Source organism: Chiroxiphia lanceolata, chromosome 2 (genome assembly GCF_009829145.1).
Source record: "Chiroxiphia lanceolata isolate bChiLan1 chromosome 2, bChiLan1.pri, whole genome shotgun sequence".
Taxonomy (NCBI): Eukaryota; Metazoa; Chordata; class Aves; order Passeriformes; family Pipridae; genus Chiroxiphia; species Chiroxiphia lanceolata.
The window spans coordinates 5,206,282-5,310,517 of NC_045638.1; the positions used below are offsets into that span (position 1 = coordinate 5,206,282).

At 44.7% G+C, this 104,236-nt stretch overlaps 3 protein-coding genes across 5 annotated transcripts; 1 reads left to right on the forward strand and 2 right to left on the reverse strand.

Annotated features, from left to right (window-relative positions):
- Positions 1–13,145: 13,145 nt before the first annotated feature.
- Positions 13,146–54,850, forward strand: PKNOX1 (PBX/knotted 1 homeobox 1). 3 transcript variants are annotated; one of them, XM_032678617.1, is made up of 12 exons: positions 13,146–13,260; positions 24,207–24,287; positions 28,064–28,165; positions 30,795–30,922; positions 32,074–32,245; positions 40,339–40,509; positions 41,965–42,064; positions 42,897–42,994; positions 45,053–45,181; positions 46,218–46,294; positions 47,883–48,055; positions 49,002–49,250. In XM_032678617.1, exons 3-12 carry the CDS (start codon positions 28,115–28,117, stop codon positions 49,211–49,213), a joined length of 1,311 nt encoding a protein of 436 aa, XP_032534508.1. In that variant the 5' UTR covers positions 13,146–13,260; positions 24,207–24,287; positions 28,064–28,114; the 3' UTR covers positions 49,214–49,250. The 3 variants fall into 3 exon arrangements, with proteins under 3 accessions (XP_032534508.1, XP_032534506.1, XP_032534505.1); XM_032678615.1 differs by lacking the exon at positions 13,146–13,260 and adding an exon at positions 22,097–22,121; XM_032678614.1 differs by lacking the exon at positions 13,146–13,260 and having other exon boundaries at positions 22,130–24,287; positions 49,002–54,850.
- A 7,615-nt stretch (positions 54,851–62,465) lies between these two features.
- LOC116782466 (fibulin-2-like) lies at positions 62,466–65,141 on the reverse strand. Its single transcript, XM_032679204.1, has 2 exons — positions 65,007–65,141; positions 62,466–63,767 (listed from the first exon to the last, which is right to left on the reverse strand). The coding sequence occupies exon 2, from the start codon at positions 63,761–63,763 to the stop codon at positions 63,257–63,259; it is 507 nt and encodes a 168-aa protein (XP_032535095.1). The 5' UTR covers positions 63,764–63,767; positions 65,007–65,141; the 3' UTR covers positions 62,466–63,256.
- A 1,709-nt stretch (positions 65,142–66,850) lies between these two features.
- Positions 66,851–91,159, reverse strand: LOC116782465 (cystathionine beta-synthase-like). The gene is made up of 16 exons (XM_032679203.1): positions 91,148–91,159; positions 89,040–89,194; positions 84,719–84,825; positions 82,532–82,666; positions 81,128–81,207; positions 79,736–79,867; positions 78,740–78,809; positions 77,100–77,191; positions 75,603–75,728; positions 74,686–74,770; positions 72,967–73,072; positions 72,344–72,415; positions 70,961–71,095; positions 70,287–70,395; positions 69,926–70,010; positions 66,851–67,756 (listed from the first exon to the last, which is right to left on the reverse strand). Exons 1-16 carry the CDS (start codon positions 91,157–91,159, stop codon positions 67,659–67,661), a joined length of 1,599 nt encoding a protein of 532 aa, XP_032535094.1. The 3' UTR covers positions 66,851–67,658.
- Positions 91,160–104,236: the final 13,077 nt, after the last annotated feature.

Genomic DNA, 104,236 nt, shown 5'->3' on the forward strand with positions numbered 1-104,236 from the left:
GGCTCAGTGTGTGGAGTCAGTGGGTCAACTCTCAAAATTTGTTTTGGTCTCTCCTGCGCTCTCAACAAACTTTTAACTGAGAAATAGATGAGCAGGAGCATGGTTCAGTAAATCTGCAGCATCACAGAGTACAGCCTTTGTGCAAGTTAACTTCTAATACTCACAGAACCTATGCCATGTATTTTAGTTAAAATTAACGCCTAAAATTCTTAGTTGTCTTTGTTATTCCAGTCTGAAATGTGGTTAAATGGCAGTGCCCCTTTCCAAATCTGAGATATCAAGCCTGGCTAGTCAGTTCCTAATGCAGTTAACACACAGTAATGTAAAAAATGACCTAATTAAGATTATTTATGCTTTCTTTTTTTTGTTGGTTGAGTTTGTGATTGGTTTTCTGTTTCTGTCTCATCTCTCTCCATGGTTATGAGATGCTCTTGGCATTCCATTTGGCTGTTTGTGCAGTGGAGGGTACGCTTGGTTTCTAAAATCTGTGACAGCATCTGTCTAGCACAGGAGAGGGAACGTGCAAACCACAACACACCTTGTGCTTGGAAAATGCTCATGTCTTGTCTCAAAGAAGGGGGCAAGAGTTATTTTTCCCTGGAGGCTTGGAAAGGGACTTGAGAGAGCCACCCCTTCATGCATTCATTGCTCATTTCCACGCTCTCCTTTTCCGAAAAGCATATCCTATGCTTCTTTTTTTAGTTTAAAATCATGCCAGGCAAGGCCATCATGAACTGTATGGATGTTTCCCAAATTCTCCTGGGGTATTCCTGAAAGTGAGATGTATCCAATTGTTTGAGGGCTGGGAAAAACTTGAGAGGAGCTGGGAACAAATTCAGAATACAGTATACAGAAGGATAATGTGGAAACTGAGAGCAAGGATGGTCCTTATGACTCAGGTATTGGGCTGGTTCTGGATCATTTGTGAGACCTCTGGTTGCCTGTGTTGGCAAGACACATAATTCCTTGAGTTCTCATCCTTGCTTTATAGATGAGGAGAGTGGTCCCAGCTTTTTCTTTGCACATCACATGTATTTAGCAAGCAGCTCAGAATAAAAACTAGTTTAAAATGGGGAAGCCTTTTTCCTCACATCTCCTGTCTCAAGCGCGCACGTCGTTCAGGAACTCGGAGCGAGCTGAGGTTCTCCCAGGAGACACAACCCTTATTAACAGCGTGACAAAAATACACTTCAGATAGTCTGCACAGCAACGCCAGTGATTCTGAAACTGCGCTCAGGCAATGGCGAGGCCGCTGAGATACAAAAAAAGCTTTACAACTGTTCCAAATACTTACTAGTGGAAGACTGTTAACAGACAGGAAAAAATGGGGAGGTGTCCAAAACCAGCAATCCACCCTGGTGAGAAATCCAGCTGCTGGGAAGTGGAATGGTGCTGGAATTCATACCAGGTTGTTGTCTCTGGACACCAGTCAATGGACTCCATCTTTTATATTGCCCTCCCGTTAGCCATAAGAGATCGGTGTTTTTCAACTCCTTTTCTCTTGGGCTGGATATGGAGAAGGAGCTTTTTCTCTCAAGTTCTTGCTGAAGAACTGTTTCAAAGCTGTTGAGCTTCGGAGTCCAGGGAAGGAACATCACTACTCTGCCCCACTCCTGCTTCTTGAAGGTCGCCATTGGACAGAGAAAAATGGACCAGTCTACCCTTCCTCCAGCTGCTCCTGCTGTTTGGTTGTTTACTGCTGGGCCCTGAGCTCCTTATCTTCATAGCCTTCCTCCCCTTGAATAACCTCAGGATTTATCTCCAGAATCAATGACTGCTTTCTTCTGCCCAGTCTGGGAAAACCAGCATCTTTAAGAATCTCCAGAAAGACGCCCCCATTCCCGCTCCCTCACCCCTGAAAACTTGAGATGACCATAAAAAAAGAGAACTGAAGGAAGAAGTAACTGGGGGCTCTTTTCCTTGATGTTAGTCGCGCTTTTACGGTTGTGTTTTCTGAGATTTTCCACACAGCCTCGAGGAATGGGGAGGCTATTTTTTTGGACGTTGAGATCCCAGGTAACCACTCCAGGATTCCAGCTGCTCGGGCCTCGGGCTTCGTGATACTCGCCCGAGGTTTACGTGTGCTGATGTTAAGAGATTTGGCAGCACTTCAAGCGAGCGAGTGAAAACAACGTGTTTATTCTAAGCTTTGCTCTTGCCCTTTGACTCGACAGCGGCTGTGCAACTGGCCTGGCTGCTCAGCTCCGCTCCGCCGGAGCATGGGAAAAGCAGGAGCAGCAGCAAGGAGACAGCTGGCTGGCTGCTGACTTAGAAAGACATCATTGCGTCACGTCAGGCTTGGTAAGTTATCTCTGTGATCAGAAGAGCCAGGACTTCCCCCCACACCTTTTCTATATATATATATATATATATTTTTTTTTTTTTTCTGGTGGGAGGTAGGTGCTCCACAAATTGCCCACAGGGATTTGGCCGTGTTAAGTAAAGTGTCCCATCCATCGGGGGCAAAGTGGTTTTTCAGCCCTGAAATATAGTGCTTTTCTGACCCTCAAAAAGAAAGATCTCTGCTGGACTCCTTTCAAATCCCCTTTAAATGAACTGTTTGTAACCTTATTAGGATTTTAGGATGTTAGGATCCTTCTCATATTTAATGTGTGGATTGTCTGAATGGCAGTGTTAAAGCCAGCAGAAGCAATAAAGATGGGTTCCCAGTAAAATAAACAGTTTGGCCTCTGACTGCACTGAGGAAGCAGATCAAGTCAAGAAAACATTTCCTAAAAGTCACTTCTCTGACTGTAAGGCAAGTCTAATGGCTGATTCTTACTTAAAACCTACACTATTCTGCAGTTTACTAATCTACACATTTAACTCGGTGTGAAAGTGCAAGTTAATGGACACTGTGCTTCCAAAGCAATGCTGGTGTTATGATGGGCACTAAACTGCTCCATGAAACACAGAGTAAAAGTGAATGGGAAACAATAGGGATGTATTTCTGAAAACCCCAAAGAGTTTGCAAATGATACATAATAAACAAACATGAAATCACGTTGACATGCATATGGATTGGGAGTAAAATTCTGGCTCTGGGTGAATATCACGGAAAATTTATGATAATTTCTGCCACGCCAGACTTTCGCCTTGTCTCTTTAAAACTCTTATGGTGAAACTCATAGGGAGGTATGTCTTGCCCAGTTTGCATTTACTGTTGTAAAAGTGTACATATGTAGAGGACTCACTGGTAGGGAATCACATATGGGACTCCATCCTTGAAGTCACTAAGCCGGTGAGTGTATTTTACACCTATTTATGTAGAGCGGGCTCAGCAGCTTCCACGAGGAATGTAATGTCCTGGAGGGCTGACTTCATAATTTGCGGCTCTGTATACATTTCCTTCATGAAACCACATTTATGCTTCTCTGTTCTCGTTATTATTTTAAAGGATTTTTAACTCCTCACAATTCCAGTTTCTTTTTCCATGAGCCCTGCTGCCCCGCCGTCGGAATTCTGACTTTGTAGATTTCAGATCTTGGCTGTGCTGTTGAGGATCGTGTTGCTGGCTGGAGACATCTGGATGGGTCTGAGATCTGTGCATAGCATAATCAGATCTCTTAACTAGACACTTTGAGTCCATGTTCTCTGCATTTCTCATTGTTTTGTGTCCTCTCTATTTTTGCGAGTGTATGCAGTCTCATACAATTATATAAAAATGCTTTCCTTATGCATGGTATGAATTTTTATAGCTTTGCATTCACTTTCTTTCTTTCCTTCCATCATTTTGTGTTTAAATGGGTAGAAAAGTTAGGTAATATGTACACAGGGACTGCTCCACCATGGACTGGAGCTCTGAGTCCCTCTGTTAACATGTGCTGCAGCCAAAGAAGTTTACAGCATGCAGAGGGAAAAGGTTATTGTTAGTGTAACTGAATAAGTATTAGGGTTAATATATAATGTATAGTTCTATGTAATGGATAGTTTTTATTCATCATAAAATGTTCAAATGACTTGCAGATGTATGACTGCTGCAGCTGTTGCAGACCTTGTAATGGCATTAGGCTCTGACTCAGAGAGCAGCTCGTTTGCCAAGAGATTCTGGCAGTGGCTGTGGCTCTGATATTCCCATTGAAAAAAGTATTGTCAGCAGTGGAGGTGGTGATACAAAACTGAACTGGAGTATGAGAAAGGGGCAAGGCTGGGTCTAGGCACGACAGGAAAATGGGGGTTCTGAAAGCTTCCTTTTTTTTGCATGTTTAACTGTCTCAGTAGTGTCCTACCATTCCGTGGTCTGCTAGGGGAGCAGCTGGAATTTATAGTCACCACAGATTCTGGCTACATGCAACTTGTGTTATACTAATTGGGTGAGGGGGGAACACAAAACACCAAACCTTTGATAATGCAAAACTTTGCTCACAAGTTTTAAAGAGAAAAAGGCAGCCCCAGTCCCTCCAAGGAGACAGGATTGAATCTCAATGTGCAAACGTGGTCTGTCACACAAACTGTGCAGCAAGGGAGCTGTACTGCTGCCTATAGAGGCTGTGAAGTCAGGGAATACACTTACTTAGCAGCCAAAGGAATGCCAGCATCCTTTGGATGCACAGAGAGGAAAGGGAAAAAAAAAATCCCCTGAGTGTTTTGTGATTGTTTTCCTGGGTCTGACTGAAGTAGAGAAAATAATGAAGATTGACAGCCAAAATAGGCACACGTTTTGTACGTGGGATGTTGTACTGAGATAAACAAGCTGGGTTTGACACAGCTTTTCAATTCCTGTGTGACTGGAAAAGCAGAAACATGACCATTTTTAGAAGAGAACTGGAGAAGGCAGTGCAAAACAAAAGCACAATTTTGACTGGGTTCGAGGATAATAGTCAGAAAGGAGAATTGAGGGAAACAAACCCTGGAGGCAGCTGAACTGTAAATCTCTGAAATGGTGAGGGAGCAGAGAAGGAGTCACCTCTCGATGAAGAGCATATTTCATCACTGCCTTTTCTGTTGCTTTAAACTACTTGTAGAGTGTAGGGGTTAGTTATGAAATGGACTTCAGTGCTGATCCTGCTCTCTATGAACAGCTACAAAGCCATAAGCAGTATTGTTTCTGGCACTGTTTGAAAGGTCTCTGCTGATTTCACACTGTTCTGTTTGACCCTGATCAATGCCATATTTATGAAAGTAAATCTATCAAAATATACAGATTATTAGAAAAGATATACAATCTACGCAAACTTAACTTACTAGATTTAAGAAAAAAGAAAAGGAAATTCCAGCCCTTACTGATGTGACTTATGCCTTACATGAGTAAAAGGGAGTGAGTTGTTAATAAGTCCCTTCTCCAGAGCTCAGAATCGTGGAATGGTTTGGGTTGGAAGGGACCTTAGAGATCATCCAGTTCCAATCCTCTGCCATGGGCAGGGACACCTTCCACTAGAACAGGTTGCTCAAAGTCCCAGGGACGGAGCATCCACAATTTCTCTGGGCAAAACTCCTTGGATAAGAGAGGAAAAAATCCCCCCAGCATGACTGCACTGGTTGTTGACTGGGGAAGTGAGCTGGGGCCGAGCTGTCCCCTCTCCCTAGTAAATGTGGTGCTCACCAGACCAGAGTTACTCGTTCAATCTGGATAAGTCTTGACCAGGAGAGCAAGGTCTGCTGGAGAACCTCAGGAAGGTCCCATGGGTGGGAAGCAGTGTGTCCCAGTGGTGTTGGGCACACCAAGCAGTTCACCCTGCCTGTTAGATGCTCCGTGGGGGAGGCGGGTCTGTATCTCCAGGCGTTGCAGAGCTTTGGGAGAAAGCCCCCAGGGATGTGCCATTGGGACACAAAGCATCTCTGTGCTGCTGATCCCCAATCCAGGGCTGAATGGGCTGGTTTTCTCAGAGGGAGAAGCAGACCTTGGCAGGGATACAAGCCTGGATCCCAGAAGCAGCACTGCCTTGCTGGCAGAGCGTTCAGGCTCAAGCCAGTTTGCCTCCCAGCCCACCAACTAACCAGGGCACAGCGTGAGGTTGGTATTTCTCCTACTGCTTCCAGGTCCAAAGCTATTTCATGCAGAGCCAGTATGGGGATCTCTGTACCTTACTGCTCTGCAAGGTGCTGACAAAAGCCTTGCTTTCCTAAAATATTTTCTCAACAATGAATCTTAGAAAAATTGTCCAGAAAGACTCTTGTATCTCCTCTGTCTTGTGAAAAAAGGCTAACTTAGGTAATATAAGCCACTGGCAGGCAGAAGGGCATTACAGAATTGCAATCTGTAAATGGATTCAAAAAAAGGAATAAAGGAATTAATGGAGGAGGAGTCTGCCAGTGGCTATGGAATATGATGGTCTGATTGCAACTTCCGATTTAGAAAGGTGCAAGCTCTACCAGGGGAAGTTCAGGTTGGACATCAGCAAGAATTTCTTCATGGAAAGGGTTGTTAAGCATTGGAAGGGGCTGCCCAGGGAGGTGGTGGAGTCACCATCCCTGGAGGTGTTCAATAAATGCCTGGATGTGGCACTAAGTGCTGAGGTCAAGTTCACAAGGTGGGGATGAGTCAAAGGTTGCACTCGATGTTCTTGGAGGTCTTTTCCAACCTAAATGATTCTGTGACTTTGTAAACTATCAACCCCAGGAGCTCTAAGATACACCAGAGGAGGGCTGAGGCAGTTGTGGTCACTCTTTCACAAAGCACTTAACTACTGGGTGCTGTTGGACTCAGGGCCATGTGACCCACATGTACATGTGGAGGAAAGGGTTGCCCTGCACTTAAGAGCTGGGTGCCAGCTTTGTCCATCTGATCTGTCATGCCTGGATGTGGTATCCTTGTACTCAGATGACAGCAGCCATTCTGTTGTGGAAGAGCCTGAAAGCATTAATGGGAATGCTGCCCCAAGCATAAACCATCAGCTGATCCGTAGCCTGGTCCAGATTCCTGGCTGCTCCAAAGAGGAAGGGCTTCGGCTAGATGTGGTGGTAGAAACGTGTGTCACCTCTGGAATGACAGTGTGGATGTGGGCCTGGAGGATATGGTGCAGTGAGGACCATCAGAGACAGCCTTGGCTACTTTCAGCCCAGGGGTGGGAGTGCATGGCAGTTACCACAAATCCCAGCTTGGCAGAGACGAGGAGGGGAATGTTTGTGGAATGCTCCTGCCCTTGGCATTTCCTATTTGCTTTTAGCTCTGCACAGACATCTGTGTGGAGCTCAGCTTTTCTCTTGCTTTGTGCTGGAAGCTCAGGTGCCTGGCTAGACAGTTGCATTAGGCAGCAAAGCACCTAATCCTCACTGAAAGCCACCTAATCCTCTCAGCTTAATGGCCTTCTGCTCCTTCAGATAGTCCCTTCTTTATTTCTTCCCTATTTGCTCAGCAGTTTGAATCCTTTCCTCTTCCAACTGCAAAAGATCTGGCTCGGCTGGCCGGCCATTCTCATTCCCTGTTCCCAACACCTCTCGGTCCTTCTAGGCTCCAAAACCTAGAAACCCATAAAAGCAGCTGGAAGTAAGTGAGTAATGGAGAGGAAAGTCAGGTCTCTATAGGCTGAAGAAAGTGCTCTGTAGAGCAGTGTTTGAGAACCTCTCATTAATGCTTCCTGGTTATTTTTTCTGCATTTCACTTTGCTGAATCCAAATCCTGCTCAAGCCGGTGGGAACTGTTCCGCTGACTTCTGCAAGAGCTGAATCTAACCCCTGGTCTGAAAAGTAAAACTAGTCTCGCTGGTTTTCTTTTATTTCAGTTGGTTTCACTTTCTGCTTCTCAACTCCCAGAATAACATGAATGCATTCATAGTCCTCCATGGTGACATTCATTCAAAATATTCTCTTTTTATGTTTTTCATAAAATAAGATGTGTATTAGCAATTCCACCGCTGTCCTTCTGGCTCTGTCTTTTTGCCTCCCCTCTCCCCCAGTGAGGTGAATAAAAATTTCTTTTAATGCGTTTTTTTAAGAAACTTTGCAGTCAAACAATAGGATACTCTCAACTTTTGGCATCACTAAAAGCAGACAGTTTGCCCTCAGAAGGTGATCTGTTTATAGTGTCTCAAGTGGCAAAAAGATACCTCGGGTGGCGAAAGGTGTTTGTTCCAACACCGTGGAACTCCTCACACAGTTCCCAGGGCGAGGCCATGGCACGTGGGGAGGTGACAGTGGAATTCTACATCACAGCTCGGTCTCCAGCCTTTAAGTGGAAGCTGTACTCTTACGATAAGCTCTTCTTCCCAAAATAGCACTTTGTTCCAATTAACATCTCCAACAGCAGAAAGGGAGCAATGTAGAGCATGGTGCTACAGAACACCGAGAAGGGAACATTATCTTATAGAGCTCTGGGGGTTTATCCTCCAGATCACCGAAAATTCTTTCCAAGTAACGTGTTAAAATATTGGTAAGGCAGTGACTCAACCATATAAACAGATGGAGCGAGTAGTGTGCAGCCAGTGATTCAGCTAATGCACAGCTCTGGAAAATTCAAATTTGATTTAACATGAGGAGAAATATTGAGTAAGACATTTATAATTTTTCCTTTTTTTTTTTTTTTGAAGGAGACTTTAAGTTTTTCTGCTGAATAGAGAGGGTGGAAAAACATAAGAGAATAACAGCTCATCCAAAGGATGGCATCCTGATCCCTACACAGAAACTCCATGCAGTAGTGCTGCACTGCAGTGCCAGCTCTTGGTCTGAGCCCAAGTCCTGCTGTGGGACACGAGCTCTTAATTTCTCCAGAGGGAGTGTTCCCGGCTGAGTTACGCAGATCTCCATGATCTAGTTCAAGCAAAGCTTGACATTTATTTAGACTGAGTTAACTCATTAATTTCGGCTTTAAAATCTTAAAAGCTATATCCATTATAAAGTAAGTCACACATTTTTTTCCCCAGGCTCCTCCTAGACCACGTAAAGTTGTGGCTGCAGATGTGAATGTGCTGTGCCTGCAAACAGGGCGCACCAAGGCTGCTCTTTGGAATGCTCTCCAAACAGCCAGAGGACATCAGAGCTGTTGACATGTCTTACTACATCCTTTTTTCCCTTGGAGTGATGAAAGGAGAAACTGGTTTTCTGCAGAGGCCTCCCACTGTCAGGAGATCAACACTCAAAAACTCACCTGATTTTTATGGAAATTTGGGGAAAACCCTGCTCTGTTTAGATTATTCCAGTCTTATCACTGCAATTACAATCTCTATTCCAGGAGTTATGAGTACAGATTACTGCCACCTGTATGGAAGCCCATCCCTTCACCTCTATGCAAATATTTCCTTTGAAAACTTAATTATGGAAGAGTCGCAATTCACACAGTCAAGAGCCATAAGAAGTGATCTTTTTCTGAACAGGTTAAGTGCATGTTAATGTTATATTATGCACGCAGTTGTAATATTCAGATCTTGAAAATGACTGAAGGAGGTCAGACTAAGCCTAATTCCTCTAGCAGCTCTATGTAGGATACAGTTTTGCCCTCCAATACACCTACACAATCCCCCTGTCCCTAAATTGCTACTTAAAGTGTGTTTCAGTGAACAGATTTGGGAGAGTGCCTGTCTCGTTTGGTGAGCTTAGTGTGTGCAAATATTTGGGCCAACTGTGAGGAATGCTCTTGTATATTAGGGGCTGTTCTCAGTAACCAAGTGAGGTCCTGACCCCGCAAACATATCTGGGCATGCTTTAGGTAATGAGCTATATTTTATAAGCTTATTTAATATGTACAATGTAAAGAAGGTAACAGAAGTTGGAGAATCTGAGTGTTCTGTTATTTGCCTGAATATTACCCAACCTCATTTTTACGTACTTGTAACTTGCTATTACAAAATATTAAAATGGCATTTTGTTCACCCTGGAATGTGGCTTTTGCTTTTTTAGAAAGAAAAGCAGCCCTCTCACCGCTGCACTGAAGTGAGTGCACCCATACCAATGGGAGTTCAGAGCATAAAACTCATCAGTTGTGTAATAATCCTTACAAGATGTGTAGTATGGAGAATTTCCTCACGAGTGCTGTCTTCCATCCTATGGGTTGGACTCTTGTTCTTTTGCAGAAGTGATGAGGGACAACACAGTTTGAACAATCAAAAACAGAGAAAGAAAAGGGCACCTGTCCTATCCCTTTCTGTTGGGAGTTTTTATTGTTTGCCTTTGAACCACACATCAGTTACTTTATCATCCTTTTCCACTGCTGCTCCTGTTTTCCAAGTTGCCGGCTTCTCTCAAAAGCCCTGCAATTTCTAGTGCCTTTCTTAAATCTTCATCTCCTGGAGCCATTTCAGCTGTGACATTTTAAAAATTTAAGCTTAGCCTTCCTGCCTGCAGAGGCTGTGTCAGAGACAACTGAAGACAAATTGAAAAGCAAGGACCTCTTGACAGCGGGTGGGGTCAGTTCTTTCAGCGAGCTGGAAGGCACGAGTTGGATCAAGAATGATTTTTAGATTACTTTCTTGTGGGAGTGAGGTTTATACAGTCATGTCATGTAGGTACAGGTATATTTGGGGTGTGTCCATCGGTTAATAACGTTTTAACCTAGTGGCTTACTCCAGACAGGATTAAAGCTGTCAGAATAGTTTAGTTTCATGAAAATAAGTTGTGGAGCAGGGAGGATGTGTCATGTACTCCCTGAATGATGGAAAGGCTGCAGCAGGAGCTTTTTAGGCAACAGCATCCTCTGTCTAAAGAGAGACCTTAAGTACATCTCAACCTTGGAAGAGATTTCAGTTCAAGCTTTTACCTTAGACCCTAAAGTAAAAAACCATGAGGCAAAGATGTGTGGGGAACCAGGCGTTCTTCATTCTGATCACATGCTTTAAGATCGAGGGAGTTAAAACATCTGCTGAGATCACAAAATGTGTAAGAGGCTGAGGAGAGTAAAGGATGGAGTAACTTTAACTACAAAGGAGACCAGAAGATGGGATTACTGGGGTGAGGGGGAAACAGAGCAGAGCAGATGAGGAATTTCTACACCTGTTGTGTGTGAGGGGGGAGCTGGGGAAGAGAAAGTGGCAGGCAGGAAGGGAAGGAAAAGCAATGGGAAGCAGGAGAAGAAAATTCAAGTTAGGAAAGGCATCGAGAAAGGCTTTAAAGATCACTGGGAGAAGAGATGAAACAGAAACTAAATTAGTTTGAATTTAATTTGTACATTCTCAAAAGAAATCGGTGAACTCCTATCTAAAGAAGTGCAGGCGAGGCAGAAGAGAACAAAGGGGTTGCAGGGAGAATCAAATTTGAAGAAGAGGCAGGTCTGGGCATGGGAGCCAGTTAATTTTAAGCACTGTTTAGTGAATGTGTCACTCATGAATGTGTCAGGGATAATGGGAGCTGAAACTTGTGGCAGAAGATGCCAACCTGGCCACAGGAACTCAATTAGAGGTGTTGTTACACGGCACAAGAGCGGAAACAGAGAAAGAGACTCTTGTGAATGAGACAAACTAAGAGTTTGGTTGTTTGTTTGTTTGTTTTTTTTTAATCTTGTTTATATAAATCATTCCCATTAAATCTGAGCCCTAATTCAGCCATCTGAGCACTCTGGGTGAGCACGGTTCATTTCCATTCCCACTCTCTCTGTTCCCTCTCTGTTGACAAGCCTGATGCCTGCACGGTTCTGACTGTACGGGGGAAAAATGGCAGGAAAAGGAACTCCTGTAAAGGCTCCAGGCGGTCTGAGGATGGAGCAACTGTTTTGTCAGTGGACAAATGGTGGCAGTGTGAACAGAGTGACCAGATTCCTGAAGCAACTGTGTTGGCTTGAGCAGGGTCTTGACACAGCAGTGATGTGCACAGCACTGAGGGCAGACCTGGCTTACAGGAACATTTATGTAACTGTTTCTATTGCCAAACTATTACCCAGATTTTTAAAAAGTGGCCTGGCCCAGGAAAGTGTTATATATTGAAAAAAAACCAAAACAGGTCACTTGCTACTGTAAAACCATCAGGAAGAGTGGCATTAACCATGAAAAACAGGTAGGGTATTCCCAGTTTACAGGATCAAGTAGATTCACAGTTGCTGTTGTGCAGAAGGGCTACAAAACCTGAAACTAAGCCTGCTTTGGTTTTAAACTGAGCTTCCTAAGATGAGATTTGGTCTGTATGTGTCGGCTTCTTTGTCCCCTCGACAACCTCTGCCCTCAAGGACAGCAAGGGGTGGCGGAGATGATCTTTCAGAAGTCTTGGGAGTGAGGAACAAGGTGGAGACAACAGATCACCTGTGACGCCACTGAAAGGCATTCAAGCCCTTTTGCACAGCAGAGAAACCTTTTAAATATCCCAACGGCAGAACGGCCAAGCCACAGGGCACCTGTCTGAAACCACATTCCTGCTGCTCTCCTGCCCCTTCCTGAGGAACAGCTTGGGGGAAAGGGGGAATGTTGAACTCAGGAGGGATAGAGCTGTGACAGTGGTGGTTTCTTCCAAGTGGATTTTCAGTACAAGAAAAGTCATGTGTGCCCAGCAAGCAGCTTTATTGGGGAGCGTAGCAGGACCTGACCAGGACCTGGTCCAAGGAGAGGACCTGATCCATGGGCAGGATCCTTAGGGATAGTACAGGATCTGCCCTCACTCAGACCGCGCAGTTTGGGGGGTGTTTGGAGGAGCAAGGGGGGGCGCGGGTTCGGGGCTGGAAGGGTCCCAAAGCTCTGCCGGGCACTTTAACCCCACACCTGGCAAACGAGAACCTCCCCCCGACTTTCTAGGACAGCCTTTGCGGAGCCCCCAGCACGGCAGGTCCCGCACACTCGGCACTTCCTCGGGGCCGATACTCCCGGGGGACACCCCACAAAGGCGGGGTGAACTCCACAAGGAGCGGCGACCCGCAGCCCCAACCAGGGAGGCAAGGTTCCCCACAAGGCGGGGTGACCCGCAGCCCCAACCAGGGAGGCAAGGGTCCCCCACAAGGCGGGGTGACCCGCAGGGAGGCAGGGAACTCTGCCGAGCCCGGGGAGTGACCCCTGAGGCGACCCCAGGGCGAGTAAAGGGGAAAGGCGCTAAGACCCCGCCATGGCGGCCGCCGCCTCTCCCTCATGGCGGAGTCACTTGGTACCTCCCTCCTTCCCCCCCCCCCCCCCGCCAGCAATGGTTTCACCCCCTCCCCGCCTCACACAGTGCTGAGGAGGGGGCGTGGCTCCGATTTAACCCCGCCCACTAATTAATATTCACGACCGCTAACCAACGCGGAGTGGGCGGTGCGCCCGAGCCCCCTCCCTTTCCCCCCCCCGAGCTCATGAATATGCATGAGGGCGCGGCGCGTCGTCGCGGGGCGGCGCGGGCGGCGATTGGGCGGGAGCGGCGGCGCGCGGTGACGCGCGCGGCGGCGGTGCGGGTCCCGATTGCTGCAGCCGCTTGTCAGTGTGACGAAGATTGGCACCCGAGGTAGGCGCTGTCACTCAAACCCCGCTCCAGCCCCGCCGTCCATCACGGCGCGCCCGCCGCCGCGCCCGCCGCACGGGCAGCCGCCAGAGCGGCTTCCCCGGAGGGGTGGAAAAAAAGCGGGGAGAGAGAGCGGCGGCGGCGGCGGCGGCGGAGGAGGGGGGAGGAGAGTGGGGGGGGGGGGGGGGAGGAGAAGGGAGAGAGAGGGAGAGACGGGGCTGCGCCGCCCGTAGCGGAACGGGGGGTTTTAAAGGGGCGGTGGCGGCGGGCGCGGGGAGGGGAAGGGAGGGAAGGAAGGAGACGGGGGGGAGGAAGGCGGGGGTGCGTGTGTGTGTGGGGGGGGGGAAGCGGGGCGAGGAAGGTTCTGGAAAGGGCCGCGGTGCGCCCGTTGTGTCCCGGCGGGGGCGCGCGCGCGGGGAGGAGGGGAGGACGCGGGAGCGCGCGCGGGTCCGCGCGGAGGAGGAGGAAGAGCAGGAGGAGGAGGAGGAGGAGGAGGAGGAGGAGGAGAGGGGGCGATGGGATGGGGGGGGTGAGGGAGGAGGAGGAGGCGACGTGATGCTTAAAGGGGCAGCGCCGTGTTGGCCGCTCCTTGGAGGGGCTGGAGGGGGGGTGGCGGTGGGAACGGGGGGCGCTCCGCGGTCCCCATCGCCGCCGCCGCCCATCGCCGCCGCCACGGGCCCCACCGGGCCGGACCGGGGGCTCCGACCGCGGCAGCTGCTTCCTTCCTTCCCTCCTCCTTCCCTCCTCCCTCTCTTTCTCCCTCCCTCCTTCTCTTCCTCCTTCCCTCTCTCCTCCTCTCCCTCTCTCTCCATCCCTCCCTCCCTCCGCACCTGCGCTGCCGCGGGAGGAGGATGAAGGGGATGCAGGAGGTGCCCCCAGCCCCCGGTTTTGGGGATGCTCCCCCCTGTCCCCGATTCATAGAAAGCGGAGCCTGCTCGTGGCGGCGTTGGCTTCTCCCCGTTTTTATCCCGTTTTCGGTGTGACCCCGCTGTCTCCCGGCTCGGTTATGGGCAGACAGCCCCTTGACACCCGGGCGGGGGTTCCCGGGTGTTTACGCGGCCGCGATTAGGAGCTGAGATTTGACACTGCCCAGAGGCCCCGGGTCGCGAAGTGTGTAAACAACAATAAATCAAGCGCTGGTTTTGTCCTGAAGTATCGCCTCAATTAGCCACATGTCCCGGGTCTCCATGGAGTAGTCCATGGCTTTCCCTCATTCCCGCCACGGCAGCCTGTCAATTAACAATATAACAATATAAGTACTTAATACATCTGTGTGATAATTCTCTGTGTAACTTGTTGTTGTGGGTTTTTTAAAAAATCATTAAATATTTTCTTTTTTTCTTAAATGGTGACGTATAGTGTAATTTTAGAGACACAGTCACAGTATTTTTAATTTTTTTTAAAGTGGTTTTGGGTCCCTTTTTGCAGTTATGTCTAATTAAATGATGAGTGTGATTTTGGGAGGGAGAATCACAGAATGGCTTGAGTTAGAAGGGACCTTAAAGATCATCCAGTTCCAACCCCTCGCCATGGACACCTTCCTCTAGACCAGATTCCTCTAAGCCCCTGTCCATCCTAACACTTCCAGGAATGGAGCATCAACAACTTCTCTTGGCAACCTGTGCCAGTGCCTCACATCCTCACAGTAAACAATTTCATCCTAATATGAGATTCTAAATCTGGTATGACACCCTTTAAAAAAATTTTGTGCCTTGCAATGAATTACATTTTTAATTTTTTTTTTTTTTTCCACATGAACTTACAAGCAGCCCAGGCAAGACTAATTTTTTTCCTTACCCCTCTTTGGAATATGATTTGTGCATTCCATTAAACACATCTCAGGAATAGGGAGCATGGGCAATATGTCCTGGATGTTGGAAAACACTTGGGCCAGGATCCTGTGGAGAATAGCAGGAAGGTGTGCATGATTTTCAGCGTATGCTAAATGTCTCATTTAATTGCTTTTTGTTTTTTAAAGCTAACAGTTTCTTTCTTAGTTTTTACAAAAAAACATGCACAAAGTTTCTAATTTTATTCTTGAGCGTGCTGTGCACGAAGTTTCACCAGTGTAGATTGTTTGATGAGGGAAATTGTAACAACTGAAGCTTAAGAGATCCACACATCTTGCTGTTCTCTGTCCTGTGGATACACTCACAGGTTGTTCCCTTTCCTCTGTGGGATATAATCTGTTTATGATCTGCCTGTGCTTATGGGGTTATATCCCTTTAGTTGTATGTGTGGTTAAAGTGAGATGGCTTCTGCAGCTGGATAGAGTCCTGGTTACTCCCTGTCAGTGCAGGTGTGAATTTTATGGATTACACTGAACAAGGAAACAAATTGTCGTGATTGTATCAGAAATCCTTCCCTGTATTTCCAGACCGTGTCATTGCTACAGTATCAAGCAACAGCAAATCCATTTGAAGTGCTTTTTTCCGTCAGATAAAATTGCAGAGTTACCCTTTTCTGAGGATAACTCATAGAATCATTGCATTCAAGTTTTCTTAAGTTTCTGAGGAAAAAGCCCCCGAAATATTTCACATATTCAAAATAAGCAATTCTGATGGAGTTCTTCATGTATGTTCTATCTTCAGTTCGCTTTACAAACTCTATGGTTTATTTTTAGTGTTGACTGTTGCCCCTTGACATATTTTCTTGTCATATTTTCTTGCCATCCTGTGGTTAAAGTATCCCCAGGAAAACTTCAGTGTAGGTTTCACTGTGTCTTCTTAAGGTAATCTCCTGTTAAGTGGTGAAAGGCAGAGCTCAGTGTGCTTCAGTCACAGGGAAGTGTAGGGGCTGTTGGCACTGCACTGAGATTTTGGAGACCTCATATCATTTCTCATTGATCTCCTTGAGTGGGTTTGGACCATGCTTTTTTTTTTTTTAATCTGTGCTTGAGTATCCTCTACATAAATTCAGTATTAATACCTGTCTCATGTAAGAAGTGGGTCCTATTATCATGTAGTTAATGTCCTTTGTGGACTGAAATTTTTCTCATTACTATATTTAATGTGTGCTGATAGGAAAACTGAGGATTCTTCAAATTTTGTGTATGTGGTTGTTGGAGTTGGTTGGGATTTTATTTTGTGTTTGGAAATTCCACTTTGGCATGTAAAAAGTCAATCTGATATTAAGTAATTTACAGCCTTGATTTGTACTCTTAATCTCAATACAATTCTAAATATTTGGGTTATGTAAAAATGACGTTTTAAAACTGAGTCCTTGCAGCCTTCCATTAGTAGGACTGAAAGGAGTTTAGAATGAATGAAATATACGTTTAAATTTATTTTACATACTTTGGTCTCATAAAATAGATATGTCTTCTAGAAGCTGTACTTTCTTCTTCAGAATTTTGCTTTCCTATTATATTTCTCTGATACCTTTCTCTGTGCTGTAAATACTCTAATAAAGCCCTGATAATTCTAATTGCTACCACAGCAAGTTTGGAAGTGTTTAGGAGCAGTTCAATTTCCTGGAAAGGAGTAACTCTTTGGTGTTATTAAGCCCTGTGTTAGTGGCCAAGGATGAATGATCCACAGAACCACTGCTGTGGTAGTGGAACTGCCTGTTCTAATGGCCCTGTTAATGTCCTGAATGAAGCAACTCAAATTGTATTTCAGAATATTATGTTGTGGTCTGGGAGCCAAATGTTGCCTCTGCAAAACTGGCACATATGTGAAAGCTTACAGTAAAGCAGATTAATATTTTTATTTTGGTGTAAGTAAGACTGAATTCATTTTTTTTTTGTGTGTTAAATTTAAAATTCTACAAATGTTACCTCTCTCTCAGCAGCAGCTGGTTACTTTAGTCTCACTTGTTAAAAGAGTCTGTAGGTTTAAAAATGAGAATTCTCTGGGGGGGGGTTATTTTACCACAGCTCAGTGCTATACAAAATGTAAAGCAACTTACTGCTCTTCCAAGCAAGAGGATTCCAAGAGCAAGGAGAAAAAGCTGCTGATAGAGTTCTTTCATTTGCTTACTTGGTGCCAGATGTTACCGAAATATTTTACCCAGACCATTATACGTCTCCCCAAGGTAACTGAGCACTGAAATATTCACTCTTGTAGCAAGTTCTTCACTTTGTTCACTGAGGTTGTTTCATACCAGAACTGTGGGACACGGGACTCATCAAGTGGAACTGGGGGTGGGATAGGAAATAAAATAGTGGCACCGCAGATCTGGAGACGCAAATTTTGTTGTTATGGAGCAGTGCCACGTTTTTATGAAGTTGGTGAGGGGCAGCAACTTGGTTGCCCTGCCAGCAGCATGGGGATACCACATCATGTGTGTCACTGAAAGGGAAAAGTCAGTGTTGGAAGTGGAAATAAAGCTTAGCTCTTCTTGTCATCACGTGGTTGGTTATCGTCCTTCGTAGGAACACACTGTTCGGGTTTTAGTATGGCAGCTGCTCCAGGCCATGGTGTTCCCATTGTTTTCTACACAGGTGTATAAAAGGTATTTGCTGGTAAACCTGAAGGCCATTCAAGTAAATAGAGAGTCAGAAGGTGATTTTCAAAAATGGGAGCTGACTGTGATAATCACAGACTGTCCCTTGGCCCAGCTGTGCCCAGGGGGCTGCAACTGTGTCTTCTGCAGCTCGCAGGAAATTCAGGCAAAAAGTAGGACAATATGGCAGATTACTGCTGGTGTAATAAAAGAGGGATCCATTTTTTAAAACTAACACATTCCAATTTATATTTTATTGGTGAGCTTTTGGAATTGCCTGTGGTTTTCTTCTTGAGGGCTGAAGAAGCTAGGAAATGTGGCTCTACTTCACATCCTGCTTGGCTTTTTTCAAATCACATAGCAAACAAAACAAAGGGGAAAGGATATTAGCATGCTTACTGAAAAATAAAGTCCAAGCCTTTTATATTCAAAGGGAACAGAGGCAATCACAGAACAAAAATTGGAGCTTTTTACACGTTTAACATGCCTGGAGAACAGGAGAATGAAAATGTGAGTGCTCTGTTGCATGTTCTTTGTAACTAAAGAACCTGAACTTCCAGGTCAGTCTATAATCACCTAATTTACGTGTTCTAACCCATTTTTGTGTGTTCTAGGCCGTGATAGTAGCAATACCAAAAGTAAGATTGCCTGGTTATTTTTTTATTGTTATTGTTATTTTGAGGTGTTGTTTTCAATGGCTTATTTCCTTGTCATACTGAAATTTGCCATGGTGAATATGTTTGAGCAGGGTTATTCCAGCAACTTTAAATGACTCAGCATGTTGAAAATGACTTTAAGAGAAAGTAGATATGTTAATTTAAAGGAAAGGAGGATGCTTCTTACTTTAGAGCATATCAACAGTTGAGTTCTGGAGAGAGAGAGAAGGTCAGCATTCACATGGAGCATGTGGCTGTTCCTCGAGAAACTTCAACAAATCATAAGCTCTTGGAAAACCTGGTTGATGTATGTTACTGGACAAATATTTATTAACTAAATTATCTGAATATTCCATGTAGTTTGAGTGTTTTCCTGTCTGTTGGTCCTTGCATGTCCCCTGACTGTGCAGTCATCCTCTGGACCAAGTGGGTAACATGATGTGTCCCACAGCAGTAAGGGATGGATAAATTTAATCCTAAATAGTCTTTCTTTACCTGTGCTTCTCCCCCAACCCCAGAACACTTAGGCAGCAGTCCTGCTCCTGATGGGATGAGGACTGATGTTTGGGGAGAGGTGGGAAACAGAGTGGGGCAGGAAAGGAAGGATTTTTATTTAATCACCATTTTGAAAAGAAAATAACAGATTATTTTAGGGCCTAAACTTAGTAGCAAAACAAAGTTGTTCAGGTTTTACCAAATGTTAGAGTCAAAACAGGGAAGGTTCTGGAAAAGTTAGTGGTGGATTGGAACTGGATTTGACAGAGGGTTGCTGGACTAGGATTTGATGTGACTCAATTTATTCACTGGTCCAAGTCAATGCTTGATTCATTAATGGGGTTGTTATTCCTGAAATCGTAAAGGACATAAAAATGAAATAGTTGATAATGCAACCTCTTGATCTTGATGAAGTGTTTAAATGCCAAAAATGCACAGAGGGGATTTTCTTACCCATTCAATATCCAAAGTCCATTTTAAATGCAGTTATTATTTAAATAAAACTCCTCTTCATCCTTCAACTGTACTTCAATACTGTTAGGAATTCAGTCTTTTACAGAACGAGTATTTGGAAACTTTTATGATATGATAATAAAAATGTTGGAAAGCACAACATATGTTTACATAAACTGCTAACATTGTAAAGTATTCAATAGCAATAAAGGCAGTGAGACTGGTGGTTATTCTGTGTCTTCTTCATGAAACCACAAAATATAAACACAAAACAAGATTAACTTCAGTCATAGTTTATTGGGTGCTGATGCAAATCATGATTAAAATAGGATTTCCTGTTGCTTTGACTTAATTTGTCTGGCAGGATATGGTTCTATGAGTGTCTCCAAAAGCAGGAGATTCACTGCAAGCTTGTGTGGATGTTCCAAAGGCTTCAACAGCAAAGGGATGAAATTATGTCTAGTATATAAGCAACCCTGTTGTTTATCCATGTGTGGAATGCCAGGGAGATGTGGAGGGTGGAGTTCTCTCTTTTTTCTTTTTTTTTTTCTTTTTTCTTAATGGAATTGTTTTTGAAAAAGTAATTAAATATCATTAAGTAAGACAGTTGTACCAGGATCAGTTCCAGCTGTGGAACTGCTGGTACACGTCCTCTGGTATGTGAGAGGTGTTCATAGTCTTTGTAGTGCCACCCTCTCTAGGCACTGTGTTCTCGATTTTTGTGTCCAAAATGTTATGACAGCACATTGGGTAAAAGCCAAGGGGGGAAAAATTCCTTCTCTGTCATGTTACAAGAAATATGTGTGAGGATTCATGATGTGAGTGTGAGGATTCACACGCTGGAACCATGAGAAGTCCTTTAGTTTGCAATGTTAAGAAGACAGAAAGAAAGGAATCTTTGCTTTCTATGTGAATATTGGTGATGGATGAGGGAGTGATGGGAAATATTTTTGCTCCCTCATACCCTAATCCCTCAGGAGTCTTGGAGCAATTAAAGGAGGTTTTGTTTCCCCCGACTTTTGTTTTTCTCTTGCCAAAATTGCTGCTTAGTCCCCATAATTCCTTACTTTATGGAGCTAATAAAGCAGGGTCAAATTACAGTGTGAATTGGGCAGGGGAAACTAAAATGGCGCAGGAAGTTTCTTGAATTTGAGAATCTTTTAATAGTCAGAAGAATGAGGGTTTTCATTTTGGAGGAGGTAGGAGAGCAACCTGAGGATTTCCTCCTGTAATACCAAGAGCTACCTGGGGGCAGGATACCTGGGATACTGAGGTGACATTATTTTGTGACTGGAATGAGTAGGATTTCTCATCTTTCTTGTCCCTGTTGTTAAGAAGTGCTGTGGTAAATTGGTGATGACATGAATCAGGAACATAAACCATGATTATGCACCACTTCCCAAGAAATGTGTCGGTGTGCCCACAAAGGGTGTGTGCAGAATTAGGAGCTGGAGTTCCTCACAAGACCCAGATGTCCTTAATTTTACTTCTGTTGTTGTGCCTTGAGAAATTTATATGATCTATGCATCCTTAATATCCATTTTATCGGTTAACTGTATGTGCAATTTTAGCTTATAAAGTGGCATGTTTCATAATACTTTTTTTTTTGTATTTGGTTCCTGCAAGTAGGATAATTTCCTGATTTAAATATACCAAAAGCAGAGTTTACAAAAAGAGTGAATTGCTAAAGGAACACAAGTCTTTTAATGAGGTAGTTTGTTGTTTGTCATGCTGTGTGACATTGTGTGGTGATGCTTGGAAGGTGGTCTGTGATATAAATATTTTGTGTGGCATGTTAAGTTATGAAATGGGGGATATGAAAAGAGGATGCTATGAAAGATTAATGAGACAACAGAGCAGTATGTAGTGTTGGAGAAATCTTACTGAATTAAGTCAGTGTGTATATTCAAAATCCTACATGCAAAGAAAGGTTGGTGGTAGCTTTTAGTGTAACCTGTATCTCTGCAGAAATTCAAGTTTAGTTGTGGATTTTAATTTACTTTTAGTTTTCGGTTTCCTAAAGTGTAATATGCATTCAGTTTTTTAATGTAATCTCACATTCATTAAGATTAACATATAAATAACTATTGCACCACCAAACAATAAAGGGAAAAAAGTGACACAAAGTAAATCTCATTTTACTGCAGCCAAAAATTGGTTTTGTGGCTTTTTAGGGCTTGACTCCCAAGGCAATTGACAGCATAGCTGTTGTACAATAACTATGGAGCTGTATCTGTGTGATGGAACTCCCTCAGGCTGGTATTATGTTCCTGAACAGGAACATCATCTTTCTTAAAAGTGTAATATTCTAAATAATGACTGTACTTTGTAAGTACATAAGACAGAGGAAATGGAAGCCACCTTGCTGCTGAATGAGGAGAACATTCTCATTGAGCACAGCTTTAATAAACTTGTCTGCATCAACTTCATATTGATTTGTTTGTCTTAATTTCACTGAATGACTCTTCGTGGGCAGGTTGATGGAGATCGATAGCTGCTGCAGCAAAGGTGGAATGAATCCTGGGTGGCATGTTGTCATCTGTACTCTGCCTACTGCTTCATTATTATTATTATTATTATTATTTGAATCTATAAAAATACAAATGTATCTGGATCTTGATGTCTGCTAATATGTGTACGTGTGAATGTACACACAGGTCTTTGCTTCTTCCTTTGCAAAGTGAGAGAATGATGGAAGAGAGGGTTCTTGGATGATTGACTGGGCAAGTTCATGTTTTGCTTTGTGGTAAAAACCTCAATGGTGATTCCCTTTCTTAAGAGACAAAGCAAGTTGCCCTTTGTTTTGGTTTCATAGTTAAGTATCTTTATTATGATAACATAACTTTAAAGCTCTTCAGCAAGAGGAATAGAAGGAAAACACAAATTGGCAAGAGCAATTCCAGTTTTAGGCTCCACAGCACCTTGGTGTTGTCTCCATCCTTTCACAGGTGTATCTGCTCCCTGTTCTTGCCCCCACTGAGATTAGCAAGAAGACATAACGTGCAAACTCAGATCTCTCTTGTCTGGTATGTTTTAGGGTAGACAGTAGTTTTAAATGCTGTCAAGTATCTCTTGGAAGAGGACAAAATGACTGCGGTGTCCCCTGGCTCCTTCTCAGCCCCACCTTTCCCTCTGCAGCATCTTTCACTGGGCCTGTGTTTCTTTAGCACCTCTTTCTTCCTGCCCTCCATATCTCATAAGCTGTCCAGAAACTTGCCTATTTCCAGAGTTTCAGCTGAGGGCTTTGCAGGCAAGAGCTACTTCTTCATGCATTAAGTATTTTTGACTGACCAGAAGTGGCAGCAGTGGCACCACTGGTTCATTGCTGCAGTTGTTTCTGAATGAAGACAACAGGTTTTTCAGATTTACAGTAATTCTCCTTTATGTCTGAGACAAGGAATAGATATTTTATCTAATTATCCCAGTTTATCTGGCAGTGACCTACATTTTGAAGACAATATGAATAGTGAGAAGTCCTCTATTTGAAAGTAGACCAGTAAATTGAGGTGAGTGAAAATGAGTACCAAAATTATACAAAATACATGGTGTGTGAAGAAGGGCATAAGAGGGTTACACTGTCTTCTCAGAACAGAACTGAGAAGCTGCAAAAATGGGAGAAGCCCATTCTTTGACAGTTTAAAGAAAAGTGGTAAGAACTTTTAATGTCTTATCTGCTCCTTGAGTCTTCAAGACCAGGTGTATGTATCACTTTGGACTGAAACTCCTTCTAGCTCAGTGTTTAATCTCTTACCAATGGCTGAAATTTATACTGCCTTAGAACCTCTCAGAGTGTCTTTCCTGCTCTGTTCAGAACAAAGTTTCATGAACCAGAGTTGGCATCTAGATTGTGTCTAGGCCCTTAGAATTTTGCTTTTCTATGAACTTGTCTAAAAACCAATTTTGGTTCTCAAATCCAAATGCCAACTTCCTCTTGCTTTCAAAAATGTTGGAGTTACTTTCACTCCAGTTCTCATGCAGTTGTGGACTTTGTGAGAAACAGATAATCTGGTTCAAGATCTGAGCTGTGTGTTTTAGCCATCATATCATTTCAGGTGGCCTCTGTGCAACCTCAGTGCCTGGAACTTCCCCTGAGATGGTTTTTTAATGCTTTTCAGCAGTTGTGTTTTCTAAATATGTTTTCACGATCTTTGCTACATTGCTATCACAATCATTACTGCTTTTTTAAAGTAGCTTCAATGGATCAAACAGGTGCTATTAAATGCAATACAAGTAATTTTAAATGGTAATTTTTTTAAAGCTTTTTAAAACTGCATAATCCTGTAGCAGAACCTGTGTTCCCAGAACACAGGAGCCTAACAATGGCCCACTCCTATCATCTGTTAGTTTTTATCATGTAGTAGATTACTTGATCATGCTTTGATTTTACCATGGAATGTATTCAAATGATTATGAAGGAACTTTAAATGGGGGGGGGGAAAGGTCTTTCACCTCTCTTGGTTTCGTGCTTAATTTTTGCAACACTGGTGAGTTATTCCTGTCTGCATTTTGTAGTTTTATTTTTGGGATGTGCCTTGTCTAGTCTTAGCAGGCAGACACTGAGCAATAGTGTAAAATATGAAGGTTGAACAGTGAGAGAGTTATTAGTCCACATGAAGCCTTCTGTTAAAGGTGTCAGCAAACACAAAGGTAAATATGGAGAATGAATGTAATAAGATGAGGGCAAGTGCAGATAATAGCATGGGATACGGTGATTAGAGGTTATTAACAATGTCAAAAAAAAATTTGCAAAACACGCAAAAAAAAAAAATCCTGTCAGTTCATTTAAATTGGTGAGGGAACCACATAATAAACCAGAATTTTTTTAAAATCACATTCAGTCTTAGCAAAGTGTGTTCTGTGTTGTTTTCTTCTTCTGATTATTTCTCTGTTGGTTTTTAGGTTTCTGCCCTCAGCGTTGTACGTGAGTGGCATCTCTGCTGGAACAAGATCATGTCTTCTTCAACCCGTTGAAGGAAAGGGGTGAGCAGCTTTCTCACAGGCAATATTTTATCTCATTTAAAAAACAGTGTGCCCTGGAAGCAAATACCATCATGTATTGTGTTGAAAAGTGAAGCCAGTTCTAGATGCTTTTCATGTGTCAAACAGACTTGCTATTCTGACTTTTGTTTCTTTTTAGCTCTGTATGTGAATGTAAGGATTTATGTTATGTAGCAAGTGACAGGACTAAAGTTAAATAAGAATGAACAAAAGAGCCATGGTGAATCTGCCAGTCATCCAGTTCTCTCTGAAGGACTTCAAAGGAACATGTATGAGGGAAAATTAGAAGGAATGATTACTTGTTAACCAGTCTGGTGGGTAGTTTCTTCACATCTCTAAGAGGGTTAGTGGTTAGTTTATAGCCTGAAGCATAACTATTTATATCTCTTACAAACATCTGCTGTAGCTTGTATATGTTAAAAAACGATACCACTGAACTCCAACAGCTTACTTGCACCTTATGTTAACGTTACTGGGTGGTCCCTTTGCTCTTAATTACAAAGGAGTAAGTAGAGCAAGTGAGGAGTGATGTATGTTAAGTGATCACTTTGTGTGCCTGTTTCAGCTCACCTTTAATCTCTTCTCCTTGGATATTCAGCTTGCATAGAGTCTCCACATTTCTAATTATGATTACTCCATTTAGCTTCCTCCCTGCTTTACATTTTACTTCTAATTGTAGAAGTGGCTTGCTTTTTTCCCCCCTTTGCTTTGTAGAACACAATGCTTTTGTGAACTCCTTTCGCCACAGATATTGGTGGAGTCTCTAATTGCACTTCATGCATCAGCTTCCAGTTGCATGACCTTAAGTGTTTCCCTGGGTTTTCCACATGCTTTGCTTTCAAAATAAATAGAATGGGAGTTAGTTCTGTTCTGTGTGAAGCAGACTGGCAGACTCACCCTCGGGTTGTTTTTGGTATTTGTAACTCTCTGACTATAACACAAAGGCACAGCTTTCCTTCTACTCCCGATTCCTTTCACAAAGAGTAATTGGCATTTTGAAAGCTAAATTGTCCAGCAGTCATATGTTCTCAGGTTCACCTCAGATACCCAATACTATATGGCCTAAGGTATAGCTGTGCTGGTTAAAGATGGTCTTGCTGTGAGTTGAAAATCAACACGCTTGAGCCAGAAATTAACCACACGAGCAGGTCAGCCAAGAGCAAGGGTTGTGTGAGTGCACAGCAACGTGCCTGGGACAAAGTCAGCTGGCTTCCATCATAGCCACCTTTAACACAGGGCTGGACTGGCCTGCCTGACTTGATGTAAAAAAAGGATCAGAAACTGCTCACGTGCTCTGTGAGCTCCGTGGTGGAGCTGTGGAAGTAATTAGCTCTGGCAGGGTGGCACTGATAAACATCTGGGAGCGATACCGGCATCGCTGTCTGCAGAGTGAACATCTGCTGGGGCTGTGTCTGCTAACGAGAGCTGGGTGCTGGATCCGAAATTAGCTTATAAAAGCCAAATGTGTAAATACCTTTTCAGTCACTTTTCTTAAAGTTTAGCATAGTTTGTTTCTTACTGCTTCTGGGTAATGAGGAGATGTTTCTTTTCAGTGAACCAAAGTAATTCCTCGGTTAATTGCCTCAATTTAAGTGTGTGATTAGCTCAATTTGTTCTTCTTGATTTGCTGTAGTTGTCTTCACTAAATCTCATCAGTTCCTATCTTGCCTAATAGCTTAATCTTTTTCTGCTGTAATTATAAGTCAGAGGGGAAGCTCTTATGGGAAATAAAGGATATACCCATGTAGAATTCTTTCCAGCATTTCCCTTGGGACAAAATAGGGAAAAAGTCCTTCTGGATGAAATAATCTATGGATCTAGCTCAAAGCTGTGCACCTCCTTTCTTCTTTGGTGTGTCCTGAGGGCCTTCCAGATGTGGAACATCTCTCCCTTATGGAAATCTGGAAGGAAGGGTTGATCCAGCTTGTCTTTTTCTCCAGAAATTCTTGCCATGCCCTATTGTCTTTACAGGTTTACACATCTTTGTTGCTTCCCTCTCCATGTAGTTCTTTCTGCCACCAGTATGATCTCACATCCTTGTGAGCTCTAGGACATTCTTCCTCTTCTACGACTGTTTCACCTTCTATTTCCTCATTTCTGACCAGGAACTTCATCTTTCTTCCACAGCCAAACAATCTGTTTAACAGTGCTTTATGATGAACTTCTTCAGGTTTAGAACTATTAAACAGTTTTTACTCTTCCTTTGTTGATCATTTCAACTGTTCTACTTTTATTTTGAGGGTAGTCTGGTCTGTACTTTGGATGTCACAGTCAGAAATTACATGTGTGCCTTTTGAGGAGGAAGAAAAGCAGCATTTTCTATGTGCTTGTTCACTCTATAAATACAGACACCTTGCCTTGGCTGTAAGCTGCCATCTATGAAATAAAATAAATGTTTAAACTCTGCTTACAGGATGATGTTTTAGAATGTGTCCCTCAAAGGATTTTGAAAGGTATCTTGGAAGGTATCACTTCGCTGTTGCGGCAAATGCTGATTTAACTTTTAACACCAAATGATTCATAGCTATAAACAAAATTTTAAAATCTGAAGTACTTCTCTCAGTGAGTGCATTTCTGTTGTTGCCTTTTTATTTTTAATTTTGGTGGGGAAATCAGTAATATTTTGGGAGTTTCAAAGAAAGAGATACTGATGTTTTGTAGACAGATATAACCTCGTTTGTAAAGGAAGCCGTGTTTACATCATCCTGGTGAACTACTCTGGTCTTTGAAGTTGTTTAAAAAGTTTTAAAATTGCAGCAATGCTTAGGAAACACACTTTGAGTAGAACTTGATGCAAAGTAAGGCTTGAGGTTTGTCCCGAGGAGTTTGGTTTGTCTCTGTGCCTGAAACTGTTAACAGAGAAGGGAATCTTGAAATTTGTTCTGTGTTTCCAAAATGAAACACTTACTTGAGACTATTATAAACTGTAGGGGAAAATATCCAGAAATGTAAAAATTGCTCTTAAAAATGGTCCTGTACCATAGTAGTATGCAATGGTGAAGGAAAGATTTAAAAATAGCGGGGATTGAACATATTACAAAGAAAAAAGTTCTGTTCAGTTCTTAAACTGCTGAATGTTCTAAAACTTAGTTCTTCAATACTGGCATAAGTGAAGGAGAGCAGAAAACCTGGACTTAATACCTGGATGTAATCTTTTTCAAGACATGAGCTCTGACTTCTTTTTTAATATGGATTTTCTTTTTTATAGTAGCTAAACATTAGGACTCCTACATGTCGAAAATTGAATTCTGTGGTAATAGTTAATGGTAATAGCTTAATGAGTTATGTGATTTCAGTTGTAATGGCTACAAATCTGACAAGAAAATGAACTGTAAATTAGTAATTTGATGGGTACACTCTATCTGGTGGTGGTACTTTGCTAGTTTATTTTTTTTTAATTACTGGGTGTCTGACTTAAAAATATTTAATTCATCTGGGCATCAAACTCCAGCTAATGCCTAGAGGGAATAACATACATGTATTTACTTGTGTTAAAGTCCTGTTTTAATTAAAGTTTCCCAAAGTATCAGATGTCTCTGAAAACGAGATTTCAGAACTCCTTGGTCACTTCTGAAACATTATAATCAAGTTGTTGTTCAAATATGCACGTAGTTTTCATTGTCAATAAACTCAATGATTTCTTTGGGGAGAGATGTGCATAAATCTTATTTTTTTCCTTTATTTTTTCTTCTTGTCACTTTTTAGAACTGGATTTTAAGTGGTCGTTTTGGTAACTTTTTTTTTTTTTCCTTCTAAAGAGTATTTGTTCACACTTATGATGATTTGACATAATTAACGTTTTATTAACCATGATGGCAACACAGACATTAAGTATAGACAACTATCAAGATGGACAACAGGTAGGTGTGGTTCTTTTTCTCTATGAACTAAGTACAGTTAGCAAGTGTAGTGGCTTTGTCCTTAATGGCTACTTTGGCATTGTTTAATTATCTGTTCTTATTTATAAAGCAAGATCTTTAAAAAATGGCAGCGTATCACTTTAATTCTTGGGTATTTATTAAAGGTTTAACTAATTTTTGCATGGTTTTACTTCTGGAAGAATGGTTAGGTAAGGGGTTTTACTCTGTATCTACACTGTATTATTTGTGTGCTGTAATGATCCCATTTTTAGGAAAAATCAAAGGGGTATCCATAATATTTTGTGTATATGGTACTTCAGTGTTCTTATGTCTGAAGTTAGAACAGATAGAAGATGTCTGCACAGTCACAGACTTGTTGGTCTGCAGCAACTGAAGGAAAAACTTAGTTATCTAGAATTATATGCTACTTTGACTGCATTTAAATTGGTGGAATTATGCTTCAGGTTGAAAACTGGTTATGTACTTAAATTCATTTTAATGAGGTTATGGGTTAGAATTGATAACTGAAAAGCTGCTCAGTCAGAGTCCAGTTTCTTATTTGAGTTAGCAAACAGCTGGAACAATGAGACACGCTCGAGTATGTTGCTTTTTTGTACAACAGGCAAAAATTTGAAATAGGTGGATTAAAATACTGTTAATTTGAGACAAGTCTTGCCTAAAGGCCTGCACTCTGATGATGCATTTTTAGGTTACTGTGTATCAGCCCCAAGCAGCAGATACAAGTACTTCTGTCAGCAGATGGCAACAATGGGGAACAGTCAGAAGAAAAAGAGGAAATTTTCCCATCTCTTAGGAAATGTTTATCTGAACAGAGTCTGGGATTATTGGGGAGTTTTTTTGTTGTTTGTTTCTTTCATTGCAGTTCTAATTTCCCTCTCTTCTCTCACCTGCTTTATATCTTTGGCTTTATTCCCCCACCAAGTAGATGCCATCCTGTGGCACATCAGTGAAAGTAAAATCTGATTTTTTTTTTTCTTAAGAACAGATTGGGAGAGAGCTTTTTATGTTTTATTTGTTCTGTATTTCAAGCTCTCAGTGTCCAGGTAATTTGGGTGCCTGCTGTTTTTGTAGCTTGGAAATGGCCCACAGAAAATATCTTGCAGTTTTAAGTGAGCTATTTCCTCTTCACAGTGAGATAGAACCCCAGCTGAACATACTCTCTCCCTTCAAGCTCTGCAGCTGTATGGCCAACATTTATAATCACTTGTCTGAGTCATCCCCTTTTAATTTGCTCCTCCTTCCTGTCATTAGCCAAGAAATGAGTCCATTAGTTGTATCTTTTCTTTTTGCAAGCATTCTGGCTTAAAAGTCTTCTCTGGAGGAAGCTTTTTGCAAGTCAGGCTGCTCAGCTGGGTGGGAGATGCTGGATTTTCTCGGTTTCTGATTTTGCTGGGAGATGTCTTGGCCCTTACAGGTGACAAAGCACAGAGCTTTCAGTTCCCCCAGACTTTTATGTTCAGAATAGCACTAATTCTTCTGCTTTTTGTTGTGTGGAAATAAATTCTGCCAGAGCCATGTTCTCCAATAGTTTGTGGAGGCCAGGCTGTCGTCTGAGAGGGTTCCTGTGAGTGATGGGATGATTTCATCCGATGGGAGAAGAGGGCAGAGCATTTCATTCTGTACACTTCCTCTCTGCAGTTGTCAGTTCTGGCTGCCTGGGGGTGTCTGGACCAGTGTCCGTCCTCCATGGATATAAAACTTGTTGGAGAAGCAGGAGAAAAGACTGCAGTGATTTCATACCTTTGTGCAGATGCTCAAAGGGCAGAAAACCAAGGAGTTTGGGTTGAGGGGTGGAAACTATGAATTTCAGAGGTCGGGTTCCTTTAAGACCTTTCAGTCCAAAAGATATTTAGCTGGAGGTGACGGGAAAACCACTTTCAGAGCACCCCAAAGGTGTTCCCAGCCACCTGGGGACATTCAGGAGATGCTCAGTTGAAGCTGTGGCTCTGTGTTGCTTTTCTGGTGGTGGCACATTGTATGACTGTGTGTTAAATGGATGTGTAGAAGCAGTTATTGCTGGTTTTTCCTTAAATAATCGGCTGTTACAATAGATAAAGTGGAGTGGTAAAGGTCAGGAGAGGTTGTACTCCTGATAATTGAGAGATTTTGGAGGGACACAGAATATTTCAGTTCTTCTTGAGGAAATGTGCATTTTAATGGACAAGAAAAATTTGGAGATCCTCTTCTTCAGTATCCTGATACAAAGTACAGTAAGAAATAAAAAAAAACTTAAAGGGGGAAACTTTTCTTTACACTGATTTCATCCCAGAGGATTTTTATGCAGACATCCCCATAAATTTTTTGGAGCAGTGTCCTTTAACCTATTCCAAAAACAGCCACTTCAGAGACAGAATGCTTTAACAGTTTACTAATATCTGTCAATCTCATTTTAAAGCCAAATGCTGAAACTTGGAGTGACCTTTACCCATAAAAAAAGTGTCAAGGATTAAAAGAGGGGTTTTGTTACTGCTACTTTTTGTGCCACTGCCAAGTCATACCAACCTTCTGGCAATTTAGGAGCCCTTTGCTTTCCTCTTTTCCTAGAGAACAGTGCCCTTATTTTACGTCAAGCCTACAGATTTACTTGTAACTTACTCTTTCCCTACAGATGCAAGTGGTGACAGAGTTAAAAACTGAACAAGATCCCAACTGCTCTGAAACTGATGCAGAAGGGGTGAGTCCTGCCCCTGTAGAATCTCAAACTCCAATGGATGCAGACAAGCAGGCCATTTACAGGTAGTAATGGACTCATGTTCTGTCTTTTGAAGGGTAAAGAATAGAGGATTTTTTATTTTTTTTTTAATAAATAATAATATTAAGTAGCTTAAAACCAGATGATCTCTTGGCTAACTGTCTCCGTGGTTTGCAGGGAAAAAAATGAGATCAAATTAACCTCCCTGTCAGTCATCAGCTAAGAAAACTTCCTAGATAGCAGGATTCTTCAATTCCAGTAGTTTTAATGGATGTTCTAATGGATATTTAGCAAGCTACCTTAGACTGTTGAACTGTGGTCACTATTTGTTATATTGTAGTTTTTATCTTTAATGCAAGGTTTTATTTTTATTGTAATTAGGTTGATCTTTGCTCCTTTTTTTTTTTTTTAGCAATAACAATCTAATGCCCAGCAATTAGCTCAAAAGGGATTAAATATTGATGTACAAACACACTGATTTGAGATTTTTCAGTGTTAAGTGCTGTGCTAAGCAGTTTGCTCAGTTTTGATGAGGTTAAATGTTGTTTCACTTTAACCATTTTATAAAGACAGAATTATTACTGATTTTCAGGTTTAAAAAAAAAAAAGGGAAAAAACGAACAACAAACTACCAAAAAAGCCAACCTGACACAGAAAGACATAATCACTCGTTTACAGACTTGTGCTAACAAAATCATCTTCTCCTCAGAGCATGATTTCATAGGAGGCCTCTGAGTACAGCCTGAATACTATTCTCAATTTTTTGAAGTTATTTTGTGATGTGTAAGTGTGGCCCACGTTAAAGAATAGATGAATTTTATCAGACTTCATTTAAATCTGCATTCATCCTGTCTGTAAATCCTAATTCTCATTTCTAGTGCACTGCATTAATGTATCTCTTGCTATTCAATTACAGTGAATTAAACAGCATGTCAGAGCTTTTTCACTTTTGATTGTTCTCTTTATTTAAATATATACCTATTTTAGTGCTGTATTTGCCTTTACAGCGTGACAAATCAAAATGAAAATAAACTATCATATTTTGCTACTCTCAGTGGTGTTAAATGCAGTCTCTTCCAAGGCTTGTCACACTTACATGAGTGACTGTGACTTTATCTGAGCCAGATGTCCTAATTTTCAGTGGCGTACACGTAAGTGAAAATATTTATTCATGTGTTTAAACTTTTTTTTCTAGGCACCCACTATTTCCCTTGTTAGCACTATTATTTGAAAAATGTGAACAATCTACACAAGGTTCAGAAGGCACAACTTCTGCTAGTTTTGATGTGGATATTGAAAACTTTGTAAGGAAGCAGGAGAAAGAAGGAAAACCTTTTTTCTGTGAAGACCCAGAAACTGATAATTTGGTAAGTATAAACTGCTTGTTTTATTTCTGAAACAGTCATCACATTTCCATCTTCTTCCTAATTCCTGATCTCAACTGGTGTGTATAGTTTTTCTTCACGTTTTTCTTCCTGTGAGAGATTCTTATTTATGTTAATGCTGAGAAACATTTTTTGAAGTTTATTCTGACCCCTTTTTTCCCTTTTATCTGTAAATTTATGTTGGGCCCTTCACAGTTGTTTCCTCTTCTCAGCTGGCTGAGATCAGTGTTTTGGAGACAAACAGAAACATATCCTTGCCATCGCCAGGTTGACTGCATATCAATTTTAAAGTGTATAGCATATATTTATAAAAAACATGTAATCAATGTAAATTTTTTCCAGCTGTTTTTTTAATCAGGATTCATCTAATTAATGTGGGAGAAGAGCTCTTATAAGATGAGCTTAGAAACTCTTTACAATATACAAATTATTTCTTGACTCCTTTAGGCTTTCTGGAAGTCCTTCCTGTGATGGATCTGTGATTTCCCCTTTTTTGGATATACTTGCCTTCAATATTTTAGTTAGAAATGAGAGTTAGTTCTGTTCTGCATGAAGCAGGTCTGCAGACTTGCTAAGCCTCAGGTTATTTGCTTCATTTGTAACTCTGAATTCAACACAAATACACTGTTTTTCCCTTACCTCTCTAATCCCAGTTTCTTTTCAGAAGCGCAGCTGAAATCTAGTAGGTGGAATGTAGTAGCTTTGGCTCAGTAGATGAGGAGAGAGCAGTGGATGTGGTTCATCTTGAATTTTGATGTCTCTTACAATGTTCTCATAGACAAACTGATAAAATATGGACTAGATAAATGAGGAGTGAGATGGACTGAAAACTGGGTGAACCACTGGGCTCAAAGGATTGCAGTCAGCAGCATGAAAGCCAGCTGAGGGCAAATTATAAGTGATGTATTCCAGGGATTGATACTGGAACCAGAACTGTTCAATATTTTCATAATTACCTGGATGATGGGGCAGAGTGTACCCTCAGCAAATTTGGAGATGTTGCAAAACTGGGAGGAGTGGCTGGTGCACAGGTGGTTCTGGCACTGTTCAGAGGTACTTTGTTGGTTTTGGAGAAGTAGGCAAACAGGAATCTTTACAGAGAGGGTAATCAGCCATTGGAATGGGCTGCCCAGGGAAGTGGTGGATTCTCCGTCCCTGGAGGTTTTTAAGACGAGGCTGGACGTGGCACTTAGTGCCATGGTCTAGCAACTGTGGTGGTAGTGGATCAAGGGTTGGACTTGATGATCTCAGAGGTCCTTTCCAACCCGTCTGATTCTATGATTCTATGATTATGGAGTTCTATGATTATGGAGTTCCACAAAGGGAAGTGCCAAGTCCTGTACCTAGGGAGCAATAATTCCCCCTCCACTGGTACACCTTGGGGACCAACCAGCTGGAAAGCAGCTTTATGGAAAGCAATCTGACAGTCCTGGTGGACACCAAGCCAAGTGTGAGGCAGCAGTGCATCCTTGCAGCAAAGAAATTCAACATACTTAGGCTGTGTTAGGAAGAGAATTGCCAGCAGGTCAAGGAATGTGATCCTTTCCCTCTGCTTGGCACTGGTGGGACACATCTGGAGTGCTGGGTACAGTTATGGGCTCCTCACCTCTAGGCATGAATATATTGGAGTCAGTCCAGCAAAGGACCAAAAAGAAGATTAGGGGATGAAAGCATCTCTCATCAGCAAGCTGGGGCTGTAGCAGTGAAGGTTTAGGGGGATAATATCAATGTACCTAAATACCTAATAGGGGAGTAAAGAAGACAGACCCTCTGACTCCTCTCAGTCGTACCCAGGGAAAGGACAAGAGGAAATGGACATAAATTGAAACACAGGGAAGTTCCATTAAAACCTTTTTACTGCGAGGTGGATTGAATAGTACAGGGTGCCCAGGGAGGTTTATGTGGTATTCACCTCTGTTGATGGGCTGCACAAATCTGGCTGATTTTGCTTTAGGCGGATGAGAAGTATTTATGTCTTGGATCCCGTGGCTCCTGAGGTCAGTACTGTCTTGAACTGGAACCATGTTGCAAAAATTAAAAATCTTTGGCATTGAACTCCTGTCCTGTGCTTGTATTGTTAGCTGTGGCTTTCTGTTGCTGGATGCCAAATGAAATCTGAGTGCAGCTTGTCCTCTGCCTGTCCTGGAGGCTGGGAACTCTGAACAGCTGACATTCTGTCAGGCTGATCATTTTGTCTGGGGCAATGAGCAGAAGAGTTTCTGTCAAGTAGTGAACTGGCTAGTATGGTTTTCAGTCCCTTCTTCAGCTTGAAATATTGGTGCTTGCACAGAGAACACTGTAGATTGGCAGTTTTTTCTGCCTTGTGTCAAATAAATATATACATTTTTACACAGATTAAAAATCTCTTTTTTTGTAGAGAGGGCCTCTATTGTGCACCTTTGTTGCATCTTCTGTTTTTCTGTCCTTCCCTTTTTGATTCCCAATGTTAATTAAACTATTCACTCGAAAGGAGAAGCTGTTAGGGCTGTTAATTAGAATGAGCTTGAAGGGTGGAGCAGGTAGGCCAGACAACTGATTGCTTTCCACCCGTGCTCTTCTCTGGACCCAAGAGAGTCAAACAAATCAAATGTAAATGCTTGCAATCGTTCAACTTGGAACCAGAGCTAAACTGAGATAAATTGAGTATCACAATACTCTAAGGAGCCAAATTCAAGTCCTATCTGAAGAGTCACAGTGAGGAAATGGGCCACTAATTCAGCTGTTTTGTTTTTTATTTTATTTCTTTTGGAAGTGGCATGTAAAACTCAACTACACAGGTTTTGTGATGGAGCTTAAACTGATGGCTCCAAACCAGCAGAACATAATTTCATTCCCTGTACTGCCTATTGGCTAATTAAGCAGGTAACAGAAATTATGAAGGGTCACAGATGGTGACTGTAGGGTCGCTTACAGTCCTGGCAACGTTCCACATTGTGCTCTCACTTGCATATTCCAAAGGAAGAGCTTGGTTTTCATCCAAAGGAATCTTAATCTGGGTGGTGCAGGCATTGGATCAGTTTGACCATAAAGGAGATTCATTAAGAGCAGTGTGTGGTTGTTCCAACTTGAGTAGCTCTAAAGATACAGTCTAGATTACCTCGTTACTTGGGTATTGTGGTTCCCATTCTGAATTAATTGGTGGTTTCCTGCATTAGTATTAAAAAGGATTTCAGCACTGGGAAATACCAGTAGCATCCACCTGAAACTTAATTTTAAGGATACCCATGTATTGTTAAGCCTGGCCTGTAAACCAGGTTTCAAACTTTATTATCTAGATGGAAGAATTCTGTTCCTTCCAGTTAAACACTCAAACAGCATAAATTGATGATCTTGAAGCAGCAAGGCAAAGGGTTGTGGTCTACCCAGAAACAGTGTTACCAGGCCTTTTATTCTGCAGTGTCTTTCCCAAGTCTGATTTTGTCAGGCACATGGTCAAAGCAGGGTTTTTGCAGTGAAATGGATAAGAACATTTCTATAACTGTTGGCTTCTGGATGGGTCAGAACTTTGGTATTAGGATTCAGCATGTTTAAGAGAATGAGAATTTCTCAGAAGAAATTATAAGAATTTGAAAAGATGTGAAAAAAGTTACACTTTCTTGTGGAAGGTGTTTTTTAGGGTACTCCGTGAAATTACATTGATTAACTTTGTTTTTTATTTGATTTATTGCTATTTTCCTGGGTTTTTTCTCTATGTGCATTCATGTAATAGAGTTAGCCATGGTTTGTGTTCAAAACCTGCAGCACTAAAAAATACCCCACAAAATTGTGCTGTGGCTTCCCTGAAGTGTGAAGTTTCAGTTGTTGTCTCTTCTTGCATCTGAGAGGTGTCTAAGATGCCTCTTTTCTTTCCAAGGAAGAGCATATAGCAGGAAAATGCAAAGTTCAGTTCTGAGATCCATTGAAAGAAAACTGAGAAGCTTCATTCCTGCTCCTGGACAGGTTTTATCAGCTTGCTCTGAGATGTAGGAAATCTTGACATTCTAGGTATGTGTGTATTTTTAACGCAGATCTATCTTCCAGTCAGAAGAGGCAGTTGTCTTTGGACTGGAACTCCCCCCTGAGTTCCAGTCCATCCCTAATAAATACACAGAGAAAGTGGCTTTTCTGTGGTAGCTACATTTGCTCCTCAAGAACTGTAGGCTGCAAACAGAACTTTGAAACTTTTCCCTTCCGACTCCACTGACTGACCACGCAGGTTTAGATTATTTAGAGGGGTAAAAGGGAGCTACAGGTTTATGTTCTGGGGTTTTTTGCAGTAAGTATTTAGCTGTTATAGATGTGCATGGCACAGCATATTATTTGAACTGGAACTGTCCTCTATCTTGGAATGTTCTCTACAGGTTTCTTCCAGTCTTCAGTAATTTTGTTCTCTTTTCTGAGGCTTGGTCACTCATGGTGTCTCTGTTGATGTTCTCTGAACTGGATGAAAGTGGTGATTAGCTGCAAGAAGTGCAGCTTTAGGGGGAACCTCATCAGTAAGTGTCTGCAGGGAGGGGCAGAGGATGGACCAGGCTCTGCTTGGGGGGCCCAGCAACGGGGCAAGAGGAAGAGGCAGGAACTGATGCCCAGGAAGTTCCACCTGGACATGAGGAAGAATTTCTTTGCTGTGCAGTGACCGAGCACTGAACAGGTTGCCCAGAGAGAGTGTGGAGTCTCCCTCACTAAAGATATTCCAGAACCATCTGGACACAATCCTGTGCCATGTGCTCTGGGATGACCCTGCTGGAGCAGGGAGATTGGACCAGATGACCCACTGTGGTGCCTTCCAGCCTGACCCATCCTGTGCTGCAGACCTCCCCTTTTCAAATCCTAGTCCCTGTGGGAATGAAGTGGAAGCTGAAGGCTGTGCTCATGTTCTTCTTACTAGACTGGAAGTGTGCTTTGTTTTCCAAACTTTAACTGCCTCTTCATCTGTTTTGGAACGTTATTTACATCCACCTTAGTCCTTATATCAAGCATCAGTATCAGAAGACCTAAGTTTGCAGCAAAATCTGCTCTGTATCATAGCCAGAGGTTTCCAAGTGCATGTGCTTCTTTCTGGAAACATACTCAGCTTCCAGCTCAGTGTCCTCATTACATGAAGTATCATCTGTTGGAGCTTCATACCCTTCAGCCCTTACCCTTTGCCATCTCTACCTCATTTTCACAGATAAAACAGATCTTGTCATCAACCAATGCTCTAAACTGCTCTTTTTTTCTGCATTTGTATCCTTTTGTGCTTAGAACTTACACAGACAGGCTCCTCCATGTCTAAGAGGTTGTTCAGCATGAGTGCAGATAATTTTGAGCTGTGAATGAATTTTAATTGTTTGGGTTTTTTTGCAAATGGAAAGAGTTATTTGAGTGAGAAGATTGTGTCAGTATACAGAGATTCTTTCATGCATGTTGTGTGAAATTATAGTCCAGGTTTATTTCTACAGCTGAAAAAACTGAATCAATTGGCATATAAAAAATCCATTGTTCTGTGGCATATTCCATCCAGGAGCACTAAAAACCAAAAACAAGGTTGTAGATTTGAAGTTGTGTCTTCTAAGAACACAGGAATGAAATATTACTGCTGCCGTGGCCTGTCTGAAAACACTTCTTTGCATTAATTTTGTTCAACATGGGTGATTTTATCAGGAGTTCTTGAACTTCTGCTGACATGGAACTTTGGTCCACCCATGCTGCAAGAGAGCAGGAGCCATATGGCCACAATTAGTGTAGTTGTAAATTAATTAATAAGTCCTGGTGACAGGCATGGCACATTTACAAAGTTTTGTTTGCCTTCTAGCACAGCTTCCTGCAAGAGTAGTGTGGCAGTGTGTGGCTCTGGAGAAACCTGGATAGTGTTACTGATTCTTGATTTATGGTTAATTCTGACTTTAATTCAATTTTCCCTTCAGGTATTGACCATCAATTTGAAACTAAATCTGAGCTGAAGAAAGGACTTTTATTTTTCCTCCAAACACATGCTGATAAATAAATAATACAAATATGGGTAATGTTTTGAGAAAAAAAACTCCTCTTGACCGAGCAAAACTAATCCCTAATATAGTTAAATATTATGTGTCCAAAGGCATATTTTTGTTACCTCAGTTTTAGCTGAATGTTTAAAGCACTCACTGACATACGTGCAATGTGTTGATCTGCAACATACAAAGAATTTTCTGGTTTAAGCTTTTTTTGTCTCTGGAACAGAGTATGTTTAGACATGGATGACCTTTGTTTTGTGGTAAAATCTAGTTAAATTTGCATGGTTTAACTTTGTTGTGTTTAAAGGTACTTAAACAGAGTTTAAACAGCAACCTGGGCTGGTTTAGAAGATCACTGTTTTATGCCTCAGTGCTGGGTCGTTGCACTTATTATTTCAAAGGCTTTTGGTGTCATAGGTCCAAAGAGTTACCAGATACTAATTTGGATCCACTACCTCACATCTACAGCTCAGATGTTTCTGCAGCTGTGCTTTGAAATATACATGTAATTTTTTTTTCTTTTTAGCCCTGAGAAGAAATAAGATTTTCTTCCTTTTTTTTTTTTTAAATCCCTTCATGTTTTTGTCTCTTGTTTATTTTAACGTACAATTGTCTACAGTGAGTGAGTGTCCTACAGCTGGAATACCTTCTGCTGGAAAAACAGGGAGAAGATCTGTCACAATGAAAGCTGAAGTGTCATGGGGGAGAGGGGAGAACACCCAGAAGTTTTCCTGCCTTGATCTTCTCTGGGTGCTTTGAAAAAAGGCAACTTCAGCTCCCAGTTGGCTTCTTGAGTTAGAAGTAATAGGTGGATTAGTTCATAAGGCATCATTTCTGATCACTAGATTCAGTGCTCTGGCCAGGGAAATGACCCTTCATATAGAGAAGCTTTTCCAAATAATTATAAAATCAAGCTCTGCACTTTGCCTGAAAATTATAATTACTCAGTTTCATAAAACCAGAGGGTATTTCTCTTGGAGATCTAACATAGCACATAAATGTTGGGGGTGGCATGCTGTATAAAAAATAATGACTTTGCTAGTGTGTTGTGTACATATTTGAATGCCCTGGATTTCTTACTGCTTCATGAAAATTTAGACCATCTGGGTTTGGTTTTAGCTTTTGATCTTCTGCCATGACCCTTACAATCACCTAAGCTATTTTTATGCAGTATGTAATGCCACTGGTTATCCAGGCTTACAAGTCTTTTTCTTACAGTAAGCATGTTAAGTATTCTCATCATGTACATATCTCCTGCACTTTGATTTTTGTTTAAACGTGGATTTTTTAATTGGGTTTCATGCTTTTTATTTAATGATTTATATTTCATAACCAGTCTCCTCACCTGAAAGTTCTTTACAAGGTTTTACCTGAGAGTTGTTCATCTTTCACATACAGTTGCAGAGGAACTTAAATAAAAGCTGTAGGACTGACAAACTGTTTGATTACTTTAAGCTTTGTTGAACAATGTGACAAAGCTTGCAACCTCTTTATTCTAATTTAATTGAGAGATAAAAGCTGTTGTGTTTTGGTTACAGGTAAAATGACAGGCCATTTCCTGTACTTTCACCCTCCCTAACAGTCTGTGTGACAAATTTATGATTAAATCACAGGAGGGTCTTCTCAGTGTGTCTCAAACTCATCTGTACACTTATAGTTTCCTTGGGTCAGGGTGTAACGTGGATATAGAGCTGATATCTCTAAATTATAGAGCTCAAGACAACTGCTGGTGGCCAAACCTGTTCCAACCTTGCTTTCCAGATAATATGTGTGGATGGGATTACTTTCCTTCGCTTTCAGTCTTGTGTGGTTTTATGACACAGAGTTGTTCGATGGGGTTAAAGATCATCCCGTGCCCTGCGACACCTTTATTGTGCTCTATCTTCTTAATATGTCACATGTGACAAAGATCATGTTGTTGTCCTGTTCTGTTTCCCCTGTGTGGTAGTTTACTTATGTTCCTTTCACATTTCAGGACTTAGCAATTAGCAATTCTGCTTTAATTGGGTGAACTTTGGTACTGGGAAGTAGTGTTTTGCTTCAATCTCACACTAAATATTTTTTGAATTAACAGTTGTTTTGTTTCTAACTTTTTTTTTCCCCCCTACTTCTCTCCCTTAGATGGTAAAAGCAATCCAAGTTCTTCGTATCCATCTGCTCGAGCTGGAAAAGGTTAATGAACTCTGCAAGGATTTCTGCAGTCGTTACATTGCCTGCCTGAAGACAAAAATGAACAGTGAAACTCTGTTAAGTGGAGAGCCTGGAAGTCCTTATTCACCTGTGCAATCTCAGGTATGTTTCAAATACATCTAAGTGTGTTTTTGCTTAGATTTCCTTAGGAACTCATAGCTGCACATCTCTTGCTATTAATTTGCAAACAGAGTTTCTGCAATTTCCTTTACTTTCTCAAATCCGTTGCTAAGAGTAGGAAGAGCTATTTTATTATTTTTTTTGTGTGTGCACACCTATGTGCCACTGCTTGATGGACAAATTTGTTCAAATATGCCAGAACATGGACTCAATTTTTTATTATCTGTCTTGCTTTTATGATTTTCCCTCAGTTTAGCAAGTGTAAATATTCAGAATAGCTTGGATTTGCTGTTTTGTTGGAAGGAGGGTAGGAAACAGAGTAAATAAAGGAGAACTAAAAAATGTCCTTGTTAAGAAGGTCTCTTTAGTCTAGTTTGCTTCCTTGAGGTGACTGATACATTTTATACACAGTCTGTATTGTGGGACAAATAGGCAATGTCTGATGGATTATAGTTGCAATATTTGAGATGTCTGTCATTGCATGTCACCTCAGGTAAAGGTGTAATTATGGACAGGACCCATTTCTATACATATAAACCTCAATTTATGTATTGTTGACATTACTAAATACAATGGCCAATTGCATTTTTTGTCGTAAATTGGTCACAATTAACAACAATTTGTATGTGATGGTTGATATTTTTGCTGTTAAATGCTGCAAAGTGAGCCCTGACACCCAAGTATGTACAAGATACTGAGTCTTAAGGGATGGCCCTTCTCTGAATTACTCATGTCTGATGCTCTGTATTCAAAAAAGCCTCAATGACTTTTGGACTCCACTTTCTGCACTCCTTAGGTTTCAGTGTCTGGAAGTGTGGAAAGGAGACTCTAAAATCAGACAAAAAGAAGCCTTTTAAAGGTGTTTTTTGTATGTCTCCTACATTTTGCATTTGCTATCAAAAGAAATTATTCATACACATTAAGGAATGTGGAAGAGTTTGCATGGTTAGGGTTGAGTAAGAACTATATTGAGCAGAATAAAACATGCTGGGCATCTTGAATACTTAATACATCATTTTGAAATTGATGGAATTAAGGTAATAACCAAAATTCTAAAGCTTTGATGCTTGTAATCAGAGCATCAAGGGTCATTTCATCTGTCCTTTTTCCCTTGTGCTTTTGAAACTGTTTCTCTTGCTATATATATACACCTAGAACTAGAATTTCTGAAAGTAGTTTTACATCTAACAGTTGCTTTCATGAGAGTTTTCAAAGGTAATGGTTGGTGATAATGAGGAAGTTAATATAGGTAATGATGAACCTCTAATGAAGTCTCTTTCTCTTTGAAGGTAATCCTGTGATTAAGCTCCAAATGTATTTTAGAACCAAAAATGCACAATACAAAATAAAAAAACACACAAGCATGATTTATCTCCTTACAAAAAAAAAAAAAAGAATTAAAAAAAATGCAAGCAACTAATTGTTTTATTTTTCTAGCAAATTCCAAGTGCCATTGCAGGCACACTCAGTCCCCAAGGGATTATGGTGCCAGCATCAGCATTGCAGCAGGGAAATGTAACTATGGCAACAGTAGCAGGTATGACAAAGTAAAAACAACTGGCACCTTGCTCTTCGTGTTGGTTTCTTTAATAGCTGTTACAAAAAATACACAAAGACTTTAAAAAATGTGTTTTAACTCTTAATACCTGAGAAGTTGTTATAATACAGTCAAGTGCATTACTGTTTTATGAAGGTTTAATTTTTTGTATACCAAGTATGACTATGGTGAGTGGCAGTTACATGTATATAATATTAAGAGATCTTTCTGTGCAACACTACAAAGACATTTTAGAGACTTTTTTTCCCTTTAAAAAAAAGTTGTATTTGACAAAAGCATGCGTTACCTAAAACATTGCACTTGTTGGCTGCCTCATGCTCCCTGGAGTTGAGAACCACACCTACAAGTCTGTGTCCTTGTTGTCCTGCTATTGTAGAAATGACATTTTAACTGAAACACATTATCTTCCTTCTAAGCAGGGTTTTAAAACTAACCCAGCTGCCTGCCCTAACTACTGCACTCACATAGGTGTGGTTTTGGTGTTGAGACCCTTTTTGAAGACTTAGGTCAGTTAAAACAAAACTATTAACTTCTTTTATAGCCTGATAATCATGGCATTTTCCTTTGAAAATAGATCTAGGATGCCCAAAATATAGAGAAATAAAATCAAATTTCATACAGGCTTTTGTGGATGGAAGAAAGTGTTAGTGTAGCAAAGAGCACATCTTACGTGCTTACTGGAAAAAAACATAGTAAATATATTACCAATATATTGTATTGTCTGCAGTGCTGATGTCTTTATGTGTTTAAAGAGAATAATACTTGAGGGGCTTTTACTTACCTGTAATGTGTGTTGCTGTTTTGCTTTAAGGGGGGACAGTGTATCAGCCCGTCACTGTGGTCACTCCACAAGGCCAAGTGGTGACACAGGCACTGTCACCTGGGACTATTCGGATCCAGAACTCTCAGGTTTGTTTCATGGGCTTCACAGAACAGTTATTAAGGGCTCAGATAAATCTCAGTGGTTTTAAGAGCTTTGGTTCAAATTTGGGAGATTGTCAGAACGAGCTCTGTGTACACACGCATAGTACCTCATGTAAAATTAGTGCAAGTACTGCTGTAGGAGCTACAAGTTGTATAATTTGGCATAATTTGGAGATCCCAGACAGAACTCCCTTGCCACATCATAGTTCCTACCTGTTAAATGTCTTCCTTTACTGATGGCAGAAGAGTATAGGCACATAGAAATAAGAAAAAAAAGTAAAAAAAAAAAAAAGGAACCAAAACTGAAAAATAAAAACACCACCCTCAACCTCCTCCCTAGGGAAAAAACCCCCAACCCTCCAAAACAAAAACCCTTTTGAATTCAATAGACACTTTTTCAGTTATTACAACTCTTCTAGTTGTTGAACGAGGTTTAGATAGATTTACTGTATTGCATTATGGTGCCACACTGCTGTTGTCAGAAATCTGACTTTTTCTCATGATGGCAACCACTGTTACTGTGAAACTGTTATGTACTTCAGAGTCTGTCTGTTTTGGGAAGCATTTTGCTGTAAAACCTTCAAGATACTCAGTTGAGACTATGGAAGATCCTCACATTTGGCTCAGTGTGTCGTACCCTGAAAGATAAGGGCCAGCACCCTTTTGGGGGAGGCTCCTGAGAGTTGGATCTGGAGAGTTCAAAGGAACAACTGAGGAAAAGGAAACATGAAAACTAGACCATCTTTAGTTACAGAAAACCTGGCTCGCTTTCTCTTGGTGCTGGAAGTGGTAAATCAAATCTTCCAGGAATCTGGAGTCAATTAAAAATGTGAATGAGTAGCTACCATCTGAATCTGTTGGTAATCACTGACTCACTGGCTTCTTTTCTTCCTTATTCTGACTTTCCAACCAAAAAAAGCGTGCACAGAGTGTTCTTTTAATTGGCAGGAGCATGTGTGTACTTGCCTAGAACAAATACAGTTCTGCCTTCAGACACCTTGCAGAAAGAAACGTGTAAAATTACTCTCCTATACTGAAGTGTTTTTGAAGAAAAATGTTTTTTATACCTTTTATGGGGGAAAAAAAAATACTGAGTCGAAAATAATGTGTATAGTCTATAAACAAAAAAAGGACTTGACCTTCTGCAAACATCTGTGGCTACTCTTGATGTTAGTAGGAATCTCCAGACCCACCTGTGTGTAGGTTTGGACTTGGATTCCTTGTCACCCATAGAAAATCCTTCTTCAGTTTCTTCTTTTTGACTGTTTCAGGATGCTTTGGAGGTAGGGAATACTACTGGTGGAGAGCTATTGAAAGTTCATTATAAAGCCTCCATATAGGAGCAGATTATTTAGAATGTAAAGCATTGTTTTGGAAATAAAAGTATGCTCCAGATATGTATTTGTTGTAATTTGATAGCTTAAACCTTGTTCAAAACTAGTTTCATACAGGACACAGACATAATGGTTGGCTTAAGAAATTGCTCCAGTTTGTCTGAGAAACCTGATTTAGAATGATTTCAATTATAATTGTCTGAAATAGAATCTTATATGCAATTTGTACAGTATTTCTTCTTACCTCTGTGTAAGCATTTAAGAATGTATTCCTGAATGTTCAGATAACTAATGTGCAAATGATTTGATGTATCCATAGAAAGTGAAAAACAAAGAGGAAGAAATATGAACCTTTAGGAAGTAGTAAAAGTGTTGTGAAGTGAGTTACATATTCTACCATATAAGTCTTCTTGCTCTTTGAGAATTTAGATGCATTTTTTTAACAGGACCTTTATCATCATTGTGTGCAACTCTAGCATAATAATTAATTTTACTTTACCCTTTGTTTAATTCTCAAATCTGTATTTGAGATTTTTGGAAGTACTGGAAGTATTTTACAGCTTCCATAGTTGTTTTTATTTGCACACAGTGAGTTTACTCAAAATATTCAAGCCTAATTTCTTTTCGTTCAATAAATGAGTTGTTCATTCATTGATACAGAACTATTACTGTGCTAACTGCCTTATTTCTTCTAAAATTTTATGTGCAGCTTCAGTTGCAATTAAACCAAGATCTAGGCATCTTGCATCAAGATGATGGCTCATCAAAAAATAAAAGAGGAGTTCTTCCCAAGCACGCTACAAACGTGATGAGATCTTGGCTTTTTCAGCACATAGGGGTAAGGACTGAGCATGGTCAAGAGTCACAGTTCTTTATGTAACTCTTTTATGTGGTCTCTTACAACTTTGCTTCATGAGGAAGGTGAATTTATTCTCTTGTCCTTTATGTAATCTCAGTTCAGTTTTCCCTGAAGTCATTTGGAGTAGTTCCACAGTCTAATGTCAGTTGATTTTATTATTATTTTAATAAGTGTGTTACATTTGTACTTCATGGTCTCAATAAACATTGTTAAAGGGAAGCTTTCTTCGTTTCACTGTGCTGAGTACTTAACGCTCTCTACGCCCTGGTTCATGGCACAAGGAAAAATAATTCCATCTGTGTTTTGTGGTGTTTTGGGGGTATTTTTGGTAGAGGAAAATTTCAAATTTTCTGGCTTTATCTCCTTTCCAACAACCCCGATGTGTTACTATCTACTTGTGCTTTCAACTTACCTTGAGAGGACAAATGGGCCTCAGGTTATATTTCAGTGTTTAGTTGGTGGATATTTTGTGTTTTACAACCATTTCACAGCAGAAAACTGATACAGGGAAGCCGCGTGTGCGCCTCTCGTGTTACATGCACTGACTTCATCTGTTTAGTTCAGAGCAGCTTTATTTAACTAGAAAGTGCTTGTCAGTGCTCTCATATGACATTGCCTTTAGACAGCATAACTAATCAGATGTTATCACATGCTGTGTTGCCCTGGGATCACGCTGTTTAATGAAGACTGTCAGCCATGAGAAGCTTTTTCTTCTGAATTACACATCAGTAGTTTAATGGTGTCATAGACACTTTCAAGGATAAAATCAGTTTTGTGTAGTAAAGCACTCCTTGTTAAATTATTTATATCTGTAAAAGTTTGTGAGGTTTCTAAAGTTCGTGTTTTAATGAGTCAGATGGTCTTAATCCAGCAGCTTTAATCTGTTGTAATAAAGGAATTCTTATTTTTGATGAGGAGCAGCTTTAATCAGTTGTAATAAAGGAGTCCTTATTTTTGATGAGGAGATGAAACAAGCTTATGCCTTTTTTTTTGTTTGCTTTTTTGGCCTCTTTAGCATCCATATCCAACAGAGGATGAGAAGAAGCAGATTGCAGCACAAACGAATCTGACACTACTCCAGGTTAACAACTGGTAAGAGCAAAACCCTTATTTAATACCTGTCATCGTCTCCACGTGCTTACAACATAGAAATAGTTAAGAGTGTAAGTTGGATATCTGGAATTGAACTTGCTGTTCTACACATGCTACAAAATATATGTAGAAATACAGGAGTTGTGCACTGATACACAAGTATGTCATTTTTATAAGGTGTAATAATACTCGTGCCATTTAAGTTATATAAGGACTCCAGAAAACATTGCAACATTAAGGAATTATGTTCTATTGCTGAGAGAGATGGAAGTACTCTCATTTCTCTTCTGCAAGTAAACAAATGGAAGATTAAAGGCGTTCAGTGACCTGAAGCTCTGTAAAGGTTGCAAAGATTTAAGAAGTTACTGTCAACAGATATTAATTCTGCCCTTGTATCAAAGGATACTCTTCTGAGCAGTGGTGCCTGGAGAGTGGCAGTACCTCAGCTACACTAGTTCATGGTTCAGCATGTTTTAGCATGTTTTATCTTCACTGGAGGTGTAAGATAAGACACCTGCCCCCGCAGAAGAGAGGAGGGAAGGTGCCAACACACACCTATTCAGCTTGTTGGTTCAGTTCCTAAAATTACTGCAGCAAAGTCCAGCAGGGATCTTCCTCAGATTTCAAAGAGGACACTGGCTGCGTGGCTGCAGAGGGGTCCAGTGGGGAAATACTTAAGATAGTGACAGAACACGGGTTCCAAAAGTGGAACAGTGTAACTCTGCCTGTGGGACATGTAGTCACGGAGCTCTGTGGCCTGGGATCCGACTGCTGTCTTTGAAGAGCGTTTTATTACACCACATGGACCTGCCAGCTGCAACCAACCTCCTTCCATTGCAGGCAAAGGTGTGTCCTGGCTGTGTTTTGTCAGATTTAGGGATGATATCCTCAGTCTCAGCTCCTTGGCACAGCTCCTGCATTGAAGTTGATTCAGTTAATTGCTGGTAGCTAATGAGATGTGGTTTAAGCATTTTCTTGTTCACTAGCAGGAAGGGGAAGGGCAGCAATTAACGTGCTAAAATAAACAAGTGAAAACCAGGGAACTAAAAGGAATTGGGAAAGATGTGAAAAATGTGTTTGCTGTTGTCTCCTGGAACAGGAGCCAGCCCTTGGAAAGCCAGGGAGCCTATAAAATAAGTAATGTGGAAGCTCAAGGAAGTAAATGAAACCAGACCAAACAAACTAGGTTAGGCAGGGGCTAGATTTTAGGTGGACCCTAATGAGAAGAGTGTCAGCTTTCTGAGCTGTGCTGTCAGCAAGTTTTCTGGTGCTTAGTTTTTAATAAGATCCTGAAGTGTACATCTGTTGTGCTGTCTGGAGGATTTTTCCTTCTGAGGTGGGGGAAAAAAAAAGGCTGCAAGCTGCAAAACAATAGAAGCACTTTCTTAGCTAGTTTGCCAAAACCAAAGGATGTGGGTATTCCAAGAGCAGAAAAAAAGCTTTCAAAAAAAAAAAAAATTAAGCCCAGCTGATGGGGAGAAGATTTTATATTCCTGATTTTTTTCCTTTCCACTGCATGCTTTGTGAATGTGGGAGAGAACTTGCAGCAAACCGGTCACGAGTTCTCCTTGCCCCCGGTTGTGTTCAGGTTTATCAATGCTAGAAGGCGAATTCTTCAGCCGATGCTGGATTCCAGTTGTTCCGAAACTCCCAAAACAAAGAAGAAAACAGCTCAGAACCGGCCGGTGCAGAGGTTCTGGCCTGACTCCATTGCCTCAGGAGTTGCTCAGCAGCAATCCAACGAGCTCACCATGTCCGACGGTAAGGAGAGACTGTGGATAGTTAATTCCTTTGTAACGGGGAAATAAATGAAGGGATTGATGCCTTTGGGGGCAGGGGGAACTTCTTCATGTTTTGGTATAAATGTGGTTTTAATCCGGGAAAACATAACAGAAATGATGTCAATTTTTTTCTCTTTAATTGCCTATGTTTTCAGAGGAGCATTTTATTGGATTTTGCGTCGAGAGACTGTTGCTTTTGTTTCAAAAGTTGTGAAACGGCAGAACAAAAGCTCTGATGTACAACTGATGTACAGCTCTGATGTACAACTAAGTTCTCTCAGTGCGTTGTGCACGTCAGGAGTGTTCTCTTTGAGCACTGCAGGGCTGCAGCTTCAGTTTCATTGCTGAGCATCTGCAATTCTACATCTGCCTCACGTGTTTCAAGGTGAACAGTGAGAGGCAGAGAGGCTTTGACTGAAGGAACTTCCTCAGCATCAGATGAAACAAGAAGACCTAATTTAAGAAAGATAAATATCTGCTTTAATCTCAGGATCATCCTTTCTGTCCTGCTGCCTGATGATTTGTTCCTTTCCAGTTTGTAGCAGACTTTTCCCTCAGCCTGTGCTGGACCTGACAACAGCTTTGTCCATTTAAAAATCCCCTTTAATCTCTATGAACACTCCCCTTTTTCTGCAATGAATTAAGCTGAAATACTTTGCAGAAATTGTCTTGTGATGACTTGATTGGAGAATTGCTGTAGTGGGTGTCTATAACACAGCTAAGTTTAAGATTCCTGACCAACCTAATCCTGGCATTTCCTGATATTTGAGTGTTTGATGACCTACATGGCTTTTATTTTACTTAGTTTCTTAGGTTTTCTTCCTGTTGGTTGGGGAAAAAACCCTGTTATAAATAATAAATACGTATAACTTAAAACTGAAAAGCAAGAAAGATGCTAAATTACTGTGATTGTGCTTCTTCTGCAGGTGCTGTTGTCACCATTACAGCTCCAGTCAACATGAATGTAGACAGTCTCCAGTCTTTGTCATCTGATGGTGCTACTTTGGCTGTCCAGCAAGTCATGATGGCAGGGCAGAGCGAGGATGAGTCTGTAGACAGCGGGGAGGATGATGGAGGAGACCTCTCAACAACAAACATCAGCGGGCTGGTCTTGGATAACAGCGATTCTCTGCAGTAGGAAGCAAGAGAGTGTGACAAAACACTTAGGAAAAAAAAAAAAAAAAGAATGGACTGACTGACTGACTTTTTATAGTTTGCACAGCAAACATTTTACACAAGTTTTATTTCTAATATGTTTTATATGTAGATATAGAAGGGTGCACTTTTTTGTATTTCATAGTAAGCTTAAAGAGTGTTTTTGCAGGTGCAGCAACTTCTTTCAAATGTGGTTTGTTTTTTTTTAGTTCCTTTTTCCTTTTTCTTATTTCAGAAAATTATATCTAGTAATATAATAAGAACCACGTAAGCACCCCTTTGTCCTATGAATTGGACATGCTGCAGTTTCTAATGAATTATGCAGTTTCAATTAGTGCTGTTATTTAACACAGCTTTGGATGGGCAGGTGATGTAAATTTAAAGCATGTGACACTAGTGTGTGAAACTTAATTATTAAGTTAGATGCATATATTTGAAAGATGCTTCTGCACCTTAAAAACTGCTAGTCTGAGGTGGACAGCAACACACATAAAAAGGAACTGTTGATGTGTGATTCAGTAGCGAATGTATGGCAATTTAAATAAGTTTAGTTTCTCTCATAGTCCGTGAGCCTGTTTATCATTTGCTATGAAAACTCCTATTTTTACCTTGCTGGGGTTATTGGATAAAAAAAAAAAATATTTTTATAAATTCATTAGAAATTGGGATGACGACTGTATTAAGCAGGAGGAGAAAAAAAAAAAATTTCCAGAGGGGAAAAATAAATGTTTAGTATTCCTATTTGGAAGGTCTGAAAACTGACCCAATTTAATAAACAAGCCTACAGTAGCATTCTATGATTCTCAGCTATCCCACAGTGATATACTATATTTGATAGTAGCATAAGAAGGGCCCACTCTTTGATGGGATTTTGATATTGTCAAACATTGATTTATATTATGTGTAAACTAATATTCAAATTACATAACTCTGTATCTAGACTTGTATCTGAAAATATTTGCTAAATGACTATTCAGGTGAGTAAATTCAAATACCCACAACTTTTCCAGTTACTAGATGAATTTAACAGTTTATAGTTTGTACAACTGAATCTGAAAAAATGAAAAGTTGCCTACTATACAGTCATGAATTCTGATATTTTATTGCATTTGAAATATTTTCCCCTAATACGAAAAGAAATATAACTTATGGATTTATATAAAAATTTCTTCAAATCTGAAGTTTACTACCAGAATATACAGGCTTTATTAGAGTAGAAAATCCTTGTGTGTCATTTAAAAACGAAGAGCTGTTGTGGAAACAGCTGTTTTTTTGGTTTTGTTTTGTTTTTTTTTTTTTGTGGTAACAGTTCATTTATTTTCCCAAAGTTTGAAGTCTGTGTCTGTCTATCCACGAACTTTTGGAACTTTTGTATTTCCCTTTGTCAAGTACAAATAACAGACTCCGGGAGCCTCGTGGTATGATCAACATCCTCTTTTTAATCTCTGCCTATTTGTCACAGTGAGGGGTTGGATCAGAACTTCCTTCTGGTTTAGACCAAAACTAGTTGTGTTTCTGATGCGACAGGGAAAAAAAAAGATGTTAGATTTTAGACTTTGTATTTGAACAAAGCCCTTGGACAGGTGCAAATATTTAATTGAATACTTAATTTGTGCTTCACAGGACACTCAGGCATGTGGGTCCCGTTGATTTCAGTAGGATTGGCACATGTGCTCTTGGATGTGGTTAAGTGGTTGGAAGGTGATCACTGCAGATTCCAAAGCAGGTGTGAGTTGGTGTGAAGAAAAACTTATGGAAGGAATGTCAGTAGCACTGTCATATGCACATGGAAAATAATACTAGTTTTCAGTGACTAGTATCTATTTTTAAAAAAAAAAATTGGTGTTGGTTTTACTCAACACAAGTGATGTTTCTGCTGTGGCACTCACTTATTCCTGGCTGAGAATCTTCCTTAGTTCAAATGCTGTAATGATCTGCTCCACTGGAGTGGTAATTCCTAAAGAAATTGTTTTCTTCTGGCTTCTCTGCTTTGCCACTGATGTGCCGTGTTTGTTAAACAGCACAGTAAATGAATAATGAAAGGTTTAATTAGGAAGGTGTTGACATAGCATAACTATCTCAAGAAGGCTGTTGTCAAATCCAGTTTGACCCCAAAATATTTTAAAGGACAGAAACCACGTATGAATCCTGCTCCTTTGGAAACATTCATCCTACTGCCCCTACAAAAGATAACTGAGATTACTGGAACAGAGAGACAGATTCTGTGGTTTTAATTGTTTGTGATTTAACTCCAAAAGTGCTTCATCACCCCCGCAGTTTCCATTGTTGGTTGGTTTGGAGTTTTTATTCAGCCACCCTTGTTTATGTTTAATAGACCTTTAATCCTTGTACTTGTAGCACATAGGCAGAGGAATAATCTGCTTTTCAGTGAGTACAGGCCCGTGGACAAACACCTGCTTTTCCAAATCAGGCTGTGCTGGAGCACCAGGCTGTTTTTCACCATCTCCTTTCCTTCCCTGACCAGCTGTTGCTGCCTCAGGCTTTCTCCATCCTGCTTCCAGGTGGGCTTGGAAGCAGCTCATCCAGCTGATCCTGGGGTTAGCAAACAGCCAGCAGTGAAGGGAAGGGTAAACCAAAGTGGGCAAAATTTCCATGCTTTGGAAATAACGTGGCAATGGGCATTTGCCCACACCTCTAAACTATGAGGACTGAGATCCTAAAAAGAGAGAAGGCATTAAAGCAATTTAATCTCTATACAGCCAACTGGAAGAGGCTTCAGGAATATGTTGTTATGTGCCACTTGAAACTCGATTGGAAACAACCAAGCCTCAGGGTTTGCAAACTTCTGAAAGTGTATTTTTCAGAAAGAAGCCATTATCTAATTAGCTTTCTTTTTTCCTTTTTTTATTCCCTCCACCCTCCATGCAGCAGAAGTTTTATTCTTCTGAAAAATTTGCAACCTTGTCTTCAGCTACTTTATCATTACCCAGAGACTGAACTGTACAGAGTTTACTGTGAAAGGGGAATATGGAATAGTTTCACTGTAAGATTAGAAACATGAAAACATAGGGATGTGAATTCCTAAAACTGGAAAGGCTTTACCAGTATAATCAAAGGTATTGCTTAACATATGAAACTCAAACCTTTTCTTTGAATTCAGTGAGAATTCTGTAGTGGGTGTGAACTGCACAGAAGTGCTTGTTCTTTTCTTGGTTTTAAAAAAGAAAAAGTGGTGTCCTTCATTTTTCCTGTGTAAGAAAACTTTGCTTTCAGCAAAGTTTCACTGTTCAGGAAAGGTACATGTTTACATTAGTTAAAAAGTCTTTATAGGGGACATAAATTTAAACCCATATGTAATTGCCCCCCGCCCCCAAGTAAAGTCATAGTCATATGCAATAGAACTAATTTTTTTAAAAATCAGTGTGATTCTTCTGCAGTTATGATTATTGAAACTTATAATTTTTATTTTTCTAACCCCAAACAGGGTTCTCAGTCCAGTTTTTTCAAGATTCCTGTAACAGGCAAGGCAATTTCCTGTTGCTTTTTAACTTTGGAGGCATTGCAGTTTAGTAAACCAATTCCAAAACGATCAGGATATATTTCTAAATGACTGTTACAAAGAAATAATCATGTTAGAAAATATTTAGAATCATCTCTGGCTCTGCAGTGGGTTTTTTCTACGTCTGGATATTGTGTCAAAGTGGAGTCCTGCTGACCTCAGGGAAACTCCATAAGGCTCCATATCAGGCTGCATTTGTCTGCCAGGGAATTGGTTCCTTGTTCTGATACCTGATCTCTGTTAGGAACTTTTTGGAGAGCCCTCCAGCTTTATTTTGCCTGCATACCTGGGTGTTCTTCCAGTGGCAACCAGGGTATGGATGAAGGGCTTGGAAGGGCAGGAACTCATGTTGGCCTGGTGTGCACCACTTAATTGTTTTGGTATTCAAAATACAGCCAAGAAGCCAGAGCCACAGTGAGGAACTGGAGTTCCCAGTTCCTGTGCTTCCAGAGTAGGTTCAGGTTTATGGATATTCTAGTGGAATGAAGCCACAAGGACTTAATGCATGAATAACATGTGGATTTGGTTCTGGAAGAATTAGAGGTTTACCTTCCTGACTTTATGAACTTGGCAGCCCACAGGATGAAACAAAGCCTTTCCAAGGGAGGAAATTTGCACATAAACAAACAAAAATCCAGAACACCCTGGTATTTTGAAAAATTGGAACACATGCATTTAATTGTAATTAAAGATGATTTAACATTTATTTTCTGAAGCTGAGTCGTCTTGGGAGGAAAAAAAATTAATAAGTATTGGTCTATGCAAGACACAATTGTCAAAACTGTGTAAATTACCCATATTTAGGTGCTGTATTATTGTTGTCTTTCTGACTTCTGTTACTTTGATTAGTCTTTTCAACCTTTCAGCCTTACATTCAGCTTAGAGTTGAATAGGCAAAGTGTAGTTTTGAAATCCTGTTGGAAATGTAACTACCCTTCATTCCCTCATGGAAATCTCGCATGTTAAACAGTTAAGTGAAATGTTTTTGGTTTCCTAATAATAAATTCAGACTCTTCACCACCTCCTGAAAACAGCATATCCATGAACATGCACGTTTAATTGTGGTGTGCAAACGATCAAATCATCAGCCTTGTGCTGGGGGCACTTTGCTCTTCACTCTTCAGTGCAGCTGAAGCAGCAGCAGGTTCATTTTGCCGAGCTCGATGTGGATTCCTTTCCCCCCACCCCCTGCCTTTGGCATGCTGAACACCTTCAAATAGGTTTTGGGTTGTTTAATTTTCAAGGCCTGAAGTAACCTGATCGTCCAGTGTGTAAAGCACAGTGAGATTGCCACTGAGGTGCTTTTAAGTGATTGCCCAAATCAGGTTATCTGTTCGTACTTGTCACCTGGAAATATCAAATCTGCTCCTTTTCTGTGACTTAGTTCTTTAGGACCTACTGAGTGATCACAGCTGGTTTTGCCAGAGAAAAGCAAGGTGTGAGAAGGCAGTGAAATGCCTTTCCAACCTTGTGGGCTCCTGTAAAGAGACATAGTTCAAGTTAATAGAATCCAGTGTTTTCAGGTCGTGACAGAAGTGGCCCATAAATCTCTCTGTGGGTTGGCAGCACTGGGTCTGCACAATTGACAATCTTTAAAATGTGAACCCTGTAACTTTTCTGTCCTTGGTTGTTAAGGGATTTTTGAAGCAGCTGATCTATCAAGGGATAAAATTAAAAATGAGAATATGCCTCTCGGATGATTTATTTTTACACTGCTGTTCTCTGTGAACAGAAAAAGCACATTTTTAAAGCAAACCATTTACATGACTTTAACAGTGTTGTTTGGCTGAAAGACAAATATGTTTTCAAGAAACCTTGAGCGTAGTTTTAAACTGTTTAACCAGTTCCTGGCCAGGGAAAGTAATTGGCCTCTGTATTCGTTTGGGGTTTCTTGTTTATGCAAATGAAGAAAAATGTTTACTAGTTCTTACCAGTATGGGGATTTTTATTATGCTTTTGTAATGCAGGAGCAGCTTTGATGAAAGAAAGCATTAGCAGGTAAATAGTCCATAATGTGTGTGACTTTGGGTGGGGTTTTTTTCCTTTGTTGTTGTTTCAAAATTATCAATTAAAATGGCATGGACATCAAACTTCCAGTAATGGTTCCAAGCATAAATGGTAGTGACTTATTTGAAAAGAGTTCCTCTCTCACAGTCCCATGTGTTAACTCGTTCAGACAGATTGTAGTGCATTTCTGAAATTGCCACGTTCTGCTAAATCAGAAATCTTCAGGAAAAGAGCAGCCTCTTTATTGCAAGGCAGTGATTCTTCTCCAGCAAGAATCTCAGACTCATTTCATCCGCTGTGTGAATCTTGCTCAGCGAAGATGAAGTCAAAACGTGGGTGATCTGAAGAGAAGATTTATTCTGCCCAGCACAGGAGCATTATTCATTCCTACTCTCTCTTCCCTGGCATCTGGCATGGTGAGATCCACGTGTGCCCCTCTGAAGGGAACAACCCAGAGCCCAGCACACCTGGAGAAGGGGCTTTGTGTGACTGCACTGGCCACAGCTGGTACAGCCTCCAGGTGCCCTGCCTTGCTTAGCAATCTGTTTGGCAGATTTCCCTTTACCCTGAGGAACGTGCAGTTCTAAGCATAATTGACCATTTTCTTACCAAAAAAAAATAATCTTTTTGTAGCTGTTTTTTTACTCCAGAACATATTTCCCCAAGGATTTTGGATCATTTTTGTTTCTAAAGGGTTAATCTGTGGATAGCTGAGTAGTGCATGTTCTAGACACAGGAATATTTGATCATTTTTTTGACCTCAGAAGTGTGTCTGAGAGTAGTGGCAGTAACTCCTGGTGATATCATTGGAAATAATTTTAACTCCACTGTTGCCAGGGAGCAATTTTTTCCCTTAATCTGAAATGAATAAACAACCAACCAAAAAAAACCCAAAACAAAACAAAAAATCCCCACACCTGCAAAGGACAAGTGGGAATGGCTTCAAACTGAAAGAGAGGAGGTTTAGATTAGATATTATGAGGAAATTTTTTACTGTGAAGGTGGTGAGGCCCTGGCCCAGGTTGCCCAGAGAAGCTGTGGCTGCCCCATCCCTGGAAGTGTCCAAGGCCTGGTTGGATGGGGCTTGGAGCAACCTGGGCTAGTGGAAGGTGTTGGAAAGGATGATCTTTAAAGTCCCTTCCAACCCAAACTATTCTGTGATTCTATGTTTATATCACCTAAATTATGCCCCATATGGTGTATTTTTAGTCGTCTTCAAATTCCCCTGAAAGATGAATCCCTTCTTCAATAAGCCATTAAAGGAATCAGGAGCCTTAGCTCTAAGGAACTGGTGAGCTGGTTTGCTGTTTCTAAATAAGCCTCTTTGTAAAAACCAGAGCAATATCCTCAAGTCTAAAACAAGGGAAAATAAACTCCACACGCAGTGTAAAATGGGGATCCTGCAAAAAAAGCAACAATAAGGATGGAACACGTATTAGGTACTGTGTTATTTGTTTAAAATCCATATATAAATCCATGCAAGTTCAGAGTGTGTGAGGTATGTGGGTTTAAGTCTGGGGTGTATTTAAAACACAAAATGACCAGTCACCATTTAGATACCCTCCTAAAACCTGAAAGCAATGTGACCTTTGTAAGTCAGGTTTGGTTTGTCTTCCTGATGCAACTAAGGTGTGATCCAGGGCTTATGAAGTAATCAGGGAAAATCTGTGGATATTTACCTTCTCTGTTGGTCCTTGGACTTTGGTGTCACTACTAGCACAAGTCAGGAGCTGAGGCTCTTGGACCTGCTCCTGACCATCATTCCTGGCACACGTTTTGTTAAGCTGATCCCTGAATCCTAACTATAAGCTGATGCATATACTAAATGTGAATGTGGTAATAAAAATTAATTTAGATAATTCTTTGTTAAGATCCAAGGATTCTTTAACTTAGATATTTTTTTTTTAAAGTCATGAAAAAGCATGCAGATAATACCTAAGGAACTAGTGATTGACTTGCATGTCGCTTTTGCTCTGTTTATGTGCATCCTCTTTCCCCTGCAGCCTTTCAGTGTGAGCTGCAAACTGTGGACACGTTCCTGAATTTCTTAACATTCATCAAAATTATGTTGCCTCACATTTCTGAGCAGCTCAGTTTATGACCCTGTTTGGTCTTTTAAGATTTAGACCACTTGCTTTCAGCAGGGGTTGGCACACAGAGAAGACAAGGGGACTTATTTATATGTGCAATTACAAGTAATTACAAATTCAATTACTGTGCAGCTACTGATTTCTCTAGGATACATAGGAGTATATATGGGTCCATGGGCAAGATCCATATAAAGGCCAGGAAGGAGAGAGAATATTTCTTTTCATGATGTCTCACTGTATTTTTATATTGGAACAAGAGGGTTATTTTTTTTTTAATACATAAAGGGGTTTTTTTTTTGCACAGCTGATTCTGATTAAGTTTCTTAACTCAGTACTGTAGCTGGACCGAGACCTGAAAGCTCTTGAAAATTTTAAGAAGCATCATCAAATGAAACTCAGAATTGCAAAATTCCAGAGATTTTGAGGAACTGAGTTGGCATTTTACGTAATACCTGTGCTGCCTTCTTAGCTTTTCAGATGCTGGGGGAGAACAATGTTCCTGACTCACTTGTACACACAGGGACACTTCCAGCAACTTCAGAAATAATAATTTTCCTCTAAGATCCCCCATTCTGCTTTCAAACAACTGGGTTTGTATTCCTGTCCTTTTTCCTTTGTTTTTTTTTTCCTCCCACCTTCATTTCTTTGGAAGCTGGCAACAATTAATCCTTGATTACATACCCTGGACTCTTGGGCTTCTGAACTGTGAATAGCCATGAATAATGACTCTCCAGGTCGTTCCAGGATTCAAAGCCAGGTGCTGGAAAAAGCCCAACAGCCTTCCAAAAATGAGTTTTGGATGCTGCTATGGATGCAATAGTGGAATGATAACTAAAAAGAGAGATGTCCTTAATGCAGATACACAACTGAGATGCATGCTGAAGCTAAATCATAGAGTAGAATCACAGAATCATTAAGGTTGGCAAAGATTTCCAAGATAAAGTCCAGCCTTTGACCAAACTCCACCTTGTCAACTAAACCATGGCACTGAGTCTCACACCCAATCATTTCTTGAACACCTCCAGGGATGGAGATTCCACCACCTCCCTGGGCAGCCCCTTCCAATGCTTGACAGCCCTTTCCATGAAGAAATACCTCCTGATGTCCAACCTGAGCCTCCCCTGCTGCACCCTTTCCACTTGTCCTGTAGAAATCACTTTGACCCTAAAGCAATATGTATGCTATTTTCCCACATGAATGTGTGTCACTTTTTTCATGTGCAGGCTTTTTTTATAATGTTCGTGTTTGCTCCAGTAAAAGGCTTTAGTCATAGAAATGGGTGCTTTAGTACTCTGCACCAGAAAATATGCACATCTTAGGGAAACGTGCATAACCCCTCTCTATTAAATCATGCAAATCCTCAATTTAAAGAAATTAACTGATCAGAAAAACACATTTCCGTTTTAAATTTCAGAAGCAAAATGTACACTGCATCAAATGTGCATATATTGAGTTTGCCCTGAAACTCCTGACTATTAAATCCCTCTTCTTTTGCAGTCCCTTCCTTGCTGTCCTGCAGTTTTGACTAAGATAACCCAAGTGTCATCTCTGCTGTTCCCAGAGGTCATCTGTTTTTAATGCCAAATCTACTCTTTTGGTCTCCCCTGCCCACCCACACAGAGGAAGGAAAGGCTGTGAGTTGTAACAGAGAGAGAACAGCTTATAATCAGTACTCAGTACCCAGCAAGAGTGTTTACTATTTCTTCAGAAATAGTAAACCTCCCCTGATTTTTCACCGTGCCAAAGGGGTCTGGGAAGAAGTCCCATTTTCTAAAAATCTACTTCAGCTCAGTGTCCTGGTGCGGGTCAGCTTTTACTTTATAATATTTTTCTGTGTATGTTAAAACCCGCTCACACACTTGTGTGTGCAAGTTTAGTTCCCATCCTTGTGCCATTTACTGGTTTGTGCATCACATCATTGTCGTGTCAGGGCACCTGTATATGCTTAAAGTTTTCTGTAAGGAACACATTCAAAAGACAGTGTCAAACTGTTGCCTCTCTCCCTGCCCCCCAGTTTTAAAGAAAAACTACTTCTAGGAAGATGCAGTTGATCCATGAGTGGGTACAGTTTAGTTAAATCAGGGTATTCTCCAGCAAACCTCTGTCTCATTGTTCTCATCCTGATCAGAAATGACAAGTGCAGAACCTGCCATGGATCAGGATTTCTGATAATTTAAGAGCACAATACCTAGAAAAAATGACAGGGAGCCATCCCCCCAACACCTGGGCTTTGCAAATCCAGGCTGGGTTTGCTAAAAGATGTTTGGTGAACCACACAGAAGGAATTCACTCCTGGCAGGTTGTCAGGAAAGGTAGAAGGACTTGGGTAAATACTTCAACTTCTTCTAGTTGTGCCCAAAGGGTGGGCTTTTTTCACTCATGAATATTTAACCCTAATATTATACAGCCTCATGAGGCAGGAACTGAGAGGGCATGTTAAAAAAGGACAGATGGACAAAACATGGTTCTATTTAAATCAATGATTCTATGATTAACGCAATGAAGAAAGGCCCTGTTGATTCCACAACTAACTGAGAATCAGTAATGGTATTTGGCAGTTTCGGGACACTGAAGAACACAAACAACCCCCCCAAATGTGATTGCACTACATGTAAAATGAGCTCTTTTTAGGAGCTGCAAATTTCAGCTGTTGCCTCAATTTTCAGGGCTAGTTTAGGGGGTGCACAGGAGTTTGCATCACAGCCAAGCATGTGCTTCCAGGTATGTTGTAGATGTTTCTCAGGAGCAAAGCAACATACAAAGTGACAGTGACCACGTGAATGAGTATCCACAAAACCACACCCTTGTCCAGGCCATGGGGAAAATCTGACCTGGGAAAATATAAATAATTTCAGCAACACTGTGTCCAAATTGTATACAAGCACAGGGGTGATCACTGTCGAGGAATCCAGGACAACACCCATTCAAGTAAAGCATGCTGAAAACCCAAGACATTAAACTTAAATGAATGAATTCTGACAACTGCTTGGTGTCTTTGAACAGGGTTTGGGCTTTTTTTCCTGTGCTGTTGCTGTTCAAGGAAAAAGTAAAATAATTCTTCTTTCAATGTGATGAAATGCAGACAGAGATCCTGTGGGACTTACAGGCAGAGGCTCCAGATAGATGGAAGGTGTCTTCGAATCAGAGGTGAGGGCAGAGCAAAGAAACTCTTCATCACCTCCAAGGGGTGGCTTAAAAAAGGGCCTGTGGGGACTTTATTGCACAGATATTTGAAGAATAACTCTTTCATTGTTCCTGTGCTGAGCTTGGTTCAAGAGCATTCACACGAAGCCAATATTATTCAGGGGCTGTACCCATTGGTGGGTCATTCTCCCCTGCTCAGAGGTTATCAGTCACACCAGGCAGGGAAGCAGTGTGACAGATAAGATGTGTGACAAAGGATAAACTACCCCAGCAGCCCACCAGCCTCCCCAGGCAGCAGAGTCTCCCACATCCCTCATGACTCCTTCCAAATAATCCCTCTGCTTGCAAAACCCATAACTATGCTTGCAAATCCTGTGGACTCAAACACTCACGCCTTGCAAGCACGTGCAGGATGTGAATTCCTTCAGCTCTTTGTAAATACCTGGACAGCACCTAATTAAAAACCTGTAATGGGAAGAATTTCTTGTGCTGCTGGTGGGCATGGTAGCATGGGATGTCTGGTGTCTGTCTGGAAGGTGGCAGTGAGATTTAGCCTTTCTAACTGTTAAAATTTTTGCACCAAATTGGGAAGAGCAGAGGGGAAGGGTTGTTGGGCAAAACCCCCTTTCCCATCCTTAGAGGGATAGAGCAGCTCTCCTGTGAGGAAAGGCTGAGAGAATGGGGATTGTTCAGCCCAGAGAAGGCTTTGGGGTGACCTAATTGTGGCCTTCCAGTACCTGAAGGAGATGACAAGAAAGATGGAGGGGGAATTTTCATAAGGGACAGGACAAGACATAATGGGTTCAAACTGAAGGAGGGGAAATTTATGTTTGATAGATGGAAGAAATTCTTTGGGTGAGGGTGTGTGAGGTTGGTGAGGCACTGGCACGGGTTGCCCAAAGAAGTTCCAGCCCCACACCTGGAAGTGTTCACAGCCAGGCTGGATGGGGCTCTGAGCAACCTGGGCTAGTGCAAGGTGTCCTATGGCAGGGGATTGGAACAAGATGATCTTTAAGGTCCCTTCCAATCCAAACCATTCTGTGATTCTCTGGGAGCAGGGCAGATGTGTGTGAGACTGGGGGCTCAGTTTGTGCTGGAGCTGGGAACCCTCAAGCTGGCTGGAGCTGGAGGATGGGGAGGTGTGGGCACCTTGGCTGCTCAGGGATGAGGGATTCTGACCCCCTACCACAGCTCAGCTGCAGTACAATCAGTGGAGGAGGAGCTGTGTGTTCTCTGTCACAGTCTCAGTGTTATCTCACCCAGAGTGTCCCTCTTCCTGCTCTTGTAGCACCCACCTCAAAAATCCAGAGGGCAGTAACAGGGACCATTTCCTGACCTGCTGGTTGTCACAAGTGAGGAGTTTCTCAACCCAGTAAGCGCTGCAGGAATCGCTGGGTGCCCAAAGGCAGCTCAGCTCAGGGGCTCCTGTGGTTTCCCATGTTGGGTGGGAGGTTTTGCGAGTCCGTGTCACGTCTGGGTTTGCAGTGAGTGGCTCATCCTCCCCCAGACCAGCACTCAGGTTCTCTGTGGTTTTCTGGAATCACATGGGCAGGAGGTGAAACTGGGGAGCACTTTGGTGCTGTGGGGTGGGTGGTGGCTGCAAGGCTCATCCTGTCCCCGCTGGGGAGCTTTCCAGGTTCAGATCAGGTACCTGGGGGGGGACTTTTCCCATTAAAGACATCCTCCTCTCCTGCTCCTTTGCTTCCCCATCCCCAGAGCAGCTGGTGCAGGACCAGGGAAAGGAAGTATTCCGGCTGCCCTGGCTCCACATAGAATATGTGCCCTTATGTCCCAAACACATCATTTTTGTGTGCTGTCAAACTTACCAGTGCAAAGCCCCAAACCACTGTTCCCCTGTTAATCCCAAGAGCCTTCCAGATGTGGGAAATACCTGAGCTGGGGGGTCCCAGCCAAGGGCCATCAGTGGGGTGGCCATGCCAAGGGGGGTCACTCAGGTGTCCTTATGCCCCAGGCCCAGCTTTAAGGTGCAGCATTTATTGGGATGTGCTGAGCTCCCATGTCTCTGGCCAACACTCACCAGAGCCCTAGACAGGCTCAGTCTCTGACAGCCCCAATGAAGGGGACCCTTGTTTTATCCTAAAAATCAAATTCACCTGCATCCTCCAAACTTTTCTCAATCCTCCACCTGAATCCCATCTTATCATTGTGTTTTTTGTGGTCAAACAGCATCGGACAGAGTAGTAGAGAAGAAAATGAAAACAAACTGGGGTACATACTTAAAGTTTCCAGGTATACCTGGGGCCAAGGTGGTTGGAGAGAGGCTTGTGTGGCCCAAGTACCACCAGCTAACACATGAGGCTAACATATGTGTCCTTAACAGTAAGGTGTTCAAAAGTTTATTGGTAACATTGATTTTATTCAACCCCTTGAGGGAACGCAATTAACATTTTTTAACAACTCAGCCTGGTAAAGGTGTGGTTTTTAGTAATGTATCCCTGCATACATATATATGTATATGGGTGGGTGTGTATATCTATATATGTCAAAGCATTCAGAAGGCGAAGTTCTGCTGTCCCAAGCCTGTCTCCAGAGGACACAGTCATTGACGTGGAATTTGGGGTATTCCTGCTGAACTGGGACACAGAAGGGATTGAAAGCAAGGTCAGTCCTGGGTAACATTGAGGTGGCTGTGAAGGACTGAGCCTTGACTGCCAACATCCTTATGTGAGTCTTCAAGACTTTACCTTGAAATGAATGGTGAAATGGTGAAAATGGAGACATGAAAGGGGTTTGCCTTCCAAGAACACATTCCTGTGCCAACCCACCTCCTCCTCCCACCCCATGACAAGATAGGAGAGAAGGTGTCAGACCGTCCTCTGATTTTGATCCCACCATTTTGAACCCGATGGAATTACAGGCAGCAAAAACCTGTCTCCTGAGAGGAAGTTTATCCAGTGAGTTTAATATAAACAGCCTATATAAACACAAACACATACAAAAGCAGAACCGTCTCACAAATAAATAAATAGCTGTGTTTTGCTCCAGTTACATGCGAGCAGCAGTCAGTCTGAGCTCCCATGGCCCATTGCTGTGATCAGACAACAAACCTTACAACAAGCTGTGAACAAACCTTACAACCAAGCAAGTCCACCCTCTACAGACATTCTGCCCTGCCGTATAAATGACGGAGAACGTGGCATCTCTCCGGTGCTCCGTGGCAGGGCCGTGACAACCCCCAAGTCCTCCAGGGCAGTTTGAAGCCTTCAACACCTCTCAACGAGGACGCTGCCAGAGGAGAGGAGCTTCACTCCTTGCTCTCCCCACCGCTGCACTGCAGCTGCCCCCCCTGGGGAGGGCAGGAGCAGGTCTGGGTGCCGCGGGTGGTGGTGGTGCCGGCGGGCACTGCCATCTCCTCCTGGTCGTAGCAGACACAGCGTGGGCACCCGTCGGCCACGGGGCTGCCCACGGCCTGGCAGGTGTGGGGCAGGGGTGGGCACAGAGGGGTGCAGGTGATGCCCTCCCCGGGGTGGCAGGTGCACAGCTTGCGGGCGAAGTCGATGTAGAAGGAGCGGCCGGCGGGGACGCGGCCACTGGAGAAGCCTTGCAGCTCGCACTCGCTCTCCAGGTAGGGCGGGCAGGGGCAGGGAGGGGGGCAGGGGGGGCAGCAGTCCCAGGCAGTGGCGGTGGTTGGCCCCTCTGGGTCCGTCTTGGGGCACGGGGGGCAGGTGCTGGGGTCACACGTGGGTTTTGGGGCCGCGCCGCGGAGCAGGAGGCAGGTGAGCAGCAGGCAAAGGGCACTGGTGAGGGCCATGTCCCTGGGAGGGAAAGAGGAGATGTTTCTGGGGAAGGAAAGGGGGATGTAGGAGCAGGTGTCACACTGGGCACGGGCACATCAAACCCCCAAATTCTGGGCCGACCCCTCTATGGTTTAAAGCAAGGGGGATGCAGCCACCTCTCCCTGGTATGCCCATGGTTGCAGTTTTGGTCGTCCACAGCTGGCTGGCAGGAGAGTTTGCTCTAAAACCTAAAGTGTTTTTCCCAAAAGCTCATCCTGGCTTGACCACGGTGTCCTCCACCCCCAGGTGTTCAGGCAGCTGCAACGTGGGCACTGGGTGAGTAAAGTCCACGTTGCAGCAAACGCTGAGCTCTGGCACAGTTGCCCTGGCCTGCAAGCGGCACTTGTTCAGCACTATATTGATGCTAATAATTTATGTTTAAGTGACTCATTAATTATTCCTGGGAGGCATTCAGGCATGGACACAGGAAGGGCTCAAAGAAGCACTGTCTGCTTTGGTGGCTCTCCCTGTGGCTGCAATTTGGACCCTACTGCTGCTCCAGGGTGTCTTTCTTTTTTTCAGACTGACAGCTTTTCAAGACCCAGCATTTCCTTAAGTGCGCTTTTGGATCCCTTCTGTCTCTCTGAGTGACCTTAAATCCTGCTATATTAAATACACCTTCTCTACCTCCTGGACTGGGTCCTTCCAGGTTGGGTCTCTTCTCCTATTGCCCCTGCACCACCTTTGATTACAATTATATCATTACCCTCATGCTGTGCATTTGATTGCCCCAACTTCCTACTCTTGCAGACACGGAACTACTTGCAATTACTTCTTAACATTTCTTTAAACCAACTTATTTCCAACTTGCATAACCATAAAGAAAACCACTTGAAAGCACAGACTCCACCTGTCATCAATTTGAAAAAAAAAAAGGACTTCTGAGCTTATCTGTTTTTACAGCAAACTCTTGCTTGTTAAATTGCTGGTAACTGCTTTATCTTTGCTGTAAGTAGCTGTTCTGCCCCTTCCTTTCATTCACACATTTTAATCTAGTGGTTATTTTACCATCATTCTCAGGGGGCTGATGGCTGTGCTTAGCAGTGCAGAGCCCAAACACACTCCCTATGGAAAGGCTGCTGCAACCCCACACCAAGAGCTCCCTCCTGGCTGCCTCCTGCTATTTCCTAGTGAAATGTTCGTCCTCACCCTTAGTTTTGGAGAACCAGGCTGGCCAAGGCCCTCCCCTCCTGCCCTGTGCCAAGTCCCTGTGGTTACCTGGTTAGCTGTGGGGTATCTGGGCAGTCAGGACAGGCGCTGAGATGTAGTGCAAGATCCTGAAAGGCGTCTCTGGTCTTCACCCCACAGCCCTCCCAGACTTCTATTTATGTGCCTCCAGTGGTGGCTCCACGATGAAACAGTGGTGGGAGAGACGGGGGAGGCGGGGAAACCTCCGAGGTGGCTGGGCAGGGCCAGCAAGATGGTTATCTAGCTCGTGGTGTTGGTTTAGTCTGACCACAGACCAATCTGGCGTGTCCCAGCGTCTGCAGGTCTGACATCTCTCCCCACGCCCCTCTGTGCAGACTTCACCGGGGTTTCTGGAGTGTCAATGTCCCCCTGTACCTCACAGGCTGCTGGGGGTGTGGATGCCCATGCCCAGAGGGAAAACAAAATAGCTCCTTTAACCTGGAAAACCCTCTTCTCCTGGTAGATACATGGGATTCCCATGTCCCGCACTACTTGAGGGCACTGAGCTGTGCTGAGTTGGGCAGCTGCCTATCACTGAATACATAAAATGTTGACAGGGCCTTTGTGGGAAGGGAAGGAAAACAAAAGACCAGTTGTCTGGAAGGGGTCATCACTGTCAGAGGGCAGCCCTGGGGATGTGGGAAGGGGGATGGAGGGTGGCGGGTGAGACTCAGACTCACTGCTCCTGCCACCAGTGCTATATATGGGCACGTGTTTATTGGTTCTGCAGGGATTTCTGCAGACAAGTCAAATGAAACCTGCTTCCTGAGGCCTTTTCCACCCCAGAAACAGAGTGGTCAGGACAGTGCCAGCCAGTTCCTCTCACCACCCCATACCCCCAGCCCAGCAACTCTGGGGTGCTGGTGGGGCAGTGATCTGCCCTGGTGAATGCTGTGGGGCACGTTTGCATCCTCAGGGTCACAGTCTGTGTGCAAACTACAGGAGACTTGATGCCAACACCCCTGGTCAGGGCAATGCCACCGTGGGACGTGCCTGCTAAGGGCAGCCCCCGGGGACAGGAGAGGGGGGCCCTGGGAGTGCCTTGGCGAGCCTGGCTCCAGCCCAGGTGGAGCAATCCTGAAATATCTGGAGCTCACACCCAACTTTATCAGCTCCCACACTCATAGTTAACATACAGCAGCAGTTGTAAATATTCGTGGTCAATACTCAGCAGTTACTTCACTCCCACTGAAGTGCAGCTGCGTGTCCCATAGCCTGTTCCTGCTGCTGCTGGTGATGATGATGATGATGGTGATACTGCTGCTGCTGGGAGCACTGAGCATTAGGCTAATCCATAGCAGCCATGAGCATTGTGAAGGGCTACAGAGCAGCAGGACCCTGGACTGTCCTTATGTGCTGTCAACCCATCACCTGGGTTTTCAGCTGGGTAACTTTTCTGAAAGTTACCACTTTTTGCACTCCCAGGTGAGTGCCCAGGCACAGCCCCAAAGGCCACATGCTCAGCACCCTGGGCAGCAGCCAGCTCTGCAAGCAAACCTTCCGTTTAAGCACATCAAATATTGCATTTGTATCTGCTCAAACTCACGGTAAGGGAATAACTTTTGCATGAACACACACAGTTTCTGAGAGGGTAGCCTGTTAGAATGGTTTGTTCCACACAGGCAGGTCTGTTGCACAGAAGGACATGTTACAGTCAGAGTCACCAGGAAGGGTCTGGCATGTCCCAGGCTGGTCCAGATTCAGACTCAGTTCTGGATTTCATGAAGTTATGGAGCACTTCAAAACTTATTCATTTGAGTTGAGAATGCATTCATGGACTAATAACCTTCACTTTGCAACAGAATTGCTAAAATAAGTGCAATATGATGAGGTAAAGATAATGAATTTTTATTTTTCTGGACAAATACAGTTATTGCTCCAGTAAAAACTTGCAGAAGATCTGATAAGGGCTTGTGTCACACAGGAAACAATAGACAGCAGAGACATTTTCCTAAATATAAATACTTCAGCATTCTATAAGTTAATAAGAGCCTCTTACAAAGTAGATTAGTTTGAGAATATGGACTAGCCACTTAGCAGCAAGCCAAAATTAAAATTAGTTGTTGCTACCTTGGAGCAGCTCTTGAGACTCATAGAAAGATTGCGAAAAGGTCTTTGGGTCTTTTGAGAGCAACTCCCCCAAACCAGGTTTCAATGGCACTTCAGTTTGGTCCCACAGCTTTCTTTTCACATTTGTTCTCATTTATGTTTTTGGCAGCCATGGCAAATGGCTCTTCTGGCCTTTATTATCAGTTACCAGGACACAATAAGCCTGACAGCAAAATTAAGATCAAACTTGCCTTCCCCAGGACAATCAGCAGCAGCTGCAAACATTGGCAGTGCACAGGTACCTACAGCTGGCAAACACACCAAACCCCCATCTGCTAAAATCTGGGCAGTAACAAACTTCCCCTGTCCATCCCCACCCCACCACGTTACCCATTCAGCCCCGCTCTGTGTAACCACACAGGGCTATTAAATGCAATTTCTTTAGTTATCTTCACTTTAGTGCCACTCCAGGTGGCGTTTGGCAGACAAATATTGATACATTACGATTTTCACCTGAGTAATTTTGAGAAACTGTCACTGGATTAGAGCAGAAGGTGCCCTCGGCTGGGCATTTTGGGCTTGGGGGGCACACCTGGCCCTGCTGGAGGACGTGGGGGCAGCCAAGCTGCTCTGCTACTTCTTGTCGTTTCTGCTGACGAAGGTGAGGAGGTCCATTGCTGTGACCACACCAAACACCATCTGCTTCATGAAGGAGCTGCCATTTCCATCGACTGTAAGCGTAGAAAATGCCAGTTTAGTGGGAAAACTCCCCAAAAAACATAACCCCTCACTCCTCCACTCTCTACCCCCACCCCCTGTCAGTTGTGCAGAGGCTGTTGTTCATTTATTGAAAGAAAACCTTAACGTGTACAGCATCTGTCTCTGCTCTACCCCCACAGAAATGACTGATGCAGCCTCAGTCAGGTTACTAAGGTTGCACCAATAAGGTTTTAGCTACAAATTACGCACCCTTTCCCAGAGAGGAAACTTAATTTCCCAGTTGTTTTACCCAACCTCTGTTCCAGTCCTGCTTCTATCACCACAAAACTTTTCAGACCGAACTAATGAGACTCTCCATGAGTACAAGTGAGGCCCTTTCCTACTCTGTTCTCATAACGTCCTACACCACCATTAATAAAACAACACTTCCACAATTGCTGTAACTGTCTGATAAATGTTTTCTTAAATAAAAATAAAACTAGCCACCAGAGTCCAAACACGAGACAAAATGCAAGCTCCGAAGGTGTGGGAAGAAAGTAATAAATAAGGGGGTAACTGTGACGGTGTTAAAACAGCAGCTCTGGAAAAGAAAGGGGGTGTTGTCTGAAAACCAGAGCAAGAGGCACTGCATACAGCTGGCTGATATTTCTTGGTGGGTGCCATTTAATTTGCTGATACCATTTAATTTATATCAAAATGTGATGCGAAATTGTTTTATGACAACGTAGCTGAGAAAGGAAATTCTGCCTAGCATTATTTTTTCGTGACAGAATTGGAAACATGCATCAAAGGCAGTTTAGAATGACAGACTTTTGTTTGTAACCTTTTGATGGCTGGACTTGCATGCTTTAGAGCTGGTTTTGGGTCAGCAGGTCCTGGAGATACAAGCAGAGGGGTTGGGATGTTTGGGCTTGGTGGATTCCAGAGGCCTCGAGTTCAGCAGGCAACCCCTTGTTGGCAGTACTGGACACTGCTCACAGTAGGGATGCTTTGCATGCTCAGTGTGCAATCCCATCAAATCAACATAATTACACCCTTCAGCTCTAAATTACCAGACCTAAACATGGGGCTTCTGACTGCTTTTTCATGTTGCTCACTCTTTTCAACAAAGCAACTCCCTCCAGATAAGGTCAAATTTGTACTTGTAGAAGTTTTATGGCACTGGAAAGGTGTGTTAGGTCAGCTTTGCAGAACAGCACCTTTTTTGGTCAGAGGAGGAATAAGGTGTGATCCCTGCTGTCATCAGTGTGTCAGCAGCCCTCATGCTGCTGTGGTCCTGCTGCAGGTGACTCATACTGAGTTGGTTTGCTGCACCAAGGAGGGGGGGGATGTACAGTGGATTAAAAATAAACCAAACCTGCTGGTATGGCTGCTTTGTTGGACTGAACTGCTCCTGAATTGGCAGAGCATTCCTATGCCCAGCCATGGTCCAGGTAAGTCTCATACACAGGTGCCCCAGGCTACAAACATCAATGCCCACGACTCACCAGCCTGTGCCACAGGGCTTGCTCCTGGTCTGACCCATTTGTTCTCAGCTTTCTCAACTTACATGCCTGAATTCCACCTAAGCTTCACCTAGTGTGGTCAAACGCTCCTTTTGGCCTTGCCCTTGGGTTATGGAAGTCTATGGAGATCTCTAAATCCCCCTTTGCTTCCTGTGCTGCCCACAACCAGCAAGGCAGTGATTTGAATTCAATATGAAGAGACAGGCACTGCACCCCTGCAGTCATCTACAGTCCACCTTGGTTGTCAGAGGGGACCTAATGAAACCCCATAATGAATACCTTGGGAACACCTTTTCCATGGGAAATCATGGGATAGGGTGAAGGGATGGAGTTGATGGGTGCTTCAGTGTTACCCCTGCATAGGGACACAACACAGCTCCCATGGCCAGGATCTGGGAAGTGTTCCTGCAGGACACACATCCAGTAGTGTGCTTGTCCTGTGGTTAAGGCTTCCCCCCTCTCCCCTCATCCCTGTGGTGTCAGGAAAAGACATGGGTGAATAGCTGGCAATTCCAGGGATTTGCAGAGCCTTGAGGCAGAAATCCTTCCTGCAAAGGCTCAGGGGCTGCACAGCTGGAGCAGCTGCAGTGATACTTTCCACTCTCAGTTTGAGAATTTCCATGCCCCTCTCAGACATTTGCACAAAGCCCACAGAGTTCCTCTGCAGATACCTACACTGCATTTGCTCGTGTACAACGATAGCAAAATGGTCATTCTCCAGTATGCAGGAAAGCTTCCCAAGGCTGTCCTCCAGGCCAATCTAAGCAGGACAAAAGGAAACATTTAACATTTCACTTCACATTTAAAGGACAGTGGTGCAGAGCCTGGCTCCTGTCTCTGGTGATAGCTGTGAGTGGGCAGGGTGGTATCCAGCTGGGCCAGGATCCAACGTCCCTCACCCACCCGCACTGTTTTGGGGAGACCTCTCTGTCTTTTCATTGACCTCCCAGCTCCTCTCAGATCCCAGGGTGATGGTATTGCCCCTCTCCCCTTCTCCCCATCCCTGGACAGAGGTTGACACCAGTCTTAGAGGTACCTTTGAGAACTGGTCGTAGATGACCTTCGTAACAGGGTCTGAGAACTCCGCGTTTCCAGCCAGCACTGAGGTGAGGGTTTTGCTGGGGGTCACCATTCCCAAAATAAGTCTGTAAGGGAAGAGGGAGGTTTCCAAAAGGTCAGACCTGAGGCAGGACACACTTTTTACGAAGGGGTTGAACTGCTTCACTTGAAGTCAGTGACCAAATTGCTGCTGCCATCAGCAGGAGGCACCAGGTTCCTCCTCATCTGAACAGGACAAGAAGTTCCTTGTCCTCACCAAGCTGATGGTTTAACAGCAGTTAAAGTCTGCTGTTGAAGTCCAGGACTCAGCAGCTGGGAGAGGAAAAATTCATGGGCTCTCCAATTGCTTATTTGTGTGGGTTTCCCATCCAACCCTCACCACTCCTCTGGCCTCCCCTTGTCCACGCACTGATCCAGCCTCTGCTGAGTCTGGTGGGCTCTAGATTTGGCTTTGGCTTTAACTGGCTCATTTACAGGAGCTTTCTTGATAAATCTTCACAATGAGGCAGACGATATTTTAAAAGTGTTCCTCACAGAGTCCAACACAAGAGCCCCAACTCTGAATCAGTAAATAGGACTTTCTGTTTACCTTCATCATGACTGATTCTCCTGTGTGAGTGGCTGTCCCTGTAGCAAGTAAAAAATAGTTACCCTGACTCAGCAACAACAGGAGCTTGGTCATATCCCTTCTCCTGGAGGATCTCAATTGCCTTTTGACAGCTGACTTCTGGGAGGAGAATGAGAGGGGCCGAGAGATTCAGTTTCTGCACCTTGATGTTCCACCACCTGTTGAAAGACAAATGGCAGCACTGAGCTATTGCTCTCTGATGCACAGCTGTGGCCTTGAACAGTGAGGCAAGGCTACTAGAAATGAGCCCAGCCACGCAAGGGTATTGTGCCTGCCTGCAAAGCCAGGCCCACTCCAGTACCCAAAGCAGTAATGCTACAAGTCCCTCATGGCCAGGTCTTGCTGAAGCCAAGCTTTCCCTATGCCTGGTGTTCAAACAACTCCAGAGGCAGGGCTGAGGCCAGCAGCAGGCACGGTGCTGAGCTGTCCTGAATCCAAGGAAGCTACTGAGGGCTTCACTACAAGGCCATAAATAGGTGATCTACCAGTTTTACCCCGTTGGTCTGTATGCCTGGTCCTCAAAATGCAGCATTTGCAGCTCCTCCAGGAGAGGGCCTGGCAGAGATGCTCGTGTGATTTATGAAGAACAAGCTACACTTGTTTGTGGGGGACCACAGGCACCTCCCAGCTCAGTCCTCTGTCCATGTAGAAAAGGCAGGGCAATACTAGAGGCTGGAAAGGCCAAGAGCAATTCTAACCAGACACCAGAGTCCCTAGAAATGTATTAAGTTTTTGGGAAATATTTTGCAATAACCTTTGGTTACAGTAACCCCAAGGGAGCAGGTGACATCAATGGTACCTGCTGTCTTTGAGCTGAATTCTAAACAGCTGGCATTTGCCCAGCCACACATCCACGGGCATCAGCAGTTTGTCTGTGACTCCCTGTTTCGAGGGGATTCTTTACCTGTGGTGCCTAAGAGACAGACGAATTGGTCATGTTTTCTGGCCAGCAGTTCTGGGGAGTTAAAATTTACTGACCCCTGCCTGAGGAGACTTTCAGAGCTGTCTGAAAGGGGGCTTGCTACAACAGGGACCCATCTCCCTGCCAGCCCAACAGTCCTTTGAACATCAGCTGTGGAGTAGAGGGAGATTTTGTGTGGAGCTAAACATCTGCCTTGGCCATTCTGCTTGGCAGGGTTTAGGTGGCCTGGGCAACGGTTGCCAGGTGGAAGTGGATCAGCTAGTCTGGGACAGAAAGGGCTCCTTTATAGACTTTGACTGGAAAACTGGGATATCTAACCACTCCAAAGAGAGGAGCTGACATTACGGCCTCCCCAGAGGGATCTGGACTGTACTGGTTTTTTTTGCAAATACTAAAAGAGAACACTTTCCTTTGAAGATAATAATTTCCAGACTCGGAAAGCTGATTCCCTTAGCACAGTTTATCCCGGCGGAAGTTGTCTTACCAAGGCTTGTGCTCCTGGATGTCATTTAGGAAGCCGTGTTTTATCATCCACTTATCATTCACGAATTTGGACCTAGAAGTCACCAACAAAGAGAGGGTCTGTGAGCCTCCCAGAAGAAGTCGTGCTTTGTTTCATGCACTAGACCACAGCACTGCCCCCGGGGCTCCCATGATTTTTGCAGCTGGCTGCTCTCAGCCCCTTTTAAGGTCAACGGGAGCTGCGGGTGCTCAGTGACTCCTCGAAGCATGCCAGCTATTTGCCTTCCTAACTTTAGGCATGCAAGTTCAAAAACTGCAGCTTGGCTGACTCCTGCTCCGTGCAATGAGTCAGTGACAAGAGGAAATACATCCCAAGTATCCCAACACCCGGATCCTGGTGCTTGCCATGGTGGTGTGCAGTTTATTCCTGTTGTTTATTTAGTTTTTTTCCCTGTGATCTGCCCGAGGGAGACTCCCAGCTCTGGGCTCACTCTGTGTGCCATGATATCAGATTTATTGGGGTGGTTCCCCAGCAACCCCCAGCACCTGGGCTCATCTTATTCCACCGAGGGTCCCCGTGGGGCAGAAGGCTGTGGGATCTCCCACCCTGATGGTGGAAAGCAGGTGAGGAAGCAGGAAACTCACATGTAGTTCCTGACAGAGTCGGGCAGGATAACAACGCAGCGCTGACCTTCCTTCAAATCCTTGGCAACCCTCACGGCGGCGGACATGGCACTGCCCGAGCTGCCTCCTGGGTGGGTACCAAGGAGAGGGAGACAACTGTCAGGGCTGCACAGGGTGTAGGGCCACAGTCCCAGTGTGGGGGGCACAAGCTGCCCCAGAGAGAGGTGCAGGGGCACCCAGGCAAAGGTGGCACTTTGTGGGATAGTGGCTCGGGACACTGGGATGGGAGGAATAGATCCCAAAGCCCTGTAGGCTTTAGGGTAATGTTAGGGACCTGAGTTAGGGATGGAGGATTGTGTTCATATGGTGGCTCTTGGCAATGGGCTTTTAAGGCAGCATAAGAGTCACCTTGTGAACCTCATGAGCCACTTCTTGTGGTGGCTCAGTGGGCAGACCAAGGTCTGAAATGTTGAATACAGGGACATTCATAACACTCTGCCCATGCCACACCCTTCTTTTGGGTGAGGAGGAGATCATGCCAATTCTGGAGCTTCTGGCTGACATACTTGGAAACCAAAGACTGTCTTTAAATGCATTGTAAAGACTGAAAAAACCATAAACATTACATTCATGCTTGGAATACCAGGCCAACGTGATGGGAAGACTTAAACACTCCTTGTGTCTGTGTGCACACATGTGGTTTGCTGCACGTAGGGAGAGCAGGTCCCTGCTTTACAGAGGCAATTCTTTCACCAGCAGTTTGAGTACTGGAAGTCAAACACATTCCACTATCTGAGTGCCAATTACACACTGCACTCAAGGCAGCACGTATTTTACAGCAGGTTAATTATCACCGGGTCACATTTTTCAAACAAATGAGGAACGGCCCTGAAAAATGCAGTTCAGGGAACATGAAGCTGTTCACGAATTATAGTTGAGTCCAGCAAGTGGTTTCTGTTGAAACACGGTGACTCTGTGCCTGCTAGGTTAAATCAACATTAAAGTGTTTCATTACATGTGGCCTGATCTTTTCCAAAACTCCCTGGATATGAGTGCTCATGGCTTTTATCAGCTGTAACTACAAGCCTATGTAGTGTCTGGTCCTGGATGCAAACCTACAGCTACCTGCTCAGTGGTAGGGAAGGGTGAAAACATGCTGATGGCGTGTAGTGGCTCTGAGGGCACAGGCAGGGTTTGTCTGAGGGCACCTGTTCGTTTTGGAAGGCCAGTGGGATCACTTACAGCTCATTGGCACGGGGAGAAATACTCAGTAAGAACATCTCACACCTTCTTTACTTTCAAGCTTTCCTGGTCCAAACCTGGCACCTCTGGTGTGGCAATGACACAGAGAACAGCCTCGCAGAATTGTTAGCGGAGAGACAGTTTTACCCCACCTGTCCTGCCCCAAGCCCCATTAATCCTCTCTTCAGCCTGTGTAACTCTACTCTGCACAGAGTTAGGCCTGAAGATCCAGTTACACTGCAAAAGTGCTCCAGCAAGAGGAGAGTTATTGCTTCTATAATTATTGTGGCCGATGACTCAGATCCCAGACCACGGACTCAGAGGACACACCTCTGAGATCTGCAGTGACCTACACACCGGCTCGGGATTCAGCCATCCAGCCCTGCTAACCCAGCAGACACAAAAGGCAGGGAGCACCCACCCTGAAGCGTTTTGGTCCCAAAAGGAAGAGGTTCAGAAGGTTTGTCAGGAGAAGCAGCTGTTGCCACTGGTGCTTACCACACAGTAATCCCTCCTCTCTGATCAGCCTGCGAGACATGAGGAACGACTCTCTGTCATTGCTTTTGTACCACTGATCAACCACCTGAAAGGAAAGCAAGAAGGCTGAGTCTTGGCAGTGCTACTTAAGGCTGTCCCAACCCTCTGAGACATGCTGATGCCTACAACATCTGGCAGCTTTGAGCCGCCCTCCACACTTGTGGGGAGCAATGCATTTGTCAGGGCATTCTTGGTCCAGAGGCATGTCCTTGCTTGCAGGTACCCACTCTGACCTTTTCAGCCAGCACCCTTTCTTTGAAGAGTTAGGGATGTCTGACAGGTCCAGAGTCAGAATGTGGAAGAGGAAATGGTGTTATGATGTCCCAGGCCAGACTACACTAACGGCTGAGATTTTGCCAGGCAGAATCAGACGCAGCTACAAGAAGAGGTTTGGGTTGTTACATGTGTCAGCTCTACGTCCATGTGCCAACAGCAGAGACATCGTTAACACACACCTGAAAGCAGAAAGAATCTGAGGGACTTTTCTAAGAATGAGGCCAGGGGGAACACAGGTAGCCTGAATTAGGGGTTTAAAACTCTGTGGTTGGTGGCAGGTGATACGCTGAGAGTAAACTTGACAGGAAGAGGTACGAGGTTCATGATCTGCTGTCTTACAGAGCTTGGATCTTGTCTTCCAGCCCATACATGGTGCAGGATTTCTTTTGTGTGTTAAATTCAGTTAGAATCAGACTTAGAGAGATGCTTCAATGTTGGGGTCCCAATCCCTCCACAACAGCCTGTTCTGCACTGGGAAGGTGTGCAAGAGCCTTAGGGTTGGGTCATGGCCAGATACCAGAGCTGGCTACCTCTGAACTTGGGAGTAGGCTGGATGTAAAACCAAAAGTCAGGCAAAGGCCTCTCATCACACAGCTACTTACTGATCTGTCAAGGACAGTAGGGATGAAGTCGTGCCCAATGCCCTCCACTTCAATGGTTGTGGTGTTTGTCTTATTCATCTCACTGGGCAGAGCAACGATGGAGCCTTCGGGATCTACACCGACGATCTTTGAGGGAAGGAAGTTTTGTTAAACCACAAAGGGAGCTCAGAAACAGTCAAACATAAAGTCAAAGGAAAAATCACCTGTGCTCTTGTCAGCAATGTTTTCCTTCCCATAATATTCATTAATATCCCTAACCACTGGCAGCGTGGAGAGCTTCCAGGATAAAACGGTGCTGTTTCCCACTGGCTTTTTAAATAGATTCTAGGTAGTCTTCAGCTGTTGCAAAAGTGACTGGTGGCTTACAATGTTATCACTCTCAAGGTGTTTGTCATCACCGCTTTGGCAGAGCCTCCCACTTCCAAAGCTCAACCCTTAGGACAGTGCAAGTGCTCCTTAATCTGCTCCAGGGTAAAGCCAGCCAGAGAGCTCAAACGTGCTGAAACCCATGGCTACAGCCATCCTTTCTGGATCTAGTTGTGCTGGCTGATGGTGACACCTCTCTGGTTGCTTACAGCTTTATGTCTGGGCTGAGGTTGCCTCCCCCAGCTCAGAGCTGAAGGAGGGGTGGTGACACTGCTCCACACACAGTTGCAATCAGTCAGGGAGGTAACCTGGTCCTCCAACAATGAGCCCACAACTCTGGTGCATCAGGGATTGCTCATATACTGACTACACCAGACAGGCAGCATCTGTCAAGCCCCTCATCTACCTTGAAGCACAAGCTCTTCAGGATAAGCATCATTACTGATGTCGACCATAAACATGAAGGGGTTTGCAATGGCAGAGGAGAAGCCCTTGCACAGTCTGTGCCCCTCACAGAGTTGCCAGAACAGAAACTTCCATCAGGCAGGTTAACCAGGAGCAGCGATGCTGTCAGCTGGGCCTGCAGTGGGCATCCAACACCGTCCTGCACAGGGCAGGGCACCAGGCAGGCAGAGATTTTAGTGGGGCTGTGTAAAGTTTGGTTTCTAAGGCACTTGGATGGGTCTAGGCCAACCTAAGCATCACCAAATTGCTTCTAACAAAAGCCAAGATTGTTGTGAAAAAGCAAACAGGTGGAGACATCAACTGCTGGCTCAGGTGAGCTGCGGGGTTAGTTGTGATCAGAAGCGCAGACAGGAAATGGCATGCAGCAACAGGGCACTGGAGAATGGCTTTGAGCTGAAAGAGAGTAGGTTTAGATTGGATATTAGGAAGAAATTCTTCACTGGGAGGGTGGTGAGGCACTGGCACGGGTTGCCCAGAGAAGCTTTGGCTACCCCATCCCTGGAAGTGTCCAATGCCAGGTTGGATGGGGCTTGGAGCAACCTGGTCTAGAAGAAGGTGTCCCTGCCCATGGCAGGGGAGTGGAATGGGATGATCTTTAAGGTCTCTTCCCACCCAAACCATTCTCTGATCCCATGAAAACCATGGCAGCCCTGCCTCCTGGCTTACCTTGCACTCCGGGCACTTCTCCTTCAGCTTCCTGGCGACGCCAGTGATGGTGCCTCCTGTGCCAGACCCAATCACCACCATGTGGACCTTTCCTGCAGGTCAGGGAAGAGAGAGGCTTGCAGGGACTCAGTACGGCCTGCAGCATGACCTTCCCTTTATTCAGGGCCCTGTGCAGAAGCAGAGCCTGTGTCCCTGGGCCACTAGAACCCACGTGAGGACAGGCCAGGCAGAGGCCATGCTGGTGCACAAAGCCTGGTCCTGTGGAGAAGCTCAGATGAGCTTACAGGATCAGCTGATCCTACTTCAGCACAGGGGGCTGAAGGTGACCTCCAGATTTCCCACTCCAGCTCTCCATAATTGCTGCATCTTCGGCATCTACTGACCCAAGGGAACAACATGAAGTTGTGTCAGGGGAGGTTTAGGCTGGATATCAGGAAAGGGTTCTTCACCCAGAGGGTGGTTGGGCACTGGAACAGGCTCCTCAGAGCAGCGTTCACAGCACCAAGCCTGACAGAGCTCAGGAGGTGTTTAGACAACGCTCTCAGGCACATGGTGTGACTCTTGGAGTGTTCTCTGTAGGGCCAGGAGTTGGACTTCGACGATCCTTGTGGGTCCCGTCCAACTCAGGATATTTTGTGATTCTGTGCCTTAAGGGGGAGGGAATATCACAGCACCTCCATCCCTTTCAAACTCCACCATGTGGCAGCAAAGCACACACGTGAGCAGCAGCACGTATCACTGACAGGCACAACTTTTCAACCTGTGTTGGCATCCACAGTGGAGAGATGGCTGAGCTCTGCCCTGGCACACGTCTGGGTCAGATGTAGCCCCCCTGGCATTGGTGAGATTATACAGATTTAGGACTGGTAGGAGCAGAATCGGAGCCAGGCCTTCAAAACCTGATGCTGCAACTGCATAGGGAAAAGGGAACCTATAAACCACGGCTGGCAGCCACAGGAGCAAATCCTTATGCTGCAGTACAGGGAAGACTGGGACTCTCTTGTTCCTGTTGCTGCCCGACTGCTTTACAGCTGTGATAACTGCTCTCCGGTTTAAACCCTCGAGTCCTGTTTACATTTTACAGTGTTCCCAGAACTTGCAATAAATGTCACCTCTATCTGCACAGACGTGGGCTGGGATAGTTCTTTATCCTCCCCCACTGCCACTTCAAATGCCATTAGTTTGTGACGTTTTGGTCTATTTTGGCTTGCAAATGAGTGTGCTGGATCAGATGCAGCCTGACATGCCCTGATGGATTTATGTTCCCCACTAAGGCCTCTTGGGACATCTTGTGTTCCCAGACGACAGGTCGCAGAGGTGTTGTGGCCACCAAGAGATGTGCTCTTTCTCATTTAGGTGCAGCTGGATTTTCTTAAGCCTCTGGTCTCTTCCCTCAGGCTTTTACAGTAGGAGGCCATAGCTGGGAAGCCCTGCAGGCTGAGGTGTATCTGGAGTGGATTAGGAGCAGTTGCTACACCCTGAGTGTCAGTATTATTGAGATAACACTGCCTTCACCTACAGAGGCCCTTTTGGCTGTTTCTGGACATTCAGGTCAATAAATGATGTAAAATAAGCCTCTCAGTGAGGGCTACAGCCTTCTGCACACCCTCAGCACGTAGAAACAACAGCCCAGACTGTACCTTCACACTGCTCCAGGATCTCCTCGGCCGTGGTGTCATAATGAGCCAGGGGGTTGCTTGGATTTCTGTACTGTTTGTTTCAACAGAGAAGAGCAGGAGTTACCGTGTGAAGAGCAGGTCAAATACCAAACTAGCAATAGCTCCTGATGAGCTGTACCCAGAGCAGGAAACTGCCCCCTCATCTCCCCAGAGAGGGGTGGACTGGGATCCAGCCAGACCAGATACAGGTATTCCTTCTGGTTGTCAATTTGGGACAAGATTCCCAAGGGCACTCGGGATTTTTCCACACTGGAAGATTAAATGTGCCTATGAACACTCATTCTCTGGCTGTTGGTGCCCATTAGGTGTGGGGTTGGTCAGGGGGCTGGGAACTGTGGGCCAGAAGACTTCTCCAGCCTGTACAGGGGGATTTGCCACAAGTGATACCATAGACCATGCTTCTTCTAAAAAGCATATTCAGCCTTTCAGCTCCTTTTTATTTAAAAAGAAGGAGCTTCCCTGACTTTCCTGCACCCCAGGAGCTCCCTGCTCTCTATAGGGATGCCTTCCCTCAGCGGGGTCAGACCAAAGGGAGAAATGCCCTCCTGTTCAAGACAGAAAACACTGGTGTGAGTCATTGGGGTTTGCCCTTTACAGCATGAGGGTTATTTTTGAGGTAGAACAGAGTTTGCTAGCCCGGCACAAAAAGTGATATTTTTTTTTTTCAGGTCAAAGTTAAATCTGAAGCAATTTGAGGAGTCTCTGAATTGTGCAAGAAAACCCAGCCTCGCCCACATCCAGGCTTTGGCAGAGGTGTTACAGGTTTGGAAGTGTCTCTAATTTTGTTTCTGTCACCCTGTGCTTTGCAGAGGGGAGATTACGCTTCAGACGCTATAAAACACTGATGAAATCTGCCTCCAGTGCCACTTTTGAACGAAGCTCCCAAGCACAGGCACACCTGGAGCATACCCTATAAGCTGTGTTTGGAAGGAGACTCAGTGGAGGGACGGCCTTTACCTGGTCCAGGATGTGAGAGTTTGGGATTTCACTTTTCAGCTTCCAGGCAACGCGAATGTTCGACTCCGGGGCATCAAAGCGGGTGCACGGGGTCCTCACAATTTCGACACCCAGGGCCTTCAGAATACTGACCTTTGGGAGGGAGAAGAGTAGATGTAATGCAACTGATCCTGTGTAGGGATGGTAATCCAAACCTGGGGGCTCATGGTGGTGTCAGATGCCAGAGGAGCTTTGCATGGGGGGGAACATTTATCATTTGGAGATACAATGTCCAATTCTGGAATATACTATCTCTGACATGCTCCTGGCACCCCAGGGCCTCCTGCCCGAAGCTGGCACATGGATTCCAGCCTGGCCTTGTGCCCTGTCCTACTTGGAGGGCAGTCTGGGGACAGGGTAGAGGGAGGTAACACTGTGCTGCTCCTTGCTGCCTGAGGAAAAGGGCAGGGGGAACCAGGTAGGAAACAGTGTCCTCCTGTGTGCTGAGGTCTGAGCCCCTGCATGCAAAGGGGAGTTCTTAAAGCTGTCTTTGCCCCAAGTCCCTTCTCTTCTCTTACCAAGTACAGGGAAGGAGCAAATACAAATCAGACCAAGGGTATAATCCCCTGGGAGATGTGACTGTCAGGGGCAGAAAGGGTCAAAAAAGAAGGGTGAGAGAGTGTTGGGGGCACCTGGAGATAAAGCCCACGGCAGCTGGAGGTGGCATCTGCTCCAGACTGAGTTTAAGTAAGATTTAGGTTGCAATGAGGGCAGCACTTTGGAGAAGGGCTAATTTTTGAGCCAGGTAAGGAGCCAGGTCTGGATTCGCTGGCACGAGTTCAGCTGAATAGTTTGTGAGGCTTCTGGCTCACCAAGGCAGGATTCCTGTCATCTCCAGCATGGCAATTTTACCTGATCATCAGCTCTCGGACAAGTGACATGACTTGCACCACCTCAAGAAAGCAGCTCAGGCAACCGTGAGTGTCTCCAGGTTAAAGAAAACCACAAATACACAGAGAGACCAAGTGACCTTTCAGAAGCATGAGGGGAAGTGAGCAGGACTGCCAGGTGAGCCCTGGCATCTGCCTGCCTCTCCTCCACTCCAATCAGGCCTTGCCCTCCCACACCTCCCACACACCAGATATTGCTCCATTTCTCTGCAGCCACACAATGTGTTTGGCCAACATGTCACCCCAGCTGCACTGCTGACACCAGACAGTCAGCCAGGCCATCACAGGGTGCTTTTTTCCATCAAGAGTTGACCCTCTGAGGAGCTACAAAGCTCTGGCAGTGTGTGCATGAGGCTCATTATCCCTTAAAAGAGAGGGCACTGTGGCTTAGAAAGGGAAAGGCAGAGAGGGACAGGGAAGGAGATGTTCCCTGGCTGGGGGTAGCACCGTAGAGAGCTCTGACCTTCTCCATGCTCATATTCTCTGGCAAGACGATGATGCAGCGGTAACCTTTCACTGCAGCCACCAGTGCCAGCCCGATTCCTGGGTGGTGGGGAGGAAAGGGAATTGGTTAACAAGAGCACTTGGAAAAGCCAACAGGCCAACATGCATTGCTTCCTCTTCCCTTCAGCGAATAGAACCTAGAAATGTTCACCAATGAACTGCAGGTGAGAGCATCCTCCACGAGCCTCTTGGGATGTGCTGGGAACACCAGAGAGTGTAGGAGTCATCTGCTGACAGATGACATGGAGGACATGCTGACAGATGAGCCAAGCTGCAGTGTCCCTCTTGCTCTCAGGAGTCTATTAGTGTGGCACAGAGCGAATGGCAAAGTTGGGGAGCACTTTCCTCCCCTCGCTGAGGCTCAGGCCTCTCCCTTTCTTTTTGGAAAAACAGGAGAGAGGTGATTTTGCTTCAGGAGTGCCTTCCCCTTCCCCCTCAAACACTCTCAGTTGTGTTGGGGGGGGTGTCAGACACACACATTAAGCAGCACATGTCACCCCGCGGCGAGCAGGCGAAGGGCAGCTCTGCTCCGATTTCACCAGGGCTGACAGATGGAGCCAGCTGCTTCCCAGACAGAGGAGGAAGGTGAGGCTGGAGCAGTGTGTCCCTGTGAGGGGCTGTAGGGAGCCTGCTGCAGCTCCAGCTGCCCCAGGGACCCAGCACGATCCACCCGTGGAACAGCTTTGGGGAAACACAGGTTTCCTCACCCCATCTCTGGGGAGTGGCTGGGGCAAGGTGGGGGTCTGGTTCTGGGGCTGCCTGTGGCAACAAGCCAGTAAGGAGCAAAATTCCTAGAGATGAGACCCATTCTGCATGGCTGGAGAGGAGGAGGCGGGGAGTGCAGCGAGGGACGTGGCCTCAACTACATCTAGAGCACCTCGATAGCCTCTGCTGTGCCTTTTTGTATGAAAGCACGTTGTGCACACACATGTGGCCTTGTCATGGGGCAGGGAGCAGCAAAGGAACATTAAAACTTGCACCAGTGGCCCTGTGGAGGCTGCAAAATAGCAGGGTAGTCTCCTATGTTGTGCCCCCTTATCTTGCAACGCCCCCAATGTGATGGGATGACGGGTGACAGGGACGAGGAAAAAAATCAGATGATTTCTCTTCCAGCCCATCAGGGAAACCCTCTCTGGGAAATTCTGAGTCCTCAAAAGCTTCCCAGCCTGAAAACTCCTGGGGTTGCCCCTGGTCCTGAGGGTGTTTGCCTTGCCACAAGGTAACCTTCTGAGCACACCCTTGCAGGCGTGGGACCCTTGCAGGCCCTTGGGAATTTCAGCAGAGGCACCTTGACACCCCAGGATGCTCAAAAACAACCTCTTGCCCAGCACCCAGGCAGAGGGAGCATCCCTGCCCTTCCCACCTGTGTTTCCTGAAGTGGGCTCAATCAGCGTGTCTCCTGGTTTTATAATCCCAGCTCTCTCTGCGTCTTCCACCATCCTGAGGCCGATGCGATCCTTCACGCTGCCCCCCGCGTTGAAGTACTCGCACTTTGCCACTGGAAGCGAAAGGGAAGGCTCCATCAGTTTTTTAACAGGTGCCTAAAAATGTCCCTTCTGCAGGGATGATCTGTAGTCCTGAATGAGGTGCCGTAAAGAAAAGCGAGCAACAGAAAGACAGAAAGAACGCTTCCAAATGTCAGCCAAAATTATAATTCCCTCACTGAGCTACTGAAAAATCAAGTAACTTGCCAAGGCACTTTCAAACTGCAAGTCCTATTTGGGCCTTCCACACTGTTAATACTCGGGGTAGGAGTTTTCTTACCAAGGCTCTGACGAGCACCTACATCTGAACTGGGGGTACTGGGATCTGTTTTATGGACAACAGGGAGAAATGGGTACTTCCAGGGTGTCATTCCCTCCATCCTGGCAGAGACCCAGCTACTTCTGGCTGAGAAATCAACTCGATACCTGAGCAACCCATTTGGGAAAATAAATCTTATGCTCATCATTACATTTTATAAAGCAAAGTGCCACAACTTCAGCTGCACAGAGATCCCTGGAGGCACAGGAAATACAAGGTAATCCCATCCACCTGTAACTGCCTCTTGAGACAGCTGTGCTGCAAGAATTCCTATATTTTCCTGGGAACAGGGCCTGTGCTGACATGTTGCTCGGAGAGGACCACGTAGCTGCTCTGCCTGTCCTGCTCTCCTTCCTCTCCTGTGCCAGGGGAGGGAGACAACATCCCAGAAAACAGATTCTGCCCAGCTTATCCCACACCAAATCCTCCCATGCCCCTAAGGCTCCTGCCCTAGCAAGACATGCTCCAAGGGACAGGCTGCTCCAGAGGTGGACCAGACACTGCACAGCTGCCCTCCCACCTCCACCACCTCTCTTCCACAATCTCCCACCATCCCCCCAGGTGTCATTCTGGGAAGTGAGAGGCAGTGCAACGTAGAGGTTGCAGGGTTACTGGCCCAAAGATCCCAAATCCTGAGAAGGGATCTGATGGAAAAGCACAGCACACTCCATGTGTCTGTGTGCCTGGTGGAGGGTTGGTTGCCCTGAGGATTCCCAGCTGCCAAACAGGACCACAAGGCCCCACTCTGCCATTTCATTAAGGATGAGCACTCATCAAGTCCCTCCTCCTTACCCAGCCATGTGACACTCATGAAACTTTCTGCCTCTGAGAATCTGTCTTTCTACCCAGTTTGGATGAAATTAGTTATCAGGGTTAGAAGTTACAGGAAAGGCACTGAAAAGTCCATATGGACAGATCTGATCTTATCAGCCTTGTACCTGTAAGGCATCAGGCTAAAACTGACCCTTTCATGAGACAGCACTAGTGCTGCACTAACATCTCCTAGGGTGGAGGACTTGGATCTTGCTGGAAAACCTGGCCCTGCAGCCAGCACCTTGGCCTGACTATTAACACCAGGGACTGGCACCCATGTTGCTGATAACCCCATCTGCCTGCAGACCCCTCTGCTCTGCCTGGGGCTGCATTTTGGGAAGATCCCTAAGGGAAGCAGCTGCCCCCAGGAGCAGACAGCAGTGCCTGGCCTGGCTCCAGCTGACCTGGTAGAGGATTCCCCTGTGGGTGGGAGCTCTGCCTGGCAGCCAGGGGTGACACTGATGTGTGTCCCCCACAGCCTGAGCTGCTCCCTGTTCCTGGACAGGCTGCAGGAAGGGTTCTGCCGTGCCCTGTGCCCAATTCTGTCCACCATAATTTGGGAAGGCTCAGCCAGTCTCCTCTGTGCACTCCACGTGCTACCCTGGGTGCTGCAGCATCCCTGCCTGATGCCATGTTGCCATCCACTCATCCCTAAATTTAGCCCAGAAATACTCTGATCTTATGTTGCTGTTATTTGGGAGGAGAGATGCCTCACTACCATCAGCCCCCTTCTCATTGCTGCTTGAAACCATCCTGTTTGGTTCAAAAAATGACTGCAGCATAACCTAACAAGCAGGAGCACCCGACACGTGCCACAACTGTCCCTCCCCACCTGTGCTTGCTCTCACAGAGCCTCTCCTGAAGCCCCCCTCCAACACCGCCCCTCACCCTCACCTCATGGCACGGAAAAACCTGGTGGAAAGGAGACACTCACAGAGCTCACACTTGAGCCCATAGGACTTCCCAATCTTGTTGATTCGGACCATCGGGGTGCAGCCAACTTTCTTGAGGATGTTGGGCAAGATCTTTTTTTCTTCTGTCCTGAAATAATACGGGGGGGGAGGGGGAAAGTCATATCAAAGCTATTTTTAATGCAACATGAACCAAGATAAAATCTAAGTGAGGTTTCAACAACTCTATCAAGGCCACAGAGAGACACCCCAACTCCAAGAGAAGAAGTCCCCATCAACGATCAATGGCCCCAGGGGTTAGTTATAGTTTTCCATCATGAGTTAATAGTTCTTTTGCATAAAAAATGAGGTAATTAATTTTCAGGGCTGTTCTGCAAGGCCCTTGGCCTCTATAACAAGTGAGAAGAGGCTGACAAGCCTCAGGATTTTATGCTGCGAGTGAGAAAGGCAGGAGGCCGTGCACAACACAAGGCTCCTCCTCTTTCCTCTGTCCTACCCAGCACCATGTCTGCTTTTTTGTATTTCCAGCTGTGTCTAGGCCAACTCTTTCTTGCCTGGCCAGGACTCCTAGACTTGCCAGGATGGCTCCAAGCCATCAGAAAAGCCCAAGTCACAGAGTACTCTGGAGGCTTTTTTGCAAATGATTAAACTGAGCTCTGTGATCAGTGAAATCCAGCTGCCTGGTTTTGTTAGTCACTGTCAGACTCTGGCAGAAGCCAAGAACCACATCACAGCAATTGCAACCAGGATGAAAAAGACCTGTTTGCCCAACACACGACAGAACACATCTTCCCAGGCAGCCATGGAACTCACATCCTTGAGCTTGTTCGGAGTTGGAGGGAGAGGATTGATGAGGGCTGTGTTTGTTTGGGCCACAAGCACATTGCCCCTGGCTGCAAACCAGCATGTCTCTCTCCTTTTGTGATGACAAAATCCCCCTCCCTCACTGCTCAGCTCTGCTTTGCGCAGCTCTCACCCACTATCATCCTCTGAACCTTGACCTGGAGTTATCCCTGGCTGCTATCACGGCCAGGCAGATGCCTGGCTGCTGACAGAGAGTCCATATGGTGCAGGGTGACATGCTGGGTTACTTAAAGACACACACACCTCCCTCCAGGTTTTGCAAGCGTGATACAAACACTTCTTGCCTCGCAGGAGTGCAGGGGTAGTGGTTTAGTGAAGGTCTTTACTACCAAAAGGAGCCAGTCTCCTTGCATCTCAAGCCCAGAAATGATGGAGTATTACAGTGTGCTGTTACCCTCCCTCTGGGTAAAGAGTTTGCAGAGGCATCACGGCCTCTACAGAGTGTTGGTAAATGTGAGGCAATAACAATAAATGAGCTTCCCCCAAAGCTGCAACCATTGCACATCTTCTCTAAAAGCCAACAAAATGCTCAGGGATTTCAGTGGGGCTGAACCATGGCGTGAGGAGACTCCAGTTCCTTCAGATGACAATTAACTAGAGCCTGGCTTTCTTGAGAGTGACCTGCATTGTTATGTTACACATCTAGATTGCAGGAGGTCAGCCTGAGAGAAGAAAGCAAGGCCATTTATTTACCTTCAGCTATGAATTGCTGTAAATGGGATGCTACCATGCACTCTGAACCCCAAAAAGGTATGATCATAGAATCACAGAATCATAAAATGGCCTGGGTTGGAAGGGACCTTAAAGATCAACAAGTTCCAACCCCCTTCCATGGTCAGGGACACCTTCCACTACCTCAGGTTGCTCAGAGCCCCATCCTTGAACACTTCTAGGGATGGGACATCCACAACTTCTCTGGGCAACCTGTTCCAGTACCTCACCACCTTCACAGCAAAGAATTTTTTCCTAATATCTAGTCTAAATGTTATCTCTTTCAGTTTGAAGCCATTTCTCCTTGTCCTGTCACTCCAGGCCCTTGAAAATAGTTTCTCTCCACCTCTCTTGTTGGCTACTTCAGGTACTGGAAGGCTGCAAGTAGGTGACCCCACAGGCTTCTCTTTCCCAGGCTGAACAATCCCAATTCTCCCAACCTTTCCTCACAGCAGAGCTGCTCCATCCCTCTGGTCACCCCAGTGCCTCCTCTGTGACTCACTCCAACAGGTCCACACCCCACCTGTGGTGAGGACCCCAGAGGTGCTGAGCAGCTCCAGGCTCTGCAGTGGTGGAGCGTGGTGAGGGAATGGGGAAGGGAAAGGAAACCTGTGCTGCCCTGCATGCCAGGGTGAGCCCTGCCAGGGCAGTGAGGGTGGGAGCCAGGAACTGGGCTGCTCTTCTGCTCTGCCACTCGTTACCATCCCCTAAACAGAGCAGCCTCTCTCTCACTCTCAGGCAAGTTTTCTGCAGTTCCTATCTAACTCTTTTCCTAATCACTACCATATTTTACTACAAAAATAGCAGTTGATGGTCTGCTTCCTTGTGAGAGCTCAGTGTGTGTAGCCTAAAGGCAGAAAGTCTAGGGGGACACAAAGATCTGTGACAAACGCCTTTGGATGTGGTTGGCACAGTCTAGTCCTGCAGATGCTGCTATCAGTTCAGGATTGCAGTGGACAAGGATGGTTTTTATCCAAGATTCCTGCTTTTACTCATGGCTTGTTATTCCATAAGGCATCCAGGGGAAAAGCAGTCCTAGCAAAGCAAAGGATTCTCGATGAGGTCAGAGTTAGCTCAAGGGATAGCAGAGCTAATTCTGTATCATTGAAAAAAAATTAATTATTCATATTCTGAATTAAAATAACATCTTGTCTCCTCTCTCTGCTTCTACACCCAAAACTCAATCAGATTTCACAATGGACTCTCAGGAAGCCCAGAGGTTTTTGCTACACTGGCTGCCATCTGTGAGCAGGGAAACCAAACCACCCCCTCCACATAGTGCTGTAAAAGAAAATGTGTAACCTGTGTCAGTGTATTTTCTTCACTGCTGTACAGTGGGCTGTGTTTCAGTTCCTGCCTCACTGATGCTGTGTGGGCCCCCTCAGCCAGACCCCATCCCCAGAGAGGTGTCTGGTGCTCGGGGCTGGAGCTGTCCCGATGCCTCTCTGGCTGCCCACCTCCTGGGGGTGGGGTGGGCCCTGGCACTGCGACACCTTGTTGCCCCATGGCACCCTGATGCTAAATAGCTAAAATCCAAGAATGTTTTCCTACTCTGCATGATAACTCAGGGGGGAAAAAAAATCAGTTTGACTGAAAAGAGCTGATTCTATCCTCGGGCACCACCTTCAGGGGTTGCACTGAGTGAGTGCCTGGATGCAGTTTGCTGGATCAGCTTGGAGGCTTTGGAGTCCATTCATCCCTCCTTCATGGGCCAGCCCAGAGGCTGTTCTGGACTTCACACATGCTGATGGCTGTGCTTTGGCCTTGTCCTGCCAGGCATGTGGTCAGGCATGACCATGCAGAGCAGTGCTGCACCTCTCATGGGCTCCAGTCCCTCACTCGCTGGAGCTGAATTCCTGGTTTACATCCTTGCACTGCAGGGACGTGTTTGCAGTTCTCCTGACATTTATGGGACAGCCTTATCTTTAACTGCTTGTCTGTGTCTCGTTTGCCAGGTCATTAAAGCACCTCTTGTCAAGTCTAGTCGGGGCCCTTTGACAGCCTCACCTCACCCCGGGAGGGAACCCGCTGCTCTGAGGGCAAGAACAGCTCAGAGCAAGCACTTTGCTTTGCACTGAGCCCTTGGGTTGCTTACACAGAGCGAGCAACCTCTGCGTGCCCATTTTATACTTATTTAAACTCCCAGACCCTGGTAATCCATTTTTGTGAGGTCTCTCAGCCACCAGTAAAGATATCAGTGTTACTCTGAAACCTTTTCACGCACAGCTTTGGTTTGTTTGAATGGACAAGGGCAGCAAAACTGCAGCCTTTGGGCTGATGGCTGCAGGGCTGTTACTGACAGGGCTGGATACCACAGTTTTGGGGTATATACTACAGCTAGAAGAGTCATTCCTACATCTCCTCGAGTGCCTAGCAGCTGGGAGTGCCTGTACTTCTGCTGTGTGACACCAAACCTCACTGAGTCCTCTTTGCAGAAGTGTGCAAGTCCCTGGTTGAAGTCTGTCTATGAAATATGTTTCTCTTAGTTCCTCTACAATAAGGCGCCCCAAACAAGCAGATGCTTTCAGAAGTGTGCTGCAAAACACAGAGCTGACACTTGAGCCATATCTTTCTGCAAAATTGAAGAGAGTAAGAAAGAGCTTCTTGAAGGGGAGATACTGAGTCAGTTTTGCCTGCTGGAAAATAAACCATCATTAGTGTAACAGCCCACTTCTGGTTGTGACCGTCCTGGCGCAACAGTAGTACTTCAACCTCAGAAAAAGCCAGTGAGCTGCGCTCTGAAATAACCAGCGTGAAAGAATTACTTACAGGCGCACACAGGAGTGTGGAGACTTGCTGGCAGGCGTCGTGGGTGTCCACGTGCACTTACTGGGCAAGTTGGGAAGGACCCACGCGCCGTCGGCCTTGCTTTCCTGACCTCCCGTGCAGTCGCCGTTCACGAACGGGCACGACTTGGCCAGGTCCTGAGCGGTGGGAATAGAGGTCACCTGGGAGGGAAGTAACTGTTGAAGGCAAAAAAATGTCATTTGGGTGTGAAGGCAGGGTGCCATCCTGCTGGCGTTTCAAAACCATGGTTGTACCGGTGAAAGGAGGTCGAAAGGGGGGGAAACAGAGGAAAGGGGGTTGTAGTGAGGTGGGTGTCAGCCTCTTCTCCCAGGTAAGAAGTGACACGACCAGAGGAAATAGCCTCACATTGTGCCAGGGGAGGTTTAGATTATATATTAGGGGGGAAAAAAAAAAATCACGGGAAAGGTTGTAAAGCGTTTGAACAAACTGTGCAGGGGAGTGGTGGAATCAAAAAACTCGTGAATATGGCACTTGATGACATGGTCTAATGGTTAACACGGTGGTGCTGGGTTGATGGTTGGATCTGGTGACCTTAAAGGTCTTTCCAACCTTAGCAATTCTATGATTCCAAGATAAAATTGCTATTTCAGTGGTATACTAGGCCATGTACATCGTAAACCATCATCTGTGCACCCCCTCCAGCGAATCTTCCCCTGCTCAAAATCATCCCCTCCACTAGAAAATTTGGTGCTCTCTACTTAATTATTTGGCCAAGAGCAGTATTTTTCGGTGAAGAAACTTCAAGTAAGTCTACCCAGCAATAATTTGAGAATATTTCTATTATGGTAATGGACCTCAGAAGGCCAGGGGACACCCCTACTATGGCATCAAGTGTATAAAAGTGAAAAAAGAGAATCTATAGAAGTAAAACATCAGGGAAGGGCAGCAAAGGTGCTCGGGGGGTACAGAGCAAGTTCCAGAGTAAAACAGCCTCAAGAGAGGGGGATTCATCAGCCTGGAAATGGTGGTGGTGAGAGTGGGCTGTAAATCCTGGGGGAGCTGGAGAAGGTGCATCAAATAACGGCAAATAAAGGTAAAATGGAATTATCAGGAACAACTACAGGGGCAAAGGAGGTAAAAATGGAAGAGAAAAGAGTTAAACAATTTTGAAAAGGTTGAGTTCATTAGTGGCTTTTAAACTCACAAACCCTAATGGCACCTGTGCTCTGCAAGAAGGAAATTTTTGTGCTGTTTTCTCTGTATTGCTGGTGCATATGTAGAGAAAAGGAGAAGTCTGGGTTTATAGTTTATTCTCAGTATCTGCTACTGACCAACAACAGAAACAAGGGTCACATGTTTGGGTGTGATCCTGTCTGCAATTCATCCACCACTCTTCTGGGCTAAGGAAACAAGCCATATGGAGAAAAGGCACATGATTTTTGGTACGGTGGAAGTTTCTTTTCTGGCTTGTTGACAAAATAAATTTGCCTTGATTCAGCCTTTGTTGATTAAAGGAACTTTGCAGGGTCATTGATGGACGCTCGTGTCTTACTTAGACTGACAATGAAAGCTGGTGTTAACCTGCTTGTTGCAGCAGAGTCTGCCCTGTCTTCCTACACCTCTGTGGTGATGCATTTTGCAATTAGAGCAAGCATAATGCTTTCATTAACTTTGCTGTCGTAGAAATGGTCAAAGGCGTGATGCTGGACCTTCCTTCTACGTTTAACTTGAGACTGAGAGCAAAGACTTCATTTTGAAATCTGATAGCATCCAACCAGTGACTCAAAGAAGAAATAATCTCGTTTCTAATACACAGAGGACTGCCTGCAGTGGGGCCAGACCTGTGGCCATGTGGAAGGAAGTGGGAAATCCCCAGGCAGGGAACTCAAGCTGGTGACAGGAGGATGCTGAAGACAAAGTGCACAGCACACAGAGCAGAGGCCAACAGGTTTGTGGAGCCTCATCTTCATCCCAGGCCATAAAGCCACTGCCCTGCCCATCCTGGACACATGGGCTGCCTGACTGACTCACTGCAGCCAGGCAAGCAGCCAGCAGGGTGTTGTGGCTGGGTCCTGATTATCTAATTAATTTGTGGCTTGACACATGAGCCCAAGGGCAGCCTTAATTACCATGTCTGCCATCCTCCTCCTGCTCACTCGCTCTTTCCACCCTCTTGCTCAGAGTTCCTTTGAAGTGCCGTGGCAGGACTCCTTGAGGTCTGTGCTGTGCTCTCCTGGTGGTTTCCACACCAGGACAGGAGGATGGTGCTGTGATTTGCTCCCTGAATGCTGGGATGGCCCTGGAACACAGAAACACAGCACACACTTATTCCAGCAACACCAGAGGGATGAAACAGCCCCCGGTGTGCAGACCAACCTTCTTATCCAGAGGCCCCTGGGGCATCTCCAAAGATGGAAGTCAACAACCTTGTGTTGCCATCTGGTCCCACAACCAAAGCAAACAAAGGACTCCAGTCCATCCCCCCCATGTCAGGCCCTGAGCCACATTTCCTCCCCCAGAGACACCAACCCCAGTCTCAGAAAGCAGCGGGAAGCCGTGAGAGTGCAGGGCAGTCACACCACGATGGCTTGGATCTTGCAGCTGACAAAAGCTTTCCCAGCAAACTTTGCTTCCCAGTGCTCTTCCCTGCCACTGACAAACCTGCTGCTTCTCGGGAAGGATTAAAGGGAAAAAAAAAAGTACATTTCGTTGGAAGCCAAGATTTGTGTTGGCCTTGAGTAAATGTCCTGAAGCAAATCCGTGTTTACCTAATGAATTAACTGGGAAGGAGCAAAAGTCACTTGTGGGTAAAGAAGAGATAAGCCACAGTGTCAGCACACCTTCACAACTGAGGTCACCAGTTACCAGCCAAAATGCTGGCAAACTGGATTTTATGAGTGTATTTTTTTATTTCTTTTTCTGGTGACACCCATCCCTACCATTTTATCGGGGGGTGGAAAGAGATGAGGCAGAGGGTTGAAATTATTAGGGCTGCAAGCCCACACCACACAAGCCCCCCTCTCCCCTCCAGCCCTGTCTGGGTGAACGTGCTTTCTGTGCCCATCTTTCCCCATGGAGCAGCTCACAGAGCTGCAGGAGACCTGCCAAGCCCTAGGTGAAGGTGGGAGACCTCCCTGGGGGCTCAGGAGCACCCTGACTTCCCTCAGAGACCCACCTGGGAACAGCAGCATCCAAACATCTCCCTTTCCACCACAAAGAAGCACCTCAGGCCCCAGTGCTGCCCTTTCCAACAGCAGCCACCCTGTCCCAAAAGCTGGGAGTTGGAGGCAGCAGCTGGGCTGAGGATAAGCTGGTGCAGAGGGGCTTCATAGAAGAAAGAGCATTACTGGCTTCCCACCTTCTAAAATAAGGTTGCATTCTCGTCACTGTGTTCAGTTCCCCTGACATCTGACACAAAAAATTGTCAAGAATGTTTTGGGTTTTTTTCATTGTTTTCTTTCACTTAAAGCAGATACAGAGGTGTTTTCTAGACAGCCAAAGAAACAAGAGCTTATCCTTAACTGGTCCAACATTTACATTCCTGTCTGCTGGAGAATTCCTCATGTCTGTCCTCAAGGGCTGGGTGATTCTGGCATGGTGCTGCAGGACTGCATGGATGTCCTGCACAGATGCAGTTACAATGCACACTCAAATCTCTGCATTGCTGTGCCCAGGATCTGGATCCACACTTAGATTAAGGTATGCCAAAAAAACCACTGTGGTTCTGAAAGTAAACTTAAAAACTGCCTGAAGTGTGGAAACCCAAAAACTGTCTACAAGACATGGCAGACAACCCGAAATGGTACCAAAGGATGGGAAGGGTCTGACTTTTGGAGCACACAACACTGGTGAGCTGCTCCCCTGCTGACGTACTCAGCAGTCACATCTCATGAATTGCTGGGTGGGAGGTGAGCAGAATCCTTCTCTGGATTACCAAACCCCTGTTTCCCAGTACTTCTCCCAACCCCTGCCTGAAGCTCCAGGGTTGATCCATCAGCCATCAAATACGCCTGACCTATTACAGGTGTCCTGTGACGGCCCCGTTACTTCCTGCTAAATACAGACTCTTGGCCAAAGGATAAATGGAAATCTCCACTGGAGTTGGGAGGCAAGCCAAGAGAATGGGAATGATAACACAGAGCTGCTTTCACTTAATGAAAATACATGACAAGGAGCATAGGCTAACGTTTATAGAGTACTCTGGAGATAGGAGATTGCAGTTATCAGGTTATCAAACTGCGCTGATAACTTCAAGGGGAAGAAAATCAAGATGCTCATTATTTAAACTGAGGGAAAATAAGATGAACTCAGCAAGGCAGAAGGAGTTACATGCAAACTTGCCTCATTCAAAGCAAAATGCCATTTTATTGCTTTATTTAAAAGAAATGGTATTGCTGTCACTGAGCAAGACAAATGCAGCATCATTTGAACAGAATGATGGAGTGACACAGGCTGGAAGGGTCCACGTCCAGCCTCCTGCTTCAAAAATGGGGCAGCACTAAGTTCAGCCCAGGCTGCTCAGGGTTTTGTCCTTGTGGGTCTTGAAAACCTCCAAGGCTGGAGCTGTGCAACCCTCTCCACCACCCAACTGACCCTGCAGCCTAAAGCCAGAACCTCCCAGGTTGCCTGATTTATTCAGAACTTGCTGAAAGCATAGATACTGCCCAGGTCAGAGTCAGCCTTTGCTCAGGATGAGCAGCAGAGGCTGCCAAATTTCAAGTCTCTCCACGACACCGAAGCTACCTGAGTCCCATGAGCTAAGAGATAAGCCACACTCACCACCTCCAGTGTGTCAGACGAGTGTGTTCTCTGGCTCCAGAGCTGAGTTTATATGTACTGGTGGTAGGGGACACCCCTGAGCTCCTGGAGAGATGCTGATTGGGTCCTGCCCCACACCTAACTATGCCCAGTACCTGACTGCCCTCCGAGGGTAGATGATGGGGCTGTAAAATAAAGATAAGCAATTTATTGTTCGTTTCAATCTGTACTTATCTTCAGCAGTGCTGTCAGCCCATCCCCCAGCAATTCTGTGCTGGTTTCAGAATTTCGTTGCTCATCTGGTTTTGTGTCTTGTACTGAACCTGCTGCTTAAACCTGACTCCCCTTAGTCAGCCTGTGCCTTGCTGAATCAGGAATAAGCAATGACAGAAACTATATAATATGTTGGGTGCTGTGTTTGGTAGGGACTCTCTGTGTCCTCTGGGATCCTAGGATTAGTCTCTGCACCACTTCTGGCCCTAAACCTCTTTCTCCTGCTCCTCATGAAACTGCTTTACTATTAAATCAGCTGAGAGCAGAGAGCAGCTTCTGCTCCGTGGTGATTCCCAAACGCCAGCTGGGTGATCAGGAAAATATCTGGATGCAGATTTTACTGAAAGAGGGAGAGCCCGTGGGAATGTCAGTCCCCCTTTTTCCCTCTCCTTCCCAGAGCCAGGGCAGCATGCAATGCCACCTGGCCCAGGCTGGGGCTGTGCTCCCCCAAAACACAGCAGTGAAGGAACCTTCACCACTGTTGAGGTCATCATGCAAGAATAAGGCTTGTCAGAATGCTTATTTTGGAATTAAACCTCTTGAAGACACGACTGGTGTAGGCATTAGCACAGGGATGACATTACCTTTGGTCTTTTTGCAATAAATGGACCCTCTGGAAAACATTGCCAGAGGTAATCCATCGTAGCAAAATCTTGTGGGCTGTCTGATGTGACACAGAGCATGCAGGTCTCTTGTGAAAAGGCTGCAAATAACCCCAGCCCCAGCAAGAATTGTGTTTTCTGGGCATTGCAGTTACAGAATAACCCAGCCACCCCTGCCTGGCTGTCTCCTGCAGCAGCGTGTGCTCAAAAATAAGATTCTTCCCTTCAGTGACCAAACTGCAAGAATATGAGGATCTTTCCAACCTCAGATGAAACTGAGATTTAGAGGGGTATTGGGGGGGTAGAAGACAAGTTTGAAATAAAATGATTCATTTAGAGAAATACATTTTTTTAATGAAAGACTTCCTTCAAAAAAAGGTCTAAATGGCAATTTTTGGGACTTTGAAACAAAAAATCATCCCCTTTTTCAGGGCAAGGTAAAAACTGTTAGCTGCATCTGATAAAAATGCTCAGGCTTAGTTGCTGGCTGGGGTTAAACCACAACAGACCTTTTAGGTGCCCATTGTGGGGCTTGAGGGTTTGAGACAGCAACAGGTCTGATTGGAATGTGCTACGTCAAACTTATAGCTGTTAGTGCTGTTTAGATATTAATTGCCAGGCTCCTGTGCTTGCCATGGGACATGACCAACTGTAGATTAGAGTCTAGTGCTTGTTAGTGGCTGTTTTTTGCTTTTGCCACTTGCTGGAGTGCTGTGCTGCTCATCACCTTATTCCACTGTGCCTGGGGACATTCAGGAACAGCAATGGACTGGGAGACAGCCAGGGCTTCCGTGTCACTGTACTGGACAGGTTGGAACTCCAGTGTGAACAAGAGTCAAAGGGACTCTGTGGGTGAGTCCACGTGGCAGAAGAGCACCCTGAAGCACCTGTGGCCGTGGATAAGTCCATGTGGCAGCAGGAAGCACCAGTGGCTGTGTGTGAGGTCACACTGGAGCACCTCAAGGTGTGTGGCCGTGGGTAAGCCCGCAACAGAGCAGGTACATCCTGGAGGGACTGCAGCCAGGGATAAGGCCATATTGGAGCAGATACACCTCTGAAGGTGCTGTGGCCCCTGGAGAAGTCCACACACCCCACCCTGCCAGAGAGGAGGCTGGGGATGCACGAGGATTTTGGAAGGACACGGCTGTGATACCCAACCCCAAGCGACCACAGGGATGTTCCACACCATGTGGCATCATGCTCAGCATGTAAAGCTGGGGGTAAGAAGGAAGGAGGGACATTTGAAGTGATGGTGTTTGCCTTCCTAAGTTGCCATTTAGTGTGATGGAGCTCTGCTTTCCTGGGAAGGCTGAACATCTGCCTGCCCACAGGTAGTGGGGGATTAACTCTGCTTTGTGCTTTGCTCACACACACGGCTTGTGCTTTACTTGCTTTACCTGTTAAATTGTCTTTATGTCAACCCACGGGTTTTCTCACACCCTTCCAGTTCTCTCTCCCATCCCTAGTGAGTGAGGGGCTCCGGGGGCTGAGTTGCCAGCACGGGTTAAGTCACAACATTTTCTCATCACCACTGTCTCCAGAGCTGCTGTACAGTCTGATTCTGTGGCATCACCAGCCCTATGGTTACACACACAGCTGGTTTTGCCTCAGCAGGTGAGGATACCAGGCATTGTGGCATGGGTTTTCCTGCTTTGCCTGTGCCTGGGTTAAGAGCAGAGGAGGAGCTGGTCCGCAGGGGACTGGCTGGGGTCTTCACTTGCAGCCTGCTTCCACCCACACAGGAACACCAGGCGCTTCGCAGCCTCTACATATGATAAAAACATGTCCCTTGCTATTCTGCAGTGCTTGTGTTACTAAGTTGAAAAAACACACGACAGCACATTCCACGGTGGGCTCGCGCTGCCCCGTCCGTTCGCTGAAGTCACCTTGCAGTGACTTTTAACCTGCAGGACTCCACTGACTAAACATCAGTGCCCTCAGGCTGGGAAGCAACAACCGGAAAAAACCAGCCAGCTGTCCATAAAAAGGCAGGGAGGTGCAGGGAGTGACAGCTGAGAACACTGGGATGGCTCTGTGCTCTCACAGGAAGGTGTGACAGGAGAGTTCATGTCCACGTACAGGGAGAGAGACTCTGCATTTAAACTATTATCATCTAAAAGACTCTTTGCAGAAATAGTTTCATAGTTCTCATCTTCACTGTGAGGGTGGTGAGGCCCTGGCACAGGTTGCCCAGAGAAGCTGTGGCTGCCCCATCCCTGGAAGTGTCCAAGGCAAGGTTGGATAGAGCTCTGAGCAACCTGGGCTAGTGGAAGGTGTCCCTGCCTGTGGCAGGGGGGTAGAACTGGATGGTCTTTAAGGTCTCTGAACCCAAACCAGTCTGTGATTCTGTGATCTCGGCGGGGATCACAGAACTCAACCTGCAGCACTCAGGTTTTACTTCTGGGCGCTTGGGAGGAGAGATCTTTTATGACCACAGCCTCACCCCACAGGGAATTTTTCTCTCAGAGGAGACAATCTGGTTTTAAAATGTTCCTGATTCTGCTGTACCAAGTGGGAAGGAAACCCACGTTTTCCTCCCATGTAATTTAACAGTCAAAATGGCTTTATCAAAGCAGTTGAGGCTCCACAGCAGTGCTTGAGAGGATATCAGGAGAAGAAAGGTTAGCAATGGTCTGGGAAAGCCCAGCAGATAATTCAGAGCCATTTTGCTATGAGGGCATGAGGTTAAAACTGCTGCTGGTCAAGCTGAATTGGACAGTGAGTTGGAATACTGGTGACAGTACCTGTTATCTGAATTATGTGGGTAAACTGGGAAAAAAGGAGGCTGTTACTTGCTGTTAAACATATTTTTCACCTTTTTGACACATTTGGTGCAAAAGTCTTACTTCAATGCAAAACTATTCCAGCTGAAGCATGATGTTCCATCTGTCCAAAATGTGAATTTTATGCAGGTCCACTCCCCATAATGTAAGTCTTGCCAAAAACAGATAAAGAATTTAATTGCTCGTGGCCAGAGCCCACTGGCACTTCTGAGCAGGGCTGTGTTTGGTGATGAGCCTCACTCAGCAGGGATCTGTCTGATGGAGTGAGGCACTCGGGGTGAGGTGCACCAGCCCAAGCCTGTCCAAGGTAGAAATGTGTTAGAAAAGTTACATTTCTGTTACTGCGTTGAAGCAGCCATTCACACCCACCTGCTTAAGGAGAGGTCAGCATTTGATTGTACATCCCATGGAGTTTTCAGTGCCTCTGGTGAGCCTCCTTTGGTGGTGCATCTGCTGCTGTTGGCTGTGGGCAGAGCGGTGCTCCAGAGTCAGCAGGAGAAAAGTAGACCTGCTGGCTTTTCTTGGGAGGACACTGGAAGGGACCCAAGGCATGAGCAGCTCTAAACCCACTGGGTTTCCCACCCTTCACAGGTCAGGCCTGCTTTGCTTGCCCCACGGGGCTGATCCACTCATTCCTGTACCCTGACAGGTCCAAAAGGCAGCAGTCTCGCTGTGAATCAGCGTGTCCTTCACTCCAGTTTCCCTGGGGACATGAAGTGTCTGTTATAGACACAGGGAATACAGGGGTGGGTGGTGCCCTGAGGACACGTGCCCTGTTTGCTTGGGCACACAAACCCAGCTGGATAACACCAGAGGAAGCAGTGACTTTCCAAAGTCTGGGATTTGGCAGGTGTGAAAAAAGTTATGGCATATTTTTAGCTCCAGAAGGAACAGTGCAACCTGCAATGTAAACACCACTTGGCTTTTCCTCTAAACAGGGGTAGATTTTTTGTCAAGGCTGAGGCAGGGTGGTGGCAGATGAGTTGGCTGTTCTTGCTGCCCCACCATGAGTCAGGACCTCCGGGCTCTCTCCTCATTCACCATCCTCCAGCACCACAGCTGCTGGGTCACTTGGCACTTGGCACTGAACAAAACAGTTGGCTGGACTAGTGGCTCTCCTCCACCGTTCCCTTGACCTTGGGGAAGGCACAGGAATGGTCCAAATGTTCAGGAGCTGCTGTTTGATACAGCACCCACGCCCAGGTGAGCATCCCTTGCCTGCATTCCTCCCTCCCAGCCACACCTATCATACATTGCCCTCTCCATTATGGGCACCTAGAAAAACAAGCCAGAAAACTGATTTCACTGATGAGGAAATGTGATGTTGGGAGAAAAGCTGCATTTTAGCAGGACATCATGGTCTGCATGTTCACTGTGCAGAGCTAGGGCAGCTCTGGGGACAAGAAGGGCCCTGGCAGGCAAGACAGCAGTGTGGGTGGCTGGAGGCAAGGGCAAGGGCATGGCTGCAGCAGAGCTTTGTCAGGGGCTGAGGGAAAGATCCCAGGCTCTGTGGGACCCCTCCACACACAGAGCATCCCCACTGTATGCATTGAACTCTGTGGCAAACAGTGCCAGCACCCTGGTGCAGGCTGGACTCCTCGTGCCCTGGCAGGGGCTGTGTCCCTTCCCTCTCCACACCTCCACTTCTGTTAAGTCCATGCAGATAACAAGCACCTTTAGGAATATTCCATGAGCACAAAGCTCAAACACGTCTGCCTTCCCCTTGCAGTGGCAAAAGGCAGCAGCACTTCCACCAGCAACACAAGTGTGGTTTGGTGGTGGGACTTTTTTTTTTTCTTTTTTTTTTTTTTTTCCCTAAAGGGAATTTATTGCTTTCATAAGGCAGCTTTCTGGACTGAAGTCCTCCCTTTATCTCCAGAGCCAGAACAGCTGATTGTACCCAGTAATTTTCCTGCTGGTGTCCCACGAGGAGGGGCAGCCCCACAGCTCAGTCCCAGGGGTGCCATTAGGCTGTGACTCAGCTGTCCGGAGGTCTTGCAAAAGTGGGGTGTGGGCTCTCGGTGCCCAAACCTGGGGGCTGCTGCTCACAGGGCACCGAGGAGCCCTGGATGTTTCTCTTAACAGCTGCACTGGCTAAAACCTGTGATCTGGTTTAGAACCTGGTCTGCTTCCCAGGGTATTTCTTAACCTGCTCAGCCCCGTGCTCAGGACTGTGGTCACGGGCCGGCAGCAGGAGCAGGAGCCTCCATCCTGCTGGCAGGTGGAACTTGATCCCACACACTGCCAGCTGCTCACTGTGCCTGGTTAGCCTTTGGCCTTATGCTGAAATGGTCTTTTCTTGCACAGGTGAGCCTGGGAGAAACGCTGGCCTTTGGCCTACTGGGCTGTGATATCAGGATCCCCTCTTCCCCCCCTCTGAGTGGACTGCCAAAAGGTGAAGGTGAGGCAGTGATCTGCACTTGCTGCTGGCAATGGCAGCGTTTCAAGTATCATATGAGAAGGATGTATCAGATAAAGAAGATAAAGCTGAGGACAGAGCACCCTGTGTGTGTGAGGAGATACCTGAACACCAAGCGTGAAAGCAAGAAGATCATGCTGGCAGGACTGGTCCCAGCCCCAGAGGCAGGTAGAGGAAGCCCCCTCTACCTATTTCCCCCCTGCCCTTTCCCTGTGTCTCTTGAGATGGAACAACATCCTGAGGAGACTGGCCAGCAGGGTCCTCAGCTCTCTGGACATGGCTGAGCAAAGGCTGACCACATAAGGAAACAGGACCAAAAAACCAAGGGATGAGTGGTTTACTCACTTGCCCAGCAGATATAAAAACATCTTCATCGTGGTTTAACCTGAGCAACTGACCAAGACATCCAGTGACAGCACAAATAAAAAGCTCTGAAGTGACACAGACAGTCCCTTTGGTTCCTCCCAGCTGCTCCTGACACGCAGAACAACACCCACACAACTCATGAACTCATGCACCTTTTAATATCACAGCCTCACCACAATCCCCAAAGGACATTGCCTTCCCACAGAAACACAGGCTGGCCCATGCCCCTCACATTTATTCAGGGATCTCTGTCCAAATGACCACAAAGGCAACTGGTGCTGCAGGAACTGCAGCAGTGGCAGCTGAGCCCTTGCTCTGCATCCCTCCCTTCACACCCTGCTCAGAAACACCAGCATTGGTCTAAAGCCATCCAGGGGAAGCAGAGGATGGGCTGGCTCACCCACAGTCCTGATGTGCCAACAGCTCTCTGATGACAGCAGGAAAGAACTGCAGAGTCTCACAGTCCACGCACTGAAAGCGAGGGGTCTTCTGCAGCACACACAAATTTTACAGTCTAACACACTTATAAACTTGAACTGGCATTAAAAAAAAGAAACAAAAACGACAACCCTAGAGTCATTCTGCAATCAAACAGGTTTTTACTGAACTCTTTATATTGCATGTTTGTGAACATTTGTGCAATAAATACAGCTCATAGTATCGATTTCTTTTTTTCCCCAGGTCCTTAAAGCATAAGAATTCTTCCCTTTGTCGTTGTGGTGTGTTGATGCTACACAGCTGTTTGATGACAGGGATAAGGCAGCTCCTGACAGTGAGTGTTGTGTGAAATTCGTAACAGCAAGCAGAAGTTTTCAGAAATGAGCTTGGTGGGCAAATGAGACTGGTCTGGCTGCTTAGAGGAACCTCCGCTAGCCAGAGTTCTAGAGTCAGCCACAGCTTGTGCAACAAGTGGGAAATAACACTGAACATAACTTCAACGTGATCCTTAAGTCACTGCCTGATAACTGCTTGTAAAATATTGTACAGATTTTACTGGATAATTGTCTTCAGGTGAGAAAATGAAAGCATTATTGTGGAGTCAACACAAGACCAAAAGGACTGGTATTCTCTTACAGTGACACACAAATACAGCATAAATTGTTGATATAAATATCCATGTGCAGAATAGTTCTCAGGTTTAGTCAGTACTTGCATAACCAGCACAGGTAAACAGGAGATGCAAGGCACCCACTTCAGAAAAATATTAATAATACAGTTCTGTTCAAGCTCTGGCCTTGAGCTTCAGGTTAAAGACTGAACAATGTCTTTCTTGGTCCTCAAAGTATTTGAAACAAAGATGAGCCCAGTGTTAATACAGCCCTACCAAGACCAACCAGGACCAGGCCAGCAGTGAGGTTCTCAGATATGCAAAAAAGCATCACACTTACACAAGCTTTTGCAGGGGGAACTTCAGCCCTGTCCCCTTCTCTTTGCTGCCTTCATCCCTGCTATGGGAAAGAGCTCTGGAAAGTTTTTCAGTCATTCAGCAACTCCACTTATTTCCCCAGTTCCTCTGGTCACACAGGGTTACTACTGTGAATGAGAGGGGCTGCCTTTTCCTCCCTGTGCCAGTGTAGAACAGCAGACAGCTCCAGTTCTTAACAAACCACATGGGCAGAGGGGAGCAGGTGGATTTCTTTGGATCCTTTGGCTTACTTGGATTGCTCTAGACTCACGTTCCCTCTGCCCTACCAGCTCTAACCACCCCTTATTTCTCAGTCCACCATAGTGCCTGTTTTCATGACACTATTGAGATTGAGGTATGAACAGTAAACTAACAAAACCAGATTAGAATCTTTACACTTCTTTCTTGCCCACTAATTGTCTGGCCCACCTCCAACTGTTTTCTTGTGGTGCTGTTCTGAAAAGCAACTTTGGGAACCTCCTTCTACCTCCTTCACATTTCTTGCTGAACTCAGTTAGGTTGGGACATGGAGCTGTTACAGGGAAAAGGGAAAAACCCCAAATACTCAAGCACCTCCCTCCCTGCTGCCGTCAGCAAAGGTCAGATGGAAAATGTGGGGGGGAGGCGGGGTGAGGATCAGATAAAATTCAGTAAAGTAAACATTCAAAAGCAGCAGTAATGTCAAAATTTAGCAGCAGTGACAGCTACGATTGCAGCAAACACTTCAGGTTGTATCATCTAGCGAAGTACACAGGTTCTCTTTCAAGTGTGGGAATCAAAGGATGCAGTGAAAATACAAGTAATCAAAGAAATAAGTCTCTTGATCTTCCCTGAAAATTAAGAATAGACATGGAAATGTATGTGGCAACAGTATTTGAAGTAACTGTGAAAGGGGTTTAGAAGCTCGGCTGAAATACTGATGTCTCAAGGGGTACAACTGACCACTCACAGACTCTCAACACTGAGAAAAAAGGGTGCCAGAACCTCTGGAATCAAACATCATACCCTTGACTGCTATAAGTTATTTATGAACCCTTGTGAAGAAGCTGAAACACACAGTTTGAAAGCTGAGTTATGAGGCTCTGCCAAGCAGCAACAGGGGTAGGACAGAGGTGTTCAGCCTAGAAAAGCTAATACAGGCTTGAAAACAGTGGTTTTAATACACAGGTAACACACACTTCTGATACTCACATGAGCTCAGCTTTCCACAGTGAGAGGGAACAGTGAGAGAGAAGTCACTGCACAGCAAAAGGGGAAAAAATATTAAAAAAATCAACCACACTTTAGAACCAATTATTATTGAACTTGCATATTTTTAGACTTTTTAGTAGTTTATTCCAGAGCCTTGAGAAAAATTGTCTTATAACCTAGGGAAGTATATGAATTTACTTCTTAAACTACAGTTAAGGGTAAGTATGGGTCATGATAACTCAGCAATAGCCCTAATCTGAAGGGGTAGTCAATGTCTAAGGAAATAAATTGAACAAGGCCAGAATAAACTCAGCATTCAGCAGCATGGCACCAAAGAGTAATCAGAAATCAGCCTGAGGCTTTCTATTATTGCAACAAAGTTCATAACATGCACAAATTTAAGTTGAGAGAGAAGCAGCAAGAAAACAAATGAGGCTGTCACTGCTGGCAGGGGGACACCATCCCTGGTGTCACTTCTTTGGCTTGGAGCTCTGGCCTCCCTTTTGATCACCTCACTCCTCCATTACCCAAGGCACAACTGCAAAGGCTCTGCTGGATGTGCTTTGCTTCCACCACCTCTCTCCTCTGACCACACGCTTCCAAAATGGGCAGCAAATCCTGCTGCCACAGGGAGGCCAGCAAGGTAGAGAGAAATCTACATTCAGGAGGCAGTAACAGTGATTTTTTTTTTAATAATCCCTTTGTTTTCTCTTGGCTGATTCACAACTCCCTTCAGTTTGGTTTGGTTTTGGGTTTTTTTGGTTGGTTGGTTTGGGTTGGTTTGTTTTTTTTTACAAAGCTGACTTTACTGTCCTACCAGCAATAGCCCCAACCTAAATAATTGGGGTTTTTTTGAGTGGAGAGACAAGCCAAGAAAAATGTCACTCTTGCTGATCAAAAATGCTCTTCTTGGCAAAAGGCCAGTCAAAAGATGACCAGGGCAGTCTTTATGAAGGTCAAGAACAGCTACTTTTCTCCTGTCCCCAGAGGGTGACTCCACTCACCATTACCACTGAGAGCAGTGGCTGCACAGCTGGGGCTGCTGGTGCCAAGCTGTGCCAGGGCCATGCACATCAAGCACGACTGAAGAGCCCAGAGTTACAGAAACAGTGAAAAGTTTCTGTCCTACTGCACATCACTCTTGTGTACTCTTGACAATACCATTCCACACCACGTTTGGCATTTACTTCCAAACTTGGCTAGAGTGAATCCACAACCCAGTGGCAGGTTTTTTCTCCTGGAATGAGGCACTATAGTGTAGGACCATCTGAGCAAAACTTGGAAGAGTTTACAGCTCTTGCCAGATTACCTTTGGCTCTTCTAAAACAGGCACAAAAAAAAAAGCACTTTAAGATAAATGAAAAGGTGGGGAGACAAGGGGAAGACAACAGATGAAACAGTGATTTTAAAAAGCCTTCAGG

Excerpts from the sequence above, each read along its gene's own strand:
- PKNOX1 (XM_032678617.1), top strand. The coding sequence starts at position 28,115 with ATGATGGCAACACAGACATTAAGTATAGACAACTATCAAGATGGACAA. Across the intron at positions 28,166-30,794 it reads ACTATCAAGATGGACAACAG|ATGCAAGTGGTGACAGAGTT; the intron begins GTAGGTGTGGTT and ends CTTTCCCTACAG. Across the intron at positions 48,056-49,001 it reads CGAGCTCACCATGTCCGACG|GTGCTGTTGTCACCATTACA; the intron begins GTAAGGAGAGAC and ends CTTCTTCTGCAG.
- LOC116782466 (XM_032679204.1), bottom strand. The coding sequence starts at position 63,763 with ATGGCCCTCACCAGTGCCCTTTGCCTGCTGCTCACCTGCCTCCTGCTC.
- LOC116782465 (XM_032679203.1), bottom strand. Across the intron at positions 84,826-89,039 it reads CCACACTCCTGTGTGCGCCT|GACAGAAGAAAAAAAGATCT; the intron begins GTAAGTAATTCT and ends GTATTATTTCAG. Across the intron at positions 82,667-84,718 it reads TGGGCTCAAGTGTGAGCTCT|TGGCAAAGTGCGAGTACTTC; the intron begins GTGAGTGTCTCC and ends TTTCGCTTCCAG.